Source organism: Anser anser (genome assembly GCF_964211835.1).
Source record: "Anser anser genome assembly, chromosome: 5".
Taxonomy (NCBI): domain Eukaryota; kingdom Metazoa; phylum Chordata; class Aves; order Anseriformes; family Anatidae; genus Anser; species Anser anser.
Genome location: NC_139725.1, coordinates 62,787,478 through 62,899,911, shown reverse-complemented (window position 1 = coordinate 62,899,911; position 112,434 = coordinate 62,787,478). Strand labels below are relative to the sequence as shown.

Here is a 112,434-nt window from a genome sequence, read left to right as displayed (position 1 = left end):
ACCACGTCTCATACCCTGAACTTACTGCTCCAATTAAATACTGATCCTTTAAGCTTTATCTGGAGCAACAACACAGTAATGGCACTCAAGTGTGTTTGCACAGAAAAGCAGAGAGGCGTGCATATGGCAGGTGTTAATAGACCTCTATTAATTTAGTTTGCAGGGGTCGCAGCAACGCTGTAGACATGAGCGATGGTGCTGGGATGCCCTGGGACCTTCAGTCCAAGCTCTCCAGGAATTAGAGCACAGCCTGTGATGCCTTCACTGCCATGTCAGCTGAGATATACCAGCACAAGAGTTTTTACTGGCTTATCATACAGGGGAGGACGGATGAACATTGTGCAAACACCACGAGCCAAGGAAGGGTGCTAACGGGTCGCTGAAATCCCAGTAAAACTTACTTTTGTCTGACTGCTCAGCACGATGCAATGACTGACACTGGAATGAGTCCTCGGGGTGCGCAGCTCAGTCATTAGTCAGTTCTCATTACCACTTCCTCCGATTAACGGCAAGCAAATCAGCGTGCTTGAGTCAACAAGGACCTCGGGAGAAACTAAACTTCCCCAAAATGCTGCCAGATGTCAGCAGACGCTCCAGTCCCCCTGCCTTGACCTTTTCGTGCCTTAACACATAATTAACTGTGAACACAGTGGTGTTGCTGTCTCTCTACCCCTTCTGCTGTAGCCTGCCAATGAACATCGTTAGCGGTAACGAAGCAGTACGTGCACGGCTCGGCAGGCACGTGCCGCTGCAGAGCATCGCGTCTCCGTGCTCCTTCCCCCCAAGCAGGAACCCAGCCTGAAATCACTTTGGGTTCCTCGTTTGGGTCCTCCTTGTTCCCACTTGCTGCTTCTGCAGTTTATGTTAACGGGAGCATGTTTGAATAGGTTGTGGCATTTGCCTACCGACTTCATGCTTTCTTACGCCTTAGCTTCTGTGTTCAATGTATAGAAGTGGAATATGAGTTATTTTTTCCCCTGCAATCCAATGCATTATTATGGAAAGCCTTAATATTTTTACATGTTTTGGTGTCTGCACGCTGTAGAAGCAGCTGACTGGTCACAGCGCCCTGCCTTATGAAGGTGTCATTTTTTTCCTCATTTTTTTTTCTTCAGCCCGCTAATCTGTGGCTTGTCAGAAATAATTAAATGCTCCGATTGCTTTGGCCTCCCTTCAGCAGGTATTTGCCCAGGTCAATAATACAGGAGCAGCTCTGCTGAGATCTGTTTGCACTCAGAACACTCAGCAGGGCTCAGGTAGAGCTAAGGTATGCTCGGCAGTGCTTTCAGGAAAACTGGGAACCCAGATGGGCTTGTGTTGGGGAGGGTCCAAAGCCGGCTGCTTTCTAAACACAAATCATGTCAGATCCATTGGGTTTTGTGTATCATCATTAAAAAGTGCTCACATTCATCCCCAGGTGTTTGTACAGCCCCCTTACTCTCAGAGTGGTATGGGCAGCGCTGCGATCCCAAACAAACGGAGTGCACAAAGACAGATGGCTTAAACACATTCCGAACTGCAGCTGGTGTAGACCTCTCCCAGCTCTCACCCAATTTGTTAATGGCTGCGTTTTTCCCGGTAGGACAGTAATGCTTTTCTCTGTGATTTTTTATAAAGGACCTTCTAGGCCTTCTTTTGCCCCCTTGGATGAAAACGGTTGAATTGGCCTCTTTTCTGGTGCCTTTCTACTTTCCCTCGAGCACCCGAGATACTTCTTAACCCTTCCTTTCCCCCAGGACTTACAAACAGCGTGATATTTGGGTGTCTGAGTCTAGACACAGCATGGCAGGATGGTGAGCTTGCTCGGGAGAAACCTGTCACCATCTAAAAGGTCAGCTATAGAGGCGAAGAGAAGAATCCACGTTCATTTTAAGCATGAGGAGCTAAAACAGCATTTCACGGTGGGATGTGCAGTGAGCTCTGGCACCGCTAGGAATTGTTGCTTGATCTCGCAGGCCATGGGTGATCCTTCTGCCGTTCACGGGCCGTCTGCTCGGACCCAGGCATTTACAAACACTTCCAGCCTCCAGCCAGCCTGGGGAGGCAGGTGCCTGTTACCACCAGTGGAGGCAACCTGGGGACCAGAGAGCAAAGTCTCCCTGCAGCGTGACACTCGTGGCACCAGGCAGATGACCACATCCCTCGGGTAGCTGCAGACAGGATATTTTAATATTAACAAACCTAAACGTGGGTTTTCTTCTTTCTTTCTTTCTTTATTTTTATTTATTTTTTTATTGTTGTTGTTGTTTTGATTTTTGTTTTCAAAGAAAAATATCTTTATTCCTTAGGTAATGATGAAGAGTATTAATTTAAAACCTATAGTTCATATATATATATATATATAGTTTATATATAGCTATAGTTCAATGTGGGATGGTGTAAATAACACCTGGAAACCTGAATTTTGAACGGAAGAAGAGATGTAAACTGTTACTGGGATACAGCACGTGAAGCGTTTTACAGCAGGAGAGCTTCTTTCTGTGTCATTTCTTCATTTGCTTTGCTTAATGATGCCCGGCTCTTAAAAAATCCTCTTCTGCTATGATGCTACCAAGAAAGAGGGAGAAAGAAGAGGAGTATTTTAAACGTGCTTTGAAACAGAACTCCCAATGTTAATTCAGAGGTTAATCTTGTGTTGCTTGGAAAGCTGCTTTTCTGCCCAGCCTCCCTGTGATCCCTTTAGCTATATCTGATACTGAAGGCTTGAAAACTCCAGATTAGAAATTAAATTCCACCTCTGTGGCCCAGCCCCGATGACCCATGGCGTCACAGAAAATAGGGTTTCCTTTACAGCGAGCTCTTCCAGCGAAAGCTGTTGCTTTTTTTTTTTTCTTTTTGAAAATGAGCGGGGATTATTCAGTGAAGGCTGATTGCGGGCCCTGGTCTTGCAAGGATTTGGGCGCTTGTTTTATTTTGCTCACACGTGTTAGCACAGAGGACAGTCTGATGGGCTCCAGCGTGGCTTAAGGTGGACGAGGCGTGTCGGCTGTGTCAGGCACCAACTGCTGCTGCCGGGCTGGGTGTAGGAGCTGCGCTGCAGGAGCCAACACGCATGCTGGTCAGGTGTCTTCTATGGGAGCAGCAGCCCTGGCAGGGGAGGAAAGGGGCTTCCCAAAGGGATTTCCCATTGGGACTTCCTTTTTTTTTTTTTTTTCCTTTGCAAATGTGAAAAAATTGAGCAGCAGAATCTTTTTATTTTTTATTATTTTTTTTATTTTTATTTTTTGTTTTTATTTTTTATTTATTTTTTAAGTGAGTTCTGAGGCAGCTTCTAACCATTCTCTTTATTAGCTGGCTTCCCTGTCATAAAAAAAGTGACCTTGGCCATCTCAGCTTCATTAAAAAAAATATATATTTTTATATATACACACTGTGATAACGTGGATGATGTGGAGACTTGTATTAGCCTGGTGGATTTTGGGTCACGTACAATGCCATGTTTGAGTCTATTCTTTTTTATTAAGAGTTTTTTTTCTTACTACAGGAGTTCCCATAGTTGTTTCTTCTTCCTGCTTAGGACAGATGTATTTTTATTCCCTTACAGCTGGATTGAATCAAATGTCTTTTTCTGCATAGTTTGAATTTCTGCAGTGGGGTTATTTCTCATTTACTACTCTGAGAACAAAGTTGTAGCAATTTCTGTGACTTTCTTTAGCAGAAGTTGAAATCTTTTTGGTGCACGTGTGTGTGATATATTAATTTTCACTTCCCACCAAGTGTGGGAATTCACGCTTGTAAACAGTACAATAAAAATAATGCAAATAAGCAGAGGCAAAGAGAAAAATTTGGTCATCGTTGTTTTTCCCTAGCCAGAAAAGAGAGGCTGAATCAGTGAGGTGTTGAGACTTGCAGGGTGTTCATTTCTGGCATCGATAAGGATCTCTCATGCTCTCCTATAAAATGCTAAATTAGCAATACTCAGCCTCCCTGACTTCCAGCCCCACTGAGCGCGCAGCTTGTCGTCCTCTTGGGCCTTCCCTGAATCCACAGGTCTGAAGTATTTTCCCTGCGATCTGAGAAAGCAAAAATCCTGACAAAACTAATGACTTGGGGCTCCTGCGGCATTTCAAAACCCTTTTCTTTTTCCCCGTGAGTGGTTGCCTAATGTGGCTGGGATTTCAGCGATGATTTGCATTATTTCCTGCCTGCAGTCGGGGTATGCAGCATCGTTAGCCTCGCTGGCTGATTTGCACAGCGGTCACTCTCCAGTGAGTTTTGCCACTGGGTTTCCCAGCCTGCAGTAATCTGAACAGTTTATTGCCTTACGCGTTGGGCGATGATACACAACGTGTGATTTAAAAGCATTCTCCAGTCGGCACCACAATTGCCTGCACGTTGCTAAAAGCAGAAGAAAATAAAAAAAATGCACCTCCCGCAGCTGAAGCACCTGGCTCTGCGCTCTGCAACTGCAGTAGCTGCCCGAACGACGCCAAGGAGCGAGGTTTTGCCTTAAACTTGCACCTTCGCAAGCGGGCGGTGTGGATGCTGCCAAAAAGAGCGAATTTTCCTGTGCACACAGGGCCGTTTTATTCCCTGTCAGTGTTTGGGGCTGTGAGGTTGAAGGTGAGAGAAACCTGCCTCGTGAGCGCTCTGGGACTGGTATACGTGAGGGTGAAGGAAAAGCTGGGACTTTCACAAGTCAGACCCCCAAAATCCCTGTAAGGTCTACCCTGACTGCAGCCCTGACACGTCCTGGTGCATGCCGCACGCAGGGCTGCTTCTCAGGGGATTTACACTGCAGATCCAGGCAGTTTTGAGGCAATTAAGGGAAATTTAAGGGCAGTGGGCTCACGTTGATAAAATAAACGGGAGCAAGAGGGCACAGCTGGCCTGCACACCCATGCGTTGGCCGCTCTCCACAAGCACCAAGGCCGGAGGGTGTCAGAGCTCGGCTTCCCCTGCATCTTCCCCGCTCCGTGCCTCGCTTTCCCCATCTGTAAAATGGATGTAAAAAGCCTTTTCTGGAGCCTGCAGCCCACAAAGGGGGAGGCTGTTTTGTGCCCCACGCTGTCCCCAGCCGGGGGGTGTCTGCGTGGGAGTGTCCGTGTGGGGAAATCTCAGCGTGGGGGGGGGGGGGGGGGCTCCTCGCGGGCCCCACACGTGTGGGGGACACCCATGGGGGGAACTGGGCTGCGTTTGGGGACCCCCACGCGTGTCAGGAGAGCGGCGATGCCGCTCCTTTAACGGGAGGGGGGCCGGGAAACGCCGAGGACGTGCGGCGCCGCCTCCTCGTCCTCCTCCTCCTCCTCGTTCCCCGCCCGCTCCCTTCCTGCCAGCCAGCGCCGCGCAGGCACCGGCCCCGGCTCCACCGCCCCGGCCCCGCCGCCCGGCCCGGCCCGGCCCCGGCCTCACGGTGAGTCCGGCCCGCCCGGGGTGTGTGTGTGGGGGGAGAAGCCCGGTCCCGGCCATGTTCCCAGCCCCGAGCAGCCGGGGCCGGGCCCTGCCCGCGGCCTGCAGGGCGGGCCTAGGCCTCGGCCGGGGCGCGGGGCAGGTGCGAGGCCGGGCCGAGGCCTCACGGATCCGGGGGGGGGGTTTGGGGGCCGCCGTCCCCAGCGTGTGGCTGCGGCAGGGCTGGGAGGGAAGGAGGAAGGGAGGGAGGCCGGCCGGCTGGCTGGCTGTCCGTCCGTCCCTCTGTCCGTCGGTGTTTGCACTAAATCACTGTAACCCCCAAGGGCTGCGGGCGCAGGGCTTTGCCCCCCAAAACCCGCTCCGGGGATCGTCCCCCCCCCCAGGTCCCAGCTCCGGTGCTGGGCGCTGAAGCTGGCAGGGTGGCAGCCCTGCGGAGCCTCCCGCGCTCCCCACGCTCTGCTTGGCACGGCTATTTTCTATTACACGCCTTAAATTATCCCTGCTGCAATGGTGCGGGGGGTGCCGGTCACCTCAGGCTTTCCCCCGTGGAGCTGGGGGCACGCTGCGGTGACGGGGTGCGGGCCTCGCATCGCTGCGTCAGGCAGCGCTTGGTGAAACGCAGTCGGCGTGTCTGTGGCACAGCAGGGTGCTCGGCGTGTCCATGTCATAGTGGGGTGCTCGGGGTGCTCCACGGGCTCTCCCCACCTCATACGTTGGGCCCAGCCATCGGTGGTGGGGCTGCCCCAGAGTCCTGCGCTCCCGCTTCACGGCAGCTCCGAATTCCAACCGGTTAAGTGCTTTCATTAAGTAGGTGGCTATTAAGAATAACGTCGTGTCATTCCTTTTCTGCGTTAAGGGATGGGAAACGCTACTTTGTAGCAACGTGCTTCTATCTTGTCAGTTTAACCTTTTTTTCAAGGCTGTGCTGTTTGAGGTTACGAATGGAAAAAGCTAAGGGAAAGCATTTCTTGCTCTCTGGAAGCGAGCAGTGGGAGAGGAGTCGAGTTAATACTTCGCTGTAGTCATTTGCCGTTTAAAATCCTCTATTTTTCCCTTTCTTTTTAGTATCTCCATTGCCGCCTCTGCCCAACAATGCCCATATGGTATTTAGCAGACATAACTGACAAGTCCTATTTAACATCTCCTCGTGTATGACAAGGCAGAAATCCCTGGCTAGAAACTCTTGAGCGCTGTGGAAGCGAAGAGGGGATTTTCGGTTCGTGCGCTCCGTGTTCTCCCACATACTTCTCTCACCCGTTCCCTGGGTGGATGGCGAGCGTCCTGGTGCCTGGTTTGGGCTGGAAGCACCTCTGTGCTGTGCGGCCCTCCTGCCCGTAACTGCGCTGTAATTTCTGTCCACGAGCAGGCTATGCAACTCGCTTTGCCACATATTTTTTCTCTTGCCTCATATGCTGATGCTGCTTTCTGCATACTGTGATTAAAATAACTTTTGTGTGTAGCTGCAGCGGGGAAACGTTGGGGTTTGGATGGAAATGCTAATGCTCTGTTAGAGTTATCACAGAAAAACCTTTTTTGTTAGATTTTTTCCCCCCTTCCTTATCTAGCCAGTCTCAAGAAGATGCTTTCTGCTGTCAGAAATAGCAGGAGTAGGAGGATATGAAGTATACAATTAGTTTTTAATTTGATTCTTTATACCCCGCTGTCATAAAACCCTTATTTTAGGTAAATTAGCTTGCTAATGACTTTGTCAAACACCTTAAAGGAAAAGCAAGGGCTTGATCAAGCCTGTGTAAAACTGTGGTGTTACTTGGTTGACTCTAGAACAGCCTTCACTTGCATCATCTGTTCTTCCTTTCTGTTTGAGGTTAGACGATTCTGGCTCATCTGGTTCAAAATTGTCTAATCATCGCTTGAACGTCGGTACTGTAAAGCAAAGGGTTAACCGAGTCCTTCAGGAACTGAAATTCCCTGCGAATTTCAGAGGCTATGGACACAGATTAAGTATGCTGTTGGCCGAGACCCTTACTCGTAAGGACATGGGGGGAGAGGACATTTGTTTTATTTTAAGCACCGAGCTTGGTTGCTCCTAATCCCTTCCCCTTTTGCTGCCAAGACACCCACCTCTCGCCATCGACTGCGCTGAGAGCTTCAGCTCCCGAGTTTCGTTCCCTGGCTGTACCCAGATGATGTGCCTGGCGGGTCGAGTGCCGTCCCCCGGGGTGGTCTGGGGGAGAAGAAACGAGATAAAATCGTAGGAGGAGGGTAATCCCCACGATTTGCTCCAAAAATGGAGCCAGCAGGCAGCCGGGCGCGAAGCTGGGAGCAGAAGAAAGCCCCTGATCAAGTTTAGTTTCTGAGTTTACAGCAAACATCCGCGTTGTGAATGCCGCTCGTAACATAACTGCTTCTGAGGGGAAACGTGATCGGTTTATCCTTCGCCGCCGTCGCTGCAGGAAAGCTGCTCCGGAGCCTCCTGCAGGTCTCAGAACAATCACGGTGTTTCCAGCCTAACGTAGTTTACGGCCAGTTTGTATAATTTGTGTTTGTTCTAGCATTGCCATTTGGTTTAAACAGTTGTTTTCCCTCCCTGAGGTAATTAGAGGGAGCAGTTGTATCCCCTTGTAGCCACTTGTTTTGATAGGTTAAACAAGTCAAAGTCTTTGTATCTCCTCCTGGTGTTCCCTCGATGCTCTCTCCTCGTTTACTTTTAGCATTCAAAACCTTTTTACTAGAAAAGGGAGTTTTACAAATCTTCGTTTATTTCTGAGGCTTCCTGCTCAGTTACGTTGGCAAGTCAGCAGGATTGGGCTGTTCTTAAAACTGGGTGGTTTTGGGGGGCCTGCTCCCTGTACTAACCTCTCCAAGTCTTTGACGTTCCTCAGGTGATGGCTTCAGACTGATGAGAAAGGGAGGTGCTGGGCAAAATCTGTCCCAGACAAATCACCCCTTGCTAATGACTGTGCATAAACGTACGGAGGTGATAGACTGGAGAATTACCAGATCGTGACTCTTGGGAAGCTGTTTCTCCTCTCGTCGTTATACAAGATGTCCAAAAGAATAAAACACACGATGCCTTTTTTTTTTTTTAAAAAAAAAAGTATTTATTTATATTTTTAGAAACTTAAATGCTTCTTCCTGTTCACATGTCTGAACTACAGCTGGTTGCGGAGAGGTGGCTGCTTCTGAGCTTTGAAAGCTTTCCTTTTCTCGCCAGAACGAGGCCTTTAAAGTAATTCTTACAAAATACAGACTTGTTGACGCTTTCTGAAGGTTGCCTGTGCTCTCCGGTTTGGGAACGCTTCTGTGCTTGCCAGCGCGGGCATTGTCTGGGCACGGGAGGCTTCCCCCCACGGCACTTAATTGTGGCTTTTATTTCCAATTAGTTTGGAGCAGGAGCAGCAGCGGTTGCGTTGATAAGTGCCGCGTGCTGAACCGGACTCGTGCTTCGTCCTGCAAATCGAAGAGCCGGGATTTAGCAGCCCAGGGGGCTCAGAGAGCGGATCCAGGTGTTGCCGAATGAGGTGAGGCAGGGTGCAGGCATCTGCAATTGCTCCACGAGCTATTTTTTTTTCCACACGAGAACAGCAGCAGCTCCTGCCCCAGGTTCCCTGCGTCCGAGCTTGTCCTCTCGTGGTCGCCGCTGCCGCCTGTGTGCGGGAGTGCTGCACCCTAATTAGATTATATTAGAATGAATAAGTGAATCTGAACAAATGAGCTTACGGGGGCACTGTCAGGTCAGCTTCGGCCCTAAAAATAGGTACTGAGCACAGGACAGGCTTGGTGCAGTATCTGTCGGTACAGCAAAATTGAATGGAGATTGCCTGTGAATGCATAAATTCTGCTGCCTTGCTGTCTCTTTGGCCAGGGTGCCCCGGTGTCTTGTTGGTAGGAGAAATGTCAAAAAGCCCTGAAATTTTGGGCGTTCTTTCGTCGAAGCTTGGTGGGATGTTGGAAGGGGAAAACAATGGCTGGGGAAACTAATAATCTGAGGTGCTAAAGAATGCAAATCTCATGATCCTTTTTAATGCTTCCCGTCTAACTAAAGGTGATTTTTAGTAAGGCTCTTATTCGCTGTGAAAAACAGGGAAAAAGGGAAGAGGTTTCTGCAGTAACCATGCCTGTGAAAACTCTGGAAGGTTTCTTCAAACTCTTTCTATCACAAATATGAAGGATATCGGTTCTATCTGATGCAAAAAAAAGTAGTTCAGGAATGCCAAGCCTGAAATTTTGCTGTGCAATGTGCGGGGGATGGAGGGAGGGGAGGGACGGGCACGGTGAGGTTTGGGGTTAATCACAAGTAAAATAACTACTTTTCTACAGCTCTCCCCCTTGTTTTCTGTAGCATGCTTTGTTTTCCTTGGTGCTTTGTGTCCTGCTTATCAAAATTCACAGCTCTGCATTCCTGTTACCGAACAGAAGTAGATGAAGTAAGTCTTCTCAGGAAGAAAAAGGGAAGGAACAAATAGCAGCTTTCTTTTCAAACTCAGCCTCATCCTCAGCTTGCTCTGAGGCTGCGTTGTAACTCAGAGAAAGTATCTGTAAATTGGTGGTGGCAAGCCACTCATTTCCTTGCGCTAATCGTCCCCGTTACAAGCAGCGTTGCCCTCTGCCAGCGTTAGCAGCTAACCGCCGCTGTCGTTGTCAGGCGTGCAGGGATTTCAGCGGCCCATGAGTTTCTGATGTAAAATTTTTCAAGAAGAATACAGGATGGGAAAAGTGCCCCGTGCTAACCCTCCGGGAGGGGACGCAGCCCGTCATCGGGCGCAGAGGCAAAGTGCTGCCTCAAAGTCCAAGCGTTGGCGGCGATCTTATCGCCCGGAGAGGCGAGGTCTCCTCCTGGAGCCGTGCACGCCCGGGTGCTGTAGGAGCTGCGTGGGCTGCGGCACCCTCCCCCGTGAGACCGCTGACCCCGCGGTCTGCGCCGAGCCGCTCGGAGCCGGGCGGTCTCGCAAATCACTGCATCGCTCGCGAACTGCTGGCACGTCCCCGCCTGCTGCCCGAAACAGCTCCGCGCCCTCTTAACGCTGTAGAACCGAGGATATGGAGCAAAACTTCTCGTTTTCTTCAGGGCGTAGCCGACTGATGAGTTGAGCGTCGAGGAAGGCTTTTTTTTTTCTTTTTTTTTTTTTTGCTGTGTCAGAGGAGGTGTCCAGCAAAACGTGAGTTCTCGTTTTCGGATTGCAGGTGTTAACCGAAGAGCTGACCTTCTCGGGCTGGCTGCTGTCTGGCTCGTTGAGCGTTTACTGAATGACCTAGGGAGAATGACGCCTGCCTTCAGGATTCCCCGGGTGTTGAAGGCTTTTAAGGGCTGGTATATTTATGCCCGTGATTCATGGGGCTTCCAAAACCGCTCCAGCTCTCACCCTGCGGAGGGGAAGTACGCGGTCCAGCGCGTAACCTCTCGCTTAGCGGTGCCACCCACCAGTACAAACTCAGCCTGGCTTATTTTGGGCTCGTTCTTTCGCTTCCAAATTCTGCCATCCCCCTCCCAAAGCATTTCGTGCAGCAGAAACGCCGGCTTAATTCTGCGTTGCTGGCTGATAGCTTTTACTCCCTCCCGCGTGGACTTAGAGCGGGGTGTTTCATTTTGGGGCAGGGACAGATTTAGCGCTTTCTGCTCCTTTTGGTGATGCTCAAAGGTGTCTTTTGTCTTCCTGTGACCACGTAGGAAGGAAGCTGTTGAGCCGAAGAGATAAAAAGCATCCTCTCCTCTAGCCCCCGTCCAGCCCCGGGGAAAAAAGCATCCTCTCCTCTAGCCCCCATCCAGCCCCGGGGAAATGCTGCCTCCTCGGTGACGTGCGGTCCTGCTGCCGGCCCTCCCCGGGGGGGTGTTGCAGGGATGCTGCTGCTCGCAGGAAAATATGAGTGGACTCGTAATCCATTTGCAAGCGCGGAGCTGTCGAGGCAGATGATGACTAAGCTCTTGCACAAGGTTCAGCGCTTTGGGGAGAGTGCCAGGGTTGGACCAAATCATGACTGACTGATAAGGGAGCCTATAACGCCAGGCAGCTGATAACTTTATTATTCCTGGTATAATCTGACCACTGGCTATGACTTTTTTTTCTTTTTCCCCCCCTCAGCCTGTTTGCTGGGGAGTTTCGAGTTGAAAAACCTTCATTCAGCGAGGCCAAAAAAAAAAAAAAAGGAGAGACCAACCCAGTCTGTCGGAGGAAGTGAGCAGTTCCCAAGCCTCTCACGGCGAGCGCCCGGTGGCAGAGGTATTTAAAGGCTCTGACTCAGCCCTGCTTCACGTGGGCTCTCCTCGCTTTCGGGTCGGGCAGATTTCTTCCTGCTGGGAACCCGCCCTCTGCCCCCTTCATACCGCTGCCGGTCCTCCGGGGCGTTATCTGTGCGCCCTGGCGTGCGCGGAGGATGGAGGTGCCTCCCTTCCCATTTCGCTGAAGGGAAGGCTGAGGCAGGCACCTGTTTTAAGCTTCAAGTAAGTCCCAGCGTGGCTTTTATTTAGGGATTATCTCTTTCTTAATGGCGTGAGGTGCGTAGACCTGCGGACTGGTGCGTGAGCCAGCTGCGGCATCGCTTTTGCCTTTCTCTGTCCCGGCTGAGAGCAGCTCGGGGGCTGCAGCCAGCTCCCCCCGGCCTCTCCAGCTCCAAATCTGAGAAATGCTCTGGTAGAAGCCTCCACTGGGGCCAGGAGGGGACTCCTCTGCCTCGTTTAACTCGACGTACGTGGGGAGGACTCAGCTCGTCCTTCTCTCACACCAGGAGGTCTCTTGGTGGGTGCGATGATGGGAAGCTGGCGAAAAACAGAGTTCGTGAGTGCTCTGTCCCGTGTCACACCTACTGACCTTGGCTTGTGTGAGTACCTGCTGGGGGCAGGGGTGGCTTCAGCTGCGGTGGATTGATTTAAAGCTCTGCTGCTGCTTTGCATCACCTCCACCGCCTCGTTTCGTGTCCGCAGCAGCGGTGGCAAAGGTCCTTCAAAGCTGCGCTTCTCCGTGTTCAGGCTGGGACCGGAGAGGAGTTGTTTGCCCTAAAAAACGTTTGCTGAGAAGGCGTCCTTGCCAAGCGTGGACAACGAAAAGCATTGTCCGGGTAGCATCTGGAAGTCCTGGGGACTACCGAGTTTCAGGGAGGTTTTATGGAGGGCGTGTTGGGGTTTCATGGGGTGCCGCGGGCTTTCCAGCATCAGCTGGAGGGGGGCACTTACGGCCCTCGCTTGTTACCTCCGCCTAAGGTCACTTCCACGTCTACGGCCTGCGCTGCACCGCTGCCAGGATTGGGTTGCTAAATGTAGTAAACCTCTTTACAGCTTAGTGCGTACGGAAAAATGGATTTTTTTTATTTCCAAGCAGCTCCGAATGGGTTACGGCCTGGTACGGAGCGAGGCTGGCCCGGCGCGGGCGGCAGAGCAGCGGAGCAGCCGTGGGGTGAGCAGGCACGCCTGCGCTCTCCGTGCTGGCGTACTTCAGCACGTGGATTTGGTGAGACGAGGAGCGCTGGGGGTGGGAGGGTTGCTCAGGCACGATTACGCCTCGCCTAACGCGGCCCGCAGGCTGCGCCGCGTCCTGTGGGGTGCCGGCTGATGGGCTACACATCAAAAGTCTTAAAAGCTTGTGAAGATTCTGGGGGAGGTGTTTCCATGTCTCGACCCCCTGGCTTCCCCCTTTTTTTCGCTGCTGTTTGTGGGTCAAAGGAAGAATTTCTTGGCTTCTGGCGTGCCTGTTTCAAAGTTGATTTCTTAATGCCCCCTCTCCGTTGCAGGCCACGGGAGCGAGAGAGGTGTAACCGATTGGAAGCTATTAGGCTTGCGTCTGTGTGGTTGCAAGGAAATGTTTCTTAAATCCTCGCATGCCAGAGGAGGAGCAGATTGTGGGGCAGTAAAGTGAGGGGAGGGAGAACCCAGAGAAGCATGAAAGAAGTGACCTAAATTACTGCGCCTTCCTTTTGCTGAGCGTTTTCGGTGCTTTTTTTAGAGCAACCTGCCATATTCTTAAACCTGTATTTTAATGAAAGCAGCAGTTCAAATTTGAACGTGCTGATCAGTTGTTTCGGGAGTTTTGGGGGGGGCAACTCAAGGATGTTGGGATATTGATTTGAGCTCAATACTCCGAAAACAATTAAATGTGTCTTTGAAGTCAGCATAAGAAACTCTTATGGGGCTAGCCATTCTGGCCACAAGTGGGGAAACCCAGAAAGCCCTCGGAGATGCGCTTTGCACGCATCTTTTGGGGAGTTTGTTGTCACCGAGTCCCCGATGTTACGCTGTGTGCAGGACTGGGACCAGTAGGGCTGGCCGAGGGCTGTTCAGGGTGTGCTGGGCTGCTGCTCAGAGGGATGCCAGCCAGCCTCAGCGTCGCTCACCTGGGGAACCAGCAGCTGCGGGAGTAAAGTGGTTAACGAAAACTCCTTCCCAGCACGGCCCAGGTGTAATTAAACCGCGTTAGGAAACTCTTCGCAGGAGCTGGAGCCTTTTCCCTGGTGCTGGAGGGGAGCTTGCTCTATTTGGGTCTTTAAGACCAGGTGCACGGGTTGCCTTGCAGCCCGCAGGAACACCGCGCTGCTTCCTGAGCGCGTGGGACCTTGGGGACCCTGGGTGGGTGACAGCGTGAGCCTGCAGTGCTGCCCTCGATAAATACGTGTCCCCCCTCCAAGGAGGATGGGGAGGGACCCTAACTCTTCACCTGTTTCAGTAGCGGAGCTACCCCAGCTCAGCAGCAGTTTTCTTAAACTTCCAGTGTGCTTTTAAATGGAGATGAAAACACCACCAGTTTATGCTTTGGAACGTGCTGGAGTGACTTGTACGCTGCCAGCGCTCCGTGTAGGGATTGCTGCTAAAGCCTCTTCTGTTCACCAACCATCCTGAAACGTTTAGCTGACATTTCTAAGGTTATCGACAGCATTAAAGGATCTAGCCTGGCTGTGGAAGTACTTTTTTGTTTGCTGTGTAACACCTTACTTCGGGGTAAACGTGGAAGGACAGCTTCGCCACTGCCTCGTATCTGATGTGGAAGTCTTGGTGACGGGATCCTGTTCGTCCTTTGGCCAAATTTCGGCTGGATCAGAAAGTCACCAGGGTCGGTGCTGTAGGAAGTCCAGCAGCTTCTGTGGTCCATGTTGTGTCCTAAACGTATCTCCACCCATCCCCTGTGTTTGAAGGGTTTTATAAATACACCGAGAACAGTGTTTTAGCCTGGCAATTGATTTTTAAATTTAATGCAGGTGTAATAAAATCCAACCCTCTTTTGCAGCTGTTGTTCTTGACAGTGTGACCAGGAATTAAAACCCACTGATTGCCCCTGGCACAAGACTGGCGGAGGCCTCTTGCATCAGTCACAACGTGTTCCCTGCGATCCCAGGGCTCAGGTTTGCCCTGTAGCTGAGCGGCAGGAGCTGTGAGCAGCTGCGTGGCCAGGTGAATTCAGCCGCGGAGCTCTGTAGGGTGGCTGTAGGTACACCATGGCCACGCTGAGCAGCTCGTTGTGTTGAGGGTTGAGTGTTTTTTTCCAACTTGCAGTCAAAAACGCATTCGTGGCCTGTTAGCACGCAGCTGTTCCCATGCCAGCATTGTCCTCTGGCTTCAACTCCACCCTGCAAGGTACGAGCTGGAGGAAGCTGATGGGCTGGGTACGGCCCCTTTTTACTGGGGTGAGGAGTTCAGAGCAGGGGAACGCCACGATAGCAAGCAGTGCCAGCTCGGGCACGGCTCCTTGGATCTTTTTTTTGTGTCTTTCTGAACCATGACTAGGGCATATAGCATCGAGGGCAAAAATAGCCGTGCTGATGGAGTGCTTACCCAGCTGTGCGGGCAGGAGCAGGGGCACCGCCGGGCTGGGGAGGCTCACAAGCCCTACTTGGTAGCTGAGCTGTGCACGTTGATGAGATCTCTATTTATGATGCCTGTGTCAACCCAGAGGAACTTTGACTTCTATACGTCAAGTCCGCATTCCTCCTCTCGTCTAGCCTAAGCTGAAGTCGCCCTTTTACAGTCCTGGGCTTGAGAACCTGCTGTACACCCTTGAGCGTCAAACTCTTGACATGTCTGAAAACTTTTTACCGTTCTGAACTTCGTTCAAGTGATGGAAACTTTTTTTCCCCAGTTTTTTCATTATGCTGTAAGTGGTGAGAAGGGCAAAAAATCTTAGCTGCTGATTTCGTCTGTCTTTTGAGCTGAAGAGTTATCAAGACTTGAGCCGGAGATTTAGCCTGGGACTGAGGTACAGCGGTCTCTCAAATGCTGCTTTGTGATGCCCTAATTTAGATAAATCTGTGCCACATTTACAGTAACTTTGATGCAGCAGTCACACTTGGTTTCCCTTTAGAGAAAACTGAAATCACTCAGGTGCTTAGACATAATGTGTGCCATAAATAATAATATCTTCTAACTCGAGGTAGTTAGGAGAAACCACATGAAAGCAGCTGCATCTGATATGATTCACAATCGCTTAGGAGTTTTGATTTCCCTGTATGAGTTGTTAACAGCTCTCCTGTAACTTGTTGCCTCTTTCCAAGGTAGGGCAATCAGCCTTCTCCTGCAGGAATCCCAACGGAGGGAGCATCGCTCTGCTGCTCTGCTGTCGCTTCTCCTCTCGTCCGCTGCCGTTTAACGAAGGGATCGTCGAGTCACGGAAAGGTTAACGAAGCACTCTTTATTTTTTTTGTCAGCGGTCCAGTCGCTTTGTAGAGCCGTGCGGAGCAGCAGACTGAACAGAAATAATGGGGAAGTCTTGGTGGTGGAATGACTGGGGTTGTCATTTTGCAACGCCGGGGTAAAGACCTGCTTGAGCTTTGTGCTTCCAGCTGCCTGTAGGGTGGCTGATGGCAGAGCTCGTTGCAGGAACGTTAAATATCAGTTTCTCTGCATCTCTTGCATTGAAGTGTCGGAGCTGGGGGGATCTGAACCATTACGGTTGGTCCGACAGTGGCTTCCCATTTAGTACTTCAAATGGCTTTTATTATAATGAGCCTTTTGGGGCTTTGGCATCAGAAGAAGGGCGGATTGTAGTCCTTAATTACGAAGCGCGGGAACAAAGTGCGGTCGGGCGGACAGGCAGTGCTCCAGCAGCGTTTGTGCTGGGCCTTCCCAGTGCACAAATGACCGTCGCGGGCTGCTGCTGAGCTGATTGATTTGGGTTGCTTTAGGTGAGGGTTGGAAAGCTCTCGTTTTGAGTTCATCACAGGAGTCCTTCAGGCTCCTTGCCCGTTAACGCTGAGCAAATCTGTCCCCGTGCTTGCCCCGAAGAGCCTCAAGTGGAGGCAGGGACTGTGGGGAACGTAGCATGATGAAGAAGAAAAATAAAATCCAATCTTTCTGTATTGGGACACCAGTTTGTGTAGGTGCTGTGGCAAAATAACCACGAGGGAAGGTTTGAAGGCAGAGCGCTTTGGTGCAGCCCGGCCCCTTCTGATGGAGAGCACCAGGGCACCTTCGCCTCTGCCCTTCTCAGCACCTTCCTGCTGGGCTTTCCCTGCCCTTCCAGCCAATTCGGGTATCGCCGAGGCATTTGTTGTGCAGCAGCAGGTGGGGGTATCTCGCATCGCCATGCTCCGAGGAAGGGCCCCAGGTGGGTGTTTGAGTCGTGCAGGATGGAGCTGGGGCCGAGCAACGCGCCCGGAGCTGCGGGCTGCTGGGAGGGAGACGGAAAATATAAAACTCCTCCGCTGGCCTGAGGCTCGCTTCGTTTTTTTCCTCTTCCCCAGAGCTGCCGAGGCTACGTGGTGGCTGGCGTACGTACGGGAGCACATTCTCCTGTTGGGAATGTTAAAAATACACGCTACAATTTTCCCTTTCCACATACCAAAATATATTAATGTGCTGGTGCTTTGATTAGTCATTTCCTTTTCCTTTGTTCCTCTTGCAACAGGGTAGAGGACTGCAGGCACATGCTGAAGTGAAATCTTTGTGTGGTTAAGAAATCTTATGCGAAATAGATTCTCCTGGGCTAATACCTGTCTTGGCAGAGGATGATTTCTGCTCTCATCCATTAAACGTGCACTTAAAAATAAGTCTGGGTAAAGTTGCTTTGACGGTATTCACGCTCAAAATACCTTTGATTTAGTTTTATAGGGAAAAGAAATTCTAAGATGAACCAAGTTAATACTTTTTTTCACTAAGAATGGGATTTGTTCTCGCAGGAAAACCGTGTTGGGTTGTTGCAGGAAAACTTCCAAATTCCCTCGTTTCTTCCGAGGCTCCTTGTCCGCCTCCTATCGCGTCGCCTCCCCCTCCCCACGTTGGTGCGAGACCTCCTTCACCGTGGGCTTTGCCAAAAGCCCTGGTGTGGCATCGTTAGGGTGTGCGCGGCTCGACTGTGGGGCTGCTCCGGCAGTCCCCGCGCCTTCGGGGCGTGGAGGTACAAAGGTTAACCAATTCTGCCGCGCCAACCTGCGCTGGCATTGCCCCGAGCCGCCCGCCAGCCCTTCAAGGTCGGAGCCTCTCGGCTTCTCCGTTGCCCCCGCTGCTTGCGGGAGGTCCTTTCTGGCGCTCTGGCGAGGAACTTGGTGAAACGCTGTGCTGCTGGAGGCATGCCGGACATGTGGTAGGTTTAAAACGGCATTTCTTGTGCGTCCGGAGAGATCCTAGTGAGCAGGCTGACGCATCACTGAGCGAGCTGGCTACGGGCTGGGTTAGGCAGCCATTCGGGGAAGCAAGCGGCAAACGAAGACGGTTCTTTTAGCGCAGGTACGTGCGAGCTTCAGAACCGCGTCCCCAAAACAAGCTGCTGCTGTGCAGAGCTTCCTCGTTAGCGATCCGTCGTGGTTTTCCTGTCGCTCTGCCTCCGAGGACGTCTGCTCTGCCCTCGCTTCAAACCGAAGGGCGGGTTGTGCCTCCCAGGACTGCGGGGGGAGCATGGAAGCGTAGAACGTCCTGAGCTGGAAGGGACCCCTAAGGATCACCGAGTCCAACTCCTGGCACCGCACAGCAGGCACGGGCTGCGGTGCTGTGACCGCGAGGAGCTCGTCCCGGACAGAAACTGGGGGTGCGTGAGGCTCTGCTGGGACGCGGCAGCCTGATGTGGAGGCAGATAACACGCTCGGGGCTTTTCCTCGACTGGTTGCAGCTCTCGTATATAAAAACCTGTTTTGTTTTTTAAATGAGCCTCCCAGTTCTTGGATTCCATTCATAGTTTCGCAGCAATCTGCAGAGGCAAAAAAAAAAAAAGGCTGGGCTAAGGCCTTTTCCTCTTCTGTTTCTGTCTCCTTGTCTTACATTTATTTTTTTTAAATATAAACAAGAAAATATAATTCAGAAATGTATGTTTAGATAGCCGTATTTACTGTATACACTGGAAAGGGGAAAAGCTTTTGTTCCAGCTGTTGTTCTTCGCAGGTCACTGTGAAAGCATGAGTGGAATTCGAGTACTGAGGAGCTGCTGCTTGTACCTGCTTTCCTCTGCCCTTGTGGAGGCCGAATTGTGCCTAGAGATGAAAGGGGGCGTAGCAGCCTCAAGAGAAGGTCTTAATATATATATATATTTTTTTTACTCGGCATTTGAGCCACGTCTGTGACCAGAGGGCAGTCAGCAGCGTAACTGCTGCGTGCCGCAGAGCTTGTTTTCCTCAAGCGGAGCTCGGGGAGCCCAGGTAGGTGCAGGTGTGGGAGAACAACCGCGCTCCTGCTAGCACAGCTCAGCGCTGCGTCGGGAAGGGACTGAGCTGCGTGGCAGCGAGACCGCCCGCTGCCCGCCCGGCGGAGCATTCCCCTGCCTCGGTTTGGCAGAGCTGTGCTCCAGGGCTGTCTGGGCAGCCCAGGTGAGAGCAGGCTGGGAATACGTACTTAGACAACAGGCAGATGTCAAAAGGGCACACAGTTGTTGGGGCACATGATGGCTTTAAGCGTGTAAGTGGCTTTTGCGTGTAGGAAACCCGAGCTGCTGTGGACTGTCGCATCAACTTGGCTCGTACAGACCACTGTGAACTTCCCAGGTCATTAACCGCAATAAAACCAGGCGTGGCCTGGTTCTTGCCTCCCATCCAGGTGCTGGGCACACGGATTTTGGGTGCCTCTGCCTTGCTGACCCAAGTCCTGTGCCGCTGGGCGGGTCGGGGTTGCAGGGGACCCCTGGCTGTTGAGAAGCTGCTCTTCAGGCTGGTAATCCAAACTCAGCCAGCTATTAATCTGCTAGTTTTGCCTCTTATTTTTAGGATGTAATCCTGCTATGGCCTTGCGATGTGCCAGCACGGGAGAAAAGGCAACCCCAAGGCTCGGCGTTATCGCAAAGTTACGAAGGAGCGACTTGCCGGTGGCTGCCCATCGCAAGTCAGCTGAGCAGCGCTGTGGTCAGAACAGCGAGGTCCATTTTCAAGCGAATCGGTATTTTGAGGGTGTTAGAAATGCAAACCTGAGCATTTCCTAAAATGTGGTTAAAAGATGCAGCTGGTTTGTGGGGCCGAGCGGTGCGCGGGTGGCTCCTCTTGCCTTAACATCAGCGGAGCAGCTACTGCCGGTGCGCTCGTGTGGCCGGCTGTGCAGCCCTTTGGCTGTTAGGCCATACCTTCTGATGTAAAGCACACGACAGAGAGCGAGAGGCACAGCGGGGGATATTTTGGCTGTTCGGAGCTCCTGCGGTAGTGACCTTGGCGGCTATCGCTGCCAGCAGACCAAATCGGTGTCTGTTAATCTCCGCTTGCAGGATTCTCAGTCTGTGAAATCGCAGTGAGTGTTTTTCCTCCGTAGTTTGAGAAGTATCGCTTCCCAGTTCGCCGTACGCAGACGTGAGCAAGAAGAAGAGGAGCTGGCGAGGATCTGGTCCTGGCTTGCACGGAGAAGCAGCAGAAGGAAGCGCGTGCCCCAAAGCCCTGCCCGCTCGCTGCTGGGTGTGCGCAGCGTAGCTCGGGTGGTGGGGCAGAGCACGTCCCGGCAGGAGCTGGGGAGGGAAGGAAGCCTCAGGGGCTCCCTGCAAGCAGCGATGGGAAGAGGCAGACGGGCTGGGTGATGCCCGGAGCCTGCCCCAGTGCTCCGGGTGGAAGCCACAACCTTTGGTCCCGTACCAGAAGGGAAAGAGATCTCCGAAGGCGGAGGACAGCACGTTAACGGGTGTGTGTGTTAGGGAGTAGTGGTTTCAGGGGAAAACCTGCGGTCTGGCGGGGGTGAGGACGCTTTGCTCTGTCCTGATGGCATTTCTCGGGGCTGTTTTTGATCCAAAATTACTACTTCTTGCAAGAAATGTTTCATTTTCTGAAGACTCTTCAGTCCTGAATGATACCGATATCTTTACGCTCTTGTTTCTTTGCACCAGCAGCCCCGGGAGGCTTCACCGAAGGGGTCTGTGTGGTTTTGGGATGGAGGAGGGAGGATTTATCCCCAGGTAAATGCGAGGTTGCACGCTCTGCTTTTGCTGAAGTTAATTCTGGCTCTGGGTTTTATCCCATCGGCAGCCGCTGCGTTTTTCCAAGGTGTTAACTCTAAAAATGTATTGAAGAGGGGAAAAAAAATAAAAGTGAAGGCTTCTGTTGAGGCAAAGTTACTCCTTTCTGGAATATAATAAATAGCGTGTCTCTGTTAACTAACATCAAGCGGAGCCCAACAGATGGTACAAACAGCGGCACGTTTGGAATGGAAAATATTTACCTAGAGGGTATTTGCAGCGCTGAGATTGGGCTCTGCAAATGGCTTAATTGTATCAGCGTAATCAAGTGAAGAGTGGAAAGATTTATTGACAAGCCCTCGCCTCTTGCTGTTAACAGTTTAGAGGGGGTTTCAAGCACTGTTAAGCTTTCCTTGAACAGGGCTCCTTCCCAGATAAGAGTTACTTTAGTGCGTGAAAGGTTTAGCCTGTAAATTCAAGTGGCTGAGGCTTTCCTCTCTTGCCGTATAAATCGTGCTGTCAGGGCGAGTATTTAATTGCAGACCTCACTTTGCATTGCTGGTCACTGGGCTTCCCCCCCGGGTCTGAGTTTTGGGAGGACTTCTGCCAGCAGAGCGTGGAAGTGTAGCTCCAACAGAGTCTGAAAAGCATACAGAAACGTACAAAGAAATGGGTTAGGCTTTGCCATCTGGAACAAAGCTGGCAGGGCGACGGAGATCTCGGTTGTGGGTGCCTTGTGCACACCTCTAAATTGTGTGGCTTTAACAGTGACCTGTAAGCGCATGGTGTGATCTTCCTGGGAGCTGTGCTCCTCCTGACGTAGGTGCGATACGTGTGCAATATCTTATTGTGCTGTCTTAAAATGGGGTTCAGGGGTAGTCTGTCCCTCGCCGGTGTTTGCAGGGCATTCTTTTTTGGGAATGTGTGACCCTTGCACAGGAAGGTGGAGGTGGTTGGGTCGTGTTGGCTCCCTCTGTTCCCATCGCTGATTACCTGCTGAACTCGGCCAGGTGTTAACGAGCTTGGAGCAGGTTTGATGAGCTGAAATCCCTGCCCGCTGTGACAGCCCAGCTTTCACTCCCTGCCTCTCGGAAAGTCACATTGCAGAGGCTCTGCTGGCATCAGCATCTCGTCTCGGGGCGCGAGGAACACAACTTGTGTTTTTCTGTGCCATCGGTAGCACTGCTTTAAATAGTGTCTTTTAATAATTAAGTTCTAATTCTGCAGACTTTGCTAATCCCTTAGCAATGCTGACATTAAATAGACTGTCTTTGGGGTTTCTGGCAGCCCTTCGTCCTAGGGCTTGAGCCCTGCAGTGCTTTAGGTCGATGCTCAGGGGTTACCGGAGCTGGTTCCGGTCCGTGCAGTGGCTGAACTTGCTGAATTTTAAAATCTGGTTGCATTTTGTTACCAAGCCCTGATTTGCCACAGGTTCCCTGATGTAGTGCCCAAGTTGCTGGATGTCTTCTCCACCAAGAGCCCTGCAGGAAGACGAGTTTGGGAGCGAAGCTTTTCTCGAGACGATCCTCTTACGCAGCTGGCTGATAGGAGCTGTGTTGCCAACAGCGTGCGGATTAAGGGAAAAATAGTGTTAGTGTTATCTCCTTGAGAAATTTATGCAGTGCAAATATTCCTCTGAGACTTCGTGCTGTGCTCCTAGTGACTTGAACACGAGGGGTTTTATTTAGTCCCCTTGCCAGCCAGATGCCTGCGCTGCGAGCTGGGTGTTAAGCCCAGAAAAGCCCGTGATCGCGGGGAAGGCTGTGCGGGGGCTGCCTCGGTACCTGTTTTTTTTTCCACCCCATTTAATGTTATTTTATTTCAGAAGCACAAATCCCCAGAGATTACATGCATCTTGAGACCCGGGCGTTTCGAGAAGCTGTGCTTGTAACGTGCTGGGGCTAAGCTACGAGTGACTCATTAGCCAGATGGAGCCGTAATTTATTTCTGTCGTCTTAAGTGAGTTAATCCCCTGGACCCAAACTGAACGAATATCCCGTGAAATGTGCTATCTGTGCCGAGTGAAACTCGAGAGGTAAATGCAGAAAGCCGGGGGTGTGTTGGGAAACCCAGGCCAGTGTTAACTAGCAGGGGAAGTCAGGCGCAGGCACTGACGCTGCGCTGGAGTTCAGAAGCAGTTTCCGTGGCACGGGCTCTGTTCGGGGGAACAAAAGTGCAATTCTTTTGTTAAAATGGTGGACTGAACGTGAACAGAGCCTGTGTGCGGACTGGGACAGATGCGGCTTGTTCCCCCGTTCCCGACTGACCGGTCCTGTGTGGCATGAGAGGTGTGAGGGCATCTCGTGGGTCTGCGGCTAGCAGGAATGGGCGGAGCGGTGGAACCAAGTCCTGGCGAGCGTTTAAGCTCACGTGGGGAGGTTTTCAAGTTAATGGAGTGTTCTCTTTCTCCTGGTTTAATAGGAGGAGCTTCTCTGTCCTCTTTCTTGTATGGCAGCGTATGACTTTTTCCCTATAGACTGCTTCTGTCTCTTCCTAGGTGGCTTGTCAAGGCAATACAGAAGGATAAATGGGAACGGAGAAATTCCTTGAGTAACTGCAGGTTGTCAGGGGAGAGCCTTGTATGAGGCAAACCCCTGCCTGTTTGCTCCGTGGCGAGGGTGTCACTTCGCAAGGACCTCGTGGCGCAGGATGGCGCCTTCTGACACCTGCCCACAGACCCCAGTGGTGCGATGCTTAAATGCCCTTGTTCGTGCTGGGCTGGGAAACTTCAGTATTTGTACCAGGTCGCAGCTTTATCCCATCCATCCCGTACCTGATGCTCCCTTTGGGGATGACTCAGCCACGCTAAAAACCTTTCTGTAACTTTTTCTGTTTGCGTTCAGATAATCAGAAAGATTGGAGGTTTCCCCAGCTTTGTGCACACCCCTTTGACAAACAAACCACAAGTTTTCCGGGAACAGGCTTGCTTTAATTCCATCTTCCAAAGACGTTTTGGGTTCTGGTTAAAACATAAACACTCTTGCCTTCATTTTCTTAATGGGGTGCTGGGAGATATTTCCCGGCTTAAGCAACCGGGAACCTGAGTTTGCCGAGCGGTCGGGCTGTGATCGTGCCTGATACCACTTCTCGTATTTTTCTGAGTGTCAAAATTACAGTCACTGTCTGTCTTGGTCCTGCCTTGATGGCCATCCCATCACTTGGTGCCTTCATCCTTTACAACGTGTAAAAGGGTCAGCGTACGGCCGGCTGTGTGCTCGTGTGTCAGCGGGGCAGAGGTGGGCACATTGGGGGTTCCTTGTGGTTCGGTGTTGTAGTTGCGGCTGTAACATGCTGTAACGATCAACTTAATCACATTTGTGAGAAATCTGCTTCGTTACATGTTTTCTTTGGGGCTTAGCTTCTCCTGTAAGCACTCAATATTGACTTTGGCTGCGGCAAATTTTCAAGATCTGTTTCCTTCAAGTGATAACTAATATTAGATCACTTCGTGCAGGAAGCCGGTTTTATCAATCACTTTGAAAGCTCCAGCTTAGTTTCACGCGTCTGTGCTTTTTCTCCCCAAAAGATGAGCTTTTCTTCCCTCGCAGCCCTTGTGAAACCCCGTGCTGGATGCGATTCCAGATGCAAGCCTTTCCAGCGCGCTGGGCACGCGGAAAATAAAACACACAAACTGGGAGGAGACTTAGCGTTAAGACAACTGATGAATAATTAGTGTATTGAAAGGTTAGCCGTTTATTTTGATAACTTAATAGTCAAATTAGAGTTCCCACTCCTTGCTCTCTGTAGTGCTCAGTGCCCTGTATAAATATACTATCACAGTAACCCCTCTGTGCAGAAACTATTGCAGAGAACAGTTTTTCCGTCTGGGGCTGGAGCCAGGCTCCACACCAAGCTCTCCCCAACGGGGCAGGACGGCAAGCCAACTTAGAGTACGTTCTAGCACGGCCATGAGATGAATTTAAGTCTGAAGTGTGATACTAGAAGGTATTTAAAGAGTAACCCTCTGCTCAGAAGCAAGAAGAACCCGTCCTTTCCCTGTGCTGCCCAATGTCTCTACCGACTGCAGTCCCTGGGCCTTCAGTGTACGTGTCTATTTTCTTCTTCTAAGCAATGATGGAAATACCCCAAGCAATATAAGGAGGAAATTCTTTGCTCTGAGGGCGGTGAGGCACTGGAGCAGGTTGCCCAGAGCAGCTGTGGCTGCCCCATCTCTGGAGGTGTTCAAGGCCAGGCTGGATGGGGCTTTGGGCAACCTGGGCTAGTGGAAGATGTCCCTGCCCATGGCGGGGGGTTGGAACTGGGTGGTCTTTAAGATCCCTTCCAACCCAAACCTTTCTACGAATATAACTTAGAAGTGTGGGGCAGTTCCCCCTGCCCTTTTTGGGGTCATCCTGCTGTGTGAAACTCTTGTCACCAGGCTGGTTGAGAAGCACAGAAGGGAAGCTGATTTGGCACATTTGGGAAGAGTCGGGGACGCTGCGGTTGGGTGCTGGCTACAGGGAAGGTGACAAAGATTGTTATGGGAGACGCAACTTGGGTTACATCCCTTGCCTTTCGTTCCCAAGGGAATGGGTTTCCCAAGGGACACTTAAGTTGAAGTGTCCTCTTCTTTGAGTAGAGGAAAATGTGGTTGAAGTGTGTGTTTTCCGTGGCAGTTTTCACACTGAGTTGGTGAATCAGCGATTGTGTGTGCTTAATTGGAATTTTGATTGCGTTTTTCAAGGATCGATGCCTTTTTTTTTTCCTTGGAACAGTCTGGATTTGAATTCTTGCTGCAAAATTCCGGGTCTGTTCATAGTGACCAGAGTTGTGAAGTAGGGAAATCAGTCTTCTCTTGGCCCTAAAACTAGTGTTTTTTAAATAAGCCTTAATTCTGACTTTTTTGTAAACTCTGTGGTTCCCGCTTTTTGTTTTATTCATTTAATGCTCTGACCTGTGCTGTTACACGCACAAAATAAGTAACAGATCTTGGTGTTTTCTTATAAACGTATGGAATTTTCATGAGTTTAAAGCTGTTCTAGACTTCAAAAAGCAGTTCTGAAAAAAAGCCCTGGTTCTTTATGGTTGACTAACATTTAGGCCTTTCTCCCTTCTCCTTGCTCTGCTTCTGAGAGTTTCATAAAACTGGGAGCAAAAGTTGAAACTTAACTCCCACTTGACAAGATAAAAAACTGAAATCATAATGTTGGATTTATGAGGGGGAAAAAAGGTTAGAAAAAGAATTACTCTATATGTATGGGTCCTTATTTCACAGCCTCTGACACTGCTGTCTCATATTTCTGATGTCAAAAGCTTTCACTTACTGAATTTCACTTCAGAAGGGAGAATGAGGAAGATGAGTAAAAGTAAGGAAAGAGAACTGCTCTCATCCGGGATCAGCCTTGCAGCTACAGTTCCTTTCTATACAGGTTAGCAGCTTTGAAGCAAATGGTGAAAGACTTCAAAGTTGTTCCGTGCTTGATATTAGTTTGGTAACTTTATTAAAAGCAATTTTAAGGCTTCTCTAGAGCAATGTCAAAGCTTTTTATCAATATTATTGGCAGGGGAAAAAGGTATGAAAACCTGGTCAAAAAACTAATTCTTGTTTCTTTTTCTTTCCCCTATAGATTTTTTATAAGTATAGCTAAGAAGAAGCACAATGGAGTTTTACGAGTCTACCTACTTCATCATCCTCATTCCTTCTGTGGTTATTACGGTTATCTTCCTCTTCTTCTGGCTTTTCATGAAAGAAACATTATACGATGAAGTTCTTGCAAAACAGAAAAGGGACCTAAAGTTTCCACCTGCCAAGAGCGATAAGAAGAAAACGGAGAAGAAGAAGAACAAGAAGAAAGAAGCTCAGAATGGGAACATCCATGAATCCGACTCTGAAAGTACCCCTCGGGACTTCAAGCTCTCTGATGCCCTGGGTACGGATGAAGAGCACGTCGTTCCTGTTCCCTTGAGCATGACCGAAGCATCTAGCGGCATCAGAGAACGGAAGAAGAAGGAGAAGAAGCAGAAGGCAACTCAAGATGATCATGTAACTAAGGAGTCGGAAGGATCCAAGTCTTCAGGCAAGAAAGTAGAACCAGTCCCTGTTACAAAACAGCCCACTCCACCATCTGAATCAGCAGCATCTAAGAAGAAGCCTGGGCAGAAGAAGCAGAAAAATGGCATGGGTACCTTACGTTGCATATGCTTCTTGCACAGAACGCCAAAACTGTGCTCTGCTTCTTGCGAGGCCACAGAGTGTCTCTCTCAGAACTGTTCTGCCTGATCTCTGTGGGGCAAAGCTCACTTCTAACCTTTTCCTTTTTATGAGCTATTGCTTTTTTTTCCCCCCTCTTGTTTTCCATCTGGTGGCAATGCTCTGGTTTTCCTCCTCCCATCCTTGCTTTCTTCTATTAGAGATCATTGAGGGAAATGGAGTAGCCTGTGCCTCTGCTTTGTTCTGTGGCTTGGCTCCTTTGCTCTCAAGCTGTCAAAATTTCGATTACCTGAAAGAAGTCATTAAGTGTTTGCTGTGTGCATTCTGATGTCAAGCCATGAAAAAGTAGAGCCCTAAGAGCACTTGCTCTAATAGGGAAGGACATCTAGGGAACCCCCATAGCAGAGCGTGCAAAATAAATCAGTGCTTAAGTGCAGGCCTGTTGTATCAGAAGGTGTTTAGGGGCTGAAAGAAAGAAGCACGTACAGTTGCTTCCTGCCCGTTACACCTTTATAATGGAGTGGAACAGAAACTAAAAGCATACTGAGCTAGCCATTGCAGCTGAGGCATCCAACCTAGACCAGACTGAAAATTGTAGGTAGAGCTGTTTGTAAATATGTAGATGTCCATTCGTGGAAGCTTAAAAATTCAATTTCAGAAGTAAGTGGAAGTATTTGCAGCTAATATAACGAGTAGTGTAACAGGTTTGCTATAGGGAGTGAGGAAAAAGAATGACACTGCTGCTTGATGTGATTTTTTTCCTGAAAAAAGGGAGAAGGAAGACCTGCCCACTACCAGCAAAAACAGTATCAAATCTTATTTGTGGGTGCTCTCTGAAAATCTCTGTGGCATGATGAAAATGTGGTCTGCAAACGCTGTTCTGAGGGCAGCCGCAACTAACTTTTATCCTTGCTTGCATGAGCTAACACCGTAACCCTGCGTGGTGTGTCAGCTCTGACAAGCATATCGCATAGCACAAGCTGTCCCAAAAGATTAAAACCAACAAAAAACACAAAAAAACCCACCCATCTCTAGAAGCAACTTTTACAAAGAACAGTTCCCTAATGCGAAACACTTATTTTCTGCTTCTCACGGTCCCAGTAGCTATTGGGTGTGTGTGTGTAAAAGGCATGAGGGGGTTCATGGTGGGGATGGGGGCGGGGGAATACATCCTGCAAACGAGAACCTGACACGGGTAACACATGCTATGTGCTCTGTTGCAGTAAAACCTGCATTGGATTTGTTAAAAAGTTACTTTAATCGCCTGTGTTCTGCTTGCAGATATAAGTCCTGTCTGTCAAAACAGTAGGTGCTGTGGCCCTTCACTCTGCTAAATTTTTCTCTGGCTTTGGGGTCTCATCTGGTCTGGGAAAAGTGTGTTTGTCTGTGTGCCCGTCTGTGTGTATAACTTCATGTTCTCATCTCAAATACATGATTTTTTTTTTTTTTCTGGGAGTAGATCTCAGTGATTAGAGTCACTGATTTAAAAATGAGAACGTGCTCTTCTGTATGCTCTTCATTGTCTCAATTGTCTATTACAGATGATCAAGATACTAAGACTGATTCTGTTGCATCTCCTGCCAAAAAGCAAGACCCCGTCCTGCTCCACCAGGAGATAAAGCAAGAAAATGTATCAGGAAAGAAGAAAGTCTCCGCAAAGAAGCAGAAAGTTGATAATGGTGAGAATACCGAGGATTTATTATTAGCTCAGACATGCCTGACAATTCAACCTTTTTCTTTCTTTCACCTTCCTTTTGGGAAAGAAACCTGTAGGATAACTTTATTAATTTGAGAAAGCGGGAATTACAGGTAGGAAAAATCCTGATAGACTGTTTTTTATTTTATGACCAATGAGTACCGCTGAACATGGGGTGCCTCTGTGAACCTTTCACCTTTCTGAGCCTTTTGGATCCAAGCATCCGCACTCGAATTGAGGAGTTATGTATTGACATAGAGTGTAAGCTGACCAGGCTCTGAGCAAGGCACGTCTCTAACGGCTGCAGTCATCTGCCCCAAACAAGACTGCAGGTTTTTTTTTTTATCCAATTGCTTTTTCCTCTCTTATTGTCCTTTTGTTAGCTAGCTGTTGCTCCAACATAAACTGCTCATCTTTGCTGTCAAGGCTTTTACTGTTCGTCATCCCTCGCTCCCTGCCAAGACGCTGGTTCTCGTCTCTTGGCTCAGTCTGCCTCTGTGTTTCAGTTTTTTACAATGAGTGCTATTGTGTTTGTGGCATTTGGGAAGAGCGTGACCACGGAGTCCTGTGAGGCCACCTCGTTAGCTTCTCAAAACTCTTCCTCGCTGGGACAGTGACGGAGAAGCTGGTGGACTGCTCCTGGAGTAGATGGTGTCGGTCGCTGGGCTTCCTGAGTGTCGCTGAGTGTCTCACAGATATTAGGCAGGCTTTTTGAGAGGAAGGGAATGAAAAGAGGGGAAGATGATAAGGAGAGGAAGTAAAATAAAAAACGAGGATGCTAACTGGATTGGATTTTGGGTGTTTCTGCTAGAGGAAGCCTCTCTTCACTTCAGCGCTTGCCATGTATGTGCAGGTGTTTGCTTGCTGCGTAAGATGAGAGGCTCTGGCAGGTTACATGGCAGGTCCATCTGGCTGGTTTTCCTCCTTAAGGGCAGGCAGAATGCGGAAGCATTTTCCAACTGGCTCTCTGGCAGCCAGGAAGACGCATTTGTGTTGCACTGGTGCCTGAAATCTTGTATCCCACCCATTTCCCTCCGCTCTCCAGCCCACTGCATGGCATCTGTTCTCCATCAGCCCTTCAGCTGGGCTGGGTGGGTCAGGAGCTTCCCTGCTGCGTCGTGGCTCTGTGCAGAACATCTCGCAAGCTTCAGGCAGCGTGTGCTGGGCAAACCCCCAAATCCACCTCTGTCCCTGACTGCCTCTGTCGTCCCTGCTCTGTCGTTCTTCCTCTCCCCACCCCTGCTTTTACCTCAGCAGTGCAGACCCAGCAGTTCCTTGGGCAGAGGCTGTTTCTCACCACGTTGATTCAGTGCTGCGTGAATGGAGACTGAGGTCGGCCAGCACCTCTGGCTGTCTCTCTGAATATTAATGGAGCCTGAAGCCTGCTCTGACAGATGAGGTGTCTTTATTAAGTGCAGCTGAGTCTGCATGTGAAATAACTTGATTGCTGCCCCTACCACATGTTCTGCCGAAGTGGTTTAGGTGGCTGGTGATGTAACCTGGGTGAAAATGCTGGCGGTAAGGTACTAGCTGCTAACAGAACAGGAACAAAAGGCTCTCTGTACTCATGTTTGAGAGATGCTGCATGCATTTCATACGCAGCCCGAAGTAAACCGGTCTCACCGATGCTGTATGCAACTTCAATGAAAAAGTGAAATTGAAATCAAAATGTAAAGGTTCTTCTCTGCTACTTCTTAAAATGCTAAAAGGCAGCTTTGAAAATATAAGTTTAATTGGAGCTATTAAATTCTTATGCATTAGAGACCTTTATTTAATGAATTTACCTGGAGAGCTCTAATGAGTTAAGCTTTGAAGGTTATTAATATAACTAACTACTGAGATTAGAGATGCAGTAATCTGTCTCACTAATGTGTTATGCACCTTTTCTGTATATTGAAGTTAATTATTAAAAAGCTTTAACCCACCCTGTGGACTTCTGGTTACAGTTCTGGTGGATGAACCTCTTATTCAAGCAACCACGTATATTCCTTTGATGGATAATTCCGATGCTGGCACTTTAGAAAAGAGAGAAGTGGTTGAAGCAGTGAAACAAAACATGAATGAGGGGATCCAGAAGAGCAGTGGCAAGAAAATGAAGAATGAAACTGATAAAGGTAAGAAAATGATAACGCAGTCTGCTTTGGGCATCAAACTGTGAGCAGCGAGAGTATGATGTGCGCGTGGGGAGGGGAATCTTTTCTTATTTGCTAGGAAGAAAGGATTTGAGGAGAACATTTGTGGCTGCAGGACACTGTTCTTGTCTGTGTTCACTTATGCCCTGTTTTTGGCACTGCTGAAAGGGCTTTGCTTCATCTGAATCCTTTTAGTGCTGACTGTAGGCTTTTGTGTCCGAACAGTGAGCAAACTGGTGATCACAGACCACACAGATGCGTGAGAGGGTGTGCTAGAATTTCTCAGTGCTTTCCCCCCATCTCCCTGGACTATTCTTCTCTTAATTCATGTTCAACGATTTCTCTTACGGGCTTAGTGTTTGCCAGCATTTTGTTTCCTGTTCCCTAGCTGTACAGTGGCTAGGTTAGGTATCGGTAACAGTGCTGGAATCCCAAGCACGGGCTTGGGATGGGGATGCTTGTGCCTGGGAGTGCAGCCTGCATGCTCCAGTGCTGTTCTAAAGCTGCCTTGGGCTAGCCAGCTAGCACGTATGTGTGCAGCACGGGGTTACCTGATGGAAATTGCCCCTGGAGTTTGAGTCTGGTGGTGTCCATCAAGATGCTGAATTTTCCTTTTAATGCAGTCGGAGTTAGCTGGGAGCGGGAAGCTTCCTTCCTGCTCTCCTAAGAAAGCCTGATGTGACTCCTGAGCACCGTGTCCCAACCTGAGAGCTCAAAATAGGTCACTGACCTGCTCAAAGGATGCCAGGCCTCCTGAGCTATGGGGTGGGATCCTTCAACTTGTAGGCAGGCGGAGACAGACAAGTGTCTGAGCCGCGATTCCCCTGTTCAGGTCTGTTCAGAGGGCTGGCTCTTCACACTGTCTGCTTGGTGATTCACTGCACTCTCTGTCTTTAGACTTAAATTCTAAAATGCTCACTCAAAAACTTCCTGGCAGCTCTCTGTGGTACCTATGTCGGATTCCCACTTGCCTGAGGCTTCTCTTGTGCTTCCAGCTCAACGGCTGTGTATTAATCGCTGTGGGGCATCAGAGCCTCTCGTGTGCACCCGTCCCTTCTCATTTCCTTCGCAAGCTGTAACCTTCTATGTGAGCTTCTAATTCGTCTGTGTCAGCTGGGATTTGCCCTCCCGATATAGAAATCTTCCCGTATTCGAACTGTAAGCTTCTTGGGTGCAAGGGCAAGGCTCCTGCTGTGTTCGGGGAGCGCAGGGCTCAGCCTGGTCCAAGCCAAGCAGGCTCCCAGCAAACCAGGCTCTGCTCTCAGGGTTTTGGCATATTCCTGGCGACAGTGTCACTGGTGTCAGTGCAGCAGTGACGTGATCTGAAGTCTGTGGCCAAGGCTAAGTTGGATTTACGACTAGGAGAGGATGTGCTAGAATTCCTCAGGGCTTCCCCCCACCTCCCTAGACTGTTATTCAATAGTTTATGCTCAATCATTTCTCTTAGGGGCTTGGTATCACCAACGTTTTGCTTCCCATTTTTTCATTCATATTTTAACCTCTGGAGAGGTTTGGGTTTGCCTTGTGGCTTGGTTTCGGTGGCACATTTAGTAGTACCTGTGGTGAGAAAGCTGGACCCTTCTCCATGCTCTGTGGGTTGTTCTCTGAACCAGGAACTATTTGTAAGCTTTTTCTGTTGCTTTTTTCCTCGCCAATCCCTTGAGAGATTTTAATGCGGTGGTGAATATTTGACAGATATTGGGTGCCTCAGTCTTGTACTTCCATTTCTTTAAGTTAGGGGGCCACCTAATGACTTGTGTGTGCATCCTGCTTGTTAATGAAAAATGATTTTGTTTCTGGAAGAGCATAATTGATTTGAAATACGCTTGCCTGCTTGTGTCTTTTCAAATACTTATGGAATCAGCAATTAAGATGGATCTTACTGATTTGTCTGCTGCTGCAGAAGTTCATTTCCAAACTTAGACTGATGGAATATTTTTCTGGTTTCCATGCATTGTAATCAGAAATGTGCCGCTTCTTAAATTCATTACACTGTCGTCTGCATATTGCTTTTGGAGCCAGGCTGCCCTCTAAATTGGGAGCTCAGTTTGAATTACTGTCATAATACACTGGGAAGAACTCTACAAGTTCTCACATTCATGCTATTTTTTTCCCCCCAAAATCTGCGTTATGCTTTGTCTTCTTGGTAGTGGCACTATAAATGTTACCAACTGTACAAACAAAGCGGTGGGATTCTTTTCCCAAAACTGTCAGCTGGCAGATTGTTATCAGATTTAAATCGGAGATGTTGTTTTTGCTGAATGCTCGTGACCTTTTGCTTCTTGGCATTTCAGACTGAAATTAAATATAATGCGTAATGATACCCCATCACATGCTGTTTCAAGGCAAAATAAATAATTCTGTACGGAGTCCAAAGTAAATATAGCCTCCCTTCTGTGTTGCAGAAAATGCTGAAGTAAAATTTAAAGACTTCGTAATGGCCATGAAGAACATGATCTTCACTGAAGACGAGGCCCGTTGTGTAGTAGAGGTGTTGAAGGAGAAGTCCGGTGCGATTCATGACGTCTTACAAAAGGTGAATGTCCATGGGCGTGGGGGAGAGAAAGCCGTGAAATGCCCAGAAACTGGGGAGATGCTGTGAAACTAGCTGTACTGATGTTTTGTTGTGATTTCTGCATTACGTTTTTGGAGGGCTTTTTTCCATTTGGTCTGACCTTGCTTTGCAGGTGGGAAGCGGTTGTCGGATAGCTGCGTGCTGCCATCCCATGGTCTGCCTAGCCAGGGTGGTGGCTTCTAACTGCTCCTGGAGGGTAGGCACAGCCATGAAGTACAGGGTAGATAGCATTGGGCTGCTGTTGCTGCTCACTCTTGTGTGTGTTGGCATTGGAGAAGGCTATCTGGTGACTTTACAAGTCTTTCACAAGTGCATAAACAGGATAAACAATAGTAGAAATTAAGGAAAAAAAACAATGCGTGGCTGTGCATTCTACCAGCTAATTGTGCGTTTTGTAGGACTTCATCTTGTAAGCTTTTGTATTCTAGTACTCTGACCACTCTGGATGTTTTTCATAGGACCTTAGGATGCTTCTGATTAGAAGGGACCTCACTAGGTCTGCAGTCCAGCCTTCTGCTCAAAGCAGGGCCATCCCCAAGGTCAGCCTGGGCTGCTCAGGGCTTTATCCAGTCTGGCCTTAAACCCTCAAGGACTGGGATTGAACAACTTCTCTGGGCAACCCGTTGCAGTGCTTGGTGGTTCTTTATTTTTTGGTTTTTATCGTCTCTGTATCAAGACAGAAGAGAACGGTGACCACCGATACCTTGCATATATCTGCTCCTCGCTTCCATGACACGTTCCTGTATTGTCACTTCGTGCTTGCAACACGCGGTTTGTCACACTTGGTCTTGCACTTCTGTTCTTCTGCAGATGTGGTACCAGGAGAGAAATGCAGAACTGGATGTCTCAGTTCAGTTAAGGCAATACAGTAGCATATCACACAATAACTTAGGTTGGAAGGGACTGTGGGAGGTCATGTAATCTGTCCAACCTCCGGTTCGAAACAAGATCAACACTGTATTTCTATCAAGTTCTTCAGGGGTTTGTCCAGCTAGGTCCTGGAAACCTTCAGGGATGGATGCTTTACAACTTCACAGTTTCTCTAGGCCCCTGTTTCATTGCTTGTCTGAAAATCCACTTGTAGTGGAATCACCTGTTTTATTTGGAACAGCAGACAGCTTTCTTGCTGTTCTTCTTTCCTTTAAAGAAAGGTTTGGTGTTAAAGCTAAACCTTTATGACCCAAATGGGTTCCTTGTTTTGTATAAAACCAATAAACGTTAATTTCTGTAGGTGGAAATATGAATATTTTCCTCTCTGTAGCTCATGCAAGGCACTGTCAGTGTGTTTTGTGTATGTATGCAGTGCAGAAGGCTTTTGCAGGGTTTTAGGTACCTCCTATCTAGGTTATTGCCTGACCCCTCAGACTTCATGGAAAGAAGGCGAAGTTCAGAGTTTTCCCTGTATACCGAGGAAAACACTTGACTAGCTCATGAACTAAGCTTGGATAAAATAATTTTCTCAGTATTTATTTAACCTTTCCCTTCCACCACAAGTACATAGCAGAAACAGTGCCATTAAAGGAGAGCTTCCAAGTAAATTCAGGGTGGGTTTGTGGGACTGAGGCTCCTCTCTGCTTCTTCCATGACCAGACTTTGAGTGGAGTCTGAGTGCAAACACTTGGGTTTGCCCCCCATGGCAATCAGTTCACTTTCAGGGCAGAGAACAAAAGGCAGGGCTGCAGGGATCGTTCCCCTGCTTCGGTTTCCTGCAGCATCTCTAAACTCATCTGCAGTTCTCCCCAGCAGAGATGTGATCACGTCATCTGGAGGCTCTCCTGCTAAGAGGAAGGAGAGAGCAGATCAACATTCCCTCTTCCCTTTGTAGTGAGGCTTCAGGAGATTTTGTAGTCCTAATCCAGGTTGGATTATACCTGCTTTGAGTGTGAGTTGGACTGGGTGATCTTGAAAGTCCTTTCCGAGCTCAATTATTGAATGATTCAGCATCTCGGTGTTGTTTTCCTTTGTTTCTCTTAATGGCTCTTCTTTGTTTCCCCCAGTGCCACCAAAGCGGCTGTCTTCCAATGCGGAAGCACCTTAAGAGCCCATTTATCCTCTTAATTGGTTTCAGTGCCTTGGAAAATGCATTTCCTGGTCTAATGAAATCGGTGCTGCAGGATCCATTAGCAGCAGGGTTGGGTGCCCGTGCCATGTATGCCGTGCAGATGAACTGTTTGGGGGCAGGAGAGGGTGTTTCTTCCTCTCGGGCTTGTTCTGCTGCCTGCTGGGGTGCTGCGCAGGTACTCCTGGCATGTATGACCATTTGTGTGTGCTTCTGCTGCAGGCTAGCAAGGCAGAGTCGGCTGCAGCGATACATCAGCTGCAAGACAAAGAGAAAATGCTCGCTGCGGTGAAGGAGGAGGCAGCCGTTGCGAAGGAACAGTGCAAGCAGCTCACCCAGGTAAATGTGAAGAGGTTCTTGCGTACAGAGCGATGGGGTGGTAGCAGGGGCTTGGAGAACGAGCAGCAGGCAGATGCTGGCTTGCTGAGTTTAGTCTAAATTAAAAGGTAAAATCTCTGGTGTTGGGAAAACTTACCAAGACTGTTTTTATGATGCTGTTAACATATTTGTGCAGGGTTGTCTTCCAGTAGTTTATCCAGGTAGTTCACTCTTAAGCTGAGATTATTTTTCTTCTCAAAAGATTACTAAAAGCAAACACTTCGTTCGTGAGTATAACACGGTTTTGTGGACACAAATACAAACCACCTCTTTGCAGTGCAGCTCTTAGTTTGGTACGTATTCTAGTATTTGCATGCTTGTGTACTTCTAGGCACAATAATCATCAGTTTCTTCGTGAAGGGAGCTGCAGAAAGTTTAGATTCTGCTTAGCAGAGTTGCAGCTCTGCTAATTTTAGACTTATTTACAGATGCACCACTGTCAAGACCAGTTTATGCAACTTGATTATTTTCGTTATGAAGACTTCAAAGGGAAGCAGTTACTGCAGAATGAGAGGAGAGTTGTGCAGACGCTGTAGTAAATCGGACTTGTTGGGGGAAAGATCCTTATGTTTTGGGTAGCCTGAAAGTAGGCTGGCATTAGAAGCAGGAAGGTTGTGGGACAGAAGCGGAGCACGGAAAGCTGGCTGGCTGAGAAGCAGAGGGAGTGTGAGAAGGAGCCTGGGTGTGGGAGAAGCTGATGAAGGAAGGCGGGGGGGGAGAAACCTGCAAAGTGGTGCTTGTGAAGGCAAGGCAGGACCTGCAGACAAGTAGGGAATGTTGTTAGCTTCTGCAATTTGGGTTGTGGGAGGAAAGGGAGAAGGAGAAATAAATGAGCATTCCTGGAAGCTGGGAGGAAGCAGGTGAAAGCAAAGCTGCTGCGCTGCTACATCGAGAGGGTAAACAAGGGACAAAGCTCAGCTCAAGTGACACAAAGCTCTTATTTTCTGTTCAACGTTTTCATCTGAAGGCACTGTCAAAAGCTATGGAGGGACTTTGAGGGCAAGGTGCAGAGGTGTCCCTGAGGGGTGTTGATACAAACGATAACTGGAGAGGATGAATGAGAGCAAGAGGTGCCTGACTTCTGCGGTATTTGGCAAAACACAAGCTAGGTGAAAGCTAATCTTGCCAGCGTCCCTGGCACTGCCTTGGCAGGGTGCATGGATTTCTGAGGACTGTAGATGGATGGTGGAAATTGGTGGAGAAGGAAGCTAGAAAGTGCCCGGGTGCCTTTCCTCTTGTTGCATCTTACTGGGTGCAAATATGATGATACTAAGATTTGAGAAGGCTCTTTGTCAAGCTGTTTAAGGTGTATTTTCAGAAATGACTCGAAACTTTTGGTGTGACTTAAGTTCCTAAATGCCTCTGTGAACACGAGCTTGGGAACTCATCTCACTTATTTCAGTCTGGGAGAAACAGCTTCCTGAAGCTAGTTGGCTCAAAAAACCAAAAAGCTTTTATTTAAATTAAAATATGGAAAAAGCTGTAATTACCCTGAAGAGATGGGAGGCATTCAGGCTAACAATTTAAAGCACTTGACAGATGCATCAAGGCTCCATGTGCTGTGAGAAGAGAGGCTGACTCCTAATGCAGGCACTTTGAATCTCCTCTGGAGAAACCTCTGGCGCTGCATGGAGCTGTGCAGCTGGAGGCACCTGAAGCTTAGGTGCTGCAAATACCTCATTCAGTGGTTGGAGCTTGCTGAAAGCTGCACTTAGCGTTTTTGCTTACTACAGCAAGTGCTCCTAGATTGCAGAGCAGCAGCTCTATGAGCTTCTCAGGTGTCCAGGTTGAATTCCTGGCTAATAAATGATTAATCCAAATAGAAATGCGTGTTTTCATTTGAAAGCTGTAATGTGGCGTCACGCTGGTGGGATTAGGGACTTCTGTTTGGCTGTTGCTGGGCGCTAATAGCCCATCTCCTCTGGCAAAACTGTTTCCAACGTTGCCTTTCAACCTGCTACAGAGCAATTGTGTTGTGAAATGCTTTGTAGTTTCACCGCAGCTTATCTGACTTGTTCCATTTTGCTGTACTTGGGAGGAAAATCTAAGGTCTGCTCTGTGCAGTATCTCTGGCTTTAATTATTTGGACTGTGTGTGTATAAACTGGCCAAACTCACTAGATATAAGACAACAGAAGACTGCTATTTAAATTGGCAAATCTCTTTTAATGTGAAATTATGCTGATCTGAACTCCTCATGAAGGTACTGAAAGCTTGGTCGGGGTAATGCTGTAATTTTGGAGTAAATGATGCTGACAGTGGTTTGATGTATACTTGATACATTTCTAGTAAACGTAAAATGTCTGTTGGACTCTAGAAGGGAGCAGTAGGTGACTACTTAACCTTTTCCTTCGAATTCCCACCCAAGGAGCTGGTTGCAGAAAAGGAGAGGAACGGCTTGCTTACAGCAAAAATGAGAGAACGCATCAACACGCTGGAAAAGGAGCACGGCACGTTTCAGAGTAAAATACATGTTAGCTACCAAGAATCCCAGCAGATGAAGATGAAGGTAAAAGCTTTTCCAAGAGTGTTTGACTCAAAGTTCATGCCCAAGCAGATCAGTGTTGAGAAACCTTTGCTGTAGTAAAGGATGCAGTGTCTGTTGTTCGCTTCCAGCTGGTGGTGTGACCCATCTACATGAGGATAGGAAAATTCATGGCAGTTTCATGGCTTAAAGGAAAGACAAGGTCTTTTTGTAGATGACTATCGTAGTCTGTGAAAGACAAGTGCTAGTCAGCCTGTCTCTGGTCCAGTTCTTTTTACTTCGTGGCATTCTGCTAAAATGTTAAGCAGTTAAGTGTGAAATCTCATTGAAATACTCAACTTCAGAGAGACGCTAATCCCCATGATCATTTAGCAGCTGATAAATCACACTTTTAAATTGTACCATAGAGAGATTAGACAAGTTAATGTACAAGAAATATCATTGATTGGGAAAGTGCTTTGCCGAAAATATTTGCAGGGCGTGCACTTGCATTCTTTTTGGTTTTAGACCCTTGTTACCCTCTCCTGAAGTTGCATTATAACGGAGTAACCTCACCAGAGTTTTTCACTGGATTAAAAAAATTTGACTTCTTTTTCTAAGAAAAATGTCCCGTCCTATACCTACTGACAGGAGCGTAGATACGACATTCTAGTATTTTTTTCTACTTAGATGTCACAGCATCAAGCCTAGCGTGTGAACTTTCCAGCCTCAATACTGTTTCTTCTGTTGCATCTCGGCACTCAGGAGAGTGCCATCTCTGCAGATTTGGAGCAGAACTACATTCTCCAGGGCAGATGCTGCTTGACGTGCATCTACACAAGAAACTGCATAGTGAGAGGGTCTCATCGCTGCCTGGGGAGGGTGAAGGAGGTCTGGGCACCAAGGTGTGACTTCTGCAGACACATCTGCAGCAGTCAAAGCTGGAGGAAGGAGGTGCAGAGGAACTGGAGTTCTGGTTCTGCTCCCCCTGCTGCTGCTTTATAGCGTTGCAGAGGAGCTGAACCTTAATTGTCAAAGCTTCCAGTTATGCAGGGCGTGTGCCCCCGCTTCTGCTGGGATCATCTCTATATGTGTGGCTTTTTTTTTTTAAACCCACAAAGCAAACACTAAAAAAACCTCCCAAGCCTGTAGATGCCCAAGGGACAGCTTTTCACATGTGTTGGTGCTGAACTGGATGTGGCTGCCCTACAAGGGCCTGCTGTCTCTTGCTGTGGTTGTTATGCAAACATTTGTTTGGACTTCTTTGTGTACGAGATCCTCATTGATGAGTCAGTCATGAAGAAACTAGGTCTTGGAAATGATGTCAGCTGTATCTGCAAACTGGAACTGGTAGAAGAGCAAAGTATTACATGCTATGTGTGCTTGAGGATTTTCAGAGCAGGCTGTTGGGTTTTAGGACCAGCTGTGCTGTCATCTGGATATGCAAAGTCCATTCTTTTTTCCTTTGTACCGTGTTTTTTGAGAACGTTTGAACTATTCTGAAGCAGCTTTAGGTCATCGGGGCTTCTCTCTGCCTCAGACTGTGCTGGAAATGCATTTGAAGCATATTGCCTAAAGATCTATTTCATAGCCTCGACTTCAGGGTATTTGTTGAGGACTAGCCTTTTGCAGTTTATATGCTATAACCTGCATATTTTTAGTTATTTAAAACTTTTCTGATTTATTTAAAGATGTTGACTTCTAATGTTAATTCACAGTGGCTTTATTTTATTTCCCTCAGGAAAAGGGAAGCTGATGTCTAGTTAATGATAATATCTGAAGTTACACAGTCGAGTAATCAGTATCCTAAGTAATATTTGTGTACCATTTAAAACAAATGTTGTCGTGATACACTGGAATAAAAAGAAGCTGCTTTTATTCAACAAGAGGGGCTGATTTGCATAGTTTAATTGAGGAGTGGGTGTGTGTGGAAGGAGGTAAAACTGTCCCTCTCCCAAAAAACCGCTTGATGTTATTTACTTAAACTACTGTGTAGTTATATCTGCTGTGATAAGTTAATGTTTTTTCTCCTTCAGTGAACTGATCTTTCTTCCCTTCAGTTCCAGCAACTCCGTGAGCAGATGGAGGCAGAAATAAGCCACCTGAAGCAGGAAAATGGTATCCTGAGAGATGCTGTCAGTACTTCTACCAATCAAATGGAAAGCAAGTATGTTAGCAGCTACTTGGAGCTCTGTGTGTTTTTAAGTTTTCCCTGTAGAATTCTGGCTTCTGCTCCTTCTGTTTCCATTTTCTTGGCTGTCTCTGAATTTGTGGTTAAACTAGGAAACACAGCTGTTTTGGACTGGGGAGGTACCTGCTTGTATTTGCATCGAGCCAGGGCTTTCAAAACTAATCAGTGTCTCCTATCAGTTTGAAGGCAGAGCGGGTGCTGAGGTCCAACAGGAAGGACAGCACAAGTGGTCTGCCTGTTTGGTAGGGTGTCTATCCTTTTCCATGTGGCTTTAGGGGAGGAGCTGGAGCTGGGATCCTGGAAGGACAGCAGCTCTGAACTTATAAAGCAGTCACGTAATAAGAAAAAAATGTCAACGCTCTGCAGTTAATGATACGACTGGGTGACAGCTGGATTTATCCACTGGTGTTTGGAGAAACAGAAATGCATCTCAAGGTTTCATCTCTGTGAGTTTGTCCTCTGTCAGCTCAGGAAGAACCAATGTGTTGTGATAAAGGTGCCCAGTATGGGGTGTAGCCAGAGGTGAACTGCTGCTGGTGGACTCCTACCTATAGAAAGCAAAAATCACGCTTCACAGGCTCTCAGATAATTGATTTGTAACATTTGGGGACTAGAGTGTCAAAACACTGTCAGGACTTGGAAATAGCACTGTAACTTCATTTTCTGGCCGTGTTGTTCATACCAAGATGCTGCTTCTGTCTGGACCTTTGTTAACACCTGAACTGTGGAACATAACTTGGTGGAGGCATGTTCTGCTCCCTGCCCGTGTCTTGCAATGTGGCAAGTGCTAGGAGAGGGTACCTGGCTTTAGAGGTACCCTTTTTGTAGAAATAAAGTGTCATGATCACTAAATTACCTTGAAAAATTCTTAGTTTGGGCAAATATAAAAATAAAATGCATTTTATTTGCTTATATACAAAGGGGGGCCTTTCAAAACTCTTATCTTGGGCTATACAAAAGCATCATCTCTCCTTAAGTGGGAGAGTGCATCATATACCTTCACAAGTTGATAATGAGTCGAGTCTACAAGGTGGTATGTAATCCAAAGAGATGCATGCAATTAGCAGTCCAGAAGGAATAGTCTCAAGTAAGTTATAGATCGATAATCCTTCATGGGAAGAGGAACAGAACGTGAATTTCAGTGAGAGACCTTTCCTTCAGCTGAACCTCCTTATATAAAGCTATCCAAACTATGCCTATCAGCTTGCATCAGTTCCTCTAAAACATTTGCTTGTGGCTTATTGCTGACCTTCATTTCCAACTCAGTGGGTTGTAGCTGCTGTGTGTGCTGGTAGCCAGTGTTTCCGACCCTCATCCTTCTCCTAGGATGAAGCAGTGTGATTAAAACCCAGTACAGCCCTCTGGCTGCAAATATGTACCTAATGCTGGTATTTGAGTAGCTGTGATTATTGCCTATGCTTCTTGGAGAGAGGAGGGGGGAGTGAAAAAAGCTGTAAAACTGTTTATTTTTAGGCAGTCGGCTGAACTGAACAAACTACGCCAGGATTATGCCAGGCTGGTGAATGAGCTGGGAGAGAAGAGCAGCAAGTTGCAGCAAGAAGAGCTCCAGAAGAAGAATGCAGAGCAGGCAGTCGCTCAGCTAAAGGTGACTTTGATTTTCTCTGCCTTGCTGAGTTGTGCTTGAGGGTTTATCTGAGCCAAGTCCTGAGACGAGCCAGATGCGAGGCATGTGGGAATCACTTTAGCAGTTTTCCTGGTCACTAAATCTCTCATTTTTCTTTGTATGTGCAAATACCTGAAAATAGGTAATTGCTGAGCCATCCTATGGGCTTACTTAACACTTCTATTCAGTACTACATATTTTCATTGGTTACAAACTGTGAAGTGAAACTTACCTTCCCAAGTAAATATATTTGTCAAAGCGTAATTGGTGGCATTGAACTTTTTCTATGGGTGTGCAATTTGAGCAGGATTAGATTCTTTTGAAACTAAGGGCTTTGGCTTCAATGAACTTCTAAATTTTTAAAGAAATGTATTTTTAAAGACTTCAAAAACCAGTCAGCCAATGTTTTCATGTATCTTTTTCATTTTCTTTGGAAGAAAAGGTCTCTGTATTCATGCTTTTTTTTTCAGAAGAGAAATATGGTGTTTTCAGGTGAGAACGCTGATTCAGAGCTCATTACTTCTTTTTGTATCTTAGATTAAATCTTGGCCACCAGAAGTTCTATTTGCCTCACCTGCCCTTGCAGGTGAAGAATTGGTATCTAAGGCTGAGACATCTTTTAATTAAAAGATGTGGATTTGTGTGATACATGGCTAGTCTGGCTTCTAGTGTTAATTCTGAACTTGCAGGGAAAAAATGCTACACTTTCATATTACAGAAGTCATCCTGTTAAGAGCCCGTGATGAAATTCTGTTCACAATTTGCCTTTCAAATTAATAGGATAAACTGTCCTAGGAGGAGGATTACAGGGCACTCTGTCTCTCTGATGTGCTCTAAAGGAAACAAGGAACAACTCTTCTTCCTTGCCATATGTTTTGGGAATAGCACTGAAGAGATGAACTCTGAATATTTCAAAAATAAATTAAAGGTTAGACTTCTTTTCATCAACTCTGTCTTCAATGTAAAGGTCCAGCAGCAGGAAGCAGAAAGAAGATGGGAAGAAATCCAGGCTTATCTCAGGAAAAGAACAGCAGAACACGAAGCAGCACAACAAGGCATGTATCAAACAAAATTTCCAAATAATGCTAACTACGGTGGTCTGGCTGTTCCCATTTGTGTGTTTTTTTAAAGGCATTGTTGAATAAATGGCCTGAATAAAGCTCGAGTGAAGCCAGTACTGCTTCAGCACCTTAGGGAAGTAGTATGCTGTGATACAAGTTAAATGCTGATGAGCAGAACTTTGGCTTGCTGGAACGAGGCTTCTAATCAGCTTCCCTGTTTGCAGTAAAAGTTATTTTCCCCAGAGTTCAAATACTTACTTCTGAATTCAATTCCTGATGTTTCTGCTGCAGATGTGCAGAATAAGCTTGTGGCCAAAGACAATGAAATCCAGAGCTTGCACAGTAAACTTACTGATACAATGGTGTCAAAACAGCAGCTGGAGCAGAGGATGTTGCAGCTGATGGAGAATGAACAAAAGAGAGCTACTAAGGAGGACTCTATGCAAATGCGGGTGCAGGTATTGTTCACAAATCTTATTTTTTTCCCCCTTTGTGTCTGTCGAAGCAGCATTTCAAGTTTTCACAAAGCTTTCCCACTGAATAAAGAATGAGGGCTGTGTGCCAGTCTGTCATCTAGCAGCTCATGAAATGAAAACTCGCATGGAGTGCTGTGAGAAGGTCTGGGGCCGTCTTGGACCCATCTTGGACCTGAGATGTAGCCTTTGCTGGCTTTAGGGAAACAAGTGGGTGTGTGGCGGCAGGGAATCCTTTTGACACAGAGCAGGCTGCTACCCTTCCCTGCAAACCACTTGATCTTAGTGGGGAGAAAAATAGCATCTCCAAGAAATGTGGCATTTAAATGTTAAACTGTTCTTACTAACATAATCACAACTAGGAGCTAATACTAGCAAAATTAACGAGCTACAGATCTCAACCTGCTTTTTTTTTTTCCTGTGTTTTCTTACAAGGAACTGATAGAGCAAAATGATGCTTTGAATGCTCAGCTTCAGAAGCTTCATTCGCAAATGGCAGCCCAGGTACAGGTTGTTCTTGGCCTCTTCCATTTCTTTTGTAGTCTTGAATTGTGAACTTTCTGTAAAAAGGCAGTTTTTTTTTCTTTGTAGTTGGATGCGAGATGTGTAATAATGAAAGTGAAGACTTGTTAGCATCCTCTTTTTGTAGTATTTCTTAACCTGGCTTAAAACTTAAGCTTCTGCTGTCTTTCTGGGGTGGAAAAAAAATCCACCTGTCTCCTCCTGCCGTGGCTTTCATTTATAACCATGGGTGGAATACCATTTTAAATGTGTTTTTTTCCTGTAGCTTTGCATGTATATGTATTCTGTCTCCTGTGGTACTTTGGTCTTTTTGCACTCCTCATGTGAACCACCTGATCATGCCTTTCCCTCGTGCATCAGGTTAAGAAGTAGTGACTTATGGTAGTTGCTAGATAAAGCTCTGTTCAGTCCAGTGCTGGTTCCAGTGGTGGCAGAAAACAAACAAGGACAAAAAACCCCACGCAGTGCACAAAGCCTCTTATTTCCCATTTTAACCTCTAAAATTTTATTTTTACTGATTTCCTTAAGAAAATGTTGTTGTAAATATGTGTAAAACTTCAGAGAGCTTGTCTTCTGAGTCACTGAAGCTGAGTTCCCTGTAGAGCTAAATCACAGAAGTCAGCTCAGAAAAACTGTAACTCCTGTGGGCACGACTGGACACAACCATGAGCTCCCTGTTCATATGCATTTGGGTGCTGACTTCTTTATAATTATTGATGTGCTTGATGTTGAATGTATTCAAACTACATCAGGCTGAAAATGTGTTATTGGGCTTCATTTGAAGAGCTTGGTTTTAACCTTTTGAGTGAGGACGGTAGTGAAGGAAGAGGCACTCTGGATTTACAGCTTTTTCGTGACCTAGTCCCCTTATTCCAGTCCTTTTAAAGGATTTTGAAAATAAATCCCTAGGGAAATTCAACTTTTTTTTTTGTCTGGGTTACCCTAGGAAGCTGTTGGAAGGAAGAACAAGCCTTTCCCCTGGTAGCCTTTTTGGCTGTGAAAACGCAGGGCTATTTTTCTCCCATGGGCAGTGTGTGTGAAAATCCTGCTTTGGGGAAATGGTGATGGACTGGATGCCGCTGTGGAAACAAGGGCTGATGAAATAGTTTAGGTCATTCAGGAGAGATCTTTTGGGACTGGAACTGTTTGTTCCCTTTTGACTGTGCGTCTGATGCTGTTCTGTGGCATGAGCTGGATGAGGCAGTGCAGGAATCCCAGTGCTGTAGGGTGCCATGGGGACAAGCTCCGTGAGATTCGGGCTTTCTGGAGAAAGGTGAGGCTGGGTAGGGATAAGCAGATGTTTGAAGCACAAATAAGCATGGAAGCTCTTCTGTAGCTGCTACCAAACTGGGCATAAAGCAGTCTGCAGAGGTTCTTAGATGCCTCTTGATAACCTGTGTGCCAGGTCTCTCCTGCCCTGTTCTGGAGCGCAGACCCAGCGTAGGGGTTGTCCAGACCACTGAGCCCACACGTGTGTGACCACACAGGAATTAGGCTCTTTCCAGAGAGGAAAAGGTGCCACTTGCTGTTCTTATGCTGCTGTTTTTATTCCTAACACAAGTCTTGATGAACTGTGCAGGGTTTTTTGCTCTTTGGTTCTTTGAGTGGTTTGACAGCAGTGTCCCATAGAGTGTTTAGTCCTTGGGAGACAAGTGCTGTTTTGATTCTGCTGAAGGGCAAAATGGCAAATAAGATGGTTCATCTTTCTCTTCCCTTGCCTTAAGCAGAAAGGGAAGGGATGTTAGTATGTGCTGAGATTCTTTCAATGTTCCTTAGCCAGGAAATCTTGAAATCTGCCTGTGCCAGTTTAAAATAACAAGGCAAATCTTAAAAAATGCTATTCCTGGCTCACTGAAAAAGATGATTCTTTGACTTGCTTTACTCAGTTGTTTTTTTTTTTTTCCTTCTGCAGACCTCAGCTTCAGTCCTGGCAGAAGAACTCCACAAAGTGTGAGCATTCATTTCCCCTGGTATTTGGAAGGTGTCACTGGCTTCTAACACACACACCTTTCCTCAGCGTGTGCTCAGTGCATACGGGAGGGACTGGCCAAGGAAATGTTGTTGTCTGTGCTTCTAACTTTCTAGCTGCAAGATTCGCTTAGGAGCTGGGAAAACGCTTCTTGCGGATTTCCCTGCTGTGTCTGGCTTCTGAATTGTGTGTCCCTGCTGCATGGAAAGCAGTGACTCTTCTTGTTTGCTGCTGGCTATGTGCAGGGATCTGCAGTGAGCAGGAATGTGCGTGACCATGAGAACATTTGTATCCGGGCTGTATTGCTGTGCCAGGAGATTTCTCCCTTTGGGAGATGGGGTAGCTGTGTTTCAGAGCTAGAGAACATCCCATAAATTTTTGGCAAGCAAAAGGCATTTAAAAAGCATGGAAAAGCTTTTGGACTGAAAGTATATTGTCAGCAGGAATGAGAGTAGGAGCTGGACCGAAAGGCCAGCATGTACTTTGTGTTTAGCCTGATGCTTCATGTGGAGCTTCCATCCAAGACCTTTTAGTACTGATAAGTCATCACTTCTCATTTGTACAGGATTGCAGAAAAGGACAAACAGCTAAAGCAGATGGAGGACTCATTAGGCAACGAACATGCCAATTTAACCAGCAAGGAGGAAGAGCTCAAGGTATAATAAAAGAATGTGTAAATGCCAGCTGGTAGAGGGACGGGCTCGCTGGATGTGCATATGAAATGAAGCCTGCAAGGCTGCTGCTGTCTGGATCTAGAACCAGCTCCTTTGGCTACAAGTCTGCTGATCTTTGCTCTTCCAGGCAAGACCAATGCATGATGCTGGAAAGTCATTCATAACAAAGGTTGAGGCTTTTCCTTGTTATTACCTCTAGACTCCTGCAAAAAGTGACCAGGGATATTTTGCACTGAAGAGTGGACATGCTTGAAAGACCATCTGTATGAAAAATGCAAGTGTTTCTTCCTTCCTTCCTTCAGGTATTGCAGAATATGAACCTGTCCTTGAAATCAGAAGTACAGAAGTTACAGGCTCTGACAAATGAGCAGGTAAAATAGCTGTTTGATTCATTAAAGACTTCATTTGATTCTCTTCCCACTGTCTACTTTGTCATAAATGCAAGGGCAGATCTGCTGTTTTGAACGAGCTGTGCTTAAGCCCATTAAGGGCGTGAGGTTACAGAATCGGGTTAATACGTGATTTCTTGGAGTTCTTGTACCTGGTCGGAGGCCTGCTTCTTGTCCTCCCTTCTTCACCAACTACATCTGTTTCTTGCTTGGACAGCGAAGTTAGGGAAGCGTTTTGCTCCTTAGGTTTATCTAGATTTGCAGGTGTGCAAAGTGCAGGATGTTGCACGGGAGCGAATGCGACTGTGGTTGAATACACAGACCTGGCAATTGCATGAAGGGCTCGTAAGCATCCATCTGAAAAAGCGAAAACCTTCCCTGACAACAAGCATTTTTAGAGCCAAACAAAATGCCTTTCCCCAGCTACTGCTGTGTGGCCTGTGCATTACAGAGGTGGAAATGCTGTGTTTAATTAGAGAAAATCCTGGCTGCTAAATGAATCCTTTTCAGATCTTCTTCCCTTTCGTAATTGCATGCTTGCCTGGTATGTATTGGTGGTGTAAAAGTGCATAACGACAAGCTTACCCCTTTCACTCTTGCTGGTGAGTCATGTGCTGAGAGGCCAAATGACTTGTTCTAGCTTTTTAATATTGTGGAATGAAAGGTTGATTGAATCATGTGATGTATCCTAAGTCTGTGTTAATCCTCTTTATATCTAGGCTGCTGCTGCACATGAGCTAGAAAGGATGCAGAAAAGGTAAATAAATAGCTCTGGCATTTGATAAACAGTTTTTATCAGCTTTTTACATTCTTTTGAATCGATGCTTTTTGTAAGATGTATTTAACTGTTCTGCTGTGTCTCAGCATTCACATCAAAGATGACAAAATAAGAACTCTTGAAGAGCAGCTTCGAGAAGAACTTGCGCAGACTGCAAACACAAAAGAAGAATTCAAGGTAAGATACAGAGTAACTACCCTTGTGCTTATTGACAGCAAGTTTTCCAGGCTTCTGAGGTTGTGGAGCAGTTCATACGATGTTGATTTGTGAAACAGAGCTGACTTTCAGGTGTTAAGCTGTGTTACAGCATTCTTTTTACATGGCAGGAGCACTGTGGGATATCAGAGCAACAGACTGCAGCTGAGTGAGAGATGTAATTCAAGTCAAATGTAGCGTCTGCAGTTGTGAAGAGTGAGGTCTTAGAAATGTGGAAGAGGAGGCTGTTCAATAAAAACTATTGCATTTTTTCTGCATTCTACCTCCTAATGCAACTTCCAAGTCCTTGGTGGGAGTTTTTATTGCTTGGGTTATCGTGCTGTCAGATCTTTTTTTTTGTAATTTTTTTCTGTCAAGGTAGGTGTAAAAATGCTTATTTTCCTCCTGCCGGTTTCCAAATTGTTTCTCATAAGGTAGCAGCTAAATTGCCAAAGCTTTTAGTTCTGCCATCTGGGGTCTGCAAAGCAGAGCTGCTACTTGTTTCTAAGTGGTGTACACAAAGATCAACTTAACTCTTCCTTGCCACCTTAGGCTTTTTCTTCTGAACTTTAGCTTTAGACCTACTTTCCATGAATGTTGATGCCTCGGTCATCTTAACTCCTTTAAAACCCATGTTGGGTAGTGCTGTTTTTCTGCTGCTTTTGGTGAAAAAGGTCACTCAGTCTGAATCTCATATCGTGTTGGGACGTTTGCTGGTGATAAACAGAGCAGGTGGATAGGGGCCGAGGCAGCAAGGCTTTTCTAGGGGAAGTCGTGCCTCATGGATCTCCTAGAGGTCTTTGAAGCTGTTAGGAGGCAAGTAGTGAACTTGGTCCACATATCAAAGCTGTGTTTTTGAAGATGTTTTGATGTTAGTCCCTTGCAAGGTGTGTTGTTTCTCTAAGTTGTCGCAGAGTAAGACTGTTTCCACGGTTAATAGCTGGTAAAAGAATAGGTAACAAAATAGGACTTTGGTTGGTTTTCACAATAAAGCAAACAAACTGAACCTTCAGGGAGGCGTTTGCTGGGTGTGTAAGCAATCTAGAAAGGGGAGTGGGAAGAAGTGGCGGGTTTATTAATAATGTTTGATTACCTTCTGTGAGCTGTTGACTCCCAGGAGTTGCAGGGGGCTTTCAAGGTGATGCAGTATTTTAAAATGGCAGGTGAAGTGCTGAAAACGAATATGATGAGGAATAATCTGAATTTTCCTAGAGTGGAAAAAGACCTGAGAGGTGTTGTGGGTGGTTATGTGCTGAAATGAGGTTGGTGCTCTGTAATGGCCAAAAATCAGCTGGCAACAATTCCATCAGTCCGTAGGAAGTGAGCAGGGAGCTGAGTGCAGATGGTCGTTGTTAGGATACTCTGGAAACCTATAGTGTACTATGTGAATGTTTTGTGCACTTCTAGTCTCTTCTGTTGTTGATCCCAAACACAAGGCTGCCCTGGATGCTTCTACCTGAGCAAGTGTTCCTTTCTTTCCAGATACACAAGAGGGGAAAAAACGAGCTCAAAACAGCAATTTGTTAACCCTCACCTTTGCTGTCCCTTCCTGCATGTGTTGTCCTTGTAAGGCTTTGGGTCTGAGCATTTCCTCTCATGAGAAGAGGGTTTTACTGCAAGCTAAACGTATTCTTCACAAGAAGGCTCCCGGTGAGAGCACTGGTACGGTGATATTAAATGGCACGACCTCTCCAGTGTTTTGTGCACTAGAGGCTGATTTTCCTTTTGGCACCTTCTGCAGCGATCAGTTGGTGCCATAGAGCGTTGCAATTCACCTGGCAGACATCATACAACTTGCTGCAGAAAGTCGTGCTCTTTCCTGGAACCCCTTTTCCTAGGAGCAGCAGTTGTACATCTGAGTTGTCAGTCTGTCTCTGCTACGGGTTGCTTCAATTGTTGTTCTGAGAGGGGATGCTGCAGGGAGGCAAGGGCTGTGGTACAGCAGCTCCTCTTCCTGAGCTCACGCTCAGACCGGAGTGTGGGAGCTGTGCAAATCTCTGCTGCTGGCCTGCCAGTTCTTTGCTGTGAATCATAAATGTTAAGGTAGCTGAAGAGAACTAGGGAGGTGATCCTAGACCATTGGATTTGCCGGATGAGTGCTTCGTTAAAAGCAGCTATCAAATCTGGAGATGCTGCAGATGCTGCTTTAGGAGGAAAATGCAGTTTCTCTTGTCTCTTACTCTTGGTACTGTCTGATCTTCTGCCAGGGAATAAAGATGGTAACAGCTGAATTTCTTATGGGAACATAAGGACAGAAGTATTAATACAGAAAGGCAAGGAAGATGGAGGAAGGACTCTTTGTAGTCTTGTAGCTTCCAAAGAACTCACTTTAACAACTTCTGTGTTATTTAATTACCTCATTGCCATTATGAAAATGCTGTAGCTTGGGCATGCAGTTCTGAACTGATAATATGTTTAAATTTCAGGTTCTCAAGGATCAAAACAAAACTCTGCAAGCTGAAGTTCAGAAGCTGCAGACTCTCCTGTCTGAGCCTGTACAGCCAGTGTATGCTGAGGTTGTATCAAATATCCTCTCTGTTCTTTTCAAGTTCTGAAGTGTTTTCTTGCTAAGCTGGCTGTAGGGTGAGCTGGTTGATGCGCAAAGACTGCGTTTTGACATGCATGGGAAGTCCAAGTCGGACAGCTGTGGCTGTCTTCTAAATCTAATCAAGAGTAAGCAAACAAAATGAGGACTTCTTTTCTCTCCCCTGAAGAATGCTAGCTTAAAATAAGCAAGAACTTTCTGCAACCTCTCCCAGTTTTCATGTCAGTTTTATGGAATACAAAAACCCCACAAGCAACCAACCCTACTAGGAAGAAGGGTTCTTCTTGGTCTGTAGGGAGACCAGAGTAAGATCTTAACACTGTTTCTGTTCTTCCACCCCAGAATGAATTCTCAAAGTAGGAGTAACCAAAGAATGGACCCATGGAATGGAAAAAAAGCCCACACGTTGTGGGGTATTCCAACCCTTTGTCTCATCTTCCATTTTTTTCCCCATGGTGGCACAGCTGGTGCCAGCAGTCTGACGGGCTGGTGCAGGATGCTGCAGATGCAGAGCTGTTCTGCCCAGTCTGCTTTTTGAGTGTTGCTTGGGAGAGCTCTGAACACCCATGACTTTATACCACTGGAATGAGCTTCCTGAAACGCAGTAGGAAGACTTGCAGGACAGGGGACTCGTTTCCTTTTCAGTCCCATGCTGGTATCTGCCAGTCAGCAGTAACCTGTCTGGAGTGCTTCCCTGTCTTCTGGCAGATAACCAGATTTGCAGCCCTTATTCCCCTGGGACTGGCTGGCTTGGTGTCATGTCTGAAAGCTGATTTTTTTTTTTTCTGGGAGCTGGTTTACATTTCTTGTGTGGTCTCTTGCAATGCATCGCTGTTGGTCTCTGAGAAGTCATGAATGCTCTGCTGGGCGAGCCCCAAGTGGAGCTTGAGACTTCGGTGAACGCTTAAAGGAGGTAGATCTTCTGGGTGCTTGTTTGGGCTGGATCTGTACCTCTCCTAAAAGACTGACATCTTTTCCAACCTCGGTATTAGACCCACATGCTATGAACATATCCTCCCCATATCTGTTTTCCCTGCTGGATTGCAGTTCAGTAACTAAACTTCTGGGGAAGTTGATACTCGTAGTTCTTTTTGTTGTTAAATTTCCAAACCAATTGGTCCAATTAGTGATCACCCTGTTGTATTTTTTTGTTTAATAGGCAAACAAAGACTTGTTAGAGCAGATGGAGAGAAGGTAAGAAACTTATTTTTTCTTTTGAATCAGAGGATAAAACAGGGATCCAGTTCTGTTGGCGGCAAGGTTGCTGTTGAAAGCTAAACTGCCTTTAGAGGTTAACTCTATTTTCCTAATACTCACTTTTGATTTCTCAGCATGAGAGAGAAGGATGATAAAATCAAGACAGTTGAAGAGCTGCTTGAGGCAGGACTCATACAGGTGGCTAATAAAGAAGAGGATCTGAAGGTAAAATCCCTCATATTATCTTTTTATGGGGAAATATACTTTGCACAAGAGCACTTAATCTGCATGTTTGAGCATTCATAGTGCAGTCTGAGATCATTCCCTGTGAGTAGAAGAGGAATATCCCGGAGACAAGGTTAAAACATATTTGGTAACAGAGGCTAAGCATGAGGGCTGATGGTATACAGTAAGTGTTTCTCTCTTCTTAGTCTAGAGTAGATTTTACTAGTGTCTTTACCTGATGTCTTTTGGAATAAAATTTGCTCTGCGTCTCCAGAACAGTTCGTTTGATGTAACCTGTAACAAATCTGTCTTTAGAAAAGGGTTTTTTTTATAAAAACTTGGCACTGTTGGGGCTATTGCATCTTTTTACCTATTGGTAATCTGAAGGGCTAAATGAATTGTAAACAAGTGGCAATTTGGGATGATGCTGAAGGTGTTTCCTTACTCTTCTGTTTGTAAAGAAGCTAGCGTTGAGAAAGCTGGGAAGGCAGTACAAAAAAAATCCCTGTTTGTTTTCAGCAGAGTTTTGCTGGAATGCTGTGTCCTGTCTGTCTGGACATAGCAAGACAATGTTCTCTTAGCGTTCCTAAATTCCAGGTGCATTGCTGAGGCCCCTGGGAGAAGTTGCACACTAGCAAACTGTCAGGCTACTAAACAGCCAAAAACGCGAGCACATTGTCTAGGTGTTTCCCTCAACTTGCTATAGGTTGAAGTGTTCCTATACATTGAAGAATAATTGAATAATTATTCCACTGAATAATTTGGCTCCAACTGCTGCAGAGGGGGGTCTCTTTCAGGCTTTCAAATAGTCTTTCACTTGCTCCAAAATAAATTATTTTTCTGTCAAGCTTAACACTTTTTTCCCCAATAAATGAGTCTTTCATTATCTGTGTGTCTGCTTTCAAAGGCACTGCGAACAGAAAATTCATCCTTGAGAAAAGAACTTCAAAGTCTGCAAATTCAGCTATCAGAGCAGGTAGTACTTTTCATCTAAAACTTTGATTACACCTAAACTTAAATCTAAAAGGATCTTGCTGTGGTTGCAAAAGTCAAGGGAAAAAGGTGAAGATATCTTTGAAGCCTGTTGGCAAAGCATCCTGTTTTCTTCTAGTGTTGGCCTGGAAGGTGATATTTCTGTCAAACGCTTCCTTTGCATAAGTGTCAGAAGCGTGGTGGATCCAAAAGTTCCAGTTCAGCGGCTGTTCTGGGTTGATTTTGTGCTACGTACTGAAATGGCTGTAGGCTGTGTTTTTCCAGAAGCCTAGTGCAACAAACATGGCTGGTAGGAAGCTCATGCTGTGTAGGCTTGAGTATGTAGATTTGGGCTTTCTAATGTCCATCTGTAGCTGTGTGGATGTGGCTTCTCTTTGTCTCTGTTCAGTGACTCTATCACAGTATTACATTTTTGATATGCACTCAACGCCTATCAGGAAGTGCTTTTCCTTGATGCCCAGCTGTGCTTGGACAGCTCAGGAAAGCACTTCTAGAAAATCATTTGAGAGAGGAAAAAAAAATGTATAAATGAATAGAATTACTGTAGAGGGGTGTATAGTGCCGGTATGAAAAAGTTAGCTGGTCAAGTGCTGGTCCTGAACCTCAGCCTCTCCTGGTAAGGATGGGGTGGGCGTTTTGTTTTGTTTTGCTGGAACTTGTTGCAGACCCAAAAGTATTGGCTTGCCAGATACTGGAGACCAACAGCTAATTTTGTAGGATAAAAGGTAGATAAAATCTTTTGGCTGCTACGTAATTTACCTGGTGCCAAAGAGCCCAGGATCTTCACTGTTTTATGCCTTAGCACTTGTGCATTGTTTTGCTCTCTTCAGTTTTTCTAAGTTAAAGATCTGTTTCGAACAGGTTTCCTTCCAGTCACTGGTGGAAGAACTCCAGAAAGTGTAAGTTACTGCACCAATTTACTTTCTGATCGTTACTTCTGTCTGGTTTTATTCCGTGACTGTGAGTGTTTTGCTTCCCTGAAAGAATTTACTTTTAACTGGGTGAAGTGTGCGTGTATGCAACTGGAAGCATCACGACTTTGGAAACAAGTCAAGTCAGATCAATACCTTCTGAAAATCCAGTTGTTCCTCTGCTAAGCAATTAAATTCATAAGTCTAACTTAGACTAGGCAAGGGATTGCTCTGAATTGTCAGGTAATTGTTTTTCTGCAGTAGGTACTCTAAAAGGACTGAGCTTGTTTATGCTTTGTGTGTGTGCATTTGAAGTTAATAAATTGCTGGAACATCGAATGAAGGCTGAAGCCGTGTGTGTGTCATTCCAGAGATTATCAAATTTTTGTCTAAACATGCAAATTAAGGTATCTATTTAGCATATGAACTACTAGTTACATAATCTAGTATGTTCTGCACTATTTCCAGTCTTATTCCTCTTGCTTGTTTCTCCTGCTTGCTGCTTCTGGTTTTGGGACTGCAGTGAGAGATGGCAACCGCAATAGAGAGAAGTCCCACGATGGTTTCCAGAGGCTGGCAGTGTGATGTGATAGCAGAACCAAATCTAGTGTTTCTTGCTCACGTAGCGCACTTGTTCAGCCAACTAACGTTGTTCCTCTGCTCTTGTTAAGGATCCACGAGAAGGATGGAAAAATAAAGTCAGTGGAAGAACTGCTACAAGCTGAAATCCTTAAAGTAGCAAGCAAGGAGAAGACTGTTCAGGTATCTATCTCAATACCTTGCGATACCTTTCCTCCTTTCTGTGTCTATGCCATTAACTACCATTTATTCGTTACTGCATGGCATTCTGTAGTGACGAACTTGTAGCATCCATTTTTTTTGGTGGTTTTGTTTCCATTGTCCAATCCTGTCTGTTTTGTCATTGAAAAGGCTTTGACACAGAAAATAGAGGCTCTGAAAGAAGAAGTAGGAAATTCCCAGCTTGAGATGGAAAAACAGGTAAAATGCCTTAGTGCCAGAAGCGTGAAACAGACTTGCCTTGGATGCACTGCTCACTCATTTCTGTTCTAGTTTTGTTTCACTGGTGAATGTCATTGGATACGGGAACTTTTTAATGTAGAGCTATACTTTCTCTTGGACATAAAGCTGTAAATATGTAGTGTAACTGCGACTGCCCTGCAGAAACCACCTTCCTATGGATGCCCAAGCTTTTTGGACTTTTATTGTGAGATTTTGCTATTCTTGCCAAATAATTGACAAATAACTTAAAACGTTGTAGCATCAGCTCTGTCTGGTATGTTGTATACTGGATGTACTGTCCCGGCAGTAAACACGAAACCCCAGGACATCCTTTGGGGCTGAGACTTTTTAGAAGTCTCCAACATTTTCAGTGCTTCCCCTCTTGTTGGTCTTTCTCTGTTGCTAGAAGAATACTACTGACCCAAATTTTGTTTGGTTTCTAGGTAAACCTAAGCCCATTATCTTTCCAGTGTCCAAAGAAAGCCTGTCTTGGCAGAGGGAGTTTTTACTCTAGCTATCAGGAATTCAGAAATGGAGAACTATTGGCTTTTTTGGCATGCCTGCTGTCTAGCATCTGAAACAACAGGAACCCATGTTTCCTTAGGGAGTCCATTCTGCAGGCAGCTTAATCCATCGTGCTGGCAGGAAGCTTGCTTGCTTGTTTGTCTGGGGGTGCGTGGCTTTTTTGGTCTGTGCTTTTTTTCAGTTCTTCTAGCTACATTCCAACATGTCACCCACTTTCTGTTTTCCTTAGCGTTAAAATTTTGTCCTTTTTAGGCAAAGTTTCATAGAAAGTGTTTCCGTCTTGGGCCTCTTCTTTAAGACAGATTCCCAGGAACTGGAGGAATTATTTGTGTGTTTTTTTCCTTCCCTGGAACTGCCTCAGAGCCCAAAACAAAATGCATTTTGGAGTTGCTGTTGCTGGAAAGCTTCATATAAGGGATGTCTCCTCCAGAGGTGGTATATACGCACCCCTGCGTCTTCTGTGAGCAGAACGGTGTTTTCTGGGAATGTCTAGAGCTTGTAGAAGAGGACTAAACTAAACATGCTTATTTGCACAACCCGTATCTACACAGATAGCCAGTCTCCAGCTTGTCAGGCTTTTGTACAAAATTCAGAGGGAATATTCCCACTCAATCTTGTTTCTTTGATTCACGTTCAGTCTTAAAATGGAAACCTAAAAGGGGCACCGACGTTGCAGAGTGTGTCTAAAAAGCTCTTGCTTCTATAAAGATCTAAATGACCAGAGGTGATCTCTGACTTGAGCTGTAGTTTGTAGTGAGATGGTTGTCACCAGTGTCCACATTTTCCTTTGTTGCCTGTAGTGGAACGGTGCTATGGTTGGCCTGCTTGCGTTCCCATTTGCACTGTTTTCCTTTCTGCTGTGGAATTCCTGTTTTAAATGTGATGAAAGTAATCAGTGGAGACGTTTGGCTTCTCATAATTTATTTTTCCACAAAGAATGTGTGTTTATGCTTACATTACTGCAACGAAGTGTGCCTATTTTAATAATATTTAACGTTCTTTCCCCCTATTTCTGTCTGAAGCAGTTTGTAGCATTTATGCATCTCTTTCAATGTATATTGAACTGAAGTACTGATTATTTTCTTTAGGTGTCGATTACATCACAAGTTAAAGAACTTCAGACTCTGTAAGTACAGTTGTTAACGTCTCATCTGCCCTGTGTGCACCTCTCTCTTCCCTGCTACAGTCTATTTTAAGTTAAAATGTTCAGGAAGTGAGCCAGGCTAGTCACACCAATTTTAGTAGACATGCATCCTTAGTACATTTGCCTGATCCTGTCTGAGACAGCAAACAAGGTGAAGTATTGCGTGGCTTTGTGGGCCCAAATTAACCTACGTGGGATTAAATTCAAGTCAGGATAGAAGCATGTAGGCAAGGTACTATGGCAAGCTTACTTTAGTAATGCCTGTACTGTAGGTGGGGGGATAAATAAGAATTGAATTGCCAGGGTCATCAGTCCCTCATGTCCCTTGCTGGGGAGGAGGGAAGAAGTATTTTAGGTGAGGAGAGCGCACACGAAATCCTTGCAATGTGTGTTGTCTGCTTTCCCTTAATGATCAGTACCATTGATCAGTAGCATCTCCTACCAACTAAGATTGAAGTGGAAGTCCCACATTCATTTTCAGTGGGTGAATTGTGGTTGTACCTTTGATCACGTAGGCTGCTGTTGTTTGTTACAAGCCGCAATGAGTAAAAGAGCAGGGGTTTATTCTGTGTCTGTGTGTATGTATTGGTACAGGTTGAAGGGGAAGGAAAATCAGGTGAAAACCATGGAGGCCTTATTGGAAGAGAAGGAGAAAGAGATTGTTAAGAAAGGAGAATGGCTGAAGGTAAGCTTTCTTGGTATCCTAGGGAAATAAATTCTGTTGCAGTATTTCTGCTTGTGGAAAGACTACATTTACACTTCTCACTTTTTTTGTCCAAAGGGTCAACAAGATACAATTGCACAGTTAAACAGTAAAGTTCAGGAGTTAGAACAACAGAACCTGCAACAGCTCCAACAGGTATGGCCTGCAGAGGGAATGGGATTGAGAGGGCTGTTTGGTTGAACTGGAAGATGCTTGTATTTATCCTCTACCCCTCTAAAAGAGTTTGTTTTGGCTTCAACCTACACAGCTATTTTAAATTCTACTTGACTAAACTGGTAGTCTACAGCATAGAAAGCCTAATAGTTCAACTGTGTTTATCCAAAGCAGGTGTTGCACAGTTACTGAGTTCTGAGAGCTTTTCTTTAACTCGGATGATGCTATTCCTTAAAGAGTAGCCCTGGTCTGGAGACTTTGAAGCTCATAGATGTAGTCATAGCTGTGTCCTAGGTACCTTCTTGGCACACTGAAGTAGTGTCCCTGTAGGGGTATGGGTCATGGAGGAGTTCCTGCTGTTAGTCTGTGTAGCAGCTTCCATGGAAGTGGTTAGGCTTTGCTGTCATTTCTTCCTGCCTTTGCCTGTTCCAGAAGTTGCAATTGCCTGGAATATTTTGGCTCTTGATTTTCTGCTGTGGACTTGAGAACGGTTGATTGGACATTCTTAAAGCCAGGTGTTAATGGAAAAATTCTTCCAATAAGGTGGTATTCCCGCTCAGTTTGGATTTTGATGGTGATAAAGGGGAGAAGCTGAGCTGCACTCTTATTTTGGGTGGATGTCTAGACAGGCCTTTGTCCCAGGGGAAAGGTGGAGCAGAAAGAAACTGGCTGGTGCAAAGTTTGTGGTGCTTGGTGTAAGCTGTGCTTCTGAAATCCATGTGTTTAGATATTCTTGGAGCAACGTGTGTTTTGTTATGACGCAAATTTGTCGGTATTTCCTTGGCAAGTATCTTGCAACCTGTGTGGCGCCCCTGCAAAGAGTTGCTGTTAATTCAAAGACTTCACTGGTGCTGTTTGTGCAATCAAAATGAGATTGGGAACTGCTTTGTTTTTCAGGTGCCTGCTGCATCCCACGTCCAGGACCTGGAGAGTCTGTGAGTATGCTTAGTAGCAGTTTCTCAAGCACCTATCGATAACATGCACGCAGTGCTGGTGTTTATCTTAAATTGGAATGTGTGAGGCTTTCAAGAATTTCATGAGCTTTGCTAAAATAAGCTGTTAGTGCTGATGGACACACACTAGCCAGCACGTCTGCTGCTGTGTGTAAGAGCAAGTTTCTGGCGTCCCTGCCTGGTGCGTCTAAGTGGAAATGTTCATACACTTTGTAAAAGTGAATGATTGATCAGGATTCTACTAGCCTGTGAAACTACTGCTCCTTTTTGTGTCTAGTGATAACTTCTCCTTCTGTTTAGCAAGTTTTTAAAAAGAATGCGGATTTAAGTACCTGCAGTTGAGTTGGTGAAAGCAAAGAACAGAGTTTGCTGATTTCAGTCTGAGATGCAATGACCAGCTTTCCAGCTCCTGTTTTATAAAGAAATGGTGCAAGAGTTCCCTCTGTTTTGACTCTGCTTTGCCTGGCTGCTCTAAGTTGGCACAATCACATACAAGCTCTCTCCAAAAGAGACTCTAACTTCAGAGCAGCTATTGTAAAGTACTGCCCTCCAAGCAGGGCTCCTGTACGGCCTGCACATGGTGCCTGAGGCAGCCTCACCTTTGGGAGCCTGTGCCTGGCACCTCCTTCAGAGCCAGCTGGCTTGGAGGGACTTGCCTGGGGAGTCAATTGCTCCTCTCCCACTACTGCTCTGACTGAGATCAGTCATGACTAAACCCATTTGCTGATTGACGCATGAAATGACTGGCTTGCTTCACTCCAGTTCTTAGCAGGTAAGTGTTTGCAATACACATTCCTGCAGCTAGCACGTATTTTGGATAGTTTTCTTGATTTAGAGCCATACTCTAATGGCTTCTTCTCCATGTGGCTGCTTATTATACACAGCATATGAAGCTTAGTTGTTTTCTGCTGCTGAAAACTTTGTCCCAGCTACCGTCTGTCTCTTCTTAGTATCAATTTGTATTTTAACTCTTTTTTTTCCTTTCCAAAACAACTCTGTAGTTTGAAAGAGGAAAAAGAACAAATGCAGAAGCTGAAAGCTGTACTGGAGGAAAAAGAGAGAGAAATTGCAAGCCAAGTGAAACAGTTGCAGGTAAAGTTTCAGTGGAAGTACCTTGTGTTGTAAGGGGAAGTGCATGTATTCCGTGTGCGTATAGCTATATGTATACATTTATGTAAAACATTGTGTCTCTTCTTTAAATAGGATATGCAAAAGGAAAATGAATCTTTCAAAGTTCAAATTCAAGAATTAAAACAGGAGAACTGCAAGCAGGTACAGCTTCCAATTGCATTGTTACTGAGCAAAAGCCAAAGGGGGCTGCAGTAGCCTGCGTGGGTTCATGGAAAACCAGTTTGCATTAACCATGCAAATCCAGGGACAACTGCAGCGTTGACTTGCAGTAAGCCAGCTTTTCTGGCTGTTGCCTATCTGTCCCTGCTTCCCTTTAATGCATGGGTTTGCAGCCTTGTGCTGTTTCTTATGCCTCCTGTGTTCTTGTCTAGCTTTCTACCCTGTCTTTACATGCTGTAGCACAGCCAGGATTCTTCTGGCCGAAGGAGGCTGGGCAGGACTCCCTTGGAGGCCGGGAGTGCTGCTGCTTAATGTTGCAGCAATGCTTGATTAACGAGGCAGAGCATGCTCTCTGCATCACTCTTTGCTGCTGATCTGCTCCTAATGAGTTTCTGATCTGTTTGTAGGCATCTCTGGCTGTCCAGAGTGAGGAGCTTCTGCAAGTGTGAGTACTGCCAGAAGTTGAATGCAATAATTAGTGCTTCATTTCACTTATTGCTTGGAGAATTTAGAATATGAAATACGTGCCAAATATACGATAGACTTAGGCAGGAAGTGGCCAGTTAAACAAACAAAAACAAGCAAAAAATCAACTCATGTCTTCAATATCTAATAAAAATTGAACATAAAGATTCTGCTCACATTAATAATCTGCAGCTGGAGTCTTCTGCAAGCAGTGCTTGCTGTGTATGTTATGGTCACAAAGTAAGCAAGCCACAATTGATTTTAATTTTAGATGCGTGCCAACTCAGCTATATGTCTGAAGAGTTAAATGTTGGTGTTTCAAGTAAGTGACAAGCTTTTTTGTTAGACCCTCAGCCATGTAGAGGGTTCTTGTTCATATCGTGAGATCATCTGGTAGAAATTTCTTCCAAAGGAAGGTCTTGGGGTAAAAGGATGCTATAACGTCGAGATGAAGTCCATTAAAGCACTATATGGAGGCTAATACCCTGACAGCTTATACTGTGCTACACAAATTGCCACTGTCATGCGTTCTTTGCTGGCTGAATTATTTTTCTTTTAAGTTAAGTGACTTATAAATTGCAGACTAGGTGCTTGAAAAGGAATGCTTTTATTCAGCAGGCAATGCCTGTTTTGTGGCATTGTGTTAGCGTGGGCTGGCTGAGTTATCCTCGTCTAATGTGTTGCCTTTCCATGGCCTTGATAAATGCGTGCAGATGCCTGTTGTAAGCAAACAACAGGTTTACAATGGGCTTTGCTCCGACAGCCCACAGTTCACAGAGCAGTAGGAAGCAAACTGTTACCAAGTGGGGAGAGCAGTTTTTCAAAGAAGGTGTATTGCTAGAAGAGAAGGCAAGTTAGCATATGTGAAAGGGCAGCTCTGCTTCACTTGAAGTGTCTGAAATGTCTCCTGACTTGATTCTTTTTTGCCAATTCAGAGTTGCAGGGAAAGAGAAGGAAATCACCAGTCTTCAAAACGAGCTCGCCTGTCAGAGAAATGCTTTTGAGCAACAGAGGAAAAAGAACAATGTAAGAAAACTCTTCCCCCCTTTCCCTTCAGAAAAGAAAACAGCAACCTTCCCCCAAACCTTCACGCACAACACTCCTCTCAATGCCTAGGGTGCTCTGCTAAGGACAAATTTCTGACAATTGTCTGCCATATTGTGTCCTCTGGACACTCCTTGTTTGTCTTGGGAGTGAATAAGCATCCCGTAGCTCCAAGTTTTGCCAGCTCTATGGCTTCTTGCTGCAGGATGTGTCCTCCAGCCAGTCCCCTCCCTCTCATCAATTCAGCAAGTTCTCAGCCTTGGATTCAGCCTTGTCAGCCCCGTTCAGAAACGTGTCCTTTCCCAAGGGAAGGAGAGGGGTTTAGGGGAGGGAGGGTGGGAGGATGAAAGGGCTGTGCTCTGCCCGAGTTGTGTTTGTCGTGTGGGTACAGGGGAGGAGGCACTACCTTCAGGGCTCTCAGATCTGCCTCTTCCCACTCCTGGGAGCGGCTAATCCTGCTCTTCTGTGGGAGGCAGAGGACAGTCAGCCTTCCTTTGCAGCAGTCACCAACAGTGCAATATGGGTTGGTGGGTGGAAGTAGAGATGGTATCTTCCACTACAGATCTTTGAAGTACCTCCATGTAATACATTACCTGTGGAGGGCAAGAGAATGGCATCTTTAAATTTGATGGAAGAAAGCTGTTAAAATCCAGGGTTTTAGCTCACTTAGCTCTCTCTCCTTGAGAGCCGATAAAACCCGCTGAATACTACGCAATGTGCCTTATTGCTTAAAAGTGAGACGATACAAGGAACGTATGCAAGGAAAACATTGAGACTGTGTGTTGCTTTTGAGCAAGTAGCATTGCTACTTGCAAAAAAAAGAAAGAAAGTAGGGGGAAGGTGTCTGGGTCTTAGAAAAGAGGTGAGCTGGAAAGGTAGAACTTGTGTGCTTCCTACGGGCTCCTTTCCAGAGGAGCTGCAAGGTCGCAGTGCCCTTTGTGGTGCAAGCACAAACCTGGTTACTGACAAGGGCACATCATATTTATAGGTCCCAGCTTGCCACATTGCAATCTTATCCAATTTTGTTTTTTTTTTTTTAGCCTGTGAAACAGCTCTTAGGACAGGCAGGCAAAACGAGGAAGTGGTTAAGAAAAGCCAGTGTAGGTATGTGCTAGGATTTGGATGCCTCTCAGAAACAGTCCTTTGCTGAGGCAGGTTGCTCTGAGGGTCTGGAGGAAGACGAGAAAAAAAAAAATAAAAGTCCCAAGCACTGTAATCTCTGCCCGACAAGGCCCACCATCCTTCCTAGAGAAGAGCTGTAAGGCATTTACTTTTTGTGAGAGCTCTCAGCCCTATAACCGTGATGTCTTGTGGAGTACATGTTTGATGACCTTGCCAAGAAAGACGCAGCACGGTGCTGCCTTGCTTCCCTGCCGGCCTGCGGCCTGCTCACTGCTGGTGAAAAAAGCCCAAAGCCTTCCAGGAGGGCACTGGTGAGCGACCCAGGGTGCTCCCTGGGCACAGCTGTGTGGGTAGGTGCTGCGAGCAGAGGCCCTGAGCTTTGTGTTCCTGCAGTCAGGCCTGGCTTAGTAGGTTCGTGCTCAGGCACCAGGATCTGTGCCGTTAGATCCGGCTGCACCGTCAGGGGCATAAATGTGTACACCTCCATGTGTATTCGGGTTCACGCTGGGTTCTGCAACGCGACATGCCTAACACTCTGTTGTGTAATCTGTGGTTTGGTGTCTGTGTTTCTCACTACTTTTGGAAACTTCCCTCTCTCTTCTTACAAGTGCAGTCAAAGTGTGGGGTCACTAGCACGGTAGCTCTGCAGCCCAGTAGCACTGGGATCAATTTTGGTTGTGGGGGCAGGTTGGGGAGAAATTGGCACTTTCTCATTTGAACTCTTTGAACATGACACTTGTTTTTTTGCTAGTGTATGTCATCCTACCAAGCAAAATCATCCCGCAGTAACCAGCATTTAAATGCAAATGGTGGAGTGTGATGCAAAATATATCTCTGAAGTAAAAGTGGAAACGGTTTCAATATTGGCTGAACTGAAATCATTCTTTCTAAAAATGATTAGGACCTTCGGGAGAAAAACTGGAAAGCAATGGAGGCATTGGCATCAACTGAAAAATTGCTGCAGGACAAAGTGAACAAGACTGCCAAGGTTGTAATGTTAACTGCTAGAAACGATGCGTTAAGCTAGAAGCAGATCTGCAGCTGTTTTTTTTAATGGAATGGAGGCATTTTAACTTTTACTGCAATTTAAATACAGTCTGTTCTGAGTGATCATTCGTATACTCTCACCTCTGCTTCTCCCTGTCGTCTTCAGGTTTCTTTTATTTTTTTTATCCTTAATTTGTGGGCATGCTGACTTTTGATTTGTTTGCATAATTGTTAGAGCTGTCGTGAATCACTTTGTGAGGAGTTTTAGAATAAAAACCGCTGGTGAGCAACCTGCTTTCATCTGTTGGGCTTTCTCTGTGCTTGAATAAATTTATTGGCCCCATGTAGAATTAGAACTAGATTATTATTTAAAAACCTGGGAACTCCTCAGGAAAACTATGTCACCACGGTTGTGAATTTCCTCCTTGAAACTATTTGAAGCTTGACAGGTCCCGTCAAACCCAATGCTTGAAATGACACGGGGCATGGATTGCTCCGGAAGGAGCTTGCATTTGTTATGAGCCTGACTTTGTGCTAATTGTCACTGTGCAGAATTCACTGTGCATCAAAATAATTTTAGAAACACAAGTCAGGTAGCCAGGAGCAGACGAGCTCTAGTTTGGGGCTGCGCGTCTGTGTTTGGGAGACATCTCTGCTCTTTGCTCAGCCCTGTGTTCAGGGAGTTTGTGTACCTGCTTTTGCTGTGTGCTAACGCTTGCCTGCTTTCTCTTGCAGTCTGAAGACTTCATTAAGCAGCCATTTGCCACTTACTGGTGGTTTCTAAATTGCTGAAAACTAATGCACCTCGCACAACTTCACAACCTAATGTGTCTCCTGTCCGTTTTTGTCTCTGGATCCCAACCTACTAATGCCACCGATCTCTTGCAGCAGAGGAACTCAGAGCAGTAACACTGTTGTCAAAGGAAAAGAAAATCAAATACTAGCAGTGGGTGTTTGCTGAAAGCTGCCTTTGTGCAGGGGTTAGGTTTTCTGCACTTAAACTCATGCAGGAGCCTGGCTGAGCAGTGGCGTATGGCTAAATAAACCCACCTGCCACAAGCACAGCAAGCAAGTGTCCTGTGGCTGGTCTGCTCTTAATGCTAGATAAATTGCAAAGGAACAAGGGATATGTGGTGCCCCTTGGCTCTGTTTTTTTTCGTTTGCAGAGCAATGACAAAGAAAAGTGGAAGATTTTCACACAGCTCTAATAATTATTTTCCATGTCATCCAACTTGGAGGAGGAGGATGTAAGGGTCTCCCCGTTAAGCGCTTAGAAGTAATATTTAGAAGATAGTCTTGCTTTCTTGGCCTGGTTCAAATGTGCGTTAACACAAAGTTTACTTTTGACTTACTAATTCTCCATTTTTTATGTGGTGATGTTAATTTATGGTGATTTGTTCCTCCTAAAATTGTTTTTAAAAGTGTGGGGTCTTTAAATGCTGATTGACCCAACTTGTTTTTGAGGTTGCTCGACCGAAGTGGAAGTGTTGGTGTGATCTGTGGATACAGTCACTCAGCACCGTGTAGTTTGTGTTCTGCTGTGAACAAGTGAATGATGGTGTAAGTGCTCTACGAGCAGGCTAGATTGGAGGAGATCTTAATGAAAAAAGCTTAAAAGCGTGAACAAATGTGAAGGCCAAATTCTGAAGCAATTTGCTGTCAATTTTGGAAGCAATTTACTGGCAATTTTAGAGCCTATAGAGCCTTTCTCAGTTCAAACCGCCTTTCTGGGTTAAGCAAGTTTACTGTAGGTGTTGAAGAGGCTGTTGCCTCATCTGTGGAGCATGTTGCCCAGTTTCATGTGAGCTGTTTTCTTGCTTTAGGAGAGGCAGCAGCATCTGGAAGCTGCTGAAGTGGAGACCAGAGAACTACTCCAGAAGCTGTTCCCTAACGTCTCGCTTCCTTCTAACGTGGTAAGAGAAGTCTCTTCGTCCCATACAGCTGGGGAGCTGGGGTCCCACTGTGCTGGCAGCCTGCACCACATCCCTGCGGTCTGCTTCTCCCCAAGGGTTTTCCAGTGGGAGGCGAATGCTTTCTGCTGGTGATACCTGTAATTGCCAGCAGAAGAGAGGCAGAGCTTAACAATTTTGAGAAAAGTGCTAGTTTTTCTTTTTTTCCTCCTTTAACCTCGCTAATATCTGTTTCACCTGCCCGTGTTACTGTGTCTCTAGCTGAGATGATAAATTTTCAGGGCAGATAAAGTCTGATGCATGTTTGTTCGCTGTCTGGTGGGATGGGTATCAGTCTTCCTCGCCTGCCGGGAAGATCTTTGCTGGCCCCTCTTTTCCGAGGGGCTGCGCTGCCTTGCTGCCAGCAGATACAATTCAGAAGGCTTTGCTTTGTTCCCAGAGTTCCTTTGAAAGCCCCTGACTTCCAATTTTACGCTCTCAGTGGCTTTCGGTCGTTTGCAAAAAAAAAAGTGCAGTGGGTTTGTGTGGGTTAGACTGTGAATGATGTAAAGCAAGGTTAGAAAATGGGGGTCTGTGTGATTTGTAATGTCTTGAGGCTTTAAATATTCATTTTGTAAAAGTATGCTCAAATGTCCTAAAGTTAGTCTTGTGATGAACTAGAAAGTCCTTTAAAATGACTGTTTCTGTAAGGTTATAAAGCAGTCTTCATAGCGAGGTTTCCAAAATCACATGGCAAGCGTCTGTTGTAATGGTTCAGAGACTTTTGGAAAACGTTTCCTTCGGTGTTGAAATACTTATCATAGAGCCCTGACAATTGCAGGGAAACCTCAGTGACCCAGCTGGATTTTAGTGCTTCCAGGCCCCTGTGAACTCTCTCTCGTAACTCTGTGCTCCTGGATTGCTGCCCGTTGACTGTCTGCTGCGTACAGTAATAGCTGAACAACTGCTGTCAGGCTGCTGCTTAGCTCATGGGAACTGGGGGACTGAAACGCTGCTCCGTAAGCCTGCAGCTGGGAGATAAATGTCCTTGAGATAAATTGACTGAGGTTACTTGTAGCTCTAACTGAATGCATTTCCCAACAGAGCCATAGCGAATGGATATGTGGATTTGAAAAGATGGCTAAAGAGTATTTGCGAGGGGCTTCGGGATCTGAAGATGTCAAGGTAAGCACAAGCAGTGGACAATTTCCTTGTGCATGGCATCGCATGTTTTCTGGTACAAATCTCACAAATTATGCACAGGATTGTGAAGTTCAAATTGGTGAACAGGCGATAAGATAGTTGTTTTACAGCTACTTGCATAATCTATATTGGAGATACATTTGCATTTTTGAAAAGGACCTTGTGGAGTTGTGAAAGCATTAATCAAATTCAAAATGCCTGTTCCCTTTCTCAAGTAACTGGGTTGTTTTTAGGCGATATGGAGTTACAGCAGTAACTTGTGAAAGTTGCGCTTGCTTTGGGCATCCTTGTACAGGCTGGAAAGAAAGACCTGCCAGTGGGAATGCCATCAGCTTGCTATTTGAAATAAGATAAATAACAGGACTTAAATCTGTCAGCTGAGGTTCAACTCTCCTGGTCCCCTTCCTGCTTTCGCAGGCTATGGAGCAGAAGTTGAAGGAGGCTGAGGAGATGCACATACTGTTGCAGCTGGAGTGTGAGAAATACAAATCAGTTCTGGCAGAGACGGTAAGCAGAATGCCTGGTCACCTGTGCCTTGTGATGTTGTAAGCTGCCTTTATTCTGCTGTAAGCTTTCAAACCACCCTCTTTTTAGGAGGGGATTTTACAAAGGCTACAGAGGAGTGTGGAAGAGGAAGAAAGCAAATGGAAGATAAAAGTTGAAGAATCACAGAAGGAACTTAAACAGGTATTTCTGAAGATCTGCTTTTTTCAGTAGCCAGGCAGTTTCTGCTTGAAGTAGCAGAAGGTGTTTGAGAGCCACAAAGGCTGGTGTAGAACAGTGCTGGCTGCCTGGTTTGATGTGTGCATGACCAGCGGATGAAAAAGGTGAAGTCTGCAACCAATATAATGGGAACTATTCCTCCTTATAGCAGAAGAATTTTTCTGCCGCAATACTTTGTTTTATGCTAAGAGTGCCCATTAACGTGCCCTGGAATATAATTTTCTCATCCTGGCAGCTCAAATTGTATTTCTGTTAGGCATCTGTTTTTTTTCAAGTCTATTTGTGAACAGATACAGATACCTTGTATTAAGGTTTAAGTATCGTATAATCATAACCATTTTTTTGAAGCTGTTAAAATAGCACTTAATCCATTATGGTCAACTAATTACACTTGAAATTGCTTGCAAAGCTTTCCTTTTTAGGAGGGCTCTGTTGCTAGCACAAGTAACAAGAAAAAAGACTTATGTTTCTTTCCTCATCTGGAGTTAAAGTAGGTCAAACTGCTTTTCTGAAAAAAATTGTTTCTAAAGTACTCCTGCTTAGCAAATTTGATTGCTGGGGTATGAGCCTGAAGCGAACATACAGATGATTTATAAACCTCTTGTTCGAGGGTCTTATAAAAGTCTGTCAGCTCGTGAACTATAGATGTGCTACCATCTGCTGTACTTGCACAGTCTGTAATAAGGCGAAATATGCTGGGTTTAGCTACGTGTAGTTCACGAATGGAGATTGCCTTCCCTGTTAAGTGACTAGGAAATATATTTCCTACCATGACTAAAGGGCAGCTGGCTTTTAGTCCTTATATTCCAAATCTTTTGGGCATCTAGGCTCTAAATATATGGCAGAGAACTTCTCATGTTGGGACAAACTAGGAAAAGCGTTATAATGGAGACTGGGTACGTTAAATTATTTGAGTGAGCATCTTATTTTATTCGGTCACTGATTTTCATCATCCCTAATATTTTTGAATCCTAGAAGCAAGCCTGTGTATATATGGAGAGTTTGTTTTATACCAACTAAATGATGTGTTTATCTTTCTTGAAAACTGCAGATGCGCTCTTCGGTCGTTTCTTTGGAGCACGAGGTAGAGAGGTTAAGAGAAGAAATCAAAGAAGTCGAAACTGTACGTGCAGGTGTTTTTCTCTTTGAAGGTTTTTGTTATTCAAAACGTGACTTAATCTTATGCTGTGAATCTGCACTTACTGGGCCTTCTCTCCTGCAAGTAGCGTAGCCTGTGTTGTAGTTTAAGCTGAACCTTTTGACCACTGTTTTTAAGAAGCATAGATGCAGAGTACTGGAAGTTATCCTGTTTTTACTTCAGTACTCGTCCATTGGATTGTTGAGTTTCTGGAAAGTGGGGCCCTTTCTTTGGGAGGAGACCAAGCAGTTTACCAACAAGCAGATAGATATATCAAATTTGGGGCTTGGTTCTTTTTTATGATTCTTTTTATTTTTATCTTTTTGAAGTCTAACAGTTTAAATCTGTGTTGTGCAGTCACCAGATTTGAAGAGTTCTCTAAATGTCATCTAGTATCTGATAGAAATTTATAGCTAATAATAAATAAAGAAAATGCTACTGCAAGGAAGACATTTAAAACGTCTGTTTTAACTCTGTTTTTCTGTTTCTAGCTTAAAAAAGAGAGAGAACATTTGGAAAGTGAACTAGAAAAGGCAGAAATAGAGCGATCTACTTATGTTTCAGAAGTCAGAGAGGTAAACATAATTGACCAAACTGTCCTTTTTCTTTTGTTTGGTTACCAGTTGGCTGGCAAACTAATCTAATGCTTAGCCCCCGCGGCTGAGGAGTTTATATGCTTGTGACCTTAGGGTAGAGCAACACACTAATAACTGAGCAGAAGAAAAGTGGGCATCCTAAGGAGACAAATCCTAAAACTCTAAACTTCATTTCAGCTCAAAGATCTGTTGACTGAGTTGCAGAAAAAACTTGATGATTCATATTCTGAAGCAGTAAGACAGAATGAAGAGTTAAATTTGGTAAGAAGCTTGTTCTCCGCTGGGCAAAAACTAGACTCCCAGCATACTTACGAAGCGGAGACTTTATTCCAAATCCTGTCTGTTCTGCTAACCTCTTCAGCTTGATATTTTTGTCCATTGCAATCATTTATGTAGTCTGACTTTTACAATTTGTCTCTTTCTCTGCTCCTAACAATAGCATGTCTGGTTCTTAAGACTTTGGAAAAAGTCTTTAGGACTTTCATACCTGAAACTTCTTGAGAATCAACAGTGTAGGCGTACGGAACTGCAAATAAAATGCCCTCGGAGCAGCGAAAGTTGTGCTCTCATCAGTTGAATTTGAGGATTATTCTCTGGTTGTTCTTTCCAAAGCTTTTGAGGATGCACTTGTGATAACCGTGCTCTGACTATGCGGAGGCTTTTCCATCCTTCTCTGTACATACAGAAATTGGTCCAACACAATGTTAGATTAATTCAGAGTACCCAGCCATTCGGCAGCTGGCATTCTGCTGTGGCTGAAAAGCTGTTCTGGCTTGTGGCATACACCACGTGAGCACGCTTGGCTAGAAATGCTATCCAGCCAATAATGCTCGTGGTACAGGTTTTCTCAAGAAGCAGTTGGATTAACTGAGGCCAGACCTATAGGCCCCCAAAATGCATGGTTTTCCAATTTGAGTCTTTTTCACTTCTCATTTGCTTCAGTGGCTTTTTTTCAAGGCTGCAGCAGTCAGGTCCTTCCTCTGCTTGTGCTTGAACAGTGCTTTCATTGTGCTTTTGAGCCGGAATCAGAGAAGGTTGTTTGTCACTGTGTCTTTGGGTTTTAGGGTAGTTGATGGGATAACTTGTCACCGCAGGCTGAGGTGCTGATCTCACCAGGGTACTGCCACTAATGTAACTGGGTTAAAATAGTTGATTTAAAAAAAAAAAAAAAAACAAAAAAAACAAAAAAAACCAAACCTAACACAATCTTCTTAAGTTTAATCGTATGTTTGGCAAGTCTAGTACAGCACTGATTAGCATCCTGCCTCAGCAACCAAAGCCTCTCGTTTTGAAAGCGAGGGAAATGGGAATTGAATGCATATCTTAAAGTTAATCAGTAAACGCCAACCTCTCGAATATAAGAGGCAACAATCTATTATGCCTGTAACAACAAAAGCTTAAAGCTGAGCTCCCTGGTAGGGCAGCTTGACTCTGCAATCTGATGCTGCTGTGCTGGCTGGAGAGTGAGGAGGTGGCAAACGAGTACCTCTGTGCAAATGGCTCAGGAATGCTGTCCAGTGTATGAGGCTTTTTTTTTTTAGTAGGCAGGAGGCTGAGAGATAGAAATTTGGGAAACATATTTTGAAATCCCATCTAATTTATGAAGTGAGCAAGGAGAGAGAAACAGATGCTGCAGAGGAGCTCAACAGTGCTTCTCCAAAGTGCAGAAAAACAGCATCCGTTAGTACAGGTGCTCCAGAAGGGGAAACCTTCCGTGCATGAGACAAATGTAATGCAGAGGTTGGGAACTAGTGAGAATTCGGTACTCTGAGTAGCCTATTGTTCACTTCTTTAATCCCCTGCTGGCTCCCAAGAAGATTGACAGCAGGAATAGTGAACATTAGCACAGTGCACTTCAGAGTCACAAATCCAACAGAATTGGCACTCAAGCTTCTTGTTAGTGTTCCTATTTGAGGCTCACGCCTTAAGTGCTGTGGCTCGTTCTGTGTGCTGTGGTGAAGAGCAATCGAAATATTCTTTTTAAAAAAAAATGTTTATATCCTTTCTTTGGAAAGCCGTATTTTAAGGGCAGCCAGTAGAAAGTATTCGTCCCACTTGACTGAAATAGTTTCACTTCTTGGGCTGAATCTAAACACGATCGACAACTTAATATACCCCTGTCAGTGATGCATTCCTTGATGTGACATTAGCAGACTGGTTAAGTCAACAGAGTTGTAACAAGTGGTGCTTTATTAAGATGACAAGCAGAGGGGCGCTTGTTGTTGTTTTTAATTTATTTGGCAGTCAGGTGACTGTTTAGCTTGAATTAGGAAGATGACAGTCTACGTTTTGGCATATTTACCAAGAATTAAGTTGAAGTCTTGACTGACTTGTGATAGGAGTGCTTGGAGAGGCTTACATACACTCAGTATTGCTAATAGTTTTACTGGCAACATAGCCTCAAAGTTGAGACCAGTTGTAATCAAGCTGATTCCAACCATGTCTTTTCTTCTGTAGTTTCCATTCTTTACATTTGTCTTTACAGATGGAATCTCTCTTCCTTGACTGTCCTTGTAAACCTCATCATATATGTTGACTAATCCAGTATGTGCAATAATTTTTAGTAATCTCACTCCCTTTGCAGTCCGTGTGCACTGGGTTCATCCAAGGGAGACGAATTAAATTTGCGTGTGTGTAAAACTGATTTTCTTTGTTACTATTTTGCAGCTGAAAACACAGTTAAGTGAAACACTATCAAAACTCAAAGTTGATCAAAATGAGAGGCAGAAGGTGGCTGGTGACCTGCCAAAGGTAAGCAGAGATCCTTAACAGTTGTGCATCTTAAACGTTACTCAAGTCATCAGGATCTGTAGTTTTAAAATGCTGGGAAATGCAGTGGCTCGAGCTGCCTGGTGGGGTGTTCCACTGCACTCGTTGGTTCCCCAGGTAGCTGAGGCTGTGGGTATGAGACCTTTTGCAAGATACCTGCGTATCGTTTAAATGATAAAAATGCAACAAACAGCTTTGTTTCACTACCCTTCTTGAAAATGCCTCTCGTCCATGATAATTTTATGCCAGCAGGAACAAGCGGTGATTTGGGGCTGACAATTCTTTAAAGAAACCCAGCCTAATAAACATCCCATCCCACAGCCTTCCACCCACATCGCAGCCTGAAGCTTTTAAATCTGGACTGGAATGGCAGTGGTTACAAGTTGGCTAACGAACCACCTGCCCATTTGCACATGGTTACCAACTGGCTATAGCCCAGGAGATGGCAGATCTTTAATGTTAGCTCTAAGGAAGCTTCATGGGACAAGCACATGGGGTTACCTCTGCTTTTCCTCAACAGCTGCTCTTGCAAGATGGATTGGAGTGGGAAATCTTTCAGCATGTGAGGTTTCAGTGCTGTCACCCCAGAAATGGGCCTCTTGTGGGAGAACTGATATACAGAGACAAGAATAGTCTGCAGAGAAGCTGAGGTCTGGCTCCAGCCTCTACAACACCTTGATCCTTCAGTGAGGCTGCTTTCTCAGCCACAAGTATAACATGAAACTGGGAAGGAATCCACAAGCTTTAAATGAAGGTTGCAAGTGCTTTGGGGTTAACAGCAACTCTTGTAGGGATCTTCTACAGCTCTCCTGTCTCTTGGGTTACCCAAAGACCTGTTAGCAGTGGGCCAGTGGGATGGTTGGCGGGATCGGTGGTGTTCTTGGTGCCCTGGCAATGTCTGCTCATGCAAACTGGGCTGTTGTCACAGGGCAGCTTGAAGAATGGCTAGTGGGACATTAAACACCTCTGTGCCATCTCCTGGTATTTGGAGGTGAGAAGAGGGTGAGAAGCAGAGGATGGAGGAGAGTTTCTCCTTAAAGGTGAGAATAAGGGCCTGGAAAGAGGAGAGCACTTGGCTTGTGGTGGGAAGAAGAGGAAGAAGGCAAAACAAGGTTTGCTCTGACCAAACTGTCAAGCTAGGGGCGGATCTTTCACACAGTGCTTTGAGACCCGATTCCACAAGACTAGTTTGTGTTTGTCAGAAACAACGGCTGGATGAGAAATTCAGCTGTGTAGCTTAGCAAGGGAAGAGGACAGAAAAAAGGGAGGGCAGAGCAGAGGCACAGCAAGGAATTGGGGCTGGGTTCCTGCAGGACTGGAGGGGGAGAGCTGTTGCTGGGATAGGAGGCAGGCTGTCTGATAGGACAGGGACAGATGATCACAAGCTCTGCAGGAAGTGAAGACAAAGGAGATCTGCTGTGATAGTGTTCAAAACCACTTTGCTCAGGACAGTTATGCTGGATGCTGATGTATGAAGTGAGCAGTGCTCATGTTCCTGGTTCAGGGTGTACTCTGTAAATGAAGATCTGCAATCCGGCTTTTAGAGACCTGCCTGTGCTGCTGCTCTCACGTGAAAAAATTTGTGCAATTTTTTACCTAATAACTTGACACGAGACTATTAGAGCTTCCCCGTAGAATTGCTTTAAAATGCAGGCAGGCTGACGCTCAGCGTACTTATTGTAAGGAGACATGTCAATCTTGGCAAATGTGTTGGTCCCCTGAGCAAATTTGGCATAAAACTCATTTCCTACTGAACAATGATTTCCTGTCTCCAGTACTGCTCCTAGAGAGATGGGGGTTCACTTCTCAGCCTTTGCTAATTGTTGTCTCCCTTGTTCTTTTTTTTTTTTCTCCCCACCCTACAGGCCCAGGAGTCCTTGGCATCTCTTGAGAGAGAAATTGGCAAAGTGGTTGGGGATGCCAATGTTATTGAAAACAGCGACGTTCGCACAGACTCGGTGAGTGTTTCTCTTGAGACCGTACTCAGGGGCAGCACAAATCTCGTGTTAAGGGTGAACTTTGGGAAGTTATGTCTTGGTTAGAAACGTGCTGCTGGTGGGAACGTTGAGGCTTGATGAAGTTTCCTGTCCTGAAGCTTGTTGGGGTAGCATCCTGGAGCTGTGTCCCAGGGATGCCGACCTCTTTCTAAGCTCTGGGAGTTTTGCTGTCATCTGGATTGCGACTTTCTTCCATGGCTCAAATTTGCAAGGAGGAGGGGGGGAGATTCTGGACATGAGATCTGCACTGCCAAGGCTTGTTGGTTTGGTTTGGGCAAAAGTGGGAAGAGTTCAGGGAAGACACCCAAACTTCTTCCTTCGAGAAAGGAGGCTAAAAATAAATCTGATTACTAACTAAGCTTAAAATATTATCTGTTGGGTTGATGTGTGTAATGCCAAAGAAAGGAGGCAGTCTAGAGTGCCATGGGAATGTCTCTTGCCAGAATGATGACCCTCCTGGTCTTCTGCAGCTGTGGACAGGAGCCTGCCGTTAGCCACGGGTAGGTGACCAAATGCAACTCAGCAGGTCCTGGCTCCTGGGAATTTGTGCTGACCTTGCTGTGGTCCTGCAGCAAAATCTCGCTAGTCTGAGCATCAGTAAGCAACTCAAGCACTGCTTCGTGCTGTCCATTGGTGACTCTCCCTCTCCGAAGGTGTTTTTAGATCCTTCGGTAAAGGGGTTTTAGAGGGTCTGGAACTGGGGGGACTCTTTCTAGGGTGGTTTCTTCCTCATGCTGGTGCGTCACCACCTGTCCCCGAGGGTTACTGCTTGCATGGACAATTACGGAACAGCTTCTATAGCTAGCACTCCCAGAGTGCTGGCCCTAAAAAGATGCCACCTGTACAAGCGGCTGAATCCTGGCTTCGTAGCGGGGCTTCCCCGTCTCTGGAAACAAGAGCTTTCACGTCAGCTTCAAAACAGCTTCAGAACAGCTTTGCAGAAGGCAGCTGGGAAGGCTAAAGCAGATGTCTTCCCAGCACATTTTGCACAGCTAAGTGGTGTCGATGGAACTCATTACCCGCTTCCTTCTGATGGATCGAGTGGAAGGAAACGCTGTCATTTGAGGGGGAGACGAGTGCTTGGTGGTAGGACAAATAATTTATATCGACTGCTTTAGCCACTGAAAATAAGTAGTTTCATCAGCTGGAAGAGGAAGCCAGGAGTCCTCTAAGGAGTGCTGTAGAAAAGCCTCTGCCTTTGTAGTCGTTAGCAGAAATGAAATGTCTTTCCCAGAGCGATCAGTCATGGATGCTGATCGACCTCTGTGTTGTGGGCTGACCACATCAGAGCCAGAGTTGCAGCTGGGCTTGCGAAACCGCTCATGTCCCAGCCCTGTGAGCTGGTTTCCTGGAAGGGATGGTAGGTGTTTGTGGCCAGCAGAAGGCCGGACGGTGCCAGTTGGGTGCTCTGGGTCTGTCTGCAGCAGGATGGAGAGGAAAAGCCCTCCTCACGTCAGGGGAAAACTGTTTGCCCTCTGCTCTGCCTTCCTGGTGGCCTGCCTTTGGGATTGATGCTACGGATTGACCGAGTTGCTAGAAAGGCAGGTGCAAGGTTTGGGGCAGGGTAATAATACAAGCCAACCATGAGGGAAATCCCTTGTCCTGCCCGTTCCCCCCTCTTCACGGAGCTCTCCCAGCTCAGTGCAGCCTCTTCGGATGCGCGCCCACCGTAAACGAGCAGCGAGCGCATCTCAGAGCTCCTCAAACATCCCTGGGCTGTCCCCCAACAACTGACACAGCTGGAAATCAACCACCAGGAGCGTGGTGTTACAGCCGTCAGCCACGGCGTTTCACGGCTGGAGGTGCTGGCAGACCCTCGGCTAGGTGCTGTTAGATGTGCCTCGCTGTGGCTGGAGCTCGTTAGTTCTGGTTTTAATCCCTTTAGCCTTGCACAACCCCTCTGGTTCCTGTATTGCTCCCCTATAGCAGCGTGGGAGCCCTATCCAGGCTTCCCCCAGAATATCTATTGCTTTATTCTGGGAAATGTGGAAAAAACAGTCCTAATAAACCTGTAATTAAGCCTTCATTAGTAGAAATGTTAATTGTCTGAACAGGTAGCCATCGGCAGAGGCTGAAATTAGAACATTATCTCCTCCTCTAAACCCTTTTTGCTGCTTTTTTTAAAAAAAAGCTGTCTCCCCGGAAGCCTAAAAACCTAGCTTAAAATAGCTCGCCGATTAAAAAAGAAAGTCTTCCAGCCACTTCCACCTAGCAACAGCGCCTTTTTTTTTTCCTGAAGGACCTGAAAACACATGCTCGCAAACGAGCATATTAGTTCCTTCTGGGGACTAGACCCAACCCACAAAATTCAGAAACGATGCTTGCGTAAACCCTCAGACGTTCGGTGTTTTCTTCAGATTCCTTTTCTTTCCATTTAAAAATAGACCATTTGGGTTTTCTAATCAGCTTCCTTGTCACTTGTGGGACTGGATGATGACTAAAGGCTGCCTTTTAGTGTGCTCTAAGGAAGTCGTTTATATTCAGCAGCTTTCTTCGGCAGTAAACTTATGTGGAGGATTATATGCCATCTAACGTGCTTTCTTCCCCAAATCTGTGTGAAACGCTCCGTCCTCAGAAACGGGAGATGCCGTACATGGAAAGCACGGCGGGGCTGAATCTGTCAGCTCGACGCCTGGCAGAAGGGACATGGGAATTGAGGAGAAACCCAGGAGATCTTCCAGACCCCAGGAGATCCTCCAGACCCCTGCTTATCCAGGAGATTTGAGGGGGAGCGTGTGTAAACATCAGGCAGCTTAACCAGAGAGGGCAAATGTTGCTTCAGCACCGGCCCCGTAACGCAGCCTCACAGCCCCGGGTTAACAGAAGCTGCCGTGTGAGCGCGTTTGGCCCAAATCCATCGATTGCTGGTCAGGATTGGGTCCCGGGAGGGCTGGGGACGTGCCTGTAATTCACGAGTAAACACCGACCGGTATTAGCGAAGCCACAAAATAAGAGGGGAGGAGGAGGAAGGAGCGAGGAGAGGAGGGGAGGGCTGAGGGTGAACCGAAAGGCTCCTTCATCGCTTCTGCTCGCGCTGGTTCCAGCGCTAACGCGCACACGCTCCTGTACCCAGCACCATCGGTCAGTGCCGCGACTCAGTCATTTGCTGGGATGCTAATTGTGTTTGCTTGTCCGCTTTCATCAACCTTAGGAGACTGCTAAGTGAATTCTCAGCCTCGACAGCCCTGATTTCCTACCTTAATAAGGGTGAACTGGGTAAAGCTACTCTGATACAGACTCCCAACGATTTTTAGAGCAGAAGAATGTTTGCCAGTTGCACGCGAGTGGGAGCTTTTGCGATACATCGCTTTGTTCTCCTGCCTGAGCCCGCAGTGGTCTCCGTAACGGGGCAGGTGCTTGGCTTTGATTTACTGCCCTGTGCCTTGCAGCGGCTCCAGCCGCGCTCCCAGCCAAGTGGGAGCCGGGGAAGTGGCCCTCCCTGAGCTCCCTCTAATTTCACTTACACCCCAAGGAGAGATTCGCAGCAGCGTTCTGCATCGGTCTCGTTCCGGCAGGCTGCTCTCAGCTGGCGCGGAGCGCTGGCGAAAACGTCTGTGCTCACACCGAGAGCCTGGGCGCTTCCGCGTCGCTGGCGCTGAGGCAGATCTGCTGATTTTTAGCTGGCGGATTGCGAAGGGAAGCTCTCCTGCAGGTACATCTGCACGTCCGCCCTCGGAGCGGTAACGCGTGGTTCGAACGGGGAGCTCTTTGTGCGGCTCTGGAGGAGGTAATCAATGAGGGTAATAAAGCGGGGATTAGATCAACGTTAGCGCAGCAAGACCGGCTTTGGGGAGAAGGGCAGGCGAGAAGGGAAGAGTCTGTTTAGAGTTGTAGTACTTCCCTATTAATATTAAACCACTGAACTCCTTGTTAAAAGGAAAAAAAAGCAAGCTTGGTGTCTTCATTTCCAGTCTTCTAACTCTGGCTAGCCTGTTTTTTTGTTTCTCCATGTTGACTGGTGCATGGCCTGCTCTGCCAAGTCCTTATCCGAGCCCGGGTGCCCCTGGCGAGCAGGAATCTGCTGGGGGCTCGGAGCAGAGCAGGAACCCGTGGGAGGGCAGGGGGCAGAGCCTGTGTCCGAGGTGCTGAGCCTGAACGGGAGCGCTGGTGCTGCGGTGTGGGCAGGGGAAGGTGCGGCTCTCCAGCCACCTCCTTCAGGTGGATTTGTCAGGGCTCACAGCTGGAGCTGCCTTGTGCTCGGTTATTTTGTCCTCCTGAGGACAGGATCCCACAGAGGGCAGTAGACCTACAGATGAAAGGCTGCAGGGGCTCGTTCGGCTTCCAGCTCCTTGAAAAGGGCACGGGACAAAAAAAAAGAAGAAAATGCAGGGACGCCAGCCAGCCGTGTCTCCTGCTGACTTCAGCCAGTGATACACGCGTGTATGATGTGCCAGCCTGCTGAAATAATCACTGTCCACCTCTCCCCCGAGCTGCCTGCCTGCTTCCACCTGGTTCCCCACCCAGATTGAGCCTTTGGTGGTCTTTAGTGGTCCCACAGCCACGTTGGTACAGCTGTGGGCTCAAACCATCCTCCCCACGGGGCTGCTGCCGTGCTCAGCTACCTGCCTAATAACCCACGCGCTCTCCTCAGCCTGCGTTTGGAGCAAGGCTCGCGGGGACGCGTGGTGGTCACCTGGCAGGACGTTGAGGCTGGATGAGCTGTGGTTAGGAGCACAATTCCTGGAAGCAGTGAGTCAATGCAGTCCTAGGCAGGGCGAGAGCCGGGGATCAGCGATGCTCTTACCGGTGTACAGGTAATTCCTTGGAACGGGAAATGGCTTCTTGCCTTTGAACAATGTTCTCTTTAAATGTGGCCGTAACCCTCTGACTTACAAGAATTGTTCCCATCTGTGCAAGGAGTTGTAATTTTATATGGAGGAGCTAATTCTAGACTTTCTTGGTAATTAGATTGTAAATGAGTTTTTAATGATTTTTCTTCTTCCAGGAATTGACTGATAAAAGACTAAATGTGGCGGTGAATCTTAACCAGGATGTAGGTCATCTCAAGAAGCTGCTCGTGTCAGTAAGCCAAATGCTGTCAAAGGGACGGGAACACTACCAGCTAGTAGGTAGGTGCGGCTGGTGCCCAGGGAGGGCGCTGGTCCGTGATGGCTTTGTCCAGGTTTAACGAGCCAGGCGTTAAAACCTGAAACTGCCTACGTGCACTGCATCCAAAGCTGCTGCTACACACCAGATTTATCCCTCTTTGGATCCAGACTTCATTTAGGTGGGACTAATCTCACACTCCGTGTCCCTTTCTGGACGTGTAACTAACTCTTTATCCCTCCCTTTTCACTGCTCACCACCCCCACGCAGCAGGCTTCCCAAAGTTTTGTCCCCAACAAAAAATGCCCGTGCCTTGTTTCCTTCTTCCCAGTTACACGAGCAAAGTGTCTGTGCTTCCATGCTCTGATTGCTTTGGGAGGGAGGATATCAAGTAACCCCACTGGGCTCCACTGAGTTAGCAGCAGTGGCTTGCTGTGGTCACGGCGATAATGAGTATCTAAAGCAGCAGCCTGGCACGAACTCTTGATCCAATTACAGGCACACGAACGAGGCTTTTATTTTAATATACAGCCAGCTTTGAAACCTGGGCCATTGTGGTTGACCTGCATCATGCAGGTAAACTTCTGAAATGACCCCAGGTTAGCTCAGGGGAGGATAAAATTGAACTTCCTCAGGAATCTGTGAGCGAGCCCTGCGAGGAAGCCGCTCTGAAGGCGGGTTGTGAACTACTCAACGTGGGAAGCAGCGAAGTCTTGGCAGTGAGCGTGCAAGACATGTCAGAACTCCCTCTTAAACTCCTGAGGATGGTGGCTTGCCTTTTTTTCCTAACTTAAGGATTTTTTTTTTCTGCTCCTGCCTTTGTAATACAGTGTGGGCAGCCAGTACCAGGGTGTTCACGGTGGGTGAAGGTGGTCTTGTAGGACTGTCTCGGGGTTGTGGGAGGCAGGTGCTGCCTGCGCCTTGGCTTCTGTGGGGCTGCTTTTGTTCAGCCTCCCGTCAGCGCAGCCTCCGCTGGGTCTCGTCGCTGACCAACGCTAACGAAGCTGCGGGCGTGAGCTGCTGAACTGCTGGCTGGGTGCAGACTTGCTTGAGTGCTCCCTCCGGAAAGTGCTGGGCTCACGTGGTGTTCTGTCTTTCTTTTGCAGAATGAAGTCACGGGGGAATCGCTAATTTGAGGATAGCAGAAGGCATTGTATTATATTTTGCCAAATTAAAGCCTTATTTATGTTTTCACCCTTTCTACTTCGTCAGAAACACTGAACAGAGTTTTGTCTTTTCTAATCCTTGTTAGACTACTGATTTAAAGAAAAAACCCAACTCTGTAGACACCTCCAGAGTTTAGTTTTATAATAAAAAGAAAACCTCTTTGGATAATTTGACCGTTACATTCCTGGAGAGACAGCAAACACGTATTCTTTTATCTTATTTTGCTCAATAAAACTTGTTCAGAAAACTCCAACACGGTAAAGTCACCAATGGGCTATAACATTTTAATACTGATGTTGTACACTGTTTTACTTAAATACATTTTTGGGATTAGTTGCCTCTGACTTCAACCTCAAGTAAACACTCCTCTTTTTTTTTTTTTGGTTGCTAATGTAATCAGTTTTTGTAATGGTGTCAGCAAATAAAGGGATGCTATTATTCGAGGTGTTTGTGTTCTTTTCATTGAGCTTGGAGGAAGCCTTCGGTTCTGCGTGAGGTTCTTAAATAAGCAAAATGAGATGTTCGCGCTGAGTTTTGGATAACACTTGAGGATGTGATTGTCTGAGGGAAGGCAACAAAACAGTTGGGGGGGCCAAAGTGAATTAATTGTAGAGGTAGAATGGTTCAAGCTGCTCACCCTGAGCTTTTCATGCTCTTGCTTTTGTGGTTTTGTTGTTCATGTTTTGTTCTTTTGGCACACAGCCCCCTTGACCAGACAGAAGGCTGAGAAGTTTCATCCTGACAAGGACTCGGTGGTTTCCTGGATGATGCAAGTCCTGTTGAGAGCTAAGAAACAGCTCAGAAGAGGGACAGAAAACTCTAAAACATGGCTTTGTACAAAAAACATGTACAAAAGCTACCTTTCTCTGACTGCAGCTGAAACTTAAGTGAACCGTCAGTTCCTTAGAGATGTCATTTCACTGAGTAAAACACAAAGGCCTTTAGCTGAACTGTTTCATGGGTGCTTTGAAGCAGTAAAAGCGTTTCTGGTGCCAGGGGCATCCCTTACAACTGCATCTAAGGAAAGCCAAAGACCTGCAGGGGCTCCACAGTTGCCCAAGGTATGCTCAGGTGCTGGTCCTTGAGCAGGCATCGGGGTACCTGTTTTGTTGGTAAGCAGCAGCTTAATGGATCCATACAGATTTAATCTGAACCTACTTCTGGATGTATTCAAGAAGTGTCAGTGAGGTTATTTTGAGCTGGGGGTGTTGTGGTGCTTTGTTTTCTGGCTTTGCCTAGCCAGAATCCCCATGAACACCCCAGCTAGAAAGTTCCTCCTCTTTAAAGCAGTTTCACGTGGTGAAACAAGTCACAAAGAGGCAGATGCTGGTTGGAGTGTTCGTGCAGGACAGCAGACCTGCATTTTGTGGCACTGAGGAGCTGGGAAATGCACCCACTCTGTGCTTCTCAGGGCAGTGCTGGCCTGGGGGCTGTGGTACAAATCCTTCCAGGGCAAGGAAGGAATCGGAGGGGGCCTCTCCATCATGGAGCAATTAATTTGTGGCCTTGGTTATCCTCCTGGCTGTCCTGTTTGCTTTCTAGCATGCATTGGGATGGAAATCTGGGTTAGATGCTCTCCTTTGGCTGGTCTGGGTCTTGGTCTGGGTCTTGGCTTTCTTTGCTCCTCTCCTTGTGGAGAAGAGCAGTGGGCAGCAGGTAGACTTCACAAGGAGCTGTTTCCCATTGTCCTTGGGTTCACCAGATACCAGTTCACCCAATATTTATGGGTAACTGGTCAAAGGGTGTTCATGGCCTTTCTGTCTCGTTGTGTGCATTACTGGTTGGAGAGCGTGTGGGTGGGCACCGGCGCATTTCTTCCATCATGGTCTTCCCCGTATTCAGGTCAAGGCAGTTGCTTTGCAAGAGCCTGTTGGATGTGAAAAAACTGATGGTAAGTGAGAAACAGGTTGCACAGATAGCAAATGGAGCAGGGTTGATTTGCATGCATCTGTCAGGAGACAGCCTGCTCCTTCCAGCTGCTGAGCCACAAATTCAGAGCATGTTGAGGAGCCTGGTCCTCCTCCCTCTCCCACAGCTTGGCTGGAGCTTGGCACAGGCAACATCCCACTGAAAATGGGTCTCCAGGTGAAGTGTGGGCTCCTCTTTCTCAAAGAGCTTGTTTTGCAGATGCTTAAGGTGCCTCAGCTAAGGAAGAAATGATCCTGGAAGTGACGGTGGTGCCTGGAGGGCCTCTGGGTGCAGCATTTGAAGGAGCGAAGGTGATGCACTGGTGGAAATGGAAACCTGGTGGTGTTTCCAGGTCCTCAGTTCTGTTGGGTTAAGCTGCAGAGCTTAGTTTAAAAGGGGAGAGAATAGCAGCATCATTCGCTTCTCTCTTGGCAGTAATCCTCCCAGGAGAGGATGTGAGACTTTTTTTTTTTTCTTCAAATTTCAGCACAGGATTTCTTTTTTGCTTTAGGAGGTGTACAGAGGCGTTAAAGGCAGCTGAAAGCCCTGCTGAGCAAACCCTATTCCCCTCTCCGGAGGGTGAAGAGAGGCTAGGATAGCTCCCGAGGAGGGGCAGGGGATGCTGCTTCATCTGGGTGTCCTCTCCGGCCCTTGATAAGATAAAATGCAGCTGCTGGCAGTCGTCTCTCAAATTTGGAAGGCTGTAGCTTGCCTATTTGGCCACTACAGAAGCCCTCCTCCTCTACAACAATGTAAAGACTGAAAAATCGGGGGGTGTGGGGGGAGCTGATGCTTGGCCCGTGTTCCCAGCCCCCTACAAGCCCCCACCTCTCTGCAGGGCTTTGGCTGCTGGTGCCCCTGGGGCCGAGCACCCCTGGGGCTGAGCACCCCTGGCCCCGAGTAGAGCCGCTGGTCTGCGCCCGCGCTAGAGGGAGACAATAGCTAATGGATGCGGAGATGCTTTCCTTGGAAAAAGGCCAAGCGTCGGGTGTTTAGATGCTGGCAAGAGTTTTTTTTTTTTTTTTTTTTAATAATTGCGGCGCCGGGGCGATTCGCTCCTGGAGAAGGTCAGCTGGATTCGAGCTGGATTCGCAGCTGGATTCGAGCTGGATTCGCAGCGAGCGGCATCCCTCGCTCTGCTCCTCCAAACGGAGATGAGAAAAGCGGCTCCGAGCCTTCCCCTGCCCGCTCTGGAGTTGTGCTGCCTCCTCTTCCTCCCCCAGCACGCCACCCTTGCCCAGCAGTGAGCAGCCCCCTTTTTCTCGTAGCCACTGCTGGCTTTTCTCGGGCCGTGACTCACTCAGCGTTTTGTCATCGCGATTAAAAAAAAAAAAAAGAAATCTCATGCAACTTTAGTTCAAGCCCAAATAATTTTGCTGTAACAGCAGTTTGCAGCGGCGCTGCTGTCGTCTCTCCCCGGGGCTGCTGGTGCCACGGGGGTGCTGGTGCCCCCAGGGTCCCCTGTGTCCCCCTTGCTCAGGGTATGGCCTTGAACTTTTTCTGCAGCCCTCGCGGTGCCTCTTGCAGCCAGCTGTGGATTTCCTTGAATCGTTTGCCGGTCGCTGAGGCTCTCAGCGCGTTGGTCTTAGCAGGGCTCTGCTTTTTGCATTGGGTGCTGGGGTTGTACCAGGGGCTCGTTCGCAGGCGGTGGTTGAAGGTGTGAGCGGGGAGGGCTGCTCCTGCCCGGGGGGAGCTGCTAAGGGAGCACCAAAAGGCGAGAAGCGCCCTTTCTGCCCGCTTTGTGGGCTTGAGGATCTTGGTTAAAGGTAACCGCGATGCAAAGAGCAGCTCCGCAGCAGGTGAGGACAGCATTTCCCACGTGGGATCTTCCCTTCGTCGCCTGGCCCCTTTGGTCTGCTCAGCTCGGCTTTGCTCGGTTCAGCACCGTGCAGAGGGGAAGGGAGCTCCTGGGGGAAAGGGGCTCTGAGAAACCTTCAGGAGTGTGCCCAGGGCTGGTGGGGGGGGGGACATCAGCCACCAGATGTCAGGGGCACCTCTGGTCTTAGCAACTGGGAAAGAAACCAGCCCTGATGCAACTTCATTTTCCCTGAAACAAGGTGTTTTTTTTTGTTTGTTTGTTTGTTTTTTTTTTAATGGAAGAAGCAAGAGCCAAAGCCAGTACCGAGGAACTTGCCTTTGTGTTTTTTTACACCAGGATGAGGCTCTTTTTTTTTTCTTAAAAAAAAAGTCAATTGAAAACAATAGTAAATGAAAAATGACTCTGCCAAAACAAATGAAACCGCCCCTGCCCTTCAAAAAATTGAATTCCTGCGTTTCAGTTGGAAGAGGAGGAAAAAAGTTATTGTTTTATTTTCCTCCTTCCCATCTGATGTTCTTTCTAGGAAAGAAAACAAAATACCTCCCTTCTGAAACACCTCCAACCGTGATTTATAAGAGCTTGGGACTGCAGTGAGCACTTTCCTTTCGTAAGCCCATCTCCTGGCTGGGAGAAACACCACCAGGCGTGGTCTCACCTGGAGCTGGAAAAAGGGCTTTACAATTATTTTTATTTTTTTTCAAGTGTAACCCTGTTTGGGATGCTCCCCTGGCCCCTGCTCAGAGGCCGTGTGCTTTGGTCTCCCCCTGTGCTCGGATGCTCCCAGGTTTGCTTTTTTGGCTCGTGCATCCGCAGCACAACCTGCGCGTGGGCTCCTCGCAGCCTTTCCTTGGCTTCCTGCAGGGCTGCTTCTATTTTTGGAGCCTTCGCACCTAAAAATACATTTTTAGGCTCCGGGGGAAGGCTGGCTCTGCCTTTGTGTTGATGAAGCACTAATTAAACTGGGGGGAGATGCAGGCTTTTGCACTGGGCCTGTTCCTATTGCTAAGCCTGTTTCTTTTCCCCCTTTATTGCAGTTTTTTGCTGTTGAAGTTTCAGCCCCAGCTGGCTGCAGCCCCCTTCCTGCTGGGGAAGGGGCTGGGGATGAAAAAGGGCATCCTATTGACTTGGGGATCTGGAGTTAATGTTCAGCTCAAATGTGCCAAGGGACCTGGTGGGCTTTTGCTTTCCAGGCTGCCCACCAGCAGTCGAAGGTGGGTCTGACTTTGTCAACACAAACAGCCACAGGTCCCCTTTATATCACTGCGGGACCAAAGCCAGGAGGTGGACGGGGACCTGGGGAGGTTCTTCAGGGACTCTGCCCTCGGGCTGCTCTCATATTGGGGTAAAACACCCATCACATCCCAAGCCAGGCTTAAAGCAGGGAGAAAGAGCAGCCTCAGACCATTTCAGTGCTCACATTCAGAGCCAGCTCCTTTTCCGTGGTATGTTCGGGCTGTTCGGGGACAGCCTCGGAGCCCTGATCTCTTGCTTAAGCAAATAGGCTTGTCCTAATCCAACCCCACAGAGAACAACCGGAGCTGCGTGGGGCGCTGGGCTGTTGTTGTTCTTTAAAATCCATAAATATTTCAGGAGCAGTGCGAGCGGCTTCGTATCAGCGATGCCAGCCCAGGCTGATCATTATTAATTCAATGGATGCAGTTGTAAATAGGCTAAGGATGCACAGCAGCCGAAACTACAAGTGCTGCTTCCCTGCAGCCTCGCTGGGATGCTTTGCAGGGGAATTGTTGGCTTTCATTTGTTGGGTGTTCCTCTTTTTCCTGCTCTCTCCAATCACCCATTGGCCCAAGGATGCTTTTCTCTGCACAGGGAGGGAGTTTGGGGAAAACTGTGGCTTTGGTGGCTCTTCAGCAAGGCTGAACAGGACCAGCAGCCTTCAGCAAGTTGCAAAAAATTGCTGGTTTGCAGGTTTACTGCTCTTTATCCCTGGCTTTTTAAAACCTCGTGCAGCAGAATGTGACTCCTGGGCAGCAACGTGCCTCCTGTGTGGGGTTTTCCCAGCTCCCGGACTCGTGCAGCAGTGATTGCAATGGGTGGAGAACAAGCAGCTGCAGAGCGCGGGCATTTTGTGGGCACCATCGTCACAATTCCCATCGGGAGGGTGGTGACGGTGGCACCTTTCAAACCACTTTTGCAACCTTATGGGGAAAACCAGCAAGATCAACCTGTTGTTGTTGCAGGGGAGAAGCCAGCTCCTTGGTTTCACGAGTGTTTGTAGGGAAATAAAAGAGCTTGAAAACGTGACTTTTGGGGAAAGTGAGCCACACAGGTGTACTTCTACGTGTGCGTAGACATAAATACGTGACATGAAATCGTCCCAGAGCTTCCCTTCTTCTTGGATTCCTCTTGCTGCCAGTCGCGGCAAGTTTATCGTAAATCTTGCAGCGTTTGACAGTTTTTGGCAAGTCTCTTGGTGGAGTTGTGCAACCAGTGTCGCGGCTTCTTTCGGCAGCTGAAGGTGCAGGGACGAGTCCTGCAGGGCTGAGCCCGAAGGGAGTCCCACCGCTACGGTGTGAGGCACAGCTTGTCCCAGTGGGGGCTCTGAAATATAAATCGCATGTATACAACACATTTATATGTGTGTGCATCTATATGGGTGTGTATATACATATTTAACCCATAAGGCTACGGGCGTTAGGTTCATGCTTTGCAGTTAACGTTGCCCAAGGATGGATAAATCAAAGCAGGAACAACGCGCTGCCATGCGAGCAATTGGCATTAATGCAAGGGCTACTTTTAATTACAGGAGCCACTGCTCATCTCTGCAGCTCTGCCGCTGACAAAAGCCAGCTCAGGAGGGGGTCTCTGGCTAATAAGCTGCGTGTGTGCCACAGCAGTGATATATTGATGTATTTTTAATAAATATTCGCTCTGAAAGAGACACATATGTATTCTGTGCTAATCCACTCATCACAAGATCGCAGGGTGGCTTGTGAGGTTCGCCAGTGCCCGCCTTGCAAAGCCATTCTTCATGTACGTGGCTGGTGTGTTAGATCTTGTACTTCCTGAAGGGGAGAGATGATTGCAGTAATAAAGACTAGCTGTGCTAATTACTGTCATCCTTGAAGTTTTGAGGGTGGAGGTGCGTCGCATCAATTAGGAAAAACGGGGAGCACTAACCCGGTAATAGGGAAATCCTGCCTTAATCTGTCCCTCTGGAGACGGGAGGCTCCTCCTCTGCGTCCCCACCAGGCAGATGCCTTCAGTGGGGAGGAACAGCAGGTAGAGAGCGGGTGACACGAGGCTCAGAGCCAGGATGGATATGACAGTGGGGACACGGACGATGTCTACTTCGCCAGCTGGAAGGCCCGGTGGGTGTTGCTGGGGTTGCTCTCCTAGTAGACACCCAAGAGCCGTGATGGCCATCGGCCCCTGGTCAACACATCTCCTCGTATCGTGCTTGTACAGTGACTTTATTCCTATTTTTCCAGCTGGAAAATCGCTGCTTCCCCCACGCGACCTTCCAGGTGCACGGCTCAGTGAGCCCAGCCCAGTACCTTGGTTGGTACCCAGCAGAGCCCCTGCGGTGGGGCTGTCAGTAGGGGTGGATAGGGCTGTCCTCAGGGACGGCATCTTTTCCCCAGGATGGCTTCTGCCTCTCCTCAACCATCCTTGGCATTGTGCCCTGCCGAGGGCTGATGCTCAGACCAACGTGGCATTGCCATCTGTGCTGGACCAGGATGAACGCTGCTCATCCCCGTAGCAGATCTCAGGTTCACGAGACAGAAAGTCGAGCTAAGCCTTCCTTTCTGGTGTTTGCCTTACTCTCCCGCTTGGGTGCGTGGACTTGAATTTTGTTTAAACCTGATTAAAATATTCCATTACCATTTGCTCACCGGCTGCATAACAAACACACTGTGTACCTTGTGAGCAGAGCAATGGGCATCTTATGAAAGCGAGACGATGGATCAGATTAAAGCAGCTAAGCTTACATGGATCAACAGCCACAGAGACTTCGAAACGCTGCACCCTGACATTATTCAGTGTTTTCCACTCATTTATTTTTCTCCCCCTTCCACTACTTTTCTTCCACAGTAAAAAACACAGCCCCAGACTCTTTAATGTGAAACCCTGGGGTCTTTTCTTGCTGCTGCTGACTGGTGAGGATGAGGTATCCTGGAGGTAGGAAGACTAAAAATGCTTTGTTACTTGACAGAAGGCAATGTTCCTGACTCAGTGTGTGCAATTTCTCTTCCCGTGCTGGCAGACGATAGATCCCATGTGCTGGTGGCTGAAAACGCAGCAGCACGATTGCACCCTGCGTTTCCTACCCGACGAAATCTCCTGGAGCAGCAGCACCGATGCTTTGCCAAGAGCCCCTTGATTTACTTTGCTCTTGCAGCTGGAGTGCTTGCAGGTTGCATGGAGCAAAGGTGTGGCCCGTTTTGTCTATCCTCCTAATTTTAAGAGGGTTTGGAAAATTCTTTTCCTACCCCATTAAAGTTTTTTGGTCACCAGCCGTGAGCAGCGAGGGCAGCGTTGGCTCTGTAGGAGCCCCCGGTCTGCAGCCCCTGCTGCATGTTGGGAGAAGCTGGAGGGGATTTTGGGGCTGGGGCCTGCTGCCGGTCACAGGCAGGGTTGTCCCCACATCCTCTTTGGTTTGGGACCCTGCTGCAGGCAGTGGGAGAAATCCTCGGCTGGGAAATCACCTCCGTGGGGTCGCTGCCTGGCTGCTGCTGTGGTCCAAGCCTGCAGCCATGGGCGATGCTGGTGGGTGAAGGCGATGCTCTGAGGGTTCACCCCATCGCAACGGAGCTGCTGTGGGCCGCAGGGATGGGGCTTGGGGGCCGCAGCTCTGCATTGTGTCCTCCTGCAGGCAAAGCCGGAGCATGAAAGGGAAGAGTTGCCTCCAGTGCTCCTCTTCCGAGGGTGCTAGGCTCTGGAGGAGGAGGTGGCGATGGAAATGAGTCATCCGTCTCACAGGTCGCTTCTGCCCTTCAGCGCTGCTCCCACGCAGGAGGGTGGTATTCCTCCTTCCTTAGCAGGGGAAGCGATAAATCTGCCGTGGCTTCTCCTTCAGCCCGAAGCCCCAGTTGCTTTGGGGGTCGCCTCCAGCACAAGCAGGTTAGGACCCTAGCCCCTTGCCACCGCACACATCTGAGCCCCAGGGAGCTTTGTAGTTCTGTGCTTCACCAAGGAGAAAAAGGCTTTTTGGGTGGCAGGGTGACATCCTGAGCCCCCAAACCCCTCACCCCACCATGCAGGGCAGAGCTGAGAGGCAGGGCTGTAGCGATGCTTTCCAGCTGCCCGTGAGCTGCAGCACGAGATTTTCTGGGCTGCATGGGGTATCCGTGTGTTTAGTGACCACCCCTGAGCTTCTCCTGCCCCCCTGGATCCCATATAAATGGTGTCCTGCAGCAAGGAGCTCTGCCCATTGAGCACCTGCCCTCGTAGGGGTTCGTCGTGAAGTCCTGCACAAACGTTGGTCCTGCATTTGTAACCCCAAATGTGAACAAAGCACTTTAAACCTGGAAGCCTTGTTCTAGAAATTCCTGGCATGTTTTAGACACAAGAGGGGTTCCCAGGAGGGGCTGTGAATGTGGCCCAGGGCAGGGGGAGCACTGCAGAGGGGACCAGGGCTGCGAGGTGGCTTTGGTGGAAATGTGAGTCACGCACGACTCCAGTAGGCCCGTTGTCTTTTTGCTCAGGATGACCTAAGAGATGCTCTTGGCTGTTGTTTTTTTTTCCACGTTTTTCTCAGGTGCTGCTTCGTTGGAGCCCCAGTTACGAACCAAAAAAGTCCCGCAGGAGTTTCCCCAAGTGTAAAGGTGGTGTTGCGGCCCTCGGCATTGGCCTCATCTGCAGCGGGGGCCAATCCACCTGTGGCAGGCATGAGCGCAGGCCGATGTGTCTCCTGGTATCTTACAGGGCCCAGGCATGGGGTGAGGTGGGCTTGAGGGAACTGGCGGAGGGTGGGCATGAGGGGTGGGCTCGGAACTGTGGTGATGTGCCCATGGAGGGGCTGGAGCAGAGGCTCCGGGTGTCCTGGGGCCAGCGTCTGCTTTGGAGCATTGAGGTGGGCATTCAGGCCTCCTCCTGTGCCATGGGGCTGCCTTCTTCTGCTGTCAGGCCTCTGCTGCCGTCCATAAAACTGGTGAGAAAAGAGATTTTCGGGTGTGTTGGCTCCAAATGGGGGTCTCTGGTGACCGGTGGGTTTCCCAGTCCAGGGCTGCAGGAGCGGTGCCCGGCAGCATCTGGGTGGCTTTTCGGCCCCAGCGTGAGTGGGAGGCAACCTCGCCGGTGACATTTGGGAATTAAAAAGAAACTGCTCACCCACGCTCACATAGCTGAGCCTGATCAACGCGGGGAGAGCACGGGATGCCACCGTCGTCCATCCATCTGTCTGTCCGTGTGCTCACAGCAACTCCTCCGGCCCTGGTACCCGCTGGCCCTTAGGCTCTGCTGTGTTAGGGAAGGTCAGCGCCGATATCACTCTCTGGATTTTTTTTTTGGCTATTTATACAGGGTAGCCCGAACTGAAAAGCCTATTGTGGCAAATAGTAGGCTTCTTGTGTGGCATCCTTGAATAGGAGGGGTGTTATCCCGTCCCCATGACAACCAGCATTTGAATTAAGAGCCGTCTACTCAGAACAATTTGCCGTCACATGGTTCGGAGGAAACACTTTGAAACCCTTGTAGTCATTTCAATAGGCTTGATTGTTAGCAGCTCCCAAACTTAATCATTAACAGGGCTCTGCAACAGATAATTACTGTGCTTTGCATTTTTCTGCCCCGCACGTGACCGGCGCGGTCTGGGGGCACAGGACATGATGCTGCTAGCGATATCATTGACTTATAAATGGATTGGGGGTGGCTGTTCTGCTGTTGATGACTTCTGTACGGGCCAGGGTCTGGCCCAGGTGAGGGGACAGCCATTCTGTCCCCCACCAGAAGACCACCTATGGGGTGACCGTGGCAGGAACCAGATCCATTGCTCGTCACCTGTCTGCCACAGCCTCACCTGGCCAGGTGGACTGCTGCTATGAAATAAAACCTTCCTCCGGGTGGAAACAAGCTTCAAAAAACTACCTTCAGCATGTGCTGGCATGGATAAGGCATTACACTCCCTCCTTGACCAGCGATGCTCGTGCCTACAGGAGCAGCTTGGTTCCTCAGCACCCGCCTGCGCTGCCATCCATCAGGCGACGTGGCTGCATCCCCACCAGTCACGGGCTGTAATAGAAGTTATGGAGTCACCGTAGAAGAGTGTAGAGGATTAAAAGATTTCCTGGCCTTTGGAAAAGCTCAGAAAATAGATGGGGAATAAACACAAGGCAAAGTCATCCTGCCATCTCTGGGGCGGTGGGGTGAGCGAGGATGGGGCTCAAGGGTGCTGTTACAGTATTGCTGCGGCGGGTTGATTATAGCAGCAGTTAATTGCTTAATAAGCAGAGCAGGAGTGACAGTGGTGCTCGCCCATCCCAGGCTGTACTCATCCCTGAGCATCACCTTCTCCATGGGATGGTTCACACAACAGCTCCGCTGGCCAGCACAGAGCAGGACAGCTGGATTCGACCCAGGAGGCCACAGTGATCAGAGGACCGATGTCCCCAGGAGCTTTTGGGCTTTTATCCGTTAAAGTCCTGGTCCTGCAAAAGGCTGAGCAGCCTCGATTACTGGCCAGCACTGGCTGGGGAGGATGAAGGGCTGGAGGGCATCTTGGTGGAAGCATCTCCCGTGTCTCCAAGGTGTAAAACCTCTTGGGGAAGGAGGAAAGGGAGGCTATAAACTGCTTTAAAAGCAATAAAACATTAATGGCAGAGTGCTGGCACGGAGGCAAAGATATTATTCCTTTAACAAGGGCCCAACTGCAGTTGTTTTGTGTGTTTGAGTGAAGAATAATGGGATTTTACAAGAAGGCTTCAAAAGGGAAGCAAGGGCACCACGAACTCCTGAGCAGCACAGACAGCAGCTTTTCAGATGCAGCCGCCTGATTTTACAGCTCTTTTGTTCTCTGCTCCTAAAGAGAGCTGCTGTTGCTTTTATTTTTGAATGGAATGCATGGAAGGAAGTCAGAGAAAAAAAAATAATGATAATAATAAAAAAAAGGCAAAGCAACTTTTCTGCAGCAGGGGTTTTGGATGGGGGCACACCCTGTGAGCCCCATGTCGTGCACAGTGGGTCGGTGTCACCCCAACCACCAGTCCCTGCTGCGGACAGGGATGACAAGGGTCAACTCATCTTAAAAATAACCCCTGCAAAGGAAATGGGGCAGCAGCTGCCCATGGGACGGGTGGACAGGCCGTGGTGATGTCCCAGCCCTCGGCTTCCCAGCCCGATTTGCCGTTGGGTTTGTCCTTGGAGCTTGCCGAGGATAAAATCCCAAGAGCTTGAAATGGCAGATTGCTCCGCAGCCGTGGCTTCCTTAGCAGGCAGGGTGAGCTGCAAACCCTGTGACCGATGCATCTCCCCAAGGAATAACATGAATTCAAGGGGAACAAAACATTTTAGGGTTGGTGATGGACTGATGTGAGGCTCACCTGAAATCAGGTAGGCTTTAGAAATATTCTGAAATAAGGTGTTGTGTTTTTTTTTAGGGACAGGAGTGAAATTTTAAATTTAACTTCAACACACGTTTTGCACCAATGTCCTCATTTGGCCAAAATGCTGAAGAACCAGTGCTGCGACACCCTTGTCCTTTATTATGACCTACTCATGCCTTACCCTAGCATTTTGTCTTTCATGGATTTTTCATATTGTACCTGTGAGTTGGCCCTGCCCTCCCATGCAATAAAAATCTCCCCAAACCCTGGAAAGTGCCTGAGCTGACACTTCAAAGCCTCTTCCAGCTGGGCACCAAGCCCTGAAACAACCCAGCCCCGAGCCCTTTCTGAGTTATTAGAGCCTCAAAGCTGGCCTGGAATTATTCTGCTCTTCCTCACTTTCTGGGCACCCAAAAATTCGAACACATTTCATCACAAATAAGCCCCCTTCTCCTCTCAGCTGCTGTTTTGTGGCAGCGGGGATGTTTTTGGGTCTGCAATAAATCAGCAGGCTGCTGACGCCATGGGGAGCAGCGCACGTGAGTGCAGCATTGCTGCCGCCGGTTGAGGTGGGACGGGGTTGGCGGGGGTCAGCAGCATGTTGGTTTTATTTGCCCCAGCCTATTAGGGAAAAGGAAGGTGATATTTGTCTTCCTGCAATGTCCTCGTCACACAGGAAAATAACAAATGGAAAAAATCACATTTTTTTTGCAAAGGCACCCCTCTTTCCTGAAGCTGTGCAATAATCGCTTTGCACTCAAGAGCTGATGTTGCTCATCTCTTTTGTTGTCCACAGCACGTGTTCTGGGAATGCCCTGGCCCTGCTTTGAGACTGCCCTAAAGAGCTGGTGGCAGGAGGGGGGCTAGAAGAGGAGAAAAAAATGCGTGATGGCCTTGCCCTTCGTGCTGTGCTGTGCCTTCCTTCACCCCGTCTCTCCCTGTTCAAACCCCAGCCTCGAGTCAACTGCACCTTCAATTCCTTTTATATTTTTGTAGAAGGTGTCAAGTTTAATGAGATTTGTGGTATTCCCAATGTCGTTCACTGCTCCCTCTGTCTCTGAGCTTAGTGCCACCAGCCACCAGAGAAGGAAACCCTTGGGTGCCTGCGTGCAAATCCCCATCTTCAGCTCATCGCCTCGATGACAGCTGGACCCTGGGTGGTGACCTGACCCATTTTGCACCCATATCTTGGGGCAAGATGAGCCGTGCCCTGCCAGCACCTGTTTCCCCCAGAGCTGGCATGGTCTTGGTGATCAAGGTTGGGTCTTGGATGAGGTTGGTGCCACCTGGGTGACCAAAACTAGATGTCCAGACTCATGGATGCAAGCCTACCAAGATCCTGCAGCTTTCTTCCCAAAGGCAGAGCTAAAACCATGTTCAGGAGGGTACTTGGGTGCAGGCCATCGGTGCTGAGCACCCAAATTTCTCCAGAGCAACCCCTTGGAGCCTGTTTGGTAGGTGCAAAGCATGGTCCTGCCCTGGGTGCTGGGGCAAGCAGTGGCCCTGAGATGCTTCCCTGAGGTGACACAAGCAAAACGGAGGTTTTGCATTTAAAGTTTGCAGTGGTGTAGGAAAGAGAATTGAAAATTGGTGCTGATGTTGGCACACAGGGGCTGATAACGTCCCCCCAGAAGGAGGCATTGTTTCCGTTCATTTTCATGATTAGTGGAGATTGCACACATGAAGCTGGGCTCTGTGCGCGTGCTTTGCTGGTGCCACCGGGTGGGTGACAAGGAGAAGGTGGCATCTTGGCATCCTTTGGCATCTCCTGGCCATCAGCATGTCCCTCTCCTCCAGCCTCGCCTTTCCCTTGCCCCAGAGCTGTCCCCAGCCCTGCACAAGGCTGTCAGCTCTCCCATCACCAGCACTTGTGTGTGCCCAGACACGAAGGGCCAAATCTCCCACAGACAACTAGCTTGTTTATGTTCATGTCCCTCCGTGGATGATGCACGTAAGCTGGTCGCAGTGAATTCACGTGAATAAGCAGGTAATTCTGCTCTGGCTGGGTACGACTTCATTAAAGCACGACAATAATTTGAGCTTGCGTATTGCCTTGTCCTTTGGACCCTACCAAGGAGGATTTTTAGCACTGATTGGCTTTGTGTTTAGGGTCCCGGGGGCAGGATTCATATCCTCTTGTGCTTCTGCGCTGTAGAAACATGTTTTCCTCTTTGTTCCTCTCCATGATCAGACTGTTAAGGTGAATAATTATTGTGGAAAGTTTCTGTCTGTCTTTAAAAGAGGTTAAACTCACTCCCAGCTGTGATAACAAACTGATCTCTGCCTGACGAGCCTGGAAAAGCTTTCCCACTCTGCACAAAGAAGAGAGGGGGGGCCCAGACATGAGCATCCACGCAGGGTGGACAAGGTGCAGGTGGGCTGGGGGCAGGCTCTGGGCTCCGTGCGTGCCCTCATTTTGTCCCCAGCTCGGGACAGCAGGCATTCGGGTGCTGCCCAAACCCAGCCCTAAATCAGTGGCTTCTCCCACAGGCAGGGACCTTTCCCTCATATTTATTCCCAAGGTCGGGTGAGACACCGGTGATTTACCTGGACACAAGCAGCATTGCACAAACAAAGCTGTAAATACTGCCTGCTTCAGAAATATTAGCAGGGGCTCATTCCAGCACAAGAAAATTCATTGCGTGGTGCACAAATTGCCCTGGTGAGCAGCGGGATGGTGGCTCTCGGCCTCGTGCCCCCAGCCCAGGCTGCCATGAGCAGGCACCGAACACCATTGAGGGGTGTTGGATGCTCAGACCCAACCTCACTCCTGTTTTCACTGGGCCCATGAGACCGTTCCCAGCAGGTGACTGCCTGGGGTTTCCCCTGGCTGTCCCACCTCACCGATGATGAAGGGCACGTCCCGGTAGTCGGGCATGTGATGGTCCAGCAGCATCACCCATCACAGCCCCTGCTGGAGCCAACTGCTTGTTGTGCCACGAGCAAAAAAGGAGAGCCAGGATCTCATGGGGACTTGGCCTCACTATGCCAGCTGCTCCTCCAGCCGTGTTCCCCATCTGCAGGGCTTGTCACAGCAAGGCTGAATCCATCCTCAGTTACCCAGGTGTGACCTGTGCTGGCACCGGTGCCTTCAGTGCCATTTTGGTGGCTTGGGCAGCAGGGAGGCGGTGGGGAGGTGAGATGTAGCATGAAATCGTAGAATGACTTCCGAAGATCATCAGGTCCAACCTTTCGTGGGAAAAGGGAGCCTAGGTGAGATTATCCAGCACCCTGACCATTTACATCTTGAAAGCCTCCAGTGATGGGGATGCTACCATGTCCCTGGGGAGACTGTCGCAGTGGTTTGTTGTTCTTACAGTAAAAAATGTCTTGTATCAAGATGAAGCCTCTCCTGGTGCAGCTTGGACCCATTGCTCCGTGTCTTCTCCATCTGGCAACTCATGAAGGGAGAGCCTCCTTTCTCTTTGTAGCTGCCCATTAAATACTGAAATACTGCAATGAAGTCCCTCCTGAGCCTTTTCCTCTCCAGGGTGAAAATACCTAGCTTCTTCAGTCTTTGGACCCTCTTCAGTCAGCCTGTGAATTTTCTGGCTTGTAGGGACCATAACCAGTTATTCATGGATATTGATATGTTAGGATGCCAATGGGGGCACCGATGAGGACATAAGGTTTGGGCTTGGGTTGGCCAAGCTGAGCTTCTTTCCCCACTCCCTTCCTTACATCCTCAGCCCTGTGGAGCTGGGAGAGATGGGGGTGATGGCACGGCGGTGCTGGGGGCCCAGCTCCCATCTGGGCTGCCTTATCAAGCCCCGCACAGCCTTGCGTGTCACATTGGGATGTAAATCGTATTAATTGAATTCACTTTGGCTGTGCTTTTGGGAGCAGACAACGACCGAGTCAAAATCTCATTTACATACTGATAAGACACAGTTGAAAAATGATGCCTTCTAATGAATAAAATGTGTGTAACTGGTCCAGCTTGATATTAGCATTAAAGTGTTAATCACTTTGGCATACAAGTTTATAGTGCTGAGTAAATTTGTCTTCAAAGGGTCCTGAAAGAGAAATCTATGTTGCTGGACTGCCATAGCAACATATAGACATCTTCATTGTATTTCTTGGTCAGAAAGCAGGTGCCAGCTTCTAATTAAAGCCTAATTTGCAATTTGTGTCCTATTCACTGGTTTCATGGGAACTTTGATGGCTGATACGGCAGTAACCAATAACCAGCAGCAAGACTTGAAAGCAGCGTTAGAAATTCATCCTCCCCTGGGGATGTGGGGAGATGGAGCTGGCCAGGGACGTGCCACATCGCATGTCCCGCATCCAGGAGATGCTGGCGGCGAGGGAAGGTGGAAATCCTCGCAGGAGAGCTGATGTCAGCCTCGCAGGGGCAGGCAGCCATCCCTCGCACGCTGCTCCGGCCAGCTTGGGCAGCCCTGGCCCTCCCTCCTTGAGAACAGATGGAAAAGGCATCTTCCAAACTCCCAATTAGAAGATCCAGATTAACGACGCCCGTGGAGGTCTCTTGTTGCAAATGTTCTCCAGCCTGCCCAGCTGACCCGCTGCCTTGCACGCTTCCCACTCTTTCCCCCTCCACCCATCCATCTCCTCCTTTTCCTTCTAATTACAGCCTTACGAGCTCTCGACAGCACTAATACCAAAGGTAATTAGCGGTGGCAGGTCGGTGATGCATGTGTCCATCGGTGCACAGACCTATGGTGGCTGTCTGTCCTGCGGAGCTGGCTGCCCTGGCAGCAGCACATTTTGGGGCCAGCAGATCTGCGTACGAAGTGTGCGTGTGCAGGTGACGAAGCGATGCTCCCCCGGGGCTGTTCTGGTTCCCAGAGCCCTGCTTCTGCTGGGGTGGGGCTTGGAAAGGGACCTGACGGAGGCGGCGCTCAGATCCCAGCGAAATTCAATGCTGCTCTGGATTCCTTTCGATATTGCAGCCCCGGGCACTCGCTCGCGAGCTGTGATCCCAAAAAGCAGAGCCCAGAGATTGGGGAGCTGAGCAATGAGCTTTCTGAATCCAGCTGCTGATGCCAAATGCCTGCAGACCCCACCAAACCCCAGCCCAACTTCCCGTGCCACCAAAAGAGGGGTGAAGGACCCTCAATGCACCTTGCACCGTCCATCAGCCGCTTGTTGGGTTTGTCATTGCTAAAAGTTTGTGTTGCAGCAGCTTCAAGGAACAATGGTTACAGCAGGGCTTCCTGGGGGACTGTGAGGTCCCTGCTCTGAAGCCTCATACCCTCTAGTTAAAAAGGTTTTTCCATGCTTCCCTGCTGGCTGCTCCTTCCCGTGGCAGGCTGGATTTCCTGCCCTGATAGCCCAGCCCAGCTCCACCAAAGCCCCTGCTACGCCAGCCGAGGCTCTAACTCCCAGTGCTCAACCTCCCGCCTCGCCTCTTCCTGCTGTATTAATTCTTTCCAAAGACAAGGTAAGGTACACGTTCATTAAAACCCTATAATCCATCATGGAACATTCCTGCATTTATTACAAAAAAGAAAAAAGAAGGTCATGCTTCACCCAGGCCTCCTGGTGTGTCTGTGCCGCACCAGGAGATGTTCCAAATGCATCATGTGTGTGGCCAAAGGAGGTGACAAAGTCTGATTTCTTCTACCCAAATGTTGACTCTGTGCCCTCCCGGCTCAGTTCCTGACATGCAAAAAGGCAAATTGCAGCCAGCCTGTTTATCAGCTGCTGATGACCTTCCCCGGGGATCTGGGCCCCCCTGGGTGGATGCTGCAGGTCCTGGGTGCGTGATCATCTGCTGGTGAGCAAGCTCTCCTTGTTGAATACAGCTCAATTACCCCGTGCATGGTCTCCTGCGTGGTGGGTATGGTTCAGATGCTGCAGCACCTCGCAGGAGACCTGGTGGCAGACCTGGATTTATCTCCTGCAAGCCCATGGTGGTTAGGGGCTGTGCACCTGCCCCGGAGCTGCTGGTGGGGCAGACGGACCATGAGAGCAGGAGCCCGAGCGATGCTCCGTGCTCGTATCATAGCTCACAATTTTCTGTTTGATGCTGTTTCCCCCTCCTCGTGGGGCTGTGCTGGTGTCTCTGGAGCAGTCCTTTGCAGCCAGTGAGAACTTTCTGAGCAGCGTGAAAATCCTCCTGGGCTGATGCATGTGCGCAAGCAAATGTATGCACATTAAACATCCCGAAGCCAGGGCGAAACCCAATAAATAGGCGTGGTGCACTCAGATGTTTGACTAAAGGGCCTGAATCAACCAAGTAACTCCGGAATGTCGGAGAGAAATGGAAAAAAAAAAAAACACAAAGAAACCCACCTAAAACTTTGTTCGCAGAACAGGAAGAGCACAGCCCCGGGCTCTGTCCACCTCTGCCTATCACCGAGTGGAAAATCCTCCTCTCCGGGATCCCGCCTCATTCCTGCCTGCACCGGGATGTAAATGCAAGTGCTGCCCGTGGGGAATATCCTGCGAACGTAACCCCGGCTTCCCCGTGGCGAGCCGCACGTTGAAACAAGCACCGCTGCCGCCTGATCGACGCCGCCTCAGAGCTGCCTGGTGGGAAGAGCCCTCCTCGGAAAATGTTGATTAATATAGAGCTTTTTGGAACGGGAGCCTGTTTGCTTCGGTCCTGGAACTGCTTTAAAAAATTTCTGGCTTTCAGCCTCCTTGACTTTGTATTGAATTGCGTGCTCAGGTCATCCGGGACATTTAAAAAGCTCTTCCCGAAGGGCTCCGTGCTGCTGTCGTCCCAGGGACTGTCCGGGGTGTGTGCAAGCGGAGGAGTGAGAGGAGCTCCTTGACTTCTGGTGTGGCTGCCAGCTGGAGTCACGGCTTGTTCTAGCCCAAACATCCCCAGCCGCATGATAAATACTATCAGCGCTATTAAAATATTATAGCAGAGCCAGAAATGTTTGAAAAACCTGTTACAGCACTAAGCTAGGTGTTTTAATGCAGCGTTAGGAACAGGCGCTCTCTGTTCCCAGCATCGTTATTTTGGTCGTTAAAGCAGTCTGCAGTGGCTGGGTACGTGCTGGCTTGTACCAGGGCAGCCCTGCCGTAGGGCTGGTGGCAGCAGCAGTGGGATCCTCTGCGGGTCCTTCCCTGGTCCCACGTGGCTCAGATTTTGGGTTGGGGCCCAGATTTATGCATTGAAGGTCTGAGCATTGCTGGGAAGGAAAGGGGAGCTGCTGCTTTTTGGCATGGAGTTTTGACTTTTTTTTTTTTTTTTTTGCCACCCCAGCTCAGCTTCAAAATCTGGGGGCTGAGAACACCGCGCTGCAGCACCTGCCATGCACAGACATCCTGAAAGACCCTGATTTCATGGAGCTGCTACTTCCCTGAGCATTTTGGTGCACGTGAAGCCTAACGCAGTGCCTGACACCTCTGGCTCTGTGCCCACAATCTCATGGCATCAACCAACGATCAGATCCAGCCCAGGCAGACTCAGCCTCTCTTCCTTCTCCGCTGCCAAACAGAGGCTGAAAGTAACGAGGGCTGTGAAGACAACGGCATTTAACCCACCTAATTAACACCTTTAGCTGGAAGAAGCCTGGAGGGAGAGTGGTGGCTCTGGGGAGCTTTGCTCGTGGCCGCCCCGTGCCGGGACACAATGTGGGATTTGCAAGCAGCTCACCCTGGAGCCCTCTCCGTATGTGTGCATTTGCTCATCGAGGTCTTTTGTGTATCTGCACTCAGCAGATGTCTCCTCGTGCACAGTGAGGCTCCTTCCACAAAGGAACCAGTCTGCTGGTGCGACAAACCTAACGTTTTTGCTCGAGAGCAAATATTTGCAAAATACAGCAAAAATGGCTCAACAATGGAGTCGTGACTCACTCGGTACGTATTTAGGCTCACGAGGAATAATTGCTGTATGGTGCTGAGTTCGCGGCTCAGAAGCAGATGTCTTGGTTTTTGCTGAAGGGAGAGTATTTGGGAATGGATATATCTATACCCCATTAGTTTGTATGGGGATATTTTATGGCCTCTTTTCACTAATAACAGCAGAAATGGAGCAGAGCATCTCCTTTCTGCCCGCAAAAGCAACTGTGGGGCATCTCCCACTGCCCGGGGAAGGTTGTCCTGGTCCTTTTAGAGCAAGGACCCTCTAACACCAAAAGAGCCAAAAGAGCCTCACCAGGTGGCAACGTCAGCTGGGTCAACTCCTGCTGCTCCTCCCAGCAAACACGGCAGGACCCTGAAAAAACACATCCAATGCTTCTGAAAGTGCCTTACACCACTTTGATGCCGGGTGCTCCTCTGCCAGCCTCTAGGGGAGGTAAATTCAGCCCGTAAATCCCTGCCCAGCTCCTCCCTGCCCTCTGCTCTGCGGCTCCCCACTGCAGCGGGAGGAGGAAGCCCGGCCAGCAGAGGGGCAGCATCCCTCTGTGGGTGCAGCCTCTGCAGGGAAAGTCGTGTGGAGCCAAATTATTTTTGTTCCACGCTCACCTGCTTTTTAATTAAATGGGGAGCCCGTGTCCTCAGTCCCTTGCCGGAGAGCTTTGGGTGATGGCGGAGTAGAGGAGTGGTTTTCCAGCCTTTACGCTTGTGAGGAAGAGAGATGCGAACCTTAAAATGCGATGGAGCAAATGCACCTCCCCGTGGGCTTTGGCTCCCGCATGCAAAAGGATCGTTGGATGTGTGGGCTGGTGAAGACCGAGTATTTCCCAGCTGGAAGAGATTCGTGGGTTGCTGGGAGGGTTGGAGACACTGGTGGCTTGTAGCTCATCCTCACCGTGCCTCTGGGGTACAGAAAAGCAGGAAACGTGTCCTCTGTAGGTGGGTCTCTGCTTCTTCCTGTGATAAAGCAAATGGAAGAGGTAGATGGGATCCTCGTGGTGAAGGCAGACCTCTGAGCACGTCGGAGCGGTGAAATCTCCTGGCTTCGGTTCTGACAGGGAGACGTTTGCTGGAAGAGCAGAACAGACCTAGCGTGCAACCACTTACAGCAGGTTAACAGGCACCGTCAGCCTTTGGCTGATTTAATCCTTCAGTCTGGCTTGGCTCATGTTTGCCAATTTGAGATGGCTTTTAAATATAGAGCTCTTTCTTCCCTGTCTGTACCAGCTGGAAAGAGAGTTTTAAAAGCCAGAGGATGGGCTTGTCCCCATCTCACCCTCTGGCCCCTTGCTGGAAAGGTCCCTGGTCCTTGCACCAGGGTACGGACTGACATCATGGCAGAAAGGTCTCCCAAAATATTGGCAATGTGCTGCTGGGCTGTGGTGGTGCCCTGGATGGAGGGGATTTGGTGCTGGGCTGGGGGCTGCCCCCATGGACCTGCTGCAGGTTGACCTTAGGGCTTGTGTTTCCCTAGCAAGGAGGCCACGTTTCGGGGTTAGCTCCTGTGCCAGGCTGTCCTGAAAGGCCAGGTGGGTTTGGATTTGCAGTTTACACTTGGACCGATCCCTACTTTAGGTTGAACTCCTGGTTTTAGCTCAGCTTATTCTGAAATTTGGGCAGGTATTTCTGGCTCTGGCTTATTTCCAGTTCTGGAGAAGGTCAAAGTGTTCGAGCTGATGTCCGCCGAAGTCTTTGATGAAACTTTGAAATTTCTTGATACCAAGCTGACTCGTGGATGGATGGTCTTCCAGCAGGTCCAAGCCCTGTTCTGTTCTCCTTTACACCCATGTAAAGCCAAAATCAAGCCAAGGGCAGGCCTGCGGGCACACAGCCTTCACCAGGGATGTGATTTGGCAAGTTGTGAATAGGCAGTGCATCCATCCCGTCCTGGGGAGTGAGCAATGTTGGGCTCAACATACTCCAGCTGCAGCTGCAGTTACGTTAGGCACCTCTTGCAGGCACTTACATCGTCATCTGGGTGTCTCACTTGCCACTGACAAACAAAATTTCTTCTTTCCAAGTCCTGAGGGGGGCTTTAGCTGAGGGCTAATTGACTCCACTCGAGAAAGACACTTTTACGGCACATTTTTGTTGCTATAAAGCCAGTCTAAAATAACGACAGTCGTGAAAGGATATGACCTAAACTATAAAATGCACTTATTAGAGTTGTATGATAAATCAGGGAAGGACTTGCTCACCTCCTCTGAAGGTACTGCATGCAGCTGGACAGGGAATCGAGCGGGCAGATTGATTTCTGGTGTGCTGCACGCTCCCAGCCAGGGTGAAGAATTAGCACAGGTCAAATTGCTCACAAACCTCTGTCAAGGAATATATATAAGCCTTGCCTGAATGTCAGACTAGAGGAAAGAAAACCAGAGCTTTGTGGTCCTGCTACGTCCCAGCACGGGTGATTTCATCGGTTATATCACTCTCTTTGCTCCTGCATTTGGATGCTGCATTTTTAGCCATGCAATGGGTCTCCAGCAAGATACCCTGCCGTGGTGTTAGGTGTCCCAGCCCCAAACTGTCGAGGTCTGCAGCTTAATTTCCACCTGTACCTCCAGCATTCATGCTGGTAAATTCAGTGCTGCCTTTTCAGGGTGCTGATGGTGCTAACAGCCTTCTCGCTGCTGGAGTCAATGCACCAGCAGGAGGAGGAGGAAAAAAGGTTTTCATTATTATTTTTTTTTTTTTTGGCCCCAAATGCGTCCTCATTCTTCAAATGCTTGGGAGTCCTTTTTAACCCACTCAAATGATTTATTCTTCTGCAAAAGGTCTGGCTGGAGGGGAGGTGCAGTGATTAACTTTCAGCAGCAGTGATGGGGAGCAAAGCAAAAATGTTGCTGAGGAGCTGCGGGATGCTACAGCCCCTGCAACGGGGTGTCTGAGAGGGATGAAGCCAACGCAGTTTGTTCATGGCAGGGTTTTCCCCCAAGCCCAGTTCCCAGAATACCAAACCAGCACTTAAATGACCCCATCCGTGTCCCCTCCCGGCCGAGCAGGGCTCGTGCCAGGGGGGGCTGAAGGGCAGGAGCTGCCTCTCCTCCCTTCCATGCCTCGTGGCACCGAGATGCTCAGCTCTGAGCCACCGAGTAATTTTCTTTCGGGTAATGCAATAGCGCATGGAAGAGCCTATTATTTGCCAGCAGCGAGAGACTCAGCGAGCACTAATTGGACAAACGAGGCTCCGGGGATTTACAGATGAAGCAGATGAATATGCAATTGGGGAGAAAAGGCAAACAAGGCTCTGAGCCACCCCGACGGGCACCTGGGGTGGTGCTGTGCTCCTCAAAGCGCAGCGGCACGTGGAGAGCTCCCTGGCCAGAGAGCCTTGCCTCCCTGTGAGTCCTCTCCCACTGCTGCTTCCAGAGGAGCAAATTGTTTTGCATCACTGGGAAGCAGGAGGAAAGAAGGGGAAAAAGGGGAAGAGCAGGAAAGCAAAGCTGGAAAATTAAGATTATTATTTTTTTTTCTTTCCTTTTCGACCCCAAACATTCCCTATAAAGACCATTCTCAGCTAAGCTTGGCTCCAGGAGGGCTTTTGGAACCTCGTCCTTGCAGCTGTGGGACATGAGCCCAGCCTGCTCTTCCTGGCCCTTGGGGAGCCCAGCCACCAATCTGTGACAAAGCCGTGCACGGGGCTGGTTTTACAGCTCAGGGGAGGCTGAAGGTGGCATCTCTTGCTCTGTGCCATAGCCTGCCCCCCTGTGATTACCAATATGCACGACACGCGGTGGTGGGATGGCTTAAAAACATTGCGTTTTGACCGCTTCCAGCCATAACTGTTTACCACTTCGCTTTTTCTTCCTTTATCCAGTGCTCTTTCCAACAACCCTACACCGCCATGCAAACACAGCACATCCTCCAGCCACAAAGTCTCCGGGCACAAGGTCTGTTGTTCTCCACGGCTGGGTCCGGCTCCATGACCAGGGCACGAAGCTACTACCATAAAATGAATAATAACACGCCGCATTCAATCATCGTCGGGGGCTCAATACTCCCGCACACGGACGCAATACCACGAGTGCCCCCGCGATGAAGGCCAAGAAATGACTGATCGTGCCACGTAAGTTATTGCGAGCCCTTCTCGTAGGAAAAAGTGCTCCTTGCTGGAGTTTGGGTGATAAATCACCGCATTTTTCCTGTAGTGCATTAGCACTTGATCTCAGAGGTCGGGCCAGAGAACAACCTTCTCGCTCTAATTGACATGCAAAGCTACTGCTGTGTATTAATTTGGAGGGGGGGGCTGAACTTTGAGCATCAGCGCTGAGATCAGAAAAATGGAGAGTGGTAAATCTGCAGTAAACCGCCCGGGTATTTATAGGCCCTCACATAGTGAAACGTTTATTTAAAAAATAAATGCTGCAGTCCACGGGCTGGCCTGGCTTTCTGCCAGCGGCCTGGGTCAGAAAGTGCACAGCCTCGTCTGGCAGAAGGAGGAAATATGGCATGGCTTTCGCCACCCGGAGAGCCTGCCGGGATGGGAGAGGAGGCTGCCGTCTGCGTTTTCGTGGCTTTGAAAATGAAGGGGTCGGTCTCGTTGTGAGAGCTATCAGGGAAGAGTGGAAATGCTGAGGCTGGAGCTGCTTCGGGTGGTGGATGGGTGACCCCGATGCTCTCCACTTTCCTACAGTCATAAAGCAGAAATTAGCCAGAAGAGACTGCTTCTAAAATCTGAAAAACAGCATTTAGTAGGCTCTTTTTCTTCTGTTTGAGCATCCAGTTGATGTTTTCGTGCTTCTCTCTGCAGCCCTGATGGCCAAAATGTGCTGGGGAAGAAGACGGCCTCTGAATGGCGCAGCTCCCATGGCGTGCCACACGAGTGTCCCTGCAGTTTTGGGAAGCAACTCCTTGATTTTGGGGTCTGGCAGGGCTGAAGGTGCTGGGGACCAAAGAAAAGCACCCAAATCAGCGAGAGCCTGTGTCACTGATACCTTCTGCTTCTCACTTGGGGTAGGAGCTGCCAGTTAACCCAAAGTGCAAAACATCTAGCTAAAGGTGAGATGACTACACACAGCGCAAAGAAAAGATGCAACCATCTCTTTCCTCTGGTCTGCCTTCTTTGAAATTACTTAAAGTCTTGTAAAGAAAAGCCTTCCAGGTCCTCTATGAGCCGTAAACCTTGGGAACTGTCTGGCTTCATTTCTGCATAACTGCGAGGAGCTCTACATCAGGTCTTCCAGGATAATGGGAGAAGGCAATGCGAGGAAAACATAATAGAAAAGGCTGATGTAAACATAGCTGTATCTTCTCTATAGTTAATACTCTCATTAATTATCTCAGTATCCAAGGGCTTATGAATTCAAACTATTATTTCCTCTGTGTACATTTCTTGGAAGGAGGGCAGCGACTAATTGATTCACGCTCGCAGGGGGTGAGTCCATGAGAGCAGCTATTGCAGTGAGGATGGACAGGACAGTGACCTTCAGCGCTGGGATCTGTTTCAGCCAGAAATCTGGGTCATTTTCACCTTTTTTTTTGGGAGTGGGAACGTGCTAGATTTGGTTTTGAGGCAGGGATGTCATGGATCCCCCTTTAGCCTTCAGAAATGCCCTTTCCATCCAAGACATCTGCATATGTCCGAGACCTGAAGCGTGGCTGTCTGCTTGACCTGTTTTTCTATTTTTGACTTATTTTGCTACTTTTCTCACCCGAGTCACGTGCCACTCTGCTCACACTGTGTGTGAGACGCATCACGAGCCACTGCACAGAGTCAGGGCTGTATCGTGCTGCAAACACCCCCGGTGTGCTTCCCCCCTGCTTCCCCCATTATAATTAAAACACAGGGCTTGATTGCATCCTGGTAACACGTGACACTCCTGCAGCCTGCTCATGTTGGTAAACAAGACAGCTGCGGGTAGTTTTTCCTGACAGGCTGGAGAAAAAGCAGTCTGGCTGCCTCACCCTGTGGTACAGCATACACATCAGCAGGCTGCTGGATGATGACGGTGATGATGACAATGATTATTTTGATTATTGCTATTGCTATTATTACTGTTGCTATTATTGCTATTGCTATTATAGCGTTCCCGACCTCAAGACGGGGTGCAGACGGGGTAAGCCTGAAAATGGAGCACAAAGTGGCTGCAGCAGTGCTGAGCAGATGCTGGGGCTGGGGAGGACGCGTGGGGCCGTGCCCTTGCCTTTGAGCCACGGGACAGTGCCGTGCCCCAGCGTGTGATGGATGAGCCTTGGCTGCGTGGTGCTGGCCTTTGGTGATGCCCTGAGTGTGACTTTTCAGGGTGACTTGTTCCATTTTCGTATTCTGACATCTCAAAGAGGACTGACTCCTGCTCCGCCAGCCCCGTCTGCCTGTTTCCTCCCCTACAGCAAGAGGCAAAGTGTGAGTTTTCCCCCAAGCCCCCCTCTTTCCCCGTGGCTCCCCCTCAGCTGAAGGCAGATCAGCAAGCCCGGGGGCAGCACGTCCCTGCAGATCCCCCCTCACCCAGCTGGTGCACAGGGGGAACAGCTGGTGGGGGTACAAGTTTACGGGACATGGACAGCACTGATTATCACCCATGGTGGGCGGTTCAGATGATGAATTGACTCACATTGAAGGGAGTCTGCTCCTGACTCCAGCAAGCCAGGACTTTGCCCAGAACCTCAATTAAATGGCTTGGTTGGATGGATGGCCACCCTGAACCAGTATAGAGACAAATGCACTTGTACAGGTGACCATCAGGAAGGCAGCTGTCCCCACGTTCAGCCTTAATTTGGCCCACATTTAATTTTTTAAGGTGATGCTGCAGCAAAGGCAGGTCTTTAGATACTCCCTGATCCCAGACAACATCCACTGCCTCCAGCCATGCTCCAGTTACGGGCATTTCCTGATCCGAAATTCCAGGTTGTGGTGAACCTGCGCAGTGTGGCTCTGTCGTTGTTTGATGTGCAGGAAGAGTGAGGGCTACGAGCATTGCCTTCACGTCATGCATCCTGTCGGGACATGACGGAGCATCTCAGAAGATGCTATTTAATTAAAACACCAGCAACTGGAGTTTCTGGACAAACATCAGAGGTCCTTGTAAATAAATTCCCCCAGTATACCATGTTTCACACTCTCAAATCTTTCGGATTTTGTTAATTTTTTTGTTTAACCTTTTGTTTAGTCCATGTAATTTTGGAGCTTATTTCATGGGAATACTTATGGGCCAAGCATGTTCGTAGTTATGACTGGCTTACTTACAAATTACCCTTTAATCAACAGATTTAATATTAATTAATAATTCATAGGCTGCTCGTAGGATAAAATTGCATAATAATGTCTTTGATGCAGCCCAAAGTGTCCATTGTAGATGGCATAAAATGTTAATTAGCAGCAAAATGCAGTTAGGAGAAAACTCTTTTAATTATGTAATAGGCCTCATTACAATGGGTAATCAACAATGCTTCCAAATTAGCCCACTGGCAGCATTTATCTATATATAGCAAATAAACTTTTGTTTGCAGAAAATGCATTTGAATAGTCGGCTTCTTAATTGCTTTCAGGCTGCTTTTAAGTCATTGCAATCCCTCCTGACAGCCTGAAAAGGACCACTCTTCTCAGCTGAATGGGCCATATGTAAAGCTTAGAGAATAATGGGGAAAATTGTTCACAAATATTTGTTCAGATATGCAAGCAAATTTCAATTTGACCTTTCGTAGGACCCTCATCTGAATACCGGAGCGTTTTGCTGACGGCAGTGCCCAGAGAAAAATGTAAAGCATCGGTGCATGAATATCCCTCAAATTTCACATTGTACATTAGGTCGCACGACTCACACTGGCTGCTTTGTTGATCAGTTGCATAAATTACCCCGCCTGGTGACTACAGACCAGGTCGTGTGGCCAATACTGAACCAAGAGCGTGCACGAAAGCTGGTTGGAAGTGGCTTTTGAATCCAGTTTTCTTTGAGAGGGAAGATGGGAAGGAGCTCCAGAAGCAGGAGCCTCGGTGGTAATCGCCCTCCCCAGCTGCCTCATGTAGGTCAGAGCCCACTGAAAGGAGCCAAATCACCCAAAGTCAAAACCTAATCTCGATCCATGCCTAGAAGCATATTGTTGTTTCCGCCTTGATTTTGAGAGGTATCCAGGCTCCTTCAGGGGGGCTGCAGTCCTCATTTCTCTCCAACCTCAGCCAAATCTAGGACGTAACTATCCTGTATATACAGATGTGCTCCAGCTGGATCCAGCTCAGACCTTTTGGGCAGGGATGATGGATTTATCACGTCGATTCCCCTGTCCAGCCCAGCCAGCCTTCATCTCTCACCACAAGTAATTAGCAGTGGTAATAAGAGCCTGCAGTCAGTTGCTAAGCAGTACTTATGGCTGCTGATCTTCCTCGGGTGGATGGCACGAATCCTTGGGATCCGACGACCTTTACTTGTTCTCTGTGGTCCTGCTTGTAATTCTCCTTTTAATGCTGTACAACACCGATAGCCCAAGTTTATCCATATTGTCGAACAGACGGACACTCTATTATTAGATTTGTTCTTGCAGACACCTAGCTATACTGGCTGAATGTAATTTATAGCCTCTAAAATCTGCGGACACAGATTTCTGCCTCCTTCAGTGTCTGGTCATTTCTATTCATTTCATCTCTGGAATCTAATGTAATAAAATTGTAAAAGGCTCTAACTCCTCAGCATTTAATCAGCTTAGTATGAGAGAATTACATCCGCAGCCCTTAGGTGTACTTTATCCTGCAAAGGAAATCTCACATTAGGAGACAATCTCATTATTTTGACTACTAAGGATTGCATGAATTTCTTAAGAGCCACCAAGAATATGGAAGAGTTTAGGTGGGCTACGGATTTATTTATAGTAAACGAAGAGCAGGAGGAGTTTGCTTTGTCAGCAAGACCAGCTGGAGGTACAGCCTGGCCCAAATCTGGCCATGGGTTGCTTAATTCCATGTGTTGGCTTGGAGAGCATCGATAGGGTCAGTCTTTACCTCCATTGGGTCTGGAGAAGCCACAAGTTTTGCTTTGTCAGCTTTTTTTGCATCCATCTGGCTTATTTTAACCTGCACAATTTAAGCATCTGGGGGATAAGGGGGGCAAAGAGCCTGTGGGTGGCTGAAGTTTGGCGAAAACAGGATTTCCGAGCTTATTTTTGGCTCACCCAGAAAGAAACTTCAAGGGAGGAGGAGGGCAAGGAGGATGCAGAAGGGAGAGAAAGAAGCTGTTCGATGTAGCAGCTGGGATTATGGCAGCTTCACTCGGGTGCATCGAGGCCAGGTCCTGTCCTCCTCCCTTGCCTTTTGTAGCCACGCTTTCACAGGACAGCATTTCTGTGTCTCTGGGCACCGGAGTTATTTTAAAAGAAAACAGCCCGCTTGTTTTCCAGCCCAAGCTGGCTTGGCCAAGCTCAGCCCCTCTAACCACAGTCTGGGCATTTATTTTTGTCCTCCAGACTTTCTGAGGCATTTCTTGGGGCTGCTTGTCTGGTTCTTGCTGGGAGTGATGGAACAGGATTAAAATAGAGAGGAGTCCCAGGCTCGGGCTCATTCCTTCACAAAATGCACAGTGAAAGCCAACACAAGGCTCAGGACACGCAGGCAGGGTCTCAGTGCCAGAACATTTCTGTCTTGGAGCTGCGCACGGGGCTATTTGGGGTGGCTTTCACTTTGCCCTTGGGTCTGACTTCAAAATATGGATTTGTTAAAATATCTAAGAAACTGTGTTTCTAGCTCCAATTCAGGATTTGGAGGCTGAACTTGGTTGTAAAATGAAGAGTGGAGCCCTCTCCATCACCGCACTGACTCCCGAACCCGGGGCTTTAATTGAAATATTAACCCTGCTGAGTGCTGCACCTGAATTTGAGGCTAGGCGACACTGATTCCCGTTCCCTTTGGCAACATCACTGTTACAGCAAAGCATCGGGCAGTCGAAGCCCAGATTTATTTTACAGCCCTGAGCTCCTTGCTGCAGCACTGAGCACCCCCAAGTCGCGCCTGGAGCCAGGTGGCTGGCATCTGGTAGGTGTGTGCCGCCTTGTCCTCCCCTCCGGGGCAGCGTGAGCAGCCGCTCGTGTGGTTTGCTCCCTGTTAATTTGAGAACGTGTTTTTTTGGCTTCCCGAGGTGAGCGGAACGGCCTCTGCACGCGATGGGGAGGTCTGTGATGGTTCCTGGGGGAGTTCATCCCCGTCGCCAACGACCCCCCTGAGAAAGCTCCGCTAATGCACAGCTGAGCTCTGCCCTCTGCACAAACACCGCTGGCTGCTGGCTGAGCTTGTTACTGGTCTGCTCAGCTGGGCTGGAGCCCGACCACGGGGTTGCTTCAAAAATAAAGCCCGTGACCCCAAATCCCCAGGGAAGAAAGCAGAGAGAGGGGAGGACAGGCCGGGATTGAGGATGTGAGCCGCAGCATCCTCAGCCCCCTGGGGTAGCCAAATTGACAATGACTGGGGCTTGGGGCTGTGCCGCAGCTGCAATTCAACCCTGGGATGGCAAAAAGCCTGCCCGAGGGCAGGTCATCGTCTGGGCAGGGTGTTTGTCCACTCAGCATTTTCTGAACATTATGGGGTGTCACCCTGGTGCCTGAGTCTGGCATCAGTGGGAAATCAGGAGCCAAGTGATGTTCTGAAAATGTCTCCTGTTTTCTTTTCTGGGCAGATGTTGAGCTTTTCTAAGTGTTCAGCCACAATCTCCTGTATTTGTGTTGTTCTGCGTTAGCAGAGAACCCACAACAGCCCCGCAGCTTTGTCAAGGGCTGACGAATGTCTTGACCTCATGGACACGTCTGGGTTTGCTTGGGCTGTGTAGCACCTAGGGAAGAAGACTGATGCTGTGGCCACCGCAGCCTTTTGAGGAGCCCTGGACAGGAGAGCAGAGGCTATAGCCCACATGCATGCCCCTTGGGATTCATCGTGTCTCTTCCAAGCTGGTTGTGCCGCTCGGGAGCTCTGGAAGGAGCCTTTGGGAGGCAGGTCTGGGGCATCTCTTTGGGGTCTGAACTTCTGGGACCTCTCTTTGGGGTCTGAACTTCTGGGACCTCGCCCTTGCTTCAGGACTGATCGTAATGCGTCTCCTCTTGCTCCTTTATAGCTCATCTTTGCAGAGCCATAATTCAAACAGCATTATTATGGTCTGCTGACTGTTGCCTCCAGCATATTTCCTCCTGGAACTCGCAGCACACCTCTGGTGCTATTATTTTTGAATGTCCTTTAAGCAGAGCTGTTCACAACTCTTGATTCAATTTGCTGGGAGTCTCTTAGCATTCCCATCGCTTATCTAAACATATCATATTTCAAGGTTTATTTTGTGGTCATAAAAATTTGCTGTTGGCATTCAAAATAAAACTCTTTGCTGGATCTTAGCCTAGTAACAAATGTGTTGGATTGGGTTAGGCTGGGGAAAAAGGAGCTTTAGGAGTTTATGAGAAATGGTGTCCAAACTGGAGCGCTCTAAGCCAGTCTCCCTGCTCTCAGACCTGTCATCTCAGACCAAGCACACAGAGCTTGCAGCAGTCTCCTGACCACCGTAGAGCAGCCTGGGGCCTCCGAGCAGCCTCTAATGAAGCCACTTGGGGCACCGATTGGAAGCCGACCTCTGCTCATCTCCAGAAAAAGGGGGATGCCAAAAGCAGGGGGATGCTGCCTGTGCTGGCCCTGAATGGATGCCATTTGCAGCATCTCGTGTGCAAGGGAATCCTCTTGGTGGGACAAGGAGCAATGGTTTTCAGCTAAAAGTGGGTAGGTTTAGGTCAGATATAAGGAAGAAATTCTTCCCTCAGAGGGCAGTGAGGCCCTGGCGCAGGCTGCCCCGAGGAGCTGTGGCGGCCCCATCCCTGGGGGTGCCCAAGGCCAGGCTGGATGGGGCTGGGGGCAGCCTGGGCTAGTGGGAGGGTCCCTGCCCGTGGCAGGGGCTGGAATTAGATGGGCTGAAGGTCCCTGCCAACCCAAACCATCCCGTGATTCTGTGTTTTTATGATTTTGCTCTAAGGCACTGAACTGGTGGGACAGTGTTGCACAGGGACTGAGTGGTGCCGGGGCCAGGGAGGCCACAAGTTGTCTATGGCAAAGCTGCCCCTCTCCTGCCTCCTGGATGGCCACAGAAGGTGACCCCAGCTGGGCTGGAAAGCCTCCAGCCTTTGCATAGAAAGGGGAGGATGACAGGAAAAGGGCAATGTCAGGAGTGGGTTTGGTAGGAAAGGACCCAGCTGGGACACGTCATAGCCCCAGCTGCTGCCCGAAGGAAAGCTTTGCACAGGAGTCCCTTACCCTGCTGCTTCCTTACACGTTTTGTTGGAATGGCAAGAAAATACAGCACTCCTGGTGTCTGCATTTATCTCCTGATGCCAATAAGTAACTGACATTAAGGGCATATTCTCTAGGAAAATGTGGAGTCTGATGGGGAGCCGACTCCTCAGGTCACCTGCTGAGTGCCTGTCCTCCCGTCTCTGCTGAAAATATATGTGGGATAAACGAGGAACAATATCCTGTAAGTGATCTTAAGTTTGCAGACATCTGGTTTGCAGAGGGACCAAGCATAGACCAGGCTTTGCATATCCAGGATTACAAGTGCTTACGGCATGAGGCTGGGGCGCTGGAGATGGTGGGCTTTGGCAAATGCTGCCTGGTGGATGGTTTTCACAGCCTGGAGGTGCTGCGAGAAGTCGGAGCAATAGGGATTTGCCTGTTCTGTGGCAACAAAACAGGAAAGGCAAGGAGAAGTTTGCAAAGTTTTACATTAATTCCTCAGGGATGGGTGGAAGGA

General features: G+C 48.0%; 1 protein-coding gene across 10 annotated transcripts; it reads left to right on the top strand.

Moving 5' to 3' along the window:
• Nucleotides 1–5,198: 5,198 nt before the first annotated feature.
• On the top strand, nucleotides 5,199–80,175 carry KTN1 (kinectin 1). Of its 10 annotated transcripts, XM_083837480.1 has the most exons (45): nucleotides 10,420–11,035; nucleotides 11,078–11,528; nucleotides 26,144–26,698; nucleotides 28,269–28,406; nucleotides 30,370–30,537; nucleotides 32,961–33,091; nucleotides 35,412–35,528; nucleotides 37,935–38,075; nucleotides 40,091–40,197; nucleotides 41,695–41,827; nucleotides 42,813–42,900; nucleotides 43,198–43,364; nucleotides 43,815–43,883; nucleotides 45,814–45,851; nucleotides 46,436–46,526; nucleotides 46,847–46,915; nucleotides 47,653–47,690; nucleotides 47,798–47,888; nucleotides 50,333–50,422; nucleotides 51,611–51,645; nucleotides 51,783–51,873; nucleotides 52,781–52,849; nucleotides 53,728–53,765; nucleotides 54,449–54,539; nucleotides 54,708–54,776; nucleotides 56,411–56,448; nucleotides 57,061–57,151; nucleotides 57,248–57,325; nucleotides 58,241–58,278; nucleotides 59,298–59,388; nucleotides 59,500–59,568; nucleotides 59,994–60,031; nucleotides 60,987–61,077; nucleotides 63,119–63,205; nucleotides 65,028–65,117; nucleotides 66,198–66,278; nucleotides 66,714–66,803; nucleotides 66,891–66,983; nucleotides 68,071–68,142; nucleotides 68,649–68,732; nucleotides 68,931–69,014; nucleotides 71,421–71,504; nucleotides 73,388–73,480; nucleotides 78,465–78,588; nucleotides 79,672–80,175. In XM_083837480.1, the coding sequence occupies exons 3-45, from the start codon at nucleotides 26,176–26,178 to the stop codon at nucleotides 79,674–79,676; spliced, it is 4,113 nt and encodes a 1,370-aa protein (XP_083693606.1). In that variant the 5' UTR covers nucleotides 10,420–11,035; nucleotides 11,078–11,528; nucleotides 26,144–26,175; the 3' UTR covers nucleotides 79,677–80,175. The 10 variants fall into 10 exon arrangements, with proteins under 10 accessions (XP_083693612.1, XP_083693607.1, XP_083693604.1 ...); XM_083837486.1 differs by lacking the exons at nucleotides 10,420–11,035; nucleotides 11,078–11,528 and adding an exon at nucleotides 5,199–5,353 and having other exon boundaries at nucleotides 26,144–26,593; XM_083837481.1 differs by lacking the exons at nucleotides 10,420–11,035; nucleotides 11,078–11,528 and adding an exon at nucleotides 5,199–5,353 and having other exon boundaries at nucleotides 26,144–26,692.
• Nucleotides 80,176–112,434: the final 32,259 nt, after the last annotated feature.

Coding starts and splice junctions, on each gene's coding strand:
- KTN1 (XM_083837478.1), top strand. CDS start 26,176: ATGGAGTTTTACGAGTCTACCTACTTCATCATCCTCATTCCTTCTGTG. Junction 35,529..37,934: donor AGTGCAAGCAGCTCACCCAG/GTAAATGTGAAG, acceptor TTCCCACCCAAG/GAGCTGGTTGCAGAAAAGGA. Junction 58,279..59,297: donor GTCCAGGACCTGGAGAGTCT/GTGAGTATGCTT, acceptor ACAACTCTGTAG/TTTGAAAGAGGAAAAAGAAC.